The following is a 144,179-nucleotide window of genomic DNA, read 5'->3' on the forward strand; positions in this document are numbered from 1 at the left end:
GTGGTTTGGCATGCTATATCTGACCCTGAAAACTGCAGCTCCTTTCCAGAGTTGTTTTTGGAGTGGCATTATTGAATGCTGCGTTGCTACAAATTGTCAATTGAACTGTCAGTCTCACTCCATGTGAAATTCCATGGTTAGCAAACTCTCTTATCTTAGAAATGCAAAATGCTTAAATCCTGTTTGGAGCATCTTCACTTAAGCACCATTCCAGAAGCAGCAGTGGCATTTCCCTCCAGCTGGGGGTGGGATGCTCAGGCAGGGCAGGAGAGGCTCCCAGGCAGTCACCCTCTCTTCCCTGAGGATTTCCAGACTCCACCTGCATCTCTGAAAGGGAAGCTCCATGGGGATTGCTTCCACTGTCTTTTGCTGTTGATTTCACTGGTATAGGCTGAAATACATGCTCAAAACACAGGTCATGATTTTTTGATGATTTGTATGTTCCAAAATTAACCCCAAGCTTTTTTTTTTTTTTTTTTGGATTTGTTGCCTTTTTTTTTTTTTGTGGGTTTTTGTTTGTTTTACCTGATGAACAAACACACATGGTTACATTTCTTTTCAGTGTGAATCACTCTCCTTTTGTGTTTTACTCCCAACAGATTTTTTTGACAGCCTCATGTGATAAGAAGCAGAGATGTGGAAAGACTCAGGCCTCGTTTATTCCCTGATGCACTGCTGCTTAGTTTGTTTTTTAATGATAAATGTCAGGTATCTGCCCTTTTAAGAAAACTGTGTGAAAAATTATAATTCTCCATATCAGTAGGGGAAATACTTTGCATCTTTTAGGAGTGTGGTTCTTCAGTTTTTCAAAAATTAAAAACTTGACCTTTAATAATGGAATCTTTTATTTGAGTCCTCTAGTTTGCCTTGAGTTTATTCTAGTAACAATGCACTCAGCATTGAGATATCCTGTGTTAAATGAACATGGAAAACTCTCATTTGAGCAGAAATACTGTAAAGCAAATATTGTTAAGGACCATTTGCTATGTAAAAAAAAAAAATTAATAATAAGCATTCAGTAGCAGCTTAGTTTGTTTCCCCCCTTTCATGCTTTCATCTGAATTCTTTCCATTGAACTCTGGCTGAAGCTGAAAAACTTGTGTGGCACAGACAATCTCACTTAGATTATGCCTTGTAACTACCTCAGCCTAGTGTATCTCAAATCTCCACTAAAATAGCTCCCAGGAGTTTCAAAAGTTAGTATGATTGAAAGAATGTTATTACATCTTGCCCTCAAAGGAAGGCAATGTCAACTACATGTTGACTGTGTTCCTTCTGAGTTATTCCCCCTAAATACTCCAAGGATGCTGGTGCCTGACTGTTCTCTTGCCTTCTCCTGTACCACTTAGTTATCTCAGAGCTTTTTCAGTGACAAATTCCTGCATGGAATTTGACCTTTCCGTTAATATCAACTCTGTCTTCATGGGACCACTAGTCCATTGTGTTTAAGAAGGAGCAAGTAAGCCTGACACTGCCTGGGTGTCTATTTTTTTGCTTATTTTTCATTTAAATTTCAATTTCTTACATGAGATGAAGGGTAATTGTGCACTTTACATGTTTCTTCATTAATACATGGTGTAATAGTAGTAATTAGGGAAAAAAAAGGATAAAAATTATTCCAGCTGAACTTTAGACCAATGCTGAAATTACATTTTCCTATTTGGCCTCATAACCTTGTAGTTGGAATCTTATCTTTGTCTTTTGAAAGTGAGATAGTAAGGAGGTGGTGCAGTGAGCTGCAAAAAGAGTGAATATCAGTGTGTATAAGAAATATAGTTTCTGCAAGTAACTGCAAATACTGATGTTTCTGTACCTCTATTGAGTCAATTGCAGGATAAAAATCTGAAAGTAAAGGGGGAGCGAGAAACACAAACTGAAAGAGAATCTGTGTTTTTCACAAGTGCAGAGTCACTGACAGTGTCAACAGTTCTTGAGAAATAGAAAGCTTTTATGAAAAGATCAATTTGTTTATTTAGGAAAATAAACATGTTCTTAGGAGATGAAGCTTGGCCATCAATTTTTGAAAAGTGTCCCCCATGGTCCATGCAGCTCTGCTCAGAGGACTGTGGCCTTCAGCAGGCACTTGAGAGCATGGACAGCTCTAGTCTGCTGCAGACAACACAAGCTCAGTTGCAGTGGCACTCTGCCATTTCCCTCTGTGATATTTCCTTGAGCAACCCAGAATTCACAGGCAGTCTGAGTCTCAATAGGATGAGTTTGACATATATTTGTGTGGATAATGCTAACTTTTGTATTCTCAGGGGTCAGAGGGGAAAACAGTGGGCTTATGATTCAGGGTTCAAAACACTGGAGAATTTGCCTCTCTCTCTTGCTTAGGGGTACCTTGCATTTTTGGAAGAAAGTGGTTGCTGATCTGAGCTGAACACCCAAAGCATGCATATTCTACAAAGCTTAACTGCAGCATCTTGCCCCAAAGGAGTGCACAGAATAAAAAGTGCTGATATGCTGTATGTCCTACACTGTTTCACCTCAAATTTTTTATATTTCTCAAGCTGGCAAAGAGGTGGAACAATATTGTTAGTAGGTCACATCTATTCTACTATGTTGGCTCTTTTGGATTCTTATCCCATTATTTGTGACAGCTAAGAGCTCAGACATCTCATTGAACAAGACTTTAAATGTCTTACAATTCAGTTTCAATATCATATTAACAGCCTTGATAAATGTTCCAAACTGGGTTATTCCTTCCTCCATGACAATCATAGCCAAGTTACCTTGTCCTGCAAAACAGCTGCTGAGATCAGTGGTGGCCACAATCCTGCAGCAGAAAATTAGCTTGGATAGGCTTATAGGATATTGCTGCTTTTTGCAAAGTCACACCTATGTCCATTCCATTTCTTATGGGGTTGAGGAAATAACAACCCCCAGCTCTATCAGATTTACATGAGCAGCATTTTGAGTCGGGAAGCAGAGGAAAAGTCTTAGGTCTAATGTTCCCCTTCCCTTCTGCAACAGAACTCCTATCAATAGCAATAGGCTCAGAAATTGCTTAGAATTTTTTTATCCAGCAAGGAATCTGGAAAGTGTTTAGGGGGCCATTTGGAGATAGGCGCCTGCCAAGTTAAGAGTGGAGCATTTGCCTTCTGGAAAAGAGTTTGAAAAGGTCACAGGAAAGCTCCATTCCTCCTCCCCACTCCCATTTACTTTTAAGTATATTTGATTCTGCTGTGCATGAAGTCTCAAATCTATAAACAAGATTGAATGCTCTTAGACTCTCACTTTTCCTAACAGTAAGCTTTGGGTGGATTGAATTGACAGAGAGGTTTATTCAGAACAGCTCAGTATGAGATTAAGTTCTCAGATTAATGATTTAATTTCACTGAGGGACATGGAAGATCTTTTAAAATGTGTATTTAGGCTCACAGGTAGCAGTAGGTCAAAGTATACTCAGGGCAGTTTCTAAACAATCTCTCCATTGTTTGAATTAAGTCATTTTATTGTGAATTGGAGGTACTGTTAAAACCCTCATATAAAGGTAAGAAGCCTTCAGACCTGCTCCCTAGTGAAAAAATTAACTTCAGAAAACCTGAAGAATCATGGAGGGACATCAGAGTGGGAGCACTGCGTGGAGGCAGTGTCAAAGAAGAAGAAAAGTAAGAACGACCACTGTACTTTGATTAAACTTTTCTTCCCCTGCAGTGTGGAGGGCATATTGTGAAAAGAACATCTCTGTAGGTGGTTTTTTTTTTTGTCCTGCAAGCTCTCACAGCCTGTGTTTAAAAATACCAGCTTTTACTTTAGGCAAAAGAAGAAGTATTTATGCTATTAAAAAGATGAGTAAAAATTGTTGCTAGCGGAACAGATCAGAGCCATATCACAGCAATGCAGCATCTGGTTTAAGCAGAATAGTCAGTGTGCTGGCTGTGTTAGTGGAGCTGCCTCCTGCACTGAAATGCTGAGCACTTGCTTTAAATCTCAGAGACCCCAGGGTGGTTTGAGCAGCAACATCTTCCATTATTAATTGCATGTGTAATGTAGCCCATTTGGGAAGTCTGTGATTACTTGCCTGTATGTTCTTGAACATATTACAATACCAATAACTACTAATTTTAATTAAAACTTTGAAATGTCTGTTGGTTGAAATATTCATTAATATCACTTGATTATGTTGTTTTGTAATCTTCTGCACTCTCTTCATTACTGATTATCAAGACTATGCAGAAGTATGGCACTTCAAAGCACATACCTCCCCTGTAAGGGCAACAGTCTTGAGAGATGTACTTTAATTTTGTTTTTGTGAAAAGAGAAAATAATCTCCTCCTTCTCAAAATAATGAGTCTCTGTAACACACAGACAAACCCATCTTCTGTCATGGCCTCAATCCTACAGTTCAAATGATCTTCAAAATCCTGACTGAAGTGTAAGGCTCGTGAAGGGGTTTGCTCATTTATCCTTTATCTCTAGATTTTTTAAAATTTAAGTCTACCTGATAGAGATGGGAATGAAATGCTCATACAACCCAAGCACTAAAGTAAATTTGTGTAATATGAAATTCCACTTTCTCACTCTTAAACAAAGAATCTTTGACTTCAAGCCAGTACTTGGGCATCCACTTTTTTACCTATCAGTGCCCCAAAGTCTCATTTTCTGAATACTTTCCATCTCTTTCCCTTGGATTTCCTTTTTTGGCTTGAAGAAACCTTCTCTCAAACTTTTAGGATGGACAAGGAAGTTTCAGTGAGTCCTGGCTCAGAAATTATCTAGAACACTAAACACTCATTCAACTAGAGTCAGGAGAAGTTTTTAAAGACTATGACTATCCACAATACAGCACTCCATGGGCATTATCTAACAGATCCTGGGCATCTAGAAAGCCACACAAAAGTAAAACTCCAACATAAATAGTGTGAGAAAAATGTTTTGAAAAACTGCTGCCAATAAATAACAGCTCTTCTGGTAGGAAGAATGACCCCAAAGATAGAAACAAAATGTGCTGATGCTCTCACACCACAGAAGGTAAGAATCAGTTTGTCAGCACTACAGAAAATTCTGTAGCAGCTGATATTTTTATATGCCATATAAAAATAACTGCCATGGTTTCTTTGTCTCATCAGTAATTTTATTACTTTAATTGTGGTCATCTTGATAGCAGTTATTTCCTTAGTGACCTGTGCAACAAAATATTAGGAAGATGTTTTTTCACATTATTAAAGAGAAAATTTAATAAGAATTGTCCACTGCCATAGCTTCAATACATAATATTGATAGACTCAGCAACTATCAGAATTTAAGAGATGATCCAGGGCACATCACACTGCCCTCAGATTACTCAGAAGAGAGAATCTTCCTTGCAAGAAGTGTGGATATGCTCAGCCTGGTGAAATGCCTCATTTTTGGGCAATCACCCTCGTTTTTGGGCAATATGGGATGAGCTGTGAGAGGTATTGATTTTTCCAGACAGCCGAGAACTTTTCTGACTTGCCACAGTGCTCAAGGCTTCTTGATGCAAGCAGCATCTCACTGAAAGCCTGTGACAGTGGGACACTGGCGCCCCTCTGGAGGGGTGCAGGGTCTGTCAGGCCCCTGCTTGAAACTGGGACAAAAGCAGGGCTGTGGGTCTGAAGGCAATAGCCTGTAACAATCCCACTTAGACTTAATCCAATCCCAATTTTAGGCTTAAAATTGTCCAAAGTCAACATATTCACTATAGCAACACTATATTTCTGAGTACAGCTCAGAAATTTTGCCATAATGTATTGTTAGCTTTAATTTGCAACCAATGCATCTTGTATCATTTCCAGGTAGGCAGGTATGGAATTCCAGGTACCCCCCTCAACAGGGAATGATTGGCATCTGACTCCATTGATCCAGAATGCTGAATTATATACTAAAATATAATTTCCAAATTTATACATATAATATATATTAATATATATACCAAATAATCAATAGTGTTAATATTACATTAATACTATATTATATTAAAGAGATACTATACTACATAAAAGATACGTACTACATAAAAGATACGTACTATATAAAAGATACATACTAAAGAAAAACCCATGACTGTCTCCAAACAGCCAGGACACAGCTCTGAACCAATTGTCCAGTTAATATAAACAACCATCACCAGAATCCAATTACCAAATCCCTTCAGGTAAGCAATCTTCCTAACACATTCCACATGTGCAAAAACAACAGAAGCAGCAAGTAGAGATTAGACTTATTTTCTCTTTGTCTGAGCTTTCTCATAGACTTTCAGCTTCCAAGGAGAAATTCTGGGAGAGAGAATTATGTTCAAAGAGTACGTGAATACCACAGACAGGAAAACCAGGTATTGTCAAATTCCTCTTAGGCACTTCTTTCAGACTGCCAAGTGATTTCCAAGGAGATGAATTCCAGGTTGTGAGATTTGGATACGGTGGGAGCTCAGCACATCCCTCTGGATGTCCAGAGTTGCCGAGAGCCCCATCAGGGGGCTCAGAGACGCTGGCATGCTGCCCAGAACACCTGGTGGCTTGATTTTGATCCCTCAAACGAATTGCCAGCTTGGCATGGGGATGTGAAAGCCACACAGGTTTGAATGGTGTAATAACAAGGTGTTCACAGGGTGAAAATGTAGATTTTAGGTTTTTTGGTATGGGGGTTATGGGGACAAGATGGAGGAATCAGGGCGTGTCTAGTCCTTCTTTCTTCTTCTTGTTCTCCATTTTCTGCTGTGATGTTGGCACTTGGGGATTGATTTGGAGCAGAAATGCACTGTCTAACATAGGTGATGGGTATTGGGAATTAAAAGTAAATATGATATAGGCAGTTTGTAGTGTAAAAGGACAGCACAGCCTGTCAGAGTGGTGGGGGCGGTCAGAGTGCCTGTGGCTGCCGTGCTGAGTGGACCTCAGCTGGGCAGAAAGAGAATTTTGTAGATAAGAAATAATAAACAACCTGAATACCGAGAAAGTGAAGAGTCCAGACTCATTCTTCAAAAGCTTGGGCTGCTGCAGAACCACCCCATGCATCTCGGGGCAGAGACAGACAGCCGACCTGAGAGGTATTAGACAGAGTTTGAATGCTCTCATATACCTTGCCAGGCCTCCAGCTGCTCATTCAGAAAAACCCTGCTCTCCTGTAAGTGCTGGGTCACTTCTGCCATCTCCTTCCAGGCATCATGCATGGTAACCTGGCCAGCAGCACTTGCTTAGGACAGGTGTCCCTGCATGCCTGAGATACTCCTCTCCACCCCAGCCAGGCCTGTTGGGCCTCTTCTAGATTCAGCAAGTCAAAATAAGGCACTCACAATAATTTCTCAATTTTTAACACCAGCTGAGGAATGACAGGAATTACAATTTATATAATTATGAGTGTTACTGAAAATGGAAATAGCCTGTTAAGAGGAGATTAAAAGCTACAGGCAAAAGGTTAAAATACTTGCAGTTGGTATGGTGGCTGCTAAAAGAAAATCAGAGATACCCACTGTATTCTGTGTGTATCAAAAAATATTTGAAAAGGCCAAACACTCCCCAAACACAGTTGAACAGCAGAGATGGATAGAAAATAGCAGGAATTAGAGAGATTAAAAGCAAAAGTGGAATAAGGAAGAAAATTTTGAATGAGCTGCCCAGTGTAAAATATATAGTTCTTTTTTTTTTTTTTTCCCTCTTCAAATTGATCAAAATGAAGCTTATCAGAGCACTTGTAGGACAGACAGATCCTCAGGGCATAAATGGTCAGCCTATAGCAGAAAAGCCAAATTAGTTATTTGCCTTTATGTTTTCTACAAGAATACACAGGGAATTTCTTGCAAAGGAAGAGTAGGAGAAACCTTTTCAAAATTAAGTGTCAAGTTGAATTTCTCAAACTGAAAAGGTTTTAGACAAATAGGTAAAACGATCAGGAATAAATAAGAACCCCCAGATGCTATTCTTTCAAACATTTGAACAGAAATTTGAAATTAAATACAGAATCAATTCCAGTAGTAGACAACAGTAGCATATTTGTCCTACCTTAAAGAGCTATAAAGTAGTAAATGACAAAGGCAATGCAGAGGACTACAGACTAGACTTTGATATAAAAGCCATAATAAACAGTTGACTTAAGTAAATAGAATTCAAGAATGCAGCCTTTCTTGTATAGATACAAGAATAGGACACATGGCAAAGAATTAGTAAAATTTCATACAGGGAAGAAATGCCTCACAAATAACCCAGAGCTCTTTGAAGGAGTCAGGGATATATGAATATAATTACCAAGCTGGTCTGCTTGGATTTCCAAACAGCTTTTGACATGATCCTTCATCAAAAAGGTTTAAGGAAACTAAGCTGTCTTGAGATTAAAGATAATTTTCTCTTCTGGCTTAATAAAAGCAAAATTGATAGAAAATGCAGAGATGGGAGAATGTGGTTATATGACTACGTCAAGGGAAACAAAAGGTACAGATAAGGAGAGGAATTACAATGGATGCTGCATTTCAGGAAGTTTAGCTGTTCCATATATTCATAAGTGACCTAGAAAAGAAAGTAAATACAGGGTGACAAAATTTACTGCTGATGAGATATTACTTAAGGCATTCAACTCTCAAATTGACTGCAGAGAATTACAGGAGGATTTCATGATACTGAATGACTGGACAGTAAAACAGCAGATGAAATTCAAGGTCAATATATGCAAAGAGATGCACATGGAGAAACACATCCTTAATTGTACATACAGAATGATGGTTTCTAAATTAGCTATTGCCTCTCAGGAGAGAGATATTGAAATTACCGTAGCTGGTGCTATTAAAACATCAGTTAAATTCCCAACAGTGGTCAAAGGAGCATAAAGTTTGATAAGAATGGTTAGGAAATGAAATAAGAACAAAATATAAAATATGATTAGGCCATTTGATAAATGTGTTGTGTACTACACCTTAAGCACGGTTTATAGTTTGTGTTTATGTTTCTTGAAAAAGGGAAAGTGTAACAAAAAAGGTCAAGGGAATTTTATCGCAGTGGTGCAATGGTTTCGTTCCAGGAAAAACTTAAACATGTTGGGAAGGAGATGACTCAGGATAACATGACATATATATATATATATATTAGTGTTAAATAATAAATGCAATGGCCAAGAATAGAGCAAGTTTATTTCTTTGCCTTCATAGTGCAAACTGCATAGTTTGACTTCATATGATGGGCGTGAATAAAAAATAGCAGCTAAAGACAGAAAATAATCAAATGGAACTACCTTTTTACACTGTGTGTAATTAAATTGCAGCAGTCCTTGCAGGGGAAGTTGTGATGATCACACAAGTTGGGTTCAAAACCTGCTGGGAATGTGAGCTATTAAACACCAGGATGCATCTCATGAACTCCATCAAGTGCTCTTGGTTGGGGTGAGACAGAGGCAGAGAGGCCACACAGTCCTTGCCTGGTCTTTTCATGCTTCCCTAACCAGCCATCCTTGAAGGATAGTGAGGAAGGTGTAGTTTACTTCTTTTGTTCCCTAACTCTTATTATTTATCTTCTGACAGCACCAAGAAAATCCCTTTTTACTAAGCACTATGCATGTAAAGAGAGCCTCTCCTCGCCCCTAAGTGCTGACTTGAAGACTTTGCTAAAAAAAAGATAAGGAAGTTTGTCTCAGCAAGATTCTCTCCCTTGTCCAAGGTCACACAGAGAGCCTGTTGCAGTGTGTAGCTGGAAAGATCATCCTTGTACTCCAAATGTGGTTAGCAAATATGTCACAGATTTTAGTCATGAGCGTTTTTAATTATCCGGGCCTTGCTTGGATTCATTATTCTGAGTCGTTTAGGACCATGCTCTTATTAATTATATGGCAGCTTTCTGCATTAAGTGATTTAATTATAGAATATTACCTCATTAAAGACAACAAAACTGACCAAAATAACGAATTATTTAATAAATATAATTGGATCCTTAAGCTTTTAATCAAATTAAACATTGATTATTAATTAAGTGAAATGGAAAGCATTGTCACCTTAACTGGAAAAAGTGGAGACAAATGAACTAAGGCTTTTCACAGGCTGTCTGAAGGTGGGGGTATTGAAAAACTCATAAGTGTACACTAGTGGGAATAGAGTTCTGATGGTGTTGGGGCAGCCACATGTCCAAAATGGATGTGACAGGCATGGCAACTCTTTCCAGGTTCTCCTCTGTCCAACCTAGTCCCAAACTGAAAAGCAGGATCATAATTTCCAGTTGCTTCATCTGTGTAGTGTGTTCGATGGCACTTCAGCTCTTAGAGAAATTATTTCATTAATATCAGCATTTTAATTTTAAATCATTCAGTGGGCAGGCTGTGCTGTTAAAAATGTATCTTCAATCTCTTTTACATTCCTTTTTTCTTCTACTTAGCACAGCATGGTTGGGATCCTATAATATCCCACAGTTTCTTCAATAAACAAACTGTGTGAATTTTTGACCTTTTCCTTTCTACAGTTTCTAAGGCTTTTCTAGGATAGTGTTATAGTCTTGAAATTTGCTGAAGATGTTTCTCTTGATGGAACAACATAAAACTTTTTTCCTGCCTTTATCTCCTTTCTAGTCTCTTTCCTTGAATATGCCATTGTCAAAATCAGTCTTACATTTTTTTTCCCTTCCTTCTTGCTTTTTCCTTTTTCTGTGGCACACACACTGTGAGGTTCTTTCTCATCCCTGCTGTCTCCTGTCATTTTTACCTTTGTCCTGATGCTGTGGGAGCAGAGTGTTCAGTCATTCCATGCTGCCACAGTCTTCTTTTCTCTCCTCTCAGCTTTGTTGCCTTTGAGTGATGCAGCAACCTCTGCATGGTACCTTTGCCCCATGAACCTCAGTGACCCAAAACAGGCCAGGAGAACTTGGCTAAAGGGAGCAGATAGTGTTGTGTGCCATTTTATTAAACAATTGATGTGTATAATATGACTGCACATACAGTTCCCCTGAAATTAACGATGCAGATCAACAGTATATTGAAACACTCCCAAGGCAGGTTTTGAAGTCAAATTATTCTCTTCCCCCAAAAAATTCTTGATAGAAGCCCTGCATGAAATGACAGTAATTCCAATCACAAACAATATTTTACTTCCTTTGGTTCCTGAATATGGAGTGTTGCCCTTGGCTGGGTGGCAGGTTGCTGCCAAAGCTGCTCTTTCACTCCCTTCCTCAGCAGGACAGCATGACAGAAAATATAATGCAAGGCTTGTGGATTGAAATGAAGATGGGGAGAGATCAGCCACCAGGTACTGTCATGGGTAGAACAGGCTCAACTTAAGGAAATGAATTTAATTTATTGTCAATTCAATAAGAGTAGGATAATGAGAACTAAAACCAAATTCTAAAAACACCTTCTTTCACCTCTTCACTTCTTCCCAGACTTCACTTCTGATTTTGTGTGCCTCCTCCTTCCCAGTGGCATTGGGGGATGGGGAATGGGGGCTGTGGCCAGTTCATTACCTGTTGTTTCTGCTGCTGTTTCCTCCTCAGGAGAAGGACTCCTTATACTCTTTTGCTTCAGTGTGAAGCCTCCTTGAGGAGAGGCTTCTTGATTGTGGGCTGAGAACCAGGTTCAAGTCTAAGGGATGAACTTTTCCTCTGGTCCTTTCATGTTGTAAGGGATCCCACTGCATGAGGTGTCTTTGTTGCACTGATTAATGCTCCTAAAGAATGGACTCAAGTTTGGTCCTCGTTAAGGGTTCAACAGCAATGCCAAGCTCATCTATTTTCATGCTCAGAAAAGCACTACCTGATTTCAAATCAGTTATAACTTAGGGCTGAGTTTTGATTTGTAATTATGAAGTATTACAGTAACCAAATTGAAAAGTCAGAAGCCAGCTGCTAATATGATGATACAGGTGTAAAACAGTAGTTGAGAGATGACATTTTACCCATTTGAGGAGTTATGGAAAATCAGAGAAGTGTATATTGAAACAAACTAAGAAATGTAGGAGAGCAGCCAAAGACTGACTCAAAAAAATCACAAAAGAGCTGTCTGTAATCCAACCCATATTCACTCAGTGGACAATAAGGGGTTGTGACAAATCCCACGCTCCAGGGGTGAATAGTGCTTTTTGAAACAGTAGTCTCACATCCTTCATCATTCCTCAATTTTTTTGCTAATGTCACTTTTCAGCTTTGGCTGTAAAACTCTTCAGGCTCACATTGTTTCTTATAGGCTATGTTGTGATTTGAAGCAGTTCTGCTGGCAGCCCATCAGCAGAATCAACAAGGTTTGCTGAGCTCCAAGGGCAGCCTCCTTGGTCTGGCTTTGTTGACAAAGTGGCAGGTTTGGGGAGTTAAGGCAAAGAAAGCTCAGGACTCTCCTGGAATTAGTCCCAGGTCTGGTTCTTAGACTGATCCCTGTAAATGGCCTCATAGTAGTTAATTTTACTGCTCTAAGCACATCTACTGAAGTTTTAGGTGAACACTTTTGTCTTTCAAAAAAATGAATTTGCAGAAAGAAGTCAGAGATTCTCTTCACTGCAAGTCAAACTGTAAATAGGGATACTCTTCTTTTCACCAACCCCAACTCAGCAAAACAACCCTTCCCTTGTTTGAGAATCCACTGAAAGGCACAACTGCTCAGGAAAGGGGGAGTTATTCCCATACTACAGTCTGAAACCAGAATTTATTTTAAGCATTATACTTGAAGCACAGATATCTCTTTTCACATGGTATAATTCTTAATGACAATGAAAATGTGAAATTGACACTTTTTACAGGAATTCTGAATGACATAAATTTGAAATACGCATCTTAATAAAATTTGTTGTATTAATTTGATTACATTAATATAACATTATGAGTTATGCTATTATTTTAGTATTATTTTAATAACACTTATTTTTATACATACATATAAGCATGATGCTGCTTTACTGGCATAAATAATATTTTTACATACAATTTTTTCCATCCTTGTCTTTTATTTGTATGGACCTTAAAATTTTGATGTGATCATTTCTCAAGTTTAAAGAGGCCAGCTAATGTGCCTACACAATGAACTAAATTAGAAATAAATTAAATCCTCCACTGCTTGTCCTTCTCACCACTTTCTGCTGTATTGTAGTGGCAGCATGGAACTTATTTATCTCTGTAAGGAAACATAAGCAGCTATTCAGAATAAAGGAGACACCCTCCTTACCTTTGTGCAAACACAATTGCTGTGCAGTGTAGAACAGAGCTTTCTGCTCTGCAGAGAGGTGAGTGAAATGATAACCTTTTCAAGGCTTCTGCAGAAAAGCAATTGAGGCACAAAGAAAAGGAATATATGCACATTATTTCCTTAGTTAATTTTGAATGTTTTGCGGTAAACTATTTTCTCTTTATGAGTACTAGAAATGTTGTACTGTTAGCACTGCTGGAGCTGTCTTTCACTAAAACCATCAAGCACAGTTCCTGGTCATTTAGGCATAGGAAAATTAAAGGGCAATTGTATTTTTGGAAAGACTTACGTCCCAGATTGAAAAAATCAAGCCATGAAAAGATAAAATCTAAACATTTTCTGGTACTGTCTTGTGTCCTATGTAAGAAAATTACCAGGTTTTAGTGGCTGGTGACAACTGAGGAAAAGTAAGCATGTCCTCCTTGAGGTAGCCTCTATAAGAGAGGTCAAGATTTAAAAATGTTAGCATCTCTTCTACAAGTTGCTCCAAAAATTTAAAATTAGGAAACATTTCTGAAAGTGACATTCACTATCCCTTATTTAATTCTAGTATGTTAGTAGGTGCATTTTAAAATTGTTTGTTGTGAAAAACCCTTGAAAACATTTCAGTTGAAAATGATAGTGGATTGATCTTTATTTCTGTGAAGGTCAATTATTTATTTACCAGTCTTCACAAAATAACTTTCAGGTTGCAAGTTGGTTACTGATTGCTCTCTGTAATCTGAATCTAGTTGTGCTGGTTTTGCTCCTTGCTGTTTGAAGAAATGACAGATGACAACACAAGCCCCCTGTCCCCTAAGCACATAAGAGACCTTTCCTCACATTATATGTCAACATGAGGTTTTACGCATTCCCAGTGCACTGTATAAATTAAGCAAAATTACCAGGGAATAAACAATATGTAAAGACATGGCTGAAACAAGAATTCATCATCTGAAAGAGTCAAAACTAATGTGATAATATTTAACCTGTTGTAACACACTGTAATGCAACAAGGATGCAATTTCTTTTAGTGCATTCTTGTATGTTTGGAGATATTTTGCAATGTCATTGAAACATCTGTTTATACAATGGTATCTAGACTACCTATACAAAATGCAAAACAAAACAAGATGATCTCAACCTATCAAATTTTATGAGCTGAAATACAGAAGAACAGTTCTGAGGAATAGCTAGGAAATGTATGTACATTGCTGAAGGCATATGCAAAAATAGCAAATGGAATGATGAGAAGAAGAGCAGGATTATCAAAACACGTTTTCTTGCCTGAAGATCCTGAGCTGTGCAAAACTATTTCAAAAGTATGCTTAGCCTGTTGAGTCAGGCATTTTTGGAACCTTGTTCTCAGAGCCAGCCACGTGAGAGAGAGAGGGTATCCCTAAGCTGTGGTATTTGTGAGGTCCCCAGGGTGAGGTGAGAGATGAGAATTTGACTCCATGTTCTCAGAAGGCTGATTTATAATTTTATGATATGATATTATATTAAAGAATGGTATACTAAAACTATACTAAAGAAAGAAAAAGGATGCATCAGAAAGCTTAACAAGAATGATAAAGAAAAACCTGTGACTCCTCAGAGCTTTGACATAGCTGAACCATGATTGGTTATTAAATTAAAACAATTCACATGGTGGATAAACAATCTCCAAATCACATTCCAAAGCAGCAAAACATGCATAAGCTGAGGCTTCTCCTCTTCCCAGGAGAAGAAATCCTGGTGAAGGGATTTTTCAGAAAATATCATGGTGACACCAAAGCAGAGGAGTTTTGGGGTGGGGGGTCCGCACCTACCAAAGAGCCCACGGGACCATGGCTGGGAGTGAGAGACAGGCATGAGTTGGGAAGGACAAATGGGACAGGTGGGTGGAGGGATCAGTGCTGGGCACGTGGCTGGAGACACCCCTGGAAGGAGGAGAGTCCCCTGAGGAACCCTCGCTGGAGCTGGGACACTCTGGGGGACTGTGACTGTGAGCACACAGGGTCAGGGACATCCCTGAGGGACTGCAGCCCAGTGGGACACATGCTGGAGCAGAAGAGCAGGGAGAAACCAGAGCAGGGGATTTGGGGTTGTTCAGCCTGGAGAAGAGAAAGCTCAGGGGAGACTTTACTGAAGCCTTTCAGTAGCTGAAGGGGGTGACAAAATGCTGGAGAGGGACTTTTTACAAGGGTGTATGGATAGGTCAAGGAGAAATGTATTTAAACTGACAGAGGACAGGTTTAGATTAGATTCTTTACTGGAAGAAATTCTTTACTGTGAGTGTTGTAAGACACTGGACCAGCTTTCCCAGAGCACCTCTGGATGTCCCATCCCTGGGTGCTCAAGGCCAGGCTGGATGGGGCTCTGAGCAACCTGATCCAGTGGAAGCTGCTCCTGCCCATGACAGGGAGGTTGGAGCTAGATGATCTTTAAGGTCCCTTCCAGCCCAAACCATTCTGTGATTCTACAATGATTCTAGGAGTACAGAGGAGGAAGGAGCAGCAGGAAATGTTGTGTAGGGACAGCAGTTTGCTGGGCAGCCCACTGTCTCTCCAAAGGCAGAATGGGGCCAGCACCATGGGCTGTGAGAACAAGGGAAGGCAGGAAAAGAGCCATTGGTCTGAAACTGAAAGCAGAGAAGGGAATGACATATTTTTTCCTCAGTGTTTAATTGTTTTTCTTAATACTTGAATCAGTAAATAAAAATTGATGTTAATTGGCAATAAATTACATTAAGTGCAATTCCCCAAGCTGAAGCTGCTTTGCCCACAGCAGGTCCTTATCCTGAAATGTTTACTTCTGATGGTGCTGCTGAGGAGAGGTTTCAGTGATGCACAGAGCAGACATGCAAGGAGGAGGAAGCTTCTTCAGAAATGTTAGGGTGGAAGTTCTCAAAGGTTTGGAGGAACATGCCCATGAAACTATTACAGTACATGGGGTAACCTTTGAGGAGGGCTGCCTGCTGCCAGGGTTATTTAGAGTTTTACATCTTTATTTAAACTACATTATCAAAATTAATGTAAAATAAACGACTAGAATGCCTTGTCCTTTTCTGCACCAAGTACATTTGACAGGGGAAAAGGAATCCACTTATCTGTCTAATGAATAAATGCAAAAATAAATCCTTATTATGAAGCTTTCTTATATAGATCTGTCCCAGATATTAAGCCACTATATCTTGCCTCTAAACTGCATTATTCCCCAGTGCAAACTGAAATTTTCACGAGGTGGCATTTCCTACTACACATTTGAATTTATGTATATGCCTTGTATATAGTAAGGCACACAGTGTTCAACATATATCAGTAAAAGCCTTTGATTTATTTTTCCTGGAACTAGGTCACATAAAGCATTAATTTTAGGATGAGGATATATATATACCTACTTTTACTGGCATCTTTGGCTCTGAATGAGAATATAGAGCTGTGTTAAAGAGATATTTGTCAAGCAAAATAATGACTTATTGTTTTTCTCTCAGTTAAAGGTGATAATTACTCATGGTTTATGTGAAGCCATCAGTAATACAGAACTTCTCTGATACTGATATCCACCCTGTAGGCACCCCTGTATGTTCATCTCCAATGCCTGTTAATATTTTGGAAGTGGTTGATCATCCAGAGAAAAAATGAGTTATGGTGGTAAGCAGCCTCCTGTGTCTCAGAGTTCAGAACTTTACCGCTGCAGATAGCCATGCTTGGTAACATCTCTCCATCTCATCATTCCCCAGGTGAAAACTTCAGTTTTGCTGGAACTCATTATTCTTCAAGAAATTATCTCATTTTGCTGAAGAATAGAGTCTTATCTGCATGGAGTTGTTGGATAAATGTCAATGCTCAGTTTATACTCATTAATTCATGCACCTACGGAGACCTTTGTTTTAAAGAGCTCCACTTATGGTTCACCTTACGTCATGTACTTAAAAAGCACAAAACAAATATACTTCCAAACTTTATAAAATTGTCTAAAACACCACATTTTTTTCCAAATTCTCTAATAAAATGATTAATGCCCCCAAATAACTTTATAGCCCTAATATTAGTAACTTTTAGCCTGTGTTCATCTTTGAACATTAATATTCACAGTATTGCAAATGAAGCCAAGGAAGAGCCCTGTTGCTGAAGGATTTCACCTGAACCTCATCAGAGGACCACTTTTGCCTTTTTTCTTGCCTATGTTACAGAATTAGTAATTTTACGAGTGATTAAATCAGCAAATGCAAATGTTCCTAAATTTGCAGCACTGAGGAGGTAATGGATTTTTAAGAGTCTAGATTTAATAAAGAGTTAATTCAGCTGTTCTGATTTTTTTTTGATCCTTTGGTGCCAGACACAAATGGGACTAGGTGCAGACAATACTTTGTAGCAAAGCTTACACTGATTACAACTGACTGGCTGACCTCTGTAAGTCAAAAATCTGGAGCTTTGCTCTTTGAGTTACCGTGGGGCACAGAAAAAATAATGAGTGGAAGGAAGAGAAGGTGCAAGAGAGGGAATTCATAGGTTTACCCACACTGCATGCTCCAGAAGAGGCATTTCCTCAGAGAAATACAAACTCAATCACTTTCCTTAATGGACCCTTCAGCCATGAAATAGCTAATTTCCAGTCTGGTTCTAGCTGTGTTTGGCTTCCTATCTTGCACTGAGGGGTGGAGCCAGGTTTGTTCCTGAGGGCTGCCAACTTTTGCTGGACTGGCTGGTTTTGGGCTCTGCAGATGGGAGTGTGGCAGTGAGATGTGCTAGGTATGAGTGGATAATGCAGTGAGGCAGGGCTCCCTTTAAACTGGGATGGAACTGAATAAATGAGAGGGGATACTGTTAAAACTGTGGCTTGTGACCTATTTTTCCTCTTGCATTTCACCAAGCAAGGGAGTCCATGAGTCTTCTTCAAGCTTTAATGAGACCCTGTTTTCCACTAGCAGAACTCTAGGAGGAAAGAAATAATCTCAGTGAATAAATGCAGGAAGCAACTTTAACTAGACTGTGTGAATGTTAAACTCTCTTTGCTAGAAGGATTGATATTAAAGCTCTGTTGGGCTGCAAGCCTATTCATGCTGGCACAGAGAAGTCCAAGGATTTTTTTTATCTCAGAAGAGGCTGCAGTACCTTACAGGAATTAATCTGACAGAAATGTGTTTGGGGTCTGCTCTATGGATAGGCCTGGGTAGATATGGATAGCCTGAAGGGTATCTGTAAAGCAGAGGTGGAGCTTGGGTGTCCCATTGGCAAGGGCAGCTAAAACCTTTCCTGTTTGAAGACTCTCAGGATGGACCTCTTGCCATCAGGTGTTACAGTGCAGGCTGCTTCAGTGGCAGCAAACAATGAGCACAATAAACATTTTCAAATGCTTTTAAATTATTTTTAAAAGAAATTTACTGCCATTTAGGCATGTGATTTTTGGAGGGAGATTGGGAGAGAGAGAAGTTTGGAGACGATCATGTGTCATGGTTCCCTTGTAGATGACATATCAGATCTTGGAGCAGAGACTTCAGAACAAAAGACATAGGTTTTTCTTTGTGACCAGAGGAGGTCTGACTGTTTTGGCTTCCTTGGTCTCTTCAGTGAAAGGAAAAAGTGAGACTGAGCACACCAACTAGTGAGCAACAGAATCCAGAAGGAATGAGCCCCAGGTTCCCTTCCAGCGCTCACCAGTTCACATGCAGCACCATTCATCTCAGATGTGCAGCTACAGAAGAGAGATACATATGGAATGGGACTTTCCAGAAACTGGCTGAATGTGGCTTCTCTTAAAATTTAAAAGTTTACTTGTTTATTTTTTGTGTTATGTGCTCCTGCTGGCATCACAACTGAGAAACAACCGCATGTTCTTTCCTTTTCCTTGCAAGGTCTGAGCTGGGAAAAGTAGATCCATCTAGTCTGGGGACCCAAGGGAAACTAGGAGAGCAGACAGCCAGCTTGCTGAGCTGCTCTGTCTGTGAACCTTTCCTTTGCAAATGAATACAACATTTTTTATGAGGGAGGTATTTTAGTTGGAGATGGACCAGATTAGTGAAGGGACTACAAGCTGTAAATACAAAATGCAGTGATTATAGGTGGGCAGCTCAGTACTCGTTGTATGTTTTGACAATGGATTTTCACATTTTTGGCTTGGCTCAAATAAGAACTATACAACTTTGTTGTGGGTTTTGTTATTTTTGCATTTTCTTTATGGCTTAATTACTTTTCATGTCAGAAATAAGATATGCAAGCTGACAACAGAAAAGTTTGAGGTTCTAGAAAGATTTAAGTGTAGTTTGATTTGAATTCAAAATGATGACAGTTCTGGGAAAATGGTGCTGTTCTGAATTGAGATCTTTCATAGTCACATTCAGTCCTATGACAGCATCAATAATTTACTTTCTTTTTTTTTCTGGGTTGCAATATATGACTTAAACAAGATCTTGAGACCCATTGGAAGAGTGCTCATTATTAAAATCCATTAATATAATACATCCTTTTAAAAGGTCCTTAAGTTTGGAGCCTTGCCTGCAATCACTGTATTAAAATATCAACCTGGTGATTAATCCAAATGACACTAAGCAAATGATTGTTTGTGTCCCTTCCTCTGATGCCCACACATTTGCCTGTACTGCTCAAAATTAGAATATTTCTTTCTTCCTTCCCTTTGTAAAGATAGTTCCTTTGCTAGAGAATGTATTTCTCAATTATGAACAAACAGCTAGCTCTGAATACATTTAAAAGTTACACACAACCCACTCCCCCCCAAAAATCTACCTTTGGAAAGACTTTCCATATAAAAAAGTACAAATCAGAAGATTTTGAGAGGTGGAATAGGTCAGAGCAATTGGAGATGAAATTCAAAGCATTGCAGAGGGCTTTTGAAAGAAGTCAGGAGTTGTAATGTAGAAATAATCTTCTACCTATTCCTTTCCTGTCACAAAATTGTGCTCCTTGAATCACATGCTCCTTGAATTGCTCTATATCTTCACATTGTTGTCTTCACTAGAATTTTAAAGTTTACATTTCATGGGCACTTAGTGCCCATGCTCTCTCCTCTGATATTTTTACTGTAATTGTTATGATGTCAGTTGTGCTGATCCCTTCAGAGGGCTGGTCTTAAAAGTGTGGGTACACACATTCAATATTTATATAGCCTTTTATCAGGATACTGAATTTATACATTCATTTTCTCTATCAGTCTAGAAATGAAAGGAATATTATTACAGGAGCATTGGCTTTCCTCTTGTGCTAAGATTTTTCAAATGGAAAAGAGAGTTACCTTTTAAAACATACCCTTGATAAGAAATGAACTCCAGATCTGTGCCACTTGAATAATTTAGCCTGACACATAACAAATAGAGCAGCTGAAGTTCTCCATGGAAGCAGTTTACTTAAGGAAGAGAACACAAATAAAACTAGTTGCATATTTAAGTGTGGCTGCAGCAGTGTGTAAACCTCACCACACTATCATGCTAACTTTTGTTAGCCATTAAAGGAAGCAGGCATATTTTCTTTCAGCTTTGGTCATTTAGAAGGTACATAGAAGATTTCCTTCCCTGTGCAAGCTCACATTATGCAGTCTTGGTTTTTTTTTTTGAATCCAGTCTGTCTGTGTCAGGAGCACAGCAGTAAGTCTGCTTCTCTGTATGAGGGAAATTGTTTTCTACTAACTGATGACCTCAGCATAGCAGTTTCTTTTCCAGCACATCAAAGCTCACAGCCAGACTTGCTGCAGCAAGTGCACTTTTGAGTGGCTTTATGACATATAAAGACCCTCTTTGGCATTCATACTGTGCTTTTCTATTGTTTACAAGCTAGCAGTGAATTATTTATGGAAGTTGCTGGAGATCCGAGTCTCCTTTTGCCCAAAAGCTGTATTTTATCTTATGGCGAGATTTTATGTGAAAGCTATTTTGGGGGTTTATGTCCCTTTTACATTTATTTGACAGGTTTTATGGTACCAATTCCTTGATTCAATTTTTTGTTACTGATAAAATCATTCTCTGAAAATGATTATTAAAAGTAGCATAGCTTTAACTCAGCTGATGATATTTTTCTTTGCTTTTCTGTTTTAGAGTGATTTCAGATGTGACCATACTGAACAAACACATGAATATTCTCAGCAAAGGAGCAGCTATTTTGTTTCATCAGATAAACTTTAGATCCTTTGTAGTCTATGGTGAAAAATAGCCATTGAAATTAATCTTACTCCAAGATTCTCTGTTCTCAGCAGCACTGGAATGCTCATAGTGAAATAGTGAAAAATGTGCCATGATCACATGATTATGATCATGGCTGATTGGATCAAACCTTTTTTGGGGTTGGCATGGCTTTTCAGCTTATAGATGTAAAATTTTGTGTGGGAGGTGTTTGGAATATATATAACATGGGATTTTCAGAAGTGGGTAGGACCATTAAAAATCTGTTCAATTTCTCTATAAGAGAGCTGGATTGGCGCTGAATGCTTTAAGATATATTATTTTTAGCAAGAGCTGTTCCTCTTCCGGGATAAGTATTTATGTTGGTTGCTTCTCATTTATCTTTGAAGAAATATGTGATCTTTTGAAATGCATCATGGTTGCCAAATTTTAATCTCAAGGACTCAGCTGAGTTGCCTAAACATTGGCATCTAGTTTTATCTGGGATGCCAGAGGGCATCCCTGACATCTGAACAGGGCTGACAGATTACTCAAGGAAGGAGGGAACTGGATGTACTGCTGGTTGAGCAGCTGAAGGCCAGCCAGAACACCCTAGAACATCTCAAATGGCATTAGCAGTCTGTGCTCAGGATGTGAATCATGCCTTAATTTCCTTTGTGGTTTCCTTCAGCTGTCCAGGTACAGTACTGAGGGAAAAGAAATTGGAATCAGCTTTGCTAATTGCTTTTGCTGTGACAGAGGCTGAGTGGAGACAAGGCACTTCCCATTTATTGTCACAGTAGTTGCAGTTTCCTGTTTGACTGATGTATTTCCATGTAGCTTTAAGGATCTCCATATACAGGGACCTGTTTTATGGAAAAGCATTGGCACAGGTCTTGGCAGCAATACAGATATTCCAAAGCCAGAACATGCTCAAATGTGCAGCACTGTGTGTGCATTTGCCTCCAGAGGTAGAGACCCCACTCCTGATTGTTTATTCCTTTTCTTCTCACATAGCCCAGCAAATAGAACTTGGTCTTTATCTCTGTAGCTGGGGGCCTGGCATTTTATAAGGACCCAGTGCCTACTTGACTGGCATTTTTAAATTTGCTTCTAAATCAAGGCCTCCCCACTCAGTCAACCACCCACAGAATGACATTTCAGAAATAAAAATGTAACATCTCTGCAGATATGTCCCTGGTTACTGAAGCATCTCTCAGTCTCCAAGATAATTACAGCTTTACCTGTGAGCTATGATTCTATATGTGAAGCAGGACCTTGTCTTTCAAAATACCAAAGGCTTTGGAACCTCAAAAAAGCAGATAAATTTTGGTCAGTGACTGTGAGACCTATTTTCTGCCTGAGTTAGGAGTCAATGTAGATATATGATGGAGCTAAAACCAGTAAGGGATCAGTCTTACTGGCCCTCAAGGGAAGTTTTCATGCTTGCTTATACCAAAGCTCTGCATACAGAGCTTCCATCACATTCATCTATTGCTCTATGTGAGGCAGATATTGATGAAGTCAAATATTTCAACAAAAATTATGAAATGATCAACCAGTGACATAAAGCTCAAAGTGAAGAGAAAAATGCTGGGTAGCTAATTATTTCAAAGAAATTTTGAAATTCCAAAATAGTTTAAAAATTTCCTTAGGAAAGCTATTTATTCTTTCCATAATGGGCAAAATTGTTCTTAGTTTCAGACAGTATTTGTCCTATCAGTACTACTACTATTACTATATGCTACCACAACTACTACAACAGCATAGTAACTAGAAATATACCTGGTTTAACTCACTTGATTTTGAGTACCTGTATTTTTTTCCTTAAACACAGCCAGGCCTATTGTCTTGGAAAATCCCTTTAAGGTTTATCAGTAAAAAGTAGCCCTGTGTCCTCCTCTGGAAAGCTGATTGTTTTGTTCAAACCACAGTCTATTGCTTTCCCCTTCCAGATTTCCACTGAAGAGCAGTGATGTTTTATTCTTAGTTCTTTAAATTCAGCAGACAAGCTTCTCACATCTGGTCAATTACCTGTGTCCTACTTGCCCTTTCTGTCTAATCCCTCTCTTATATACAAGTCCTTTATGATGTGACAGTTGAACATTAAAAACAATGTGAGGTTAGATCAGAGGCAAGCTGAAAGTAACCCCTGTCTGAATGACAGATGCCTGTGCTGTACTTACATTTTGCTTCTCCAGCACAATTGTCCATGAAGATAATCTTTCATATATGACTTTACAGAAATTTAATTTAGAATGAAATTTGCTAAGAGACCTTTTACGAATTAAAAACATTGAAAAAATGAATTCTCCATAAATGAGTTTGGTATTTATTGGCAATGTTTGTTTATAGCTATAAGATCTTGTGAAATTCTTGTTAGAAATGACTGAACAAACCCTGGATTTGATGCTTGGGCAGTGAAGTAAAAATAAAGCAACTTAAACGCTTTGCACTGATGGATGACACCTCTGTGTTCTGTTTATGAGTGACTTTAGTGCTATAATTTTGTGACATTTCAACGTGGGACATTTTTTAACCCTATCTAGAGATAAGTTAATTTATCTTTTTTTTCCAATCTTTGCTTTCTCCTGTACCTCAGCCTTTCATACTCACAGTAAAAGCAACAAAGACTGTATTCTAACATTTTAGCTATGACCAAAATGTGTTTGGAGTGGGCATAACAGAAGTGACCAAGAACATGTGTCCATGGAATAAATATTTCTGAATAATTGTAAGTTTTTTCTGGCGCCCATGGGATAGACCAAGCCAGTGTCCTGGTTCTGGCCAGGACAGGGTTAATTATTTCAGAAGTGGGAGGGGCATGGCCAAGACATGGAGGTTTTTTTATACCACCTCACTCATTGCCTGTGTCAGGGGGGAAGGAGTCTCTTTTGGGGAGAGATTATGTCTCATATGTCCCATAAATATGTCTCATATTTATGTATATTTACATTGTATTTACTCAGGAAATGTGCTCCTGTGCCAAAGTCACAGATCTCCAGAGATTTGTCTTATCTCTTTACTATTTAGTTAATCATGAATGATTTAAAAAAGATTTGTCCAAGTTGTGGTCTGAGGATGACTAGTGGATTGCAAAGCTATGGAAATTGTTTTCTGGGTTTATTAAACTGGGTTTTCAATAACAGTTAGAATTTGAAGCATAAAGGGTGCATGACTATCTACAAAAAATGAAGAGAGCAAACAATGGCTCACTCCTTATTACCACATTGGAGTGTGATCTATTCTGTCATTAGTGCAGATGGGGTGAATGAAGACTGCAGGTACTGATTCCCAATCCCAACTAATTTTCATTCTGGCTATTCCAATTTTCTTGGCTTGCTCATTCTCTCAAAAGCAGCAGTTTTTCAGGCACACTGCATAGTATTCAAGACTAATCTAGCATAGCATTAACTGAAAATGTTAAAAATATATTTTAATTTTTTGCCAACACTAAGTATAAACGTTATGATAAATGAAGAAAGGATATTTTTATCTGCGTTTTCAGAGCTCTCAGAGAACAGAGGAAATCTACGCATTCACACTACAGTCCCCAACCCACTGCCATTTCCATGCCCTTAACATGATATTTATTCATTGCAAATTAAAGTCTTATCACTTCTGCTTTCAATTCCTCTGTAATAGCGGAAGCAGCAATCTAAATAGGCTGCTAGATTCCAATGACATATTCATTAGGACTGAATTATTAGTTTAGCACATCCTGAAAATAGGGACTGCTTGGTACATTTGTGCAGATGTCACTTTGCTGTGGGCACAAACCAGGAAAGGAATGACTACAAAACAAACTGCTCCAGTTCTGTGCATACCAGTTGTTTTGGTAACTGTACCCTTCTTTCCTCCTCCAAATAGTATTCCTCTGACAGGGTTTGCCTGGCACAGCAAAGGCATAAGTTTATATCTGGAAGTCAAACTAGGAGAAAGAAAGGGATTCAAAACTGTTGAGTGGAATGTTCTCTGAACATAAGACACATCAGAGAATAAAACCCACTTTCTGCAATGTAACTGCTGTTTTAAAATGGTAAAAAACCACACAAGTTCACATCGCACCATATGGTGTTGAGTTAAATCTGCTTCATAGTTTTGAATCAAGAACATATGCACCCAATGAAGTGGCAGTTGTTATAGAAAATATGACTGTTTTGTTAGTAAATAACATTGGAAAGCTACAAACAGTCCCTAATTTTTTTCTTCTGAAGTAGATTATTATGCAGAACAGCTACTACCAGGAATGAGCATTTAAAATCTATTGACTCCTAATCACTTTAGAGAGAGAAGGAGCTGGCTTGGTGTGCATGGAGTCTGCACAAACTTGCATGTCAGAGGAGATCACATAAATACATTTGTTTTACTGCAGGTGGCATTTTAATGTTTCAGTGCCACCTTTTTGAAGGAGGAGTGATCAGGCTGTCAGTCAGAGTGGAGCAAGAGAAACAGCCCCTGTTTTGTCAGGTGCATTTTCCCATTTCATCCCATACATCTCCCATGCGTAAATCAAGACACGAATTGTGCTAAGTGCAGGCTAAGCCAGGCTGCTCAGCCTTTCATGTTTACTTATTCCACTGGGGCAAACCTGGAGCTGTTTTAGCTCAGTGCTCTGAACCTGGTGCACAGGTGTGGGTGCTCTGTACTGGGTGGTGGTGAGCCAGTGTGCCCCAGGCACCTGGCAAATGGTGACTTTGTACACTGTCCATACTTGGTGACAGCTCTGTGGGGGAGTGGGAGAGGGACAGAGACCTGCAGAGGAAAAGACATAGAAAGAGATTTCTGAGGATATAGCAAGGACTCAGACAAGTCTCTGCCTTCTTGTTAACTGGCTTTTACTGCGTCTAGTCCCAGTCTGAGTTTGCGAGCATTTAGAGGATATTTTGGGTCCCTGCCAGGATTCACATAAGGAACTGTCCACACTCAAATACTTCACTGGTTTCAGTGCTAGTGCTATCTAAAATAGCAACTGCAGTTTCTGAAGAGCAACATGTCTGTGTGCTGTCAGGGATGTGATAAAGGTTTAGAGAGAAAATCAGTGTGGGGAGCCCAGCTAGCACCCTGCCCAGCTGCTGCCAGGCTCAGCCCACCTTAGGCCCACTTGCACAAACCCAGAGGAGCACAGGGGCACAATGGCAGGTAGGAGTGACCTGGACTGAGGATTCCTTAGGAAGCACCACCTGTCTGGGCCTCTCCCAGGGTTGCCCCAGCAAAGCTCAGCCCCAGTGTCCCGGTGTGTAGTCTGTTACCATGGGAGCAGCACTCTGAATCACCTTTTGGACCTAGAGGGCTTCTGCCTAGGGACAAGACCCCTTGAGTGATGCAGGGGAAAGGCAATTTGGCATCTCACAAAATTTGGGGGGAGGAATCAAAGGTGGAAAAAGGGAAATGTTTAGATGATTCTGAGAGGAACAAGAATGAGAAATTTGAGGGGTATGCAACACAAAAGGGCTTGTTTTATGTAAATTGTGGGCTGGTCAGCCTGTATGGCTGGCCACGCCCCATGCCTGGTCAGCAGTCTGTCCTGTCTCCTCATTAAATTCCTTTCTAACTGTTTGCTAGGCCAGTGACCCTTTGTTCTGTGTATGTACATGTGTGCATGCATGTGCTCCTGCATGGAGGTGTGAGTGCAGTGGCTGCAGCCACACCATGGGCTGGAGCAGCTCTGGGGCCCTGGCTGTGTGAGTGGGGTGTGCCGTCAATAGCGAGGGGCAGGGGAAGAGGCCTGGGAGCAAGGGGGTCTCTAAGGGCCGACTATGAGTGCAGGAGTGCCTGTGTACCTCTAAAAGCTGAGGCTTAGGGCACAGGAGGATGATGCTGGGACCTGGGAAGTGCCAGCTCTCTGTGTGTGTGTGTTTATACGTGTGCCTAGTGATTTCTACTAGGAACTGGAGTGGGATCGCAGCTTTGGGGTTTCATGTGTCCCAGTTCCAGGAGCTGAGGAAGCTGAGATCAAGGGATAGTTGCTGGGCAGACTGTCTAAGAGCAGTCACTGACACACAGAAGCACACAGGTGTATATGTATATATTTATGTGTATATAACTGTGATGTAGGTACGTGTGTGGTGTGTGTGTGTGTTCAGTGTGTGCATGTCCCTGCTGGGAATACATCTTTAGCCTCACTTTAAATTGAGCTATGGCACATGGAGCAGCCTTACCTCTGTCAGGGTTCTGAATCCAACATGATATATAACAAACTCATTCTCTGTTATGTTTATTCAACCATTTATTTTGCTTCCTCACTCCTCAGTCCTGTTAAAAGCCCAGTGTTAAAAGGACAGCTTTCAAGTGCAGCAAATGTCTTACAGTAATGCTAGTGCTTTATTTTAGTAACACATATCTCTTTTGGAACCCATGCCATTAGAAGCAATTATTTAAAGCCCATCCTGCTGGAGCACATGGATGCTGGGATAGACCCATGTGGTACCAAGAAAATGAAACTTTTTCTTATCTCATGACCCACTGACCAGGAACAAAGTGCATGGAAAGAAGCTCATGACAGCTGTGAGTCTCCGCAACTTTTGCTCAGCTCTCCATAGGGAAGAATGACTGCCTTTTCTCAATTAATCCTGGCACCAGAAAGATTGGACATGTGACAGCTGCCTTGACAAATATCTTGATCATAGTGCTTAATCTTTCCTTGACAGTCTTCACAACCAATGAAACATAACTCCTATCTTTAAGGTTGACAAGATCCTGGAGAGCTCAAACTAATTGGTGATGTTGACGTCTAAAACCTTTGAAAAAGTATTTACAGGTTATAGTGGCATATATCTAAGTACAAAATTCCTTAACACCTCTAAGACACTGTGTTATTCTGTTCTCTGCTGAGGGCAGTTGCTTTATTGCTGCTTTTGCTGACCTTTCTTTCTCTCATTTTTGCACTGCTTGCTCAGGTCTTGCTTTTATAATTCCCCTCCTGTGCTGTAGCATGACTATGTTTGAATTTACAAGATGATATTTGGTGAGTAGCTGATCTCTAACTAACTGGGGTGCTCATCCTAGTCAGCATTTTAGCTTTTAGATGAATAAAGCATGAATCTGCCTTCAAGGTTCTGTGAAATTGTGACTGCAATATTTAAGAAAACATCTTTGGCTTTTTCACGTCCTTGCCTCCTTTTGCCCAAAAGAGGGCACTCTATACCTGACATTCTTTCAATTACTTTTACTCTTTTTTTTCTTTTTTTTTTTTCCCTTAAGTTCAATCATTAATTGCACAAAAGACAGTGCCACTTTTTACTTACAGTTCAGAATATGGGGCTCTCCCTTGTTCATGTCTAATGAGAATCATTCAAAAAGTAGGGAAAAGAAAAATATTCACTGTAAATAATGAAGTATTCCTTTATTCCTTTTCAGTTACTTATTCCTTTACTTATTCCTTTTCAGTTCCCCATAAGTAAAAATCAGGAATTGGCTCACAATCTGATCTATAGTGCTAACCAGGAAGCCATTTCATTGGGAAGCAGAATTTGGGCTTTCCCATGGTGGAAGCATAAAATAATCCAGTCTTAGGCTTTTGTGTGGCACCATGTTGGGCTTCCCTGTATTGATCTTAGTGCTTCTTGGGACAAATATATCATAGAATCATGGAATCAGAGTACCAAGCTGGAAAATACCTCAAGCATCCTCTAGTCCAAAATTTCTCAGCAAAAGAATGGTCTAGAAAGATGGGCAGGCGCCCTATCTAGCTGAATTGTAAAAGAATCCAGTGTTGGGGAATCCTCCATTTCCTTGGGGAGATTATTCCAATGGCTGATTTTTTCCACTGGAAAAATTTTTCCTTTTATGTCCAGTAAAAATCACCACAGAAGTGATGGTACCCATTACCCTTTGCCTTTACCCTGGGACTCTGTGTAAAAGAGGCAGTTTCCACTTCCACATTTGATATTCTGGTGGTCCAATCTCTCCTATGACCAGTGCAGGTGAAGCAAACCCACTTCACATCTTCATGAAAAAACTTTTGATTTCAGAAATTTGTCGGCAAGAGACTCACGCATATTTATATATGGAGTTATAGTTATACACACTTTTAAAGACTATTTCAAGAGCTGTAAAACATATTTTTAGAACTCCAGACTCCTATCTCTGTTTGCTCAGCTACCTTTAAAAATTGACTGCTGATGCTTCAGTTAAAGAATCCTTACTTGAGTCTCAGTTGAAGCACTTGAGGCTTGCAATCTTTTCAAGGAATCTTTGTTTATACCAAAAGGATGTTGCTTCCTCAGCCCAATATGATTTCAGCTAAATGGAATATGGTGCAAATTCATCACACAGCGTTACTGCTCACAATATATGCAGAGATTCTGCCTTTCTCTGTGATCATAGGCTGTCATGGAATTCCAGTGTTGGGACATGAGCTCATTTTTAATCTAAACTTTCTATCCCTAATTTATATACCCAGAGGGTGGTTGGGCACTGGAACAGGGTCCCCAGGAAAGTGGTCACAGCACCCAGCCTGACAGAGGTCAAGAACTGTTTGGACGATGCTCTTGGGCACACGGAATGACTCTTGGGGATGGCTGGGATTTGGACTTGATGATTCTGATGGGTCATTTTCAACTCAGTTTATTCTGTGATTCTGTGATCAGATTTACCTGAATACTCCTGAAACTAAGTACCTTATACTAGGAAGACTAAAAACTGAATGAGTTATTTTATGTGCATATGCATATGCACACACACACACACAGATAAACATAAATACATATAAATATGTATATTTGGACATATATACATATCTCCCTAGAAAGAAAAAATATTCCAGAAATTGATGAGTTTGATTTTTTTTTCCCATGAAAGGACATTTTCTATGAGAATAAGTGCTGATTAGATAAGAAAGTAATTGTTTAAAATGGAAGACAAGAAACATATGAAGTCTGCTTCATGGTGCAGCATAGGATTTATGTGTGATGGATTAAAAAAGGTTGTTTTTTCTATTTAAAAAGTTTTGAGAAAGAGTGAATTTGTTACATTCAAATACAGGATATTAAGAATGTGAATGGAAATATATTTTTAACATAGTTTAGGATAAGGAAAGATGTGTCAGTGAAAGTGACATCAGTTCAAATAAACACTGTCATTTGATTCTAAAAAATACACTGGTTTTTATCCATTTAAATATATAAATGGTCTTTCATGTCAATGTAGGAAAAAGACAGAATGAAACAGATAAAGGAATCAAGTTGGCACAGCTGTGTGTAAAATTCAGACGGCCTGGTGATATAGTATTTAATATAAAAAATAAAAAGGAATAAATTCAAATCTCCTCTACAGAAGTTTTCAGAAGTTAAAAAAGGGATTGTAGGAGGCTTTTTGTGATATAGAATACTAAATTTGTTCACCTTGGAGAATGATTCAAACCATAAGAATGAGGCTTCAGTAGGGCACATTTTGCTCAAAATTAGTCACATGATAAGTGTGACTGGTTTTCTGAAATGGAACCCTGTAGGAAGACCAGCTAGAATTACAACCTGTTAGTAATATTAACCCTGGGGGTTATAGTATTGGGAAAAGTGATTTTAATAAACAATACATTTTTGTTCAAGGGACACAACCCTGAAGATAAATGTTCTGAAACAGGGTATTGTGCATGTGAAAATCTTGGAAACCGGGATACTGCTAGAATAATGCAAAAAAAAAAATTCATTAACTCTTGATCCAGCTGTGTTTTCCTGCTCTTAACACTGCTTATGGTTTAATACCATCTTACTACCACTGCTATTAGAAAAAGTTGCCGTACTTTAGATATGCCATTGCATGCAGTGTTCAAACACAGTCCTCTCACAAATTTTCAGTTAAAATATAATAAACAGAAATAGATGTGCCTCTATTTTGTTCAATCTAATTATATATTGTGACTAAATGTGTAAGAAACAAGAAATCAGGTATACTGTATATTATTTTCACTGTGGGTGATCAAAACATTATTTAGTTGTTCTATAATTATGATGTATTAGGAAAATTCTCATTCAAACTAGCAACATCTACCTGAATGGTTAGACTAGTTAGAGTACACTGAGCTATAATAGAAACCATAAAAGAGAACAGTTTAAAACATGCTAGCAGACTTTTCATTGATAATGCATTCAACTAAGTTTGTTGTTAAAAACCCACAGGCGTAGAGCACATTAAAGTGTAATTGCTCTGACAGTTCAAGGCAATTGTTACATATTACAAATTAGGGCATATTTTTACTATTTACTTTTAAGATATTTATGCACCTGAGAAGCTACATCTAAAACATCACAAAGAGGAAATGGTAAGAAAGGAGCCATAAACCCAAATCACAAAGAGAATAAGAGTTATGAGCACAGTTGGTGAGAACTGTAGTAAGCGTATAAATGGACAATGAACTGCTGAATGTTCTCACAGACACATTTTCTACCATAGAAAGAAATCAAAATGCCCTTACCCACAGAGTGCTGAACACTACTGAGCTTTCACTAATCTCCTGGAACATTAATCACTTGCAAACTTTAAATTGTTAATGTGAATAGAAATGAAAGGAACAATCTCTTTCTCACAACACAATTTATTTACTTTTCCCAGAAATGATTCATCAGTCTGCAATTGTTTATGTAGTTCTTAAGAAACCTTCACTCAACCTTAATGACATCTCCATCTCCAATTTGAGTCAAATGAATTAGAAACTGCAAAAAAATAACTGGACTGTGAAGCTAGCAAGCTACTACCATACAATTACAGGGGAAAAACATCCCCCTGCTTGCACCCTCAAAGAGAGAAGAAGTAGAGACTTCAGAAAGCCTATTAGGGACTAGATTGTGGTTATTGATTTTACATAGAAAGCAATCAAATTCACTGGTAAATCCCCTTCAGAGATAATTCTGTTTGAAGAGCAGACAAGTCTAATTGTTAAAATACACTTCTCTTGTCTACCTTTAGCACGTAGCACAACCACATCAGCTGCTTAATTAATGAAGGCTGGCTTAGAGCAAAGTCCAAGGAATTCAGAGACTTTGGTTTTGGTGTGAATCACACACAGTTCCATGATCATTCACAAACTCACTGAAAGATTTCAGCCTGCTAGATTGGGATTAACACATTTGAAACACACAGAAGATCCCAGAGAAACTTGTTTTTTCTCTCTTCCCTTCAGGCACAGAGAGGTTCTCCTGAAAACCTTGTGGTTGGAATCATGTGTAGCCAATGCACATGCAGAAATGCCCATGCTGGGAAAGAGCATTCCTGACCTATGGATTTCTTTTGCGATTGAATCTCAGAAGGTGGAATGGTGTAAATGGACATTTTTTCCTTCTGAGGACAAGTGAACTGGAGTACAATTCTGAAAAAATACGTGCATATGCTCTGAAAACTCAGGTGAAGAGCAATGAGAGTAAAACCAGCTGGAATTGGGCATTCTTTACATAAGCTGAAAATGAAAGAAGAAAAAGTTAAAGGAGGCTATCTGCTGCTCAGAGGAAGGATACCCAAGTGTGGTCCCACAGAACAGGCTGTCCTTGGCTATTTCCCACAGCTGGTGTCATAAAAAAGCCTACACACTCCAGGCAGCAAGACTGAAAATCCCAGTTCTCATAATTTCTTGATAGAAGTGAGACCCACTCTTACTTCTGGCCATGACTTGCCCCAGCCATGACTCACCTCACTGGGAATTCATGTTTTCTGTGGATCTGTTTGTGGGTTACCTCTCCTCACACTTCTGCAGCTGAGAATATCTAAACTCCATGTCTTAAAGCAGGCTGGCTGCATACCAGTTTCTGTAGCCTGTCACTTTCTCACAATTCACAACAATATTTGCAGTTCTGGAGATTCAAGGGTACACTGGACAAATTGCAAATTTAATTTAAGTCTAAACATTTTCTGCTAGCCCTGCTCTCTAATGATGCCAGTTAGTTTTCTGTCCAGTGCCCTTTAGTCTAGCCATACACCGAGTGCTTCCTTGTATGAAGCACTGAAATGAAAAAATCCATCTTCTAATATCAGCAACAGAGACATGACCAATATAGGAGGAAATGAAGTATTGTTTCTGGAGCACAGCAATTTTTGAAAACTGTTCTTGGCCTGCTGATTACCAATTGCTTGCTGACTTCAGAAGGGCTGCAGCAAACTTGTACATCATATTGGGAAGCTTTTGTCTTCTTAAAGTCTTCTTGATTTTACTTTGACATTTATTGTGAATCAGAATCTTATTGATCTGCTCATGACTTGCATCAGTTTATTCATTGGCTCATTACACAACTGGTTTTGGAGATGCAACTTCATCTTTGTCAGAGGAAAAGGGGACTTGTTTGAATTGATTCAAATGGTAGTAAAAAGCAAGACAGGAAAATAAGATTTCTTTTGTTTTATTAGAAAAGTGTAATGTTCCCTTACTGATAATAAAAATTTAATGAAAAGCAATTAGCAAAAGAAATAATTTTCAATAAAGGATGTAATGTTCTATTAAGTCACACTTGATAGCTCAACAGAACTGTGTTTTATATTCAATATTAAACTCTATGACAAAGAAATTACAGAAGTTCTGCCAGGCATAATGTGATTTATTCACCATGAACATGCAATAGTTACTGGTAGTATCTTTTCTGTGACAAGACTAAATTAAACTCAGGACTTTCAGAAGATAAAAATACCAAAGCACTATGAGCCATGAAGATCTCTGTTGCATCTTAACTCTGATGGTGATTAACATCCTGTGATGGAAGTCATGCTTTATTTCAAGGTTTCATTTGTAAGTGTTGTACAAATTAATCATAAATAGACCTTTCAATTAGTGGTTTATCAGTTTCTAATGCCTTCTGGGCTGATAGACTGTCTATAATCATGTTTTATAGGCCTCTATTGATGTGCAGTCACTTTCATATCCATGAAATTGATGTGCAGTATTTCATATCCATGAAATACTACTGCCTGAAATAAGGAAATAATACCTATTAATCAGATATTACCCATTGAGAATACATCCATTACAGACATTTGGGGTGATGAGATAATTCCTTCTGCACTGTGCTCTCCTTCAGCAAAATGCCTTTGCTAAGTCTGGCAGCACTGTTTCCCTAAATTTCCTGTTGCAGGCACCCTCAATGCAGTGGTAATCCCTTCTCATTTCAAAAAGTTCATGAAGGAATGAAATAACAAATTGGTGTCTGTCTAATTGAAGGTGCTTATGTATGTAATTGTGATATTAACTCTCTTAGCAGCCAAAAAACCAGCCCCAAATTAAATGCTTTATCTCTCCTCTTAGCAATAGAGGGGAGTACTAGGAGGGTAAATGTCTTTAATTTGGCTCAGCCACTACCAAGCATTTTTAAAATTAAGCTCTATGATCAGAGAAATGAAGGAATATTGCCTTCTCTGTTGCTGATTTCCATGGTTTGAGTGGTGCAAGTTTGGAGGGAAGATTTTACTTATAAACAGCTAATGTCACCCAGGCTGGTCTACTGAAGCTTTTATACATGGACAGGTAAAATAAAATATAAGCAACTATCCTTCTGTGTTTCCAGAATGGTTTTTAGTTATGGAGCAGTAAATCACTTGGTGTTTATGTGATTTTAAGTATCTTTATTTTCTCATAAATTCTGAGCATAGTCTTATCCCACTTCCAAAGTTCTAATTCCACTCCTTCTTGGGAAATATATCAAGTGTTATTTGGATTTGCTAATTCTATGTTTAATGTCTTGGAGAAGGAAAGAAGAATGTTAAATGTTAGCTGGCATGAAATATAACAGTAATTTACCTTGTGTTACTTTGTAGAGATAGATTAGGAAAACAGGTACAGGTTGGAAAGGTCAGAGAGAGCTGGGAAAGAAATTCCCAACCTGGCAGAAGAGCAGTGGCAGTGCTGGGAAGGCAGGAGCATATCCCTGAGTGGGGTGGCATGCTGGCAGTGGGAGGGATGCAGGTGATGGAGATGCTCCTGAGAGCTGGGGTGAGGAGGGAGCCGTGGTGCAGCTGCTCCAGCTGTGCCACAGCCTCCGTGTGCTCCTGCTCAGCTGGAGGGAGCCAATGACCGCCGGATGGGAGGCTCACAGTGTAGCTGCAGAGAGCAAGCTTCCCATGTCTTTTAATATGCTACAGCAGGTATCTGCTCCTGATCTCTGAGGAAGTGTTAATTAACATCCTATGTCTTCACTTAAAGCCCTGGAAAATGGAGTGAGGAGCTCCTGGCTGTGGTCTGAGAAAGAAGCAATAGATTCCGATGGGAGCTCGGTGAGAGCCAGGGAGTGCTGTGGGCCTTGACAGCCCTAAGGAGGATTCTGCTTTTCACCAATAGCAGCTGCTTCTCTCACTTGGCTCTTCTACTGATGAGAAAAACTGGAGCCAAAATTCCCAGGACAACGCACATTTTCTTAGGTCTTCTTGGATATATTGCCTCATTTTAAAGTGTCCTGGTGGGTGAGGGAATGCCTTATCTAATGGAGTGGCACTGTCAGTAAATAAAAATCTAAATTAAATGAAGATCCATGACAGGAAAGGTGAAATGAGAGCTTCTCTAATTGCAAAATAATTTCATTTTGCCACACTAATTATTGAAGTATGAGCTTCATGCAATTATACATGACTGGAACCGGCTCCAGCTAACGCTCACTATGTTTGCCCAATTAAATTTTACAGCATTGTGTTTGAATACAGCCAGTTACCCTCATTAATAAAACTGCAGGTGACAATAGACACGAGGACTTCTGACAGAAGGGTTAGCATTTACTCTTTTTATTTTGGTGCTGTGGCCTGCACGTGTCTGCAGAGGAAGGACTGTACAGCACAGTTCTGTACAAGACTTGCACCTTGATATACACACAGCTCTCGTGTGTGCTGCCCACTGGGATGGCCTGGCTGTCAGACAACTTTGCTAAAGTTTGTAACAGAAAACAGAGCAGGACAGAGACTTTTAGAAAAAGAAAAACTCCAACAAAGCCATTAAGCTGTAAGACAGAACAAAATAGTACGCAGAATGACCTGAGAAAATCTCCTGAGATTGAATGATTCCTAAATCCTTTTCTCTCCTTTCTTTGAGCCTCCATCACTTTTCCACTGATTGGAGAGGTCTGGAATAACTCCTTCCTACTTCTGAAACTTTTTCAAATTAATTTGATGCTAACCTGTTTTTACTTTATACTATTTTTCTTCAGTATTTATCCATTCTCTCAGGTCATTTATGTCTGTTTCTGGCTTATATCCCAGTCCTCTTGGATAGTTTCAATGCAATTTTTTTGGTATGTTTTATCTTTCTGTCCCCTCTGTCACTGGACTCATCCCATGGTCTCAAAAGTGTCAGTGGCTTCCTCACAAGTCTTTTGGTAGATATGCACGCACACAGAGACACACACACAAAGGTTGCAAAAAAAGGGAAAAGTCTGTTGCTCTTTTAGCCTTGTTCTTTTCTTCTCTTTTCAGAGTTATGAATTCCTTTTTTCCCCGCTACCTTTCTTTTTTAATATAGTTCTTTTTGATATTTAGCAAGAAAGTTACTTTCTTGACCTTCATTCTTTATCATTGAGGTTGACTGCACAGCATACATGGCCCTCAAAAATACAGTGTTAAATGCTAAAGTGATTAAAATGATTTTTCAAAGAGAAAGTCTGCATTGTACATTTCTTTAGCCCTCAGATCAAAGACCCATGTATCCCTGATATTCACTTAATTAGCTACAAACTCATGAAAGGAATTAATAGATTCTGATTCTGTGAATTTTTTAACTGAATTGTTTATTTTTTTTATTTTCTATGATGTGAAGTATTCATATTAAGGACCAATTTTCACAGGTTTTGATCACCAACATGCATTTACACAGTTTGCCATCCGTTTGACATTACTTGAAGAACCTGTAACTATGGGAAATTTTGTCTTGGAAAAGGAGCTGGAGGTGGCTGAGTGAAGTTAATAAGAGGTATAATAAAAGCAATATTTTCTGTATCATCTTGTTCTTTCAGTAAAGTCTGTGCTTACTGTACTGACCCTGCACCTCTTCAACCACACAGCATCTTAGGTGGTGATTAGAGGCTAAGGCTGTGTCAGAGACTGTAATCATGATCCTTCAGTATTACAACAAAAAGCTTAAGGATAGAGAGAACTTGAGAGAGACAGAGTAAAAGGGTCCTGCAGATGCTAACCCCAACAAATAAACTAGTTTTAAGCTTGATATTCTAGAAATTGTTATACTTCAGGCCCAGCCTATTAAAAACTTTCACTTACTGCACTCTCTGTGCTGGAGACATGGGACACAGAGGTGCTCAACACTTCTGATCATGTGCACCTTCCCATCCCCATAGTAATATGTGCTCTCTAATCCTGGTTACCAGTGGGATGGTGTGCACAGAGAAACCTGTGCTGGCAAGAACTGTAGGAATTCAGCTGTGACTGGGAGAGCTGGAGACGTGTGGGAGTCACCCACCCCAGGTGATGGGACATAAGCCAGTGCTGCTCCCAATAAAGTCTCACTGTGTTTGCAGGGAGGTGTGCTCCAAGGAAGGAGCTCTGCTTCAAGCACAACCCCTGCAAAGAGCATCTTGAGCCTTGGCAGGTGAGTGCTGGGCTGCACTGCCTGATCCCTGACCTGCATCCTGCAGGACCTTCCACCTGGCCTTGTTGAACTTCAGTGGGTTTGCACAGAGCCACCTCTCCAGGCTGTCAGGGTCCCTCTGGCTGGCACCCCTGCCCTACAGCATGTCAACCAAACCACACAGCTTGGTGTCTTTGGCAAACTTGCTGTCCTTGGTCCCACTCTCCGTGTGCCTGACAAAAATGTTTAGAATTGCTGGTCCTAATCCTGACCTCTGGGGAGCACCACTTGTCATTGGTTTCTATTTTGACATCAAACCGCTGTCACAACTCTGAGTGTGACCATCCATCCATTCTTCATCTACTGAGTGCTCCACCCAGTGCTCCATCCAAGTCTCTTCAGTTCAGAGACAAGGATGATGTGTGGGACAGCGTAAAAGTCTTTGCACAAGTCCAGGTAGATGATGTCAGATACTCTTCCCTCATCCACCACTGCTGTAACCCTGTCATACAGGGTCACCAACTTTTTTAGGCAAGATTTGCCCTTAGTGAAGCCATGTTTGCTGTCATCAATCACCTCTTTATTTTCGTGTGCCTCAACATGGCTTCCATTAGAATCTGCTCCATGACCTTGCCAGGCCCTGAGGTAAGTTATGATTTCATGCTTGACACAAAGAAAAGGAAGCATGGTTTAATTCCTACTTACCTCCATGAGTAATAATATAAAGACATAAATTCTGTAGGTGATAAGAATTAAAAAAAACCCTAGAAACCCAAAAACTTTTGCCTGCCAATGTGCTCACAAGCACAGAACTTCCATGACAGCATTTAAAACAGATCCAGAATGTAAACTTAGCCCCACCAATTTAATGGTATGCTTACAGAGTACTTCTTATCTAAGTTTGCAGAGTGTATGTATAAATAAATACATATTACAATAAAAATTCATATCAGCCTTGTTTTTTTAAAACTTGGCATGTATATTATCTATAAATTGAAAAAAAATTACTAAGCAAAAAAGGCCATGCTTAAAGAAGTCTGTGTTACTTTTATGATATAAAGGTTCCAAGACAGACTGGCTCAGAATGTCCTTTAACTGCTCATTTATGTGATGTCTGTGACAGTAAATGGAGAAATTGAGGACCAGAGTCTTTCATCATGCTCGAGTAAAGCAATATTTTACTGAGCTTGTTTTGTGCCATCTACAGTTGACAAAACACTGAGATTGCTTTGTAACATTTGATAGAAATCAGAGCCTAAAAGATATCTTACACCAAAAAGTTCTCCCAGAAATGTGAGTTTGTATCCAAAAGTTAAGCGTGGAACAAGAGCACTAGTTAGATTTCTGTTCCAGAAGGACAGAAGCAAGGGGCCAACAAAACTGTAGGTGACTTCAAGGATCAGATCTCCCTGGCTCTCACCTGGGGTGCATGTGGAATGAGGAGCAAGCACAGAAAGAGGGAAGAGGTCTGCTGTTCAGCAGAGAGCAGTACTGCATTTAGCCGTTACTGCTTCTGTTTATTCCACTCTGCTTGTGAGATGCTTGCCCTGTAAGCTTCCTAAACAAACTTTCACTTTTAGGACCAGGGATCACTTTCCTCAAAGAAAACAGACACTGAAAATCTTGAGGCCTACTGAGTCAAGAATCCAGTACTCAAAACATGGGCCAAACCCTTAGAGGTTAGATTTCAAGTATGGTGGCTGGATAAGCTGGGGAATGTATTTGTGCTACTGTGGTACAAAAGCAGAGGAAAAAAAGTTGAAATTCTGACTGTTTCCCAGTGCTTTCAATGTCCTGAAAATGAAAGGAGTCATCTGAATATATTTGACCATCTGAGGAAACAGGTCCTCCCTTTGCTTTGGTTCTTGGTGTGCCCTCCTTTGGACACAGCTCATTGTGGCTTTGGAGAGTATTTCACAAGTCCCAGCTTGGCAGAGGCTGATCAGCCTTTTCTGCCATTGTTTTTATTTCTTTTTGTGCTAGTTCCATCTCTAAGTGTTCAGAGAACATGGCCCATTACACTTGATTACTAAGAACATCTTGCAGTCTCCTTTCAGAAGAAAGCAATGAAAGTTTTACCTTACAAAGCAAGAGCAGGAAATAAAAGGCTGTTAAAAATTACAGAAAGAAAAAAAGACAGGAAAAACTGACTCAGTAACATAAGTACTGCATAAAATAGCAAGAACACTGCAATGTCATTTGAAGTTATGATTTAGACAAATATGAAGCATTTGCATTTTCAGCCTCAAACATGTAATTTCTTAATCACAGTTTTTTATGTGATTACAGCTGCAAAACCCCCAGAGGCTCCTTTTCTAAAGTTTTAATTTTTTTTCTTGCTTTCATTTTTTTCAGCTAACTACAAATGGATTTGGGGGGTATTTTAAAGATGAGGATTTGTTTTTGGCTTTGATCACTACAATTTTTATTTTTATGCTTTTCAGGGATGTGTTAGATAAGAATGCAAATTTTCCTGATGAAATGTATTTTCAGTCAGTTTTTTTTGCTTGGAAGAAACTAATCCAAAATTTTTTGTCAGTTTTATCAAGAGGAGAGCTGTTTATGGTTTTCTGTTCAGCAGTGGAATCTGTCTATGTAAATATTACACATTTTCATTTTTTTCTGTATGTTCCTAACTGTGCTTTCTGTTACTAGTTTCTTTGCATCTCATTCCTGCTCATAGATTGGTACCAATATGCTTTTTTCCCCAAATCAAATGTTTAAGTCCTTCAGCAGTTGAATAAAATTTCACTCATTTCCGTGTGTAGACTGTGCTGAGTGGAGGGATGAAAAATGAAATAAGTGGAGCAGACATGGAGTCTGTATGACTGACTGTTGGCTAGAGGACAAGAGGGACAGCATTTGGATTCTGCCCAGCTCCCCAAACCCAACCACATCTTGGTTGCAAAGGCTGCATCCATGTTGTAGACATCTTTTATGGAAAATCCTTTCCTTAGGATTTTTTCTCCTGAGAAGCTGAGAGACCTCAGGAACAAAATGTAAACAATGGTTATCTGCTGCTGTGGAATGCAACAGGTGCATCTGTGATTGGCTCATGTTCCTTGTTTTTAATTAATGGCCAATCACAGTCCAGCTGGCTCGGACTCTCAGCCCGAGACACAAGCTTTTGTTATCATTCCTTCCTATTCTATTCTTAGCTAGCCTTCTGATGAAATCCTTTCTTCTATTCTTTCAGTATAGTTTTAATGTAATATATATAATAAAATAATAAATCAAGCTTTCTGAAACATGATGTCCAATCCTCATCTCTTCCCTCAACCTGAGGCCCCTGTGAACACCATCCCACATCCACATTGTTATTTTAACTTGGATCTGGATCGTGCTTTTGAAACAAACCTGATCTATTGAGTGTGGTTTTGTTCACACATTTAAGAGCAGGTTCGAAGAAATGGGTTCCTTTCAGACAAAACAGACCAGATGGTGCACTTGTGTTCTCCTCCTACGAACACACATCCAGGCTGTGGGCATGGGTTACAGATGTTCTGAAGCAGAAGCCACAGAACAAGTGTCCTGTGAATGTTGGATCCTCAGCATTTTGTCTCTTACTGTGGCTGTTTCTTGCATCTTACAACTGCAGATTCAGCCAAAGTCAATGCTCAGTGTTCAACAACTTGGTGGAAATCAGAAAGAGAAAAATCTTCAATTATATACATACATACATACATACATACATACATACATACGTATGTATATATGTAGCAGCCTGAATAGGGCTTCATACACACACATATATATATGTATATATATGTATATATATGTGTGTGTGTGTGTGTGTGTGTTTGTGTGTAGATATACATATATATATATATATGTATGTATATGTATGTATAAATACTTTTTATTATGAAAGTAGACATAATTTAAATCTGGAATTTGGCTAATGAGCATGATTTTGCCATAGAAGTGAAGCCAGATGAATGAAGGGGAGTCAAAGGAGTTCCAGATGTAAGACTGGTGCTGTAGAAACTGAGGAATATAATCCAGAAAAAGCATAATTTGAATTCTTACTAATTTATCGGCTGTCATTGTGAATGCTGTACAAAGCTTGTACAAAGTCACCACATTGTACAAGAACAATTTCACCTTCCTGAGAAAATGTTATTCTATATGCCTGTTTTCTAAGCTTCTACAGGTGAATTTTCTCTAGCATTACATTGCTAGGAACCCTGCTCCAAAGGTTAATTCTAGCTCCACAACACTTTCCAGCTTTACATCTCATATTCAAATGAATTATAATTCAAGTTCCTGTTTAAACAAATCCCTTCAGTAGCTCTTCATCTTCTGAAATAGATTCTTCCTGTAGAGAACAGAAATAGTGCTGTGATTTCCAGGACAGTGCTGGGATACTTGTACCCAGAGTAAAGCTTGGACAACTTCCCATGGTTTATCCATGAAAGCATCCAAGGTATTTTCTGGGCTATCCTGCCCCAACCAAAGACAGAAGCCCCACCACTGGCTGATGGGTTGAACTGTGAAAAAAGTATGTCAGCATTTTATTCAGGATGAAGCAAATGTGCTAAAAGCTTGCACTGATAAACAGGAAACATATGTTTGCCTAAAGCAAACACAATTTTTGCTCATGCAAAAGTCATGAGTATGTGCAAGGAGTCTCTGAGGTTTCTGAACGGTTTTTAATATGAGATGAAGCAGCTAGGTAATAGACTTTGGTAATGCTGAGAAGAGGAAATGAGAACAGAGTCCATAATCTTTAAAACTATCACTCTTCAAGTATCTTAGAAGAGAAGAAATGGGAATTGGCCATAACCCGGTCTTGTGTGTTAGCATAGGTACAATTGCAAGCAATATTATTAGCATACAAATTGATATTGTGCAAAAGCAGTCTTTTGTTTGAGTGTAATGGCCACGACACTGCAAAAAAAAGAGAAGCTTATGTTCTAATGTAGCAGAGGAAGCAAATAAGCAATTTACACTGTAAAAACTTGCTGTTCCAGAAATGTGACTGGAAAAATGACCAGTTTGTAAGCAATCTTTATGTCGATTTGGGAAATTTTTGAATGCAATTGCTTTGTTCATCAGTCCAACCCTAATTTCTGTTAAGGCACTTGTTCCTCTTGAAGGGTCAGATTTTGACACACTGGCAGAAATGAGAGCATAAGAGTATCAGGATCTAAATGCTGCAATTAAATTTTGTTTTTATAATTTTCAATGACAAAACATCAAGATGTATGTCCCTGGCACAAGGAACATCTGCAGGTCCTCATTTCACTGATGCACAGCCAGAGAAACCCCCAACAACATGTAATGTTACTCATCCTAAAGGCAGAACCTTAAGAAAACAAAGTCCTAATTCAGCAGTTGAGAGCTCTGAGTGTATCTTTGAAGCACTGAGTTAATCTTTATTAACCCACTAGGGGAGATTCTGTAGGACTTTTCAAAGGCTTTAACATTGGGCATGAATCTGACTATCTTGCTGAGCACAACCTAAATGAGTAGCTAGGCAGTGCTTCTTGATCAAAGCCATTTTGGGGTGAGATAGATGTTTCCACAGTGAAGCAAAGCATGGCACTGTGCCTCTGCTGGAACTTTACAGTGCAAAGAGAGTGCTGCTTTGGGATGTTCATGAGAAACAGTAGTGCAAGCTCTGTTAGGCATCCAGTTAGGGGTAAAAACATAAACTCTGTGTGAAGATTATCTAGGTAATTAAATTACTAAGGAAGCATTATGTCAGGTGGGGGGAGGATATTGTTATGAATGATTATATTAAATTTTGACAGCAAGAGGCAGACAGGTGTCTTTATTCCCCTCCAGATGATTATCTCTTGATAAATCGAATTCCCCTCAGCGGCCTTATTGCAATTTCACAACAGGCATATTCATAACAATACTCTGCTGTTCTATACTGGAAAAGATAAACTCGAGCAGGCTGAACAGGACCACCAGCAGAGCTGCACCAATCCCATGGATCATTTGGACAGTTAACCAGGACTTTCCCACTGCCTATTTGCTTCTGGAATGTGAACTTCCAGTGTTCATTTTCAAGGTATACTCTGGTGGGTAAACCTTCCTGAAAATTTAGTTGAGTTTAAGAAACTTAAATGACTATGAAGCTAAGAGTAGTCACCTTCTCCTCATCACCACCCACCCTGGTGGCCCACTATGGTCTCTCTTTAAACACAGTAGTAAATTGGGCTCCTCAGGACAACCAGGAGGTCCATGAAGCAAAGTGTAGGGTACAGATTCCAGGGGAATGAGGCTGCCCCATTACCTACTCCTGAGGAGGCAGAACAGACTTTTCCAGCCTGACAAGCAGCACCCCTCCAGAGCCCTCTGCTCCTGTTGGACACTGACCCTGCAGCTGGGAAGATCCTGTGAATGGAGAAATACTGCAGGGGACAGAGACAGGAGGAGGTTTCTTGCAGGACGCAGGAGTGTTCAGAGAAAGGTGCCTGCTTCCCCCAGGGCTGTGGTGGAGCTTCAGAGGGGCAGCACAGCTCCGCTGGCACAGGTATTGCTCACTCTCCATCCTGGCTGCAGGGAGCTGCTCTGGGAAGTCTCCTTCTAACTGAGCTCTGGGACTGCTGGGGTGTCTCAGATGCCAGCAGGAGCATCCCTCATTGCTGTGCGAAGCTCAGGGTGTGACATGTGCTGCTCTGCTGGGCATTTAATCCTGATACAAAAGACACACTGTTTTTTTTTTTTTTGTTTGTTTTTTTGTTTGTTTGTAAGAATATTGCAGACATCAGTTTTTCTCTTTTCAAACAGAGAAAAGCAAACCCCAAAATGAAAGCAAAACCCCCAAACCCAAAAATGCCAAAATATTTATAAGAATATTGCAGACATCAGTTTTTCTCTCTCTTCACTGACCAGAGAAAAGCAAACCCCAAAACATTTCAGTGACATAGGTTAATCTGCTCTAATGTGTTATTGGCATGATGTATTAATACAGGGATATGGACTGCTTTCTTCCATGTTTAGTTAGTATGGGCATGCATCTTTGCACATATACAAAAAAATAAATCTGAAAAGGAATGGTTTCTATTTTAGTTTTAATTTATACTCAAAGACAAGAGGTACGGCTTCTCTGCAATAGTTATATTTCAGCTATTTGAAGCCAGCTGAGCGCCAGCTGTGTGCCCACAGCCTCTCAAGGGTGTGATTATTTAATGATAAAACTAATTTTCCTCAGTGCTCATGATTACCATTGCAAAAATTATTTTAACATAAACTGAAGTGGTGAATTTTTGAGCTGTCAGAAGGCAGGCTTGGTTACTCAGAATATTGAGCAGCCTTTTCAGCAGAGCTGTGGAAAGTCCCATAAAATAACACTAGCTGTCAAAATCTAGGCTGAAGTCTAGAGTCCCATTTATCTTAGAGAGGCAAATAGTCTGCCCAGCTGAAAAAGAAGAATTTCTACTATGCCACTAAGACCATAATTTCTAGTTGTCTTTTCTTTAAAGACAACAGCTATTCTGGGTCAAATGGGCTTTATAAGAACTATATTTGGCATCCTTTGATGCCAAAACACTGCATGGGGAAAAACTTTCTCTTTACTCATGTTCAGAATGAGCCAGACATGGTCCTTTGGACCACAGAACCATAGAATCCTTTGGGTTGGAAGAGACCTGTAAGCTCATGGAGTCCAACAGCGCATGAAGAGGAAGGCTGACGGATGAGGTAGAACTTGGACCTTAGAGAATAGGAGGAAATTTTGAGGCAAGCAAAAAAGCCATTGAGAGATTCTTATGAGATATAAGGCACCCTCATTTTAAGGAAAGCATTTGCATAAATCACTAACTTTATACTTTTCCTTATTTTCCAAGTGGATGCATTCCCACCATTGAAAGGGCTACCCAGAACCGTCCTGTCTTCAGTATTTGGAAAGGCAAAGGAATGAATGACATCTAATCTCTTATTTTTCTCCTGTTAAAATAGATGTTTTACAGTGAAAAGGAGAAAAAAAATTTAACTTTGTGAGATAAATTGTTTTTAAGGTAGACCAAAAAAAAAGCTTATAAGTGGGACCTTTCCAAAAATGGAAAACTATATAAAACTTTCACTTTTAGTTGCATCTAGAACTTGTAGATCTTGATGCATTATTTTTTACATTTCTGTAAATTTCTCTTTCACTTTTCATTTCTCATTTGATACCTGATAGAGTTGCCAAATTTAAAAAGAGAAAAGCTAGTTTAAAACATATTTTGGTTTACAAATAAAATATTTTTTGTCTTATTAAAGTAAAATGTTTGATTTTGAAGCATTTGCATTTTTCATATTAAAATATGTTTTTATCTATGCCTTTTCAAATGTTTAATATTTGGAAAAGATTGTTAGCAGGTAGGAGAAAACCCCAAAACTCTCTAATTTTTGTGTTCATAAGCAGAATCTGCCACAGACCAATGGTTCCAATTGATGAAGACAACATAAGCCTAGAAAAACCACCATTAGTCATAAGCATGGGTTTTCTGTGGAGGATTTCAACCACCCTCTGTTTGGGAGACCTTGCCAGATGGCAGCTGATAGCAGTGCAAATTTTTAAGCACAAAGTGGTACCAGCATTTGCTGTCTGATAGCTGCCCAAAAAATGCAGGACTAAAATTTCTATATTTTTAGGTGTACTGCACTGAAAGAAGAAGCCATCTTAAAATTAAAACCAAGGGATAGAGTATGGGGTATAAAGACTATATCTGAGGGTTATTATTACCATGAGTTATTATGTAAATGATTCCCCTTGCTCGCAAATACACACACACTTTTTTTCATCCTGATTTAAAGCATAATTGCAGTCCTTGACAGATTGCCATTGAATTTTTTCTCATAGAATGAATTAAAATATTGAAAGTAGCAAAGGATAGAATGGAACATTATGTCCTATTATACTAATCAAATGTACTAAAACTAACCCCTCCACCCCAAAACCACCTCCTGCTGCCATCCACTGCATCAAGATGGGTTATGAATGAACAAATCCACTTGGCACTTTACAGAATGAGGTCATGATAAGTGCATGAAAAAAATGAAATCAAAGCCCTTTATAGCTGGCAGGATTCTCTCTTTGTAAAAATTAGTTTTAATCAGGGCAGCAAGATCATCAAAGTGCTTACAATTCATTACAAGAGCAAATGATAATTTTTTGTTTCCTGACTGTCCATTGCAGCTGTTGTGCAAGTTTGTTAAAAATACTTCACCTCTTCCCACGGGATGTTGCAGAGCCAATTGCAGGAGTTGACTGGAAAAGGAGACCTATCTTTTGTCAGGAGGGTAGGTCCAAGGAAAGCTTCAGAAGAGGATGCACTGCTTGTTATTTCTGTTCCCAATGGCCAAAGGACAGGGCAGCAGAAGGAGGCAAAATGGAGCAGCATCCACCCCTGACTTGGAGCACCCATGATCAGGACCTCTGTAAGACTTGCTTTCCCTCCACAGCCTTTCTTATGGGATCCCTTCTGCAGTTATATTTAACTCAGGCTGTAACAAAAGGATTCTGGCAAAGGTCCTTTACTCCTGAGAAATAACCAGGGAGTGGAAGTATAACTCACCACCTTCAGAGGGGCTGTTTGTATGTACTGTAGCAATTTGATTACTGTGACAGTTAGTCAATGCAATAGAGCCCTTGTGTAAATGAGCAGATCTTTTTCCTTTATGTATTTACACTGAAATATTTCTCTTCATTTAGGGATGAATGAACTTGACCAACCTTAAGCTCTTTTTGCAATGAGTATTTTGGGAGGTGAGTTCCAATCGAGTTCTGGGTACTGTCTTGGTTTAGTAGACATATTAAACCAACAAATCTAAATAAATAAATAATTGACTTTGGCTTTGAATTGGTTAGAAAAGATTCCCCCCCACACACCTGGGTATGCCTCACATTTATCTTGTTTGTGATATAAACTACTCAATAACATTTAGTACATTTTGCAGACAGTGGCTTCCTGTAGCAATTCCCTTCCTGAACGCTTATGCTTTTAGCATCTCCAGGTTTCTGAAAGGCCTCCCAGGAACTCATCTCTATTTCCTTTCACTTTCCTTTACACACCAATGGAAGGACATATTTAGCACTCTGATCTTTGCATCATGCGGCATTTGCTTAGGTCAGTGGTTTCCTGTGGTGTCACGTCCTGGAGCTGCTCCTCTGTGCTAATACAGTTTAGTGCTCTGTCAACTTTCAAACTATTTGAAAATTTGAAAACTTCAGATGTGATAACTAATTTGCATAAAGAAAAGACATGATCTAATGTACCTGAAAGGATCTTGTGAAGAATAATTTCAGATGTTTGCATATATTGAAGAGTTAAGAGAGGTGTTCTTCAGTCTTTTAATGTGCACACACATTTTCAAGACTGGTTTCTAAAAATGTGACTACTCAACACATTATACCCTCTCAACTTGCAGTCTGAGTAATTCAGGTATGATTCTATTTCAGGTAGCAATGAAAGGAAGAAAAAAATTAATAGAGGTAAAGAGTACAGAGGTTACGCTCTCTTCATAGTGATGCATTTTTGACTGTGGCAAGAAGAGAAGTGCTGGCCTGGTTTTTACATATTAAAATTTAACTTTGTATTTAGAATTTGCCAAGACAATTTTGATTATGGTAAAAATTGATTTTTTTCTCATTAGTGATTTGAAAAAATGTCATTTTTTTGCTGCTGCTTGTTATCTAAGATGATGAAATGGGTTTCAGTTGCCTTAACACAGACCGTTTTTACTAATTTAGACCTGCAAGGGGTGTTCCCACCTGCCTCCATCAAAAGGATGCAAATTCCTCCTGGGTCCCAGGTTATATCTGCCAACATTCATGGATGCCTCAGATACCTGAGGGGATCCAGAATGGCACTGGGGGTTTGTGCTGAAGCAGCTGAAACCCATTTTAGCTACCTTTAAAATTCTAATTTGAAGCTATTTTTGCATATTTGCAAAAGCCATTGATTTTTCCTGAGTGGTTCAATATGGGCATTCACTTTATTGCTTTATATCTGGAAACTGTTACGTGTGCCTTGTAACTGACCTCTTATATTAATATTTTCCCTGCTTAATAATTTGCCATTAAACATTATTGAATTCACTGTGACCCAGAAGAGACATGCAATTTTGGGGTGTTGGTTAAAGTAAGAATTTTCCAATCAGGACTCAAAAACTAGACAAGATGTCATTGGTTGTTTGTTATAAATTCCTGGTTTGTCAGCTATGTAAATGTTTCTATTGATTAGTTCTTAATAACCTATCTTACAAATATATAATTTTTAAAAAGCATAAACAATAAACATGATTTAGACTAATATTCAGGTTCCACTGTGCTGGCTGTTTGGGAATAATGACATTCCTGCATGAACTACAAATATTCAGCTCTGTGCTGACTGCAGAATTAGTAACGAATATAAAATTAAAAGTTTGCAATTGACATGTTTTTTAGCTAGCTTAAGCTAAATACTGACTTTTTGCAAGTTTTTGCATTAATGAAATTAAAGTGCCTCATCTGTATGGGACACAAACTTGGGAAGAATTGAGAACACAGTAAAATGAAAATTCACTTTTGAGAATTTTGTGCTGAGACAGTATGGAGAGGGGTAGCATAAAAATCTTCAAACTAATCTGAAAAAATGTTCAAATATTCCCCCAGCACACATTTACAATATTTGCAGCTAGTCATCCATTTCCTACTGAATGCTGTGTTCTGGAAACCAAGCAAAAAAGCAATAGTAGAGAGGCTAATTAATCATAAATGAGTCTCATACTAGAGGATTTTTATTAGCCCTAAAAGACCACAGTAACAGCTCCACCCTATGTACACAATAAGAATATGAAAGGTTTATGGATTTACTGGGCTGTTTTTACTGATTTGCTGTTTTGTGCTATAGGGAAGACAGAGCGTGACCTTCTCAGAGGCCCCTTACATACATTGACCAAATCCATAAGCTTCTGAAGAGGTGTAATTTTGGTCAACAACACCATTTTCATTTTGTTTCTTGTAAAGTGAATACCATGAAGATACCCTGTAATTTTACTAAAATACTAGTGAAACACAAAAATAGTTATTAATAGGTATAAGGGAATTATTTTGATATTTCCATGTAATGGTCTTGGACAGTAGTTTGCCAGGCTATCCCATGCAGATTGAACTGCACAGAAACACAGTCTTGGTGTACTGCTAGTGTACTGCTAATGTCTAATTATGAAATGATTTGTTTTTTTGAAGAGGTTATAAATGAACATATGTAGCCCTACTAAGAATTCTGTACTGACTTGCAGTTTTTCTCTCCTTGAAGAATTGGTGTGTATAAGCACCTGAAGCATCTGAACATTTGAAATCTTTATCATGGTATTTAGGTTATTTAGGAGAGCAAAATAGACATGCAGATCATCTCTCTCCTGTGAGAGGAATTTATATGACAATAAGCAGGATGCAGAAGGAAGTCAGCTTGGATTTTCTGCTTGTTTGAGAATTGCTTCAAGAAATAACTCAGTTCAGGAATATTTGGTAAGTAAATGTTACACTATCTGAACGGAATGGTTTAGTGCTGCTCCATATTGTGATTATTAGGAAGGATCAGATTGCACTGTTTTAGGCAGTGCTGTGTTCTTTCCAAGGAACATTTACTGCTATTTCTCCTCTTTTGGGTGTGAAAGTAAGAGCTAAACAATTAGGCTTGTGGAATAAGCCTATGAAGGATGAAAACAAGGGGATGACTCAGGAGAAGTGAGCACAAAAGTTGGCTGAGGAGTTAGTTCTGTGTTTTAGATGCTCTTTGTTTGCTCATTTCTCTGTTGATTTGTTTGTTGATTTAAACATTTTTTGGTTTTAAATTTTACAAACAATTTAAGAAGTCTATGGCACAGTGTCAATAGGAGGATATTTCTGGGTAGGTAAAGTTAATTTACATGGAAAAGTACTTCCATTTATAGTACAAATTAGAAAGAATGTAGCTGAAAAAAATTATTCCTGTTAAAAACTAATTATAAATTAGTGTCAGTGGAAAATTTATATGCTCATTTGAGAAGGATCTCTGGCTTTTGCCTTGGAGTGCTGAATGATGATTAGAATAAAAGGTATTACTACAGGGGAGACAAATACACCATAAAGGCTGTACTCCACAAGCCCCAGGTTTCCATAGTGTGGAACCCTTAAGCATCAACTCATATTTTCCAATTAGCACTGACTAATGTTCCTCTACCTGTGGTAAAAATGTAGTCAGTCATTTTTTCCTCCTGGAACCATATGAGCAGAAGACACCACTAAAGTTATGTGTGTGTGTATGTATAAATAAAAAAATATATTTTTATGTATATAAATTGTAGTTCTTTGCTATGACTGAATATATATATAATGCTATTTTTTTATTGAAGACCCCCCACCCAAGAACTGATTAGGATTCACTATAGTATAGAGTGAGGTTTAGCCTATGCAAAAGGGTTGCCTGCTGAGTAACAAAGAAAAGTTTTGAAGAAATAACTGAAAAAATAAATTTAGTAAACCGTCCATAGCTTATCATGTATAGCTTGGATCATAAAAGATTCAACCAAAGGCTGGAGCAGAGTTGCCCCAACTCCTGCACTGTGTGAGTCCCTGCTAAAGTCTGTCACACAATCTGGGCTGAGTGTCCAAGCATATGAGTATGGAAGCACTGTTAACTTTCTCAAACCTTATCTGAGCTTCTGGAAGCAAAAAAAAAAAAAAAAAAAAAAAAAAAAAAAAAAAAAAAAATTAATAGGATTTTGCACTATGTAAGATAAGTTAAACAATATTTTACATAATTGACCCTGGACACATTTCTGTCTTTTGCTTCCTGGATGATCTTGCTGAAGATCCCTAGATGCTCTTTGCCATGATGAAAATGGTAATATGTGACAGACAAGGTATGAAAGAACCTCTGGAGGCTGTGGTGTTTTACAATCACTGGAATAATAAAACCCATTCATGATCATCAGCTTTTAAAGGTGGAATAACTGATTATGTAATTTTAACAAAATGCTTTTTACAAGGCTCAAAAGGTCATGGAAAGCAAATGCAAGAACAGAGGGAAGAAAGCAGATTGAGGACTTCCTCCAGGTTGGACAGGAATTAGGGCTGGGGATCTTTTTAGCAATGACTGACTCATAAGCATTAAGTATAAGAAGTAGATATTACATAATATGTCTGCATTATGTACTGCTTTGCCTGAAATGATATTCCTCACAGAAAGTGTTATATTTATTATCACTTTTAATGGGAAATGTCAGAAGGGTTTGTAAAGCTCATTTCCCCAGAATTTTAGACCTAGCTCTTCCTTTGTTGCAGCCAATTGTATTTCTTTTATTCAATCCCAAGGATGTATCTTTTTCCTCCCCATGATTTGCTCATATTGGAGGATGCTAGTGCTTAGTGTCCTAGATGTCTTCCTTAGATTAGCCTCACAAAATAATACAAGATTTAAACAAGAGCAGATCAATTTCAGACATTGAAGGGGTAGTGCACCTTTTCTGGCGGCCACTTCAAGTGTTCCTGAGCATCCCACTGTGCCTTGATTTCCTCAGCCATAAAATAAAAATAACAGCTTTTGGCTTAATTTTTTAAACCAAAAATCTCCAAAGTCTTTTGTGGAAGAATGAGATGTATAAACTTAAAGTTCATTACTATATACACCACATGCATGTGATGCTTGATATTTCCCTCCCCTCCACTCCCCTCCCCATTCCCCTGTATTCCATCCCTAGATTTTGTCTGTGCCACCCTGTTTGACCTCTTTTCTAGTTCCTGTATACATCTCACCCATCATCTGCTCTTCCTAGGGTCTGAGCTGCTGCACTTTTCTCATGATGAATCTCTATCTATATTACCTGAAAACATGCTTAGTTGCAACAAAATTCTTGTTTCTTTGCTTCTAGTGTTTGCAGAATATCTTGGATTAGAATCCTCAGCAGAGCTAATTAATGCAGCCTATAATGGTGCATTTATAAACGTAAGTGATCTGAAAAATGTTAAATAAGTGGTTACCATTGTGTACTGCAAAGTTCATGAAGTTAAACCTATGCAGGACGTTGGAGCATCTTAGGTCATTGATTTAAACCAGCACAAATTCATTTGGGAAGTAGCAAAACTCTCTTGAGCTGGATACTGTGTTGACCCTGGTTTTTCTTTAATTTTTTTTTCACATGGTGATTGTTGACCCTCTGAACAGTAAAGGCTGGAGCCTCTTCAGGACAGTAAGACATTCCTTCTTGTCCTTCAGACTAGGGATACTGTCTGTAAATGTGACAAGATTGATCACTCAGCCATTAGTATTGATAATAAAACAGTTAAGGAATAAACTAGAGGGAAGAAAAGGATAGATGGTAATACAAGATAATCTGTAACAGGTTGACTAAAATGAGATGTGCCTTTTCTAGCCTTGATGGTCTTTAAATGCCTCTGTGTCAGCTCTGAAGTCAATTGTCCTAGAAGAGGGAGCAGACTCTGGTGGCAGTGGGATTTTGCTGCTGCACACTCACCAGGACAGCTCATTGTCTGCTGACAGCTTGTTCCACATGTGGTTTATAAATGAACCCTCAAAGGCTCGATGTTTGGAAATCCAGTTGAAAATTAATGTTTCATCCAAAACCCTAAACCAGATGGTACTTGGCCAGTACTGCTGTTTGGAGCATTTCAGTGTGTAAATAGCTGGCCAGCCTCTTTTGCTGAGGGTCCTCTTCTGATTCAATAAGCTATAATCCTCTTTTTAATGTTTGGACAAATCATTCACCAAAGTCATGGCAGGAGGCTGTGATTAAATGTGCAGTTCTACACAACTCCTAGAATTCCTAAAATACCTGGCTGAAGCCAGGGTCTGATACACACCAGAAGCTGTGGGAAACAAAAAATGTATTTTCTAGTCTCAGTGGCAGAAACTAAATTAGACCTCAGAAGCCAAACACCTTTGCTGGAAATAGTCTGATACCTGCTGATGGCAGTAATTGCAGCTAGTCTGCTAAAATAAGCCAAAATGATCATTGTCACTGGCAGTGTGCTCTGAGATAGAGCTATTGCAAGCAAAGGGCTCGATACCGAGGTAGCAGGAGCTGATATCACAAGATAACATGCACAATTTCTCTGGAGGTTTCAAGCACATATCAGACACCTGGCATGGCTTCCCCATGCTACATCTGCAGGAAGCCATTTCCTTGCTTTCTATCTGTGATGGAATATTTCTTTATGGGTTTGGGCCATACTCTACATTATTTGGCTGTACAGCAGTTTGGATACCAGTGTTTTGCTCTAAAACATGGTTCTTTGCCAGATCTCTCACTTTAATTGTACACAATTTGTTTTAGTACAGAAAAACAGAGGGTTGAGCTGCTTTGAGCTGGAAATGTTGATAAAAATCTGGAAGAGTCTTTTACCTCATTACAAAGGTCTTTGGAGAAATTTTATTCTTATCTTCAGTTTAACTGTTCAGACTTTCGATAGTATGTGCACTTAAGAATGAATACCTTTGGAATAATATAGAAGGTGATGAGATTTTTGGAGACAATGAATTCATTCCAGCTCTGTAATAATTTCAGTTTGCTCAAAGAAAAAAGGCTAATATAGGTAAACTTGGATTTTTCCAGAAGCGTGTCTCTCTGCAGCATGCCAGGAGGAAAAGAAAAGCCCACGCACAATGCACCAGATGTGCACAACTGTGTGTACAGAGAATAAATCTTCAAGACAGGCTGCAGTAATGTATTTTTCTTCATCCCTTACAATGTGCTTGAGAGGAGTGCCTTCTAGGCAGGGCTCTGGGAAGGATGAATATGTATTATCCTCAGTCTGAAATGCTCTGTGGCTGTGCTCACCCTCTGTGAGCTCCTCAGCCATGCCCATGCTCACTCCTGAGGTGATGCTGCTGCCTCTCTGCAAGGCACTCTGCCGGCTGCTTCCTCCAGAGGACATCCTATGCCATTCACGGGACTTCTAAACAATGTAATTTGCTCCTACATAGCTGCTTAACTTCAAATAACCTAGTGCTAAATAGTTCTGATCGTTTTTAATGTTTTGTGAGGAGGGAAAGGAGGCTTTACAAGCACTGCTTGTATGAGGGTTCACTTGGCATTGAGGTGCCATAGCTGTATCACTTACAGCCATTAGGAGCTGCACCCATGCTCTGGTGACAGTCAATAAGGTCACAATAAGACCAGAATAAATACCTGTTGCTTTATCCTCTGATTTATTGCTTACTAGCATTGTCATATTTTTAAAAAATTTATTCTAGAGATTATGGTCTGCCTAGACACTACTTTGTGTTAGTTTTTTTTGTAAAACAGTGCACAGTGAGGAATTTATTCTGGAAGAAATTTCTTAAACATTGATAGAATGCAGTGGCACCTTTATACTGACTGCCTTTCATTATTCAAGACAGGAATGCTGCATTGTGTTGGCGTGTTTTAAAAGGAAAAAGAGGAATTATTTTACTGCTTTTTGCCTGTTTTTTAAATGTTTAATATGGAATTTGAGTAGTGGTTCATTTGGCATTAACTACTCTCAAATATATACTGTTACTCAATATGTATTTGTCATTTCTGATGTTAAAAGCTATGAGTATATAAAGCAATCAATGTGAATCCTACTTCTTGCTCACTTTCACACGTGCAAATCCACAGAGCTCAAGATCTACTATGAGCAGCTGACAGTTGGTAAAAATAACTCTCAGTTAATACTGTATGTGCTTACCTGCCTGCAAATCTTCTGTAAAACTTCATGCTGAATCTAGTGATTCCACAAAGATATTTTTCAATAATGAAACAGAAGATGAAATGCTTCAAAAGAATCAGCTCTTGCTGACACAGGGCAGAGGTGCATGCATTAAAATGGTAAAAGCCCCTAGTCCTTAGTCTTCAAGTTGAGTAAAGTTTTGAAAAATTTGCCTAGCAGTGGGAATCCTGGAGGTTTATAAGTACAGTGGTGACATTTTAAAGACTGTTGTGAAATATTACCTTCATGTAGAAAGCTACTGATTCTGTTCACCTCTCTGCCCTTGTTTGTGGTTCAGTTCATGGGGAACCAAGAACCTGTGATACGTCTGCAGGCCACATTTTTTCTTCATATAGTCCCTACCCAGCCACAACTTTGCTGCAGTTTGGTTACACATTCATTTTGACAGGTGCACTTCAAAGTTCTGTTCAAATTTCAACAAAAAAACCCTTCTCATCCAAGTTACAGCTCATTATTAGTGACTGTTTATGTTATCTCAGGGCTTGCTAGACAAAGAAACTGCAAACACTGCACTGAGGACTGGATTAATCAGTGTTTTAATCAGTGTATAATCTAATGCAGAATAAGGCCTGGCAGTTATGGCTATAGTGTTGCCTAGGAGTCAAAACACATCAAAGTAATCTTACAATAAAGTGGCCTCAGCCATCAAAAGCACTTTTATATATTATTAGGATAATTTACATCTGAGGATTATATTCCCTGATGTTTGGGAAAGATTTGTAGACAGAGCTGGAGGCAGTGGAGGGACTGTGCCAGAGGATGCTTAGATGAGCTGGCCTGAGTGCCAGTTCTTGTTTGTACCTGGTAAAAGCTTGCACTTTTTGGATTACAGCCTTATCCAAGTGTCTGGGCAGAGGGGTGGATAAGCTGTGTGTGGGGTGGCTTGCTCATAACCTTCTTCCATTTATGCTGTTATAACAATGTTAGGCCACGCTGACATCAAACACTTTGGATGGAATGAAATTTGTAAAGATGGTAGATTTAATTCTGGACATATAAATGAGATTTTTATGCATAGGGGGCATATGAAATGCATAAAAATGCATTTCAATCACTAACAATCTCTGAGAATATGGTTTAGAAAACACGTGTGGCAGCCAGAGGAAAAGTGAGTTTTGTATTAATTTTCATAGAGAATCATGATAAGATGGAAATGGAAATCTGCAGTGGCCAGCCAGATTCCAGAGGCATTGCATTTTCTTGCCCTCTAGGAGATGTGTGGGAGATAAGCATTTTCATGGATCTTACAGTGCTGCACTTGGCACTTGTAAAAATGTGGTTAAAAGTACACCAGCATTTAATGGAGCAACTGTTTCCACCAGCTCTGCTTCTGTGTTTGAAGAATTCAGTGCTATGAGGGAAACCCTGGCTGCCTTAAGCCCAGAGAAACTTTTTCCTGAGTCCTCTGTGCTGGGAGGCTTAAACTAGCAAGGAGGGATTGGGCTTTGCCCTCTTGAGCTTCTTAAGGTTTCACGGTTGCAGAGGCAAAGTGACTTACAGCTCTGCTACAGCCTTTAAACCTTTTCCTGCATATAAAATTTGAAGTGCTGAAGTGCTAAATTGGCTGAGCTCTAAGCCAGTTTACCTCTATATGCATAATGGTTTAAGCAGTTGAACACAGACAGAGGTTCCTGTCGAGGACAAAGTGCTGCAAAACTTCTGTGGCTGGTGGATTTCCTGTGCTTTGCTTCACATCTTGCTGGCCACAGCCTGCAGCCTGACATAAGTGCAAAGACACTGTGGCTTCACCAGGAGAGAGAAATCTGCTGGTTTGAAGGCTATTGTATGTTGAATTTTGTCGCAGACATCTTTTCATGAAAAACCCTTTCCTCAGGATTTTTTCCTCCTGAGAAGCTGAGAGGCCTCAGGAACAAAATGTAAACAATGGTTATCTGCTGCTGTGGAATGCAACAGGTGCATCTGTGATTGGTCCCATGTTGGCTGTTTCTAATTAATGGCCAAGTACAGCCCAGACTCTCTGTCCGAGCCATAAACTTTTGTTATCATTCTTTCTCATTCTATTCTTATCTTAGCTAGCCTTCTGGTGAAACCTTTTCTTCTATTCCTTTAGTATATTTTTAATGTAATATATATCGTAAAATAATAAATCAAGCCTTCTGAAACATGGAGTCAGATCTACGTCTCTTCCCTCATCCTAAGACCCCTATGAACACCATCACAGAATTTGTTTTAGAACTCACTTCTCTAGATATCTGCTATCTATTCATCAATGTGGGTATCTAAATAACTTCGTGAGTCAGGGGACAGGGCTCCTCAAAATTTTCTCTTGAAAGGTATGGCAATATTGAGCTTGCTGTGACATGAAAAAGATGTGTTTTCAACAACTGGAGCTATGGAATAAATTCTTTCTCTCAGTTACCTCAGTATTTATTCACTCAGGAATTAACCTAGGGCAGCCTGGTAGCCAGGAGTGCAGAAGGAGGAAGATGGGCTTCCTGAGCACTGACTGAACACTGAACAAGAGATTTGAAAGCAAAGGACAATATTTCTAATTTTATTATCACCACCTTCGTGATCAACAAGAGTAAATGTGCAGCTAAAGCCCAGCTAAAAACTCTTTCCCTTTCATATGCAGAGTCACTGATGTCTGATGGCACTGGCATTACAGCAGCTAGAGATAGATTACTCCAGGTGAGGGGCTTTGCTTGTTTGTGTGTTTTGTGTTGTTTGCTTTTTCAGTTTACACAGAGTGAAGTTAAGTAATGAAATATTAGGTTGGTACAGGGACTTTTCTGACAATGTTCATAAAAATGCTCAGATTTCTCCATGTGAAAAGCCATCAGGAGATCCAGGCAAAACTAAGAAAGCAAGAAGAGTGACAAGTATTTTTTTTTTTTTTTTGCAAGCAAGGAATGGTGGGTCTACAGCTGCTTTTTAAGGTGTATTCTACTGAGTTATAAAACAAGATGAAGCTTATTAGCTTTCAGACATAAAACTGCATTGTATGGTTGACTCTCTTTTCTGCTGCTATTCTTTCACATTCAAAATCATACATGAAACTAATTCTTAGGACTGAAATATACACCATGGAATTCTCTTTAGCCTCACAGGCATTTGGTCCTTGAGATCACAAACTCAACCAGGCTGCCACCAATCCTGTCTCCTTTAATGGGCTCATCCATTAACATTGGATAATTCACATGCAATATGAATTTATTAAAAATTCATCAAGAAAGTTCAGAATCTGGTTTATTTCTGTATTTTTGGAATAGCTGACTAATATTTCTAAAAAGCTAAGCCTGGAAACTATCTCTAGTGTTCTTCAGTGATCTAGGAATTGTGCACTTTTAAAAGTGTTATAAAATCAACACTTCCATGCATTGCTAAAATATTCACCTTCTTGAGACAGGTGAATTTCTAAGGACAAGCAGGAGGCCTGTGGTGCTGCTGTGGAGCTCCAGGTGTACCACCACCAGATTTTGAGACCATATGCAAGCCATACATGGTCCCACTCACCCATTTTCCAGCATCTTGGTCACAGAATTTTAGGCAAATGTTAATTAGTATTCATAGCAAAATTTTGCACCACTTCATTTCAAACACAGGTGCTATTCTCAGCTTGTCAAAATACCAGTAAAATAAATGAAGCAGAATGAGGGAAAATTTTAATGCAGCTCAACTTCTAAAGTGTGGTTAACATATTCTTCAGATAAAAATGGTGCAAATAAGCAAATGGCCTTTCAATTAAGAAATACACTTGCTCTTTTAATTGTGCTAATTTGTTTCTAGCTAATATTGAGAGAAGACATGATTGATACCTTTATTATGAGTTTATGGTTAATAAATGAGGAATCCATCTCAATTTATTAGCAAAATAATGGATATTGTTGGAAAAAAGGAGATACAAATGCCAGCACCTCAGAAAAAATATTCATGAGAATTATGATTCTGCAAGGCTGTATTTTTACTGTATGATTCCTTTGCCCCTACTGAAAAATTTAAGAATTGCTTCAATTTTTAATACAATAGTTACAGAAGATAATATCTTATTTATTTTAATTCCTTATTTAGTTATGTAAAATGTTCAAGATTATTATTATATTTCAATATTATTATATATTATTTGATTTCTGTGAAACATGGACAAAAGGATATGGAAAAAATTTCCTAAATGTCAAGGAAAATAACACCTTCTGAACCAGTAACCTGAATTTGTCACTCCTGAGTGTGAGAAAAAAATAAAGCAGAAGCTGAAATATTTAAGAATTTTAGACTATATTCTGTATCAAAACATTTTTAAAACTATAAATAATGCTAGATAAATTTGTTCCTTGCAATGAAATGTGATATTTTTCAATAGAAAATTATAAATGTACCCAAAGGAAAGGCTGTAACTCTTTAGTATATGGCCAAAAGAAAATCAAATGAGTCAGTGTTGTAATGAAGAAAAGGATTAATTCCTCCTAATTAAAAAATCAGATAGCAGATATGCCAGATCTTTAAAAATCAGATAGTCTTAAACTCCACATTTCTTTGCCACACAAATGCCAACAGAGATGCAAATGGAGCAAGCACCTGACCTCTCTAATTTCTATAATGTGACAAACAGAGCAGGGACTTCAGAATCTCTGCTGAGGTGGTGTTTCCAAAAGTGATGTCAAGGTAATTTTCCACCCTGCCCCTTAATGCAGTTAATCAGATACTGAAACTCTGCAGCAATCCAAGTCACTAATTGTTCATCCTCTTCTATGCCAGACTGTTTTGACAGTGAATTCCTAGAAAAGAGACAAAAATCTAACCCTCACTGGCAGAGAGAAATCTAATATGAATTAAAATTTGTTAATACCCCTGTGAGAGTTTCAGGACTGCTCTTTAGATGATTTACCCTTAAATGAGGTATAAAACTGTCTTCATTTAGATAAAGCTTAGTTGCAATTATTTCTCCTTGCCAGGTGGGATTCACCAATGTCTCTTGTCTTCGTATAGAAGATATTAACAATACAGGATGGAGCAAAGCAGGGCTGGCTGCTGTCTTCATGGGATGAATTTATTTTCCTAGCTGGCTTAGACTACAGTCTCAAACACACTGGTTACTGTCAGAAAAATGGTCCTTGTTAAAAAAGAGCATAAGGATGAATCTATATATGAAATTATATGTTTTTCTTTTCCCTCCAGCAAAATATTAATAATTGAGAACAGTTGTTACTTAATATACTCTTAATGATAGCGTTTTCCAAGGTTTTCCACATTGCCAAAATCACACTAAAAGAGTTAACACTTGTTTCTCAACAAATTATAAACCACAATCCTTTTACTCACTGGGAAGATAAAACTTAATTATCAGTATATTTTCCAGTTAATTCTATGTTCCAATCTCATTTAGAGAGGGTAACAATTGTTATCACCTTACAATTAATTTTAATAATGAAAAAAGGAGCTGTGGTTTAAATGAAATAATTTCTAGAAAAAACCAAAATGAGGTATTGCATTCTATCAATTTCAGAAGCTATTTTGAATATTCTGATTTCCAGACAGACAGCAAGAACTGGTGTGAAAAGAAGAAATAAACATGGGTCAGAGTGACATAGATTTTGGATAAACAAAATTAATGTGGACTTTGAGCCAAAGAAGTTGAAATAAAAGGTAGACAGAAGTTCCGCACAATTGGAGGCATCAGTTAATACCAAAACTCTATCAAAAAAGAAAGGGTAAATTAAGATTATCAGAGGGCAGAATTTATGGAGCTGCTCCAGAACATCATTGTTGTGAACAATGGCATTAAAACAAAACATCTCCTATGGATGTTCTGTCCTTTATCCTCTCCATACACACTCTAGATCCCTCATCCCTCCGCTCAAATGTGAATGCTTCTGCCTTCTTGCATTTCAGCCATTTCCCTTCCCTCTGCAGCCTCCCCTGCTCTCTGGTCACCGTTTGGGAAAGGCCCTGAGGATGTCAGTGCTCTCAGGCTCTAACTGTGCTGCTCAGCTGTGTGTATTTGCTGGCTGGTGTGTATTTGCTAAGCTGCCACCAGAGCAAAGAAAATAGATAATTGTTGAAATTGGGTGGCAAAATTTGTGTTAGATGAGGCACCAATTTGTGCTGCTCTCTCTATTCAACTGCCTGTGCTCATGACAGCATTTCCTTTGAGACTGTGCCCTGGCAGATTTGTTGGAATTGGCTAATGACTCCAACAGCTAAAGGGGAAAGATACTGAGAGGCTTACAGAGAAAGGGCAGGCACACAGTATTTTCACTTCCTTGAGAAGCTTAGGGGAAAGAATAAAACTATTTTAAAGAAACTTTTATATTCAGCATATAATTTACTAATTTTTCATATCTTGAGGACAGTGATAGGGCAAAGCTTCAGGTATTCAGGGAACAGATCCAGAAGTAAGTTTTTCCTGTTCTCATCTGTGCCATTAGAAAAGTTGAGTGTGTGAGTCCCCAGCTGAGCAGACAAAAACCTGCACACAGGGTAAAGTCCCTCAGAGCAGACAAGGGTACATAACAGTACATAGGAGCTGCACTGCACCAGACAGGCTGAGGACACTGGAGAAAGAGAAGAGAGGGAGAGGAGGAAGCATTTACACAAAACAAATTACAGATTATTGTAATACATGGTAACACTCTCATCTTACCACATAGTTCCATAATAAAACCACCAAGTACAGTACAGCAGTGGTCACAGTCCCCCAGGTCCTGATTTCACCTGGTGTAGAGTCCATTTCCTCAGCAGCTAGTGCACTGCTGTGTTTTGGATTCAGTAAAAGAATAACGCTGATAACACATTGAAATCTGAGTTGTTGCTGAGCAGTGTTTACATTTAATGAGGCATTTTCAGTGTGTCATGCTCTGCCTGTGGGCAGGTGCACAGGAGGCCAGGAGGGCACATGGCCAGGACAGGTGACCCAAACTATCCCAAAGGATGCTCCATAGCACAGCAGGTCATTCCCAGTATTTCAGCTGGAGGGAATTGACTGTGAGGGGCCAATTTCTGCCTGGGGATGGACTGAGAAAAGGTGAGTGTGTGGAGAGCAATTGTATTGTTTCTCTTGGGTTTTGTTCCTCTCTCTTTCTCCTTTTGATTGCAATTATTATTGTATGTCTATTATACTTTTATTTTACTTTATTTCAATTATTAAACTATTCTTATCTCAACCCACAAGTTTAATATTTTTTGTTTTCAGTTCTCCTCCCCATCCTATTGTGGCAAGGGGAAGGAATAACCAAGTGGCTGTGTGGTGCTTAGTTGCCTGCTGAGTTTAAACCACCACCATTTTCCTGTTACTTTCAATTCCATAAAGTTTCTAATATTTGCCCAGGAAAATTTGTCTCCAATCCATCACATCCTTTGTTGCCTTCCTACCAGACCACTGCTGTCTAAGGGGGAATGCCACCAAGACTCAGGGGGACACCTAAACTCATGAGGTAATTCATGTAACCTTACTTAGTCTCAGAGTACTGGAAAAAGCCTTAATTCTTTTCCCAGTCTCTCCCAACAGACTGGAGCTTGCCTTGTTGAGTGCCCTTTGCCCACGTGAGCTCTCCCATCCTGGAGAAAAAGCATAATGGCCCTGAACAAAGGGATTAAAAATTTGCTGGGCATCAGCTGGCAATTTCTGTGGCAGAGTTACATTTACCACAGGGTAGAGTATCTTCTCAACTTAAGAGTAGGTGAAAACAAGATTGGTGAAAACATTTTTTGGTGTGTGTGTGTGTGTGTGCCCACATGAGGGCTGACATTTCCCATTCATTCTGCTTCAGTATATGCTGTTTGGATTCCCTGGTATGAATATCATCCTCTATGAACATAAATGCTGTCATTGTCCCTTTTGGGATTGTATGTGAAGTTTGAAGGCCTTGATAGTTTTATTCAACTTTCCAAAATTTTACTTTTTAATCTACAATTATAAAATACTTTGAGAAACATCCTTGGTGCACTTGAGTTACAAGAAAGGTTCAGTTTCACAGCTCTGGTTTAATCCAAGCTGTTGCACACTTGCCAGTGGCAGCATTTGGAAGTCACATAGTTTGACTTTTGAAGACTGATCACAGAAATACTTAAGCTGTCTAGACAGCAGTTGTCTGTTTTATACTCCAGCTTTCCAAAATAGGTACCTAAATGGCGCTTTCCTTTTGCCTCTGACTAGCAAGGGAGAATGGTAGAGACCGGATCAATAACTTAAAAGACTTGAAGAGGCCATGACTGCTTGCAAAAATGAAAATAACAAGGCATCTCACAAGACTGATGGACTATTGCTTCTCAGGCCTTAAGTCTAGTGCATTTCATTTGCTGTGCTGATATTTCCAGCCCATATTAGCAGCTGTCCTCTCCCTGGTACTCTGTTTCTCTCTGGTAACTGAGAATTCAACATGTCAGTTTTCCTGTTATAACAGGACCATGTTGAAAAATAAATAAAAAATATATAAACTGAAAAGCAACTGTGAACAAGACAGAAAAAAAAATTAGTCCTAGATTTTTTTACAGAAGTAAATACTCCCCCAGAGTCTGAAATATGATACAAAATAAAAAGGATATTTTAATCTGCAGGATAGGGCAGCGCAGAGGTGTAAGAATTTATGGCAGTTTGTTTTGTGGTAAGTGCAAAGTCTGAACAGTGAAAAGGGGATTCCTGTTGAGCCCAGCCAGGCTCCATGATGCACATCTCATCCTGCAGGTCTGGATCCCAGGCTGGCTCTTGGTAACCAGGATGTGCTCTCAGCACAGTGCAGAGCTGCTGCCCTGGGCATTGTCTGCACTGCCAGGTCAGGGAGCTTTCACCTTGCTGAGAAGTAGAAGTTTTACCTCAGCACAGAGACATCTGCACAGCCTCTGCTTTGAAAGAAGTGTCCGTGCTTCTCTGAATTGCGGAAAACACATTGGAAAATCTGTGTTTATCCAGGAATGGGCTTGCTACTGGCTTGATTGCCTGGGAGTCTGGCTCTCAGATAGAGCTTCTCATCTTGCTCAAGTCTCATCCCAGGAGCCAGCATATTCTGAGTCATGTGTCTGGCAGACTGGGACATTTTGGCACTCTGGTGTGATGCTTTGGCTCTAAAACCATGTTAGAGGCTGGGATAGGGTAGAGCCTTCTCAGGTTCAACAATTATTTTTCTTGAAAGGAAACCTGTGACACAGTTAACAAATAAAATACAGATATAGAATCACAGAATAATGAGGTTGGAAGAGACCTCTAAGACCATCGAGTCCAACGCATGGCCTAACACCTCAACTAGACTATAGCACCAAGTGCCACGTCCAGTCTTTTTTTTTTTTAACACATCCAGAGATGGTGATTCTACCATCTCCCTGGGAAGAGCATTCCAGTACTTTATTATTCTTTTGGTGAAAAACTTTATCCTAATATCCAATCTATACCTTCCCTGACAAAGCTTGAGTCTGTGTCCTCTGGTTCTGTCAGTGCTGCCTGGTGGAAGAGACCAAACCCCACCTGTCTACAGCCTCCCTTCAGGAAGGTGTAGAGAGCTACAAAGTCACCTCTAAGCCTCTTCTTCTCCAGGCTAAACAACCCCAGTTCCTTCAAACGTTCCTCACAGGGTTTGTGTTCCAAGCCCCTCACCAGCCTTGTTGCCCTCCTCTGGACACACTCAAGCATCTCAATGTCCTTCCCAAACTGAGGGGCCAGAACTGGACACAGTCCTGCTGCAGCAGGAATGTGCCTCTGGGTCCAAGTGTGACATTGGATATGCCAAGCACTCTATGAAATACAACGCTTCTATCACCAGCTTCTCTCCTCCCCTCAAGCTGCTCATGCTGCAGAGAGAAAGCAGCCCAAGGTTTCTGATTGCTAGCTGGATTTACACAACAGATAGGGCAGTGTCCAGCAGAGATAGATCAAGATTTTGCTTGCTCTGCTAAAAACACTGACTTCTTTGTCCCAGGGAAATTGGACACCATGTTGTGAAGCTGAGAAGAAACAACTTTCAGGTGAAATTGTACCTCCATAAAAGAAGTGCCAGGGTACTGGCAGACATTGCTTTTACTGCCAATTTCATATGAATGGTGTTCACTCCTGTAGGATGGACAAAGAGATAAAACTTGTAAGATAGATAGAAAAAAATAAATAGTACAAAACCAGAGACTACCACAGTACTCTGTTCTACAGTGAGATACTTCTGCTAAGGACTGAAAGTTCAGACCATGCACAGCAACATAACAATGATTGATTCCTATCTCAACATCACTCAGAGATATCATTTGGCTTTATTTAAAAAAAAAAGGCACACATTTCCTGCTTCTTTAAAAATCCAGCATTCTTCCAGTCATAACTATCTTTCAGTCTGTCATTCTGATATGCAAGTGCAATTATTTAACCACACAAACATTTTGTGACCAAAACTGTTTAAAGAAATCATCAACAAAAAATTAATGGAAAAAATACTCAGCAGAAAATCTTTCATCCTCTCCTCTTGATACTTTCACATTAATGTGTACTTTGCATTTTGTACTTTAGATGAGGGTGAATGCTCTTGGATTTTTGGAAAGTGGGGAGAAAAGCCTGTCTACATCAGAAATAATTGTGCTGTACAAACAATTACATAACTTTGGAGTAGTTTTTATTGTGTCTTTTATTAATGCAAGCATATGTGTTTGATTCAAATGTGAACTACCTTGTCTTTTTTTTTTCAATATTTTTAAAGATCTTGTTCAGATTAGTTTATTTATGCTTACTGTGTACCCCTTTAATGGCATGGGAATTTAGCCCTGGGTGTAAAAGCATGGTTTAGACAGCTTATTTGGATTTTGAATCTGCTCTGACCAGCCTGTGGGCATACAACATGAATCTAAATGTAGGAAGTCTGACCTATCAAATGAATCCATGTACAGATGACCTGCATGTGCAGGAAAGGGTACTTGTTGGACTAGAGAACATTTGTAGAGGAAATGCAAAGAGGTAATAAATGACTGATAAATTTAATTTACTGCATTTATTCTGCCGAAAAGTTCTTTGTTTTGTGTTAAATGCCCTGAATTGAGAACAAGTCAGGTTCACTTTGCCCATTGAGATGAACTATGCAAATCCCAACTGTAATTTATATTTTATAGCTTGGGTGTTGCTGTAGAAATAGAATTCTTCCATCCAGTCTCTGCACGTATTTTGGCATCTATTTATTGCAACTGTCTAAAAAAAAAGAGCAAAGCTCTTTGTTTTGCAATCACATTGACATACATTAAGGGAAGCACATTTGTGATTTGTCTCTTTTTAATGATCTCATTAAAAAGGATGAGGATGCTTACCCAATTTTCATGTCAAAGTTGATTTAAACTCTGTATACAAGGTACAAGGCATTAGATGCATTGGTATATGGCAAAGTCCATTTAGACTAATTCTAAATGGAGGTGTTGTGGACATCTGTTTACAGACTTGCTGCTCTAGACCAGGCTCCTGTTACAGACATGGAGAAAAATTCTAAAAGAGATAATGCCTACAAGTACCTGTTTCTCTGCACTAGCTATAAAGGGAGCTCTGCTGTGAGATAAACTCAATTGTACAGGTAGTCTTTGAAGATATTTAAAGTTTCTGCCTTGTTCAGTATTTTCTGTAGTAACAGAGGGGTTCACTTCCCTGGCAAAGAATCTTGGTGCATAAGATTCAGTTCACAGACATGACTTGCATTTACAATAGAAATGTTTTTGTTGTTATCCATTATTATGATCAGAAACCTGGATTTCTGAAGTAACTGAACCCAAATATTCTCTGTTTCCTGAAGACAACAACAAAAAAAGATGTTTAATCTCTAAATTTAGAAAATGTTAAGATGGCACATATAGCCAGCTATGAGGAATCAGTTTTGAAGTCGAGACAACCTAGTAGAAATTCAAGAGGCTTTAGAAAAAGGTTAAGAAAAGTAGAAACAAACAGTTGTTAAAATAGTTTAGGATTTAAAGGCACCGGGCACTATTGAAATCTGACAATATCAATTTTCTTAATGGCCTTCTATTTTTTCATTTCACACATCTTAAAGTCTTCCCCCTCCCATGCTAAGTATGGAGCATTTATGATTGTGAAGTATTACATTCCCTTGGTGATAATCGTAGTTTGCCATTTATTCGGCAATAATTGCTTATCTTTCTGTTCCACTCTAGGGAGCGTCTGAGGACACCAGCTGGCTATGCATTATTCTCCCTCCATCATCTGTATTTACAGACAAATAAAAGAAGCCTTTGGGAAGAACTAATGGTTTCTTTTAACCTTCAAGTGTGCCCCTTGGGATAGTATGACCCTTCTTTTTTTAAATCCCATGCTTCCTGCTCTGAAATTTTCATGGCTACAGTACAGTTCCCACTATACCAGGATGTGTCCCAAATCATTCCATCTCCAGATGGAACATCAGGCATTTTTCCACACCCCAAATTCTCCTTGCTCTCTTGATATTAAGCTGGAAATCTAATAACATTTTTTCACTTTTAATCTCGGTGAAGTGCCTCCACTGCAAAAAACAATAAACCATTGTGCTAGTAGTTTGAACAGCCATTTGTCATCCATGGAGCAATTATGCTCAGAAAGAGTAGACAGAATGGACTGCTTTCTGCTAATAGTGCAACACTCTGCTTCAGAGCAGAAACTACCCTCAACCAAGCCCAGCTAATGTGTATGTGTCAAAAATGATGTTTCTGAAGCAAAATCTCAGATACTTAAGGTATTCCTATTTCCTTCCCTAGACATCTACTTAAGCTGATGAATGAGAAGCTGCCACTTTCTGGCATAATTATTGTCTGAAACAATATTTGCTGATAGCTGACTGTCCTTAATATTGATTACCTGGAAAGGTCAGAATGATTCCTTGGTATTTTATTAGCTTTATAAATAGAAATGGCAAAGGCAAAAAGTGAAAGGTAGCAATGAGGAGATTAAGTGGAATTAAAAGTGTGAAAATGGGAAAGGCAGTGAAGATATCTCAGGAAAAAATATCTGTGCAGAATAGCAGGAAAAATTTCTTCATTTTATGTGATGTATACACATAATTAAAAGAAGTGTTATGAGGAGTAAGAGAATGCCAAGAGAATTGAAAATATGCCACCAAGAATAATCAAGAAAAGGTCACATTTTCACTTAGATTTAGACAGTATCTTAGTTGCATGCATAAGAAAAAGACAAAATGTGATTGAATTGATGCATATAGCAGAACCACACGGGTATTTTGAGCCACATGAAGTGCCACAGCTATTGAAGTTAAAATGAGAATTTCAGTCAGCAGCAGCATTTTATAGCCAATAGTCAACAATACTTTAGAAATGGCTTAAGCCACAAATAAACCTGTGTCCTGGTAAGGGCCAGGGCAGGGTTGATTCTTGCAGAAGCCAGGAGGGGCATGGCCAGGACACAGAGGTTGTTTTACAGCCCCTCACAGCATTGCCAAGGCAGGGAGAGGGGAGTTTCCCCAGGACAGGGGGTTTCTTCTGCTCAGTGACTGTGGCAGAGGGAGTGCTTGTATGGCCAGGGAAGTGTGGCTGTGGCTGGGTTGGGTCAGGCTCTGTGGTGACCATTTTGCATGTGAATCACTCTCTCTCCTTTGTACACTTTTGTTATTGATATTGTTCTTCTTACTGTTTGTTTTTTTTTTATCTCATTGCTGTTTCCAGTCCATCTTTTCTTATTTCAGCACGTGATCTTCCCCTTTTGTGCCTCCAGTTCTCCTCTCCAGCAAGGGTGAGGGAAAGTGGGTGAGCAACAGGTTTGGAGAGCCTCAGTGGGAGCACTAAACTGGGGAGTACCATTCCTAAACCACAGCCTAATAGCTCATCCTGGTTCATACTTTGTTCTCTCATAATTTATTCTCTTTCTCAAAGTTGTCATATGCTGTCTGGAAAGCATCCTGTTTTACCTCTAAACAGGAAAAGTCCCATGAGATTTTCTGCTAAATGGCATTGCCAAAGTGCTGAAGACTTCATGCTTAGAGATCTCTGACCATCGTAATATGCAGATGAGAGTTCTTAGCAATACACAAAGAGAGAAATAGTCACTAATAGTTTTGCTGAGCCTGTTGTGTTCACCACCAGCTGAAGTCCACTTCTACTGACCAATTGTTCCTGTCAGTCAGGGAAATATATTTGTTCTCTTTGTTGTTTTCAGAAAAGGTTGGAGAAGGAAATCCTACTGTGAGGATGCACAGCTGTCCCAGTTTACCTCACAAGCTGAAAGCATTGCCACCTAAGGTATCATTCTATTATCAATTCTGTTATCAAGATGCATCAAATCACATCTCATTGTACTGCCACTAAGCAAAACTAAGACTTATTTACCACAGAACGTGTACATTTCTCATATTATTGCCAATTTTAAAAATGAAAGAAGAGATACTCTGTAAGATATGAAGAAATAGTTCTGAGAAACCATCCCTCCATGCCAATAAATTGTTTATGCTGCTTTAATTTGCATTGAAATGACAAGATTGAAGCAAAGAAGCCTAAGTATTGATGGTGTTAGGAGACTCTTTTGGCCTAGTACTCTCTGTGACAGCCTTTTTGCTAACATGTAGTCAACACTCCAAAGGGACTCCAGTTCTCTTACACCACTCCTATCCTTTCTCACTAATCTGGAATAGGAGAGCTGCAAAAAAGCCCCAAAACTCAAAGCCAAACTCTCCCCCTCTCTGACAGTGAGACTCTCTTCTTTAAACTATATTAAAAAAAGATTCATTAAATCTTTCCTTGAGAGAAACGACATTTGGATTAGGTTGTTAACTTCAGTTTCTGCTGAAGAAATTTCAACTCACTTAAATTTAGTGTTATTTTTTACTGGTGGCTTTCTAGATGTTTATAAGCAAGTTTCCCCCTGAAATTGCTAGAGGAGTGTGTGTGACTCCAGGAAAGCAGTGCAGAGGTGACAAAAAGATCATGGTCCCACCTTGATGGAAACGAAATGCAACACCTCTCATGTCACCCTGCTCCTCAGATTCCAGGATGTGAATGGGTGCAAGAGATCTGTGATTCAGAGCAGATCTTCAGCTGAGAGGTGAAGCAGAGAGATGAAGGCTCTGGCAGGATGTTTTGTCTGCCCAGTAGCAGGACTATTTTTCCTTTTCTCCTTTCAAAGCCCTGCAGCTTCAGTTTTTGAATCCTTTCATGACTGGAGGATCTCAAATGGCACAAATCATCCAAGCATGCCATCTTACATTTGCGTCAGGCTAGCTACTTATCAGCAGCCCTCTCAAAATGTTATTTTACCATTGCAATTATCTAAGCTCCCTTAACAGATCAGAGTGCAGCCATCTGCTCTGCACTGGGCTAACCCTGAAGCCTAAGAAAATGTTACAACTCATAGAAATCACAGCTGCTTATTTACTTAATCATATTAAATGTAAAATATTATCTTAGTTCTTTCCCAGATGAACGAACTTCATATTGTTTTCTGGAAAAATTTCAAGATGTTTGTATCAGACTTTGGAAAGCTGTATTGGTGTTAAATACCAAAAAGACTATCACTGATGAAATTACAATATAATGAAAGTAATATTCCCAATTTCAACACCAGGTGGTTGCTGCAGATTTTTATAATTGTAAAGCCCTTGACTGGGCTTGATTCAACCTTTATGTAAATATTTGATAGAACTAGAAATTTACTGAAGAGCATAATGAAAGGTTTACATTTTCAAATGCTTGTGCTTTAGAGAGAACTACTTATATGAATATTTATTTTTTGATAACATTTGGTTTTATATTTATTTTTGGGGTAAATGACCAGTTCACATGCAGTTTGATATATGTACATGAAAATCAGTAAAATGTACACTTACTGCAAGTAAATTGAAGAATCATGAGGTAGTGTACTTTCTCAACTAAATTAACATTAACTAAAAATTAAATCCTTAGTTTCAAGTTACTCTAATGAATTAAAAACAACAGGCAATGTATAGCTGGACAGTAAACTCTTGCAAAATGTCAAAGAGTTTACATTTGGATATTTAAATTCACTGGAGGTAAAGTAAGAACTTTTTGCTAACAAACTTGAACACAAATTACGAGAAGTTAAGTATATCAAATGTTTAAGGGGGAAGTATTAATTCTCAGTTAGATATTCCTCCCAGGTTCTTTCTATACACTGCTATTTTCTTGTCCTGAGTCAGACTTTTGGTACAAATGCAAATCTGGAAACTAAGAATTATCATGACACATATTTGGAAATAAGAATTCTTTGTCTCAAGTATTAGTTCTTTACATTGATGAGCTCTCAAGGGTGGTTCCTGATCAAAGTGAAAATGATAAACAACAGTCCTAAAATCAAAGCAGTTTTCCTTCCATCCCATTCACTTGTTGAATTACTTTCGCTCTTACTGTTTTACCACTACTATCTCTACATTTCCTAATGTAACTGTCTTTAAAAATGTTGTGCCTGTTTTGAGTCTGCATCTTGCTGGAAATAACACTTTCTGCACCTGTCGGAGTCAGACAGCACCTCAATTTTTGACAATGCTTTCTTGTTCAAAATGTGGTTTGACAGGTGTATCGGACAGGGGCTAAAGCCAAAGGCACCACTGTAGGAGCATAATTTCTGAGCCACTGAGGATAAGTGCTAATCACAGCGTCTGAAGGAACAGATGGAGTCTATTTGTGTCATCTGACAGCCTAACATTAGCTCAGACAAATTTCTTAACCTGATGAGAGGCCAAAATAAAGATGACAGTGTTCAGGTGTTACAATTTGTTGAACAAAGGTGTACCTAGGTTCACAGTGCTGTGGGACTCAGAGTATTAACTGTGCCTAGCTCTGCATTTGGACTGTGAACAAATGCTGCTTTGTTTAGCAGAGAGCAGGGTTTGTGACTTTTGAAGCCAGACATAATCTGTGCAAAAGAAATACTGGAATGCAGAAGGCAGAAGATATTGGAGATCCAGTCAAGGATTTAGCGACTCAAAGGCACATCACAGTTCTTCAGAGGTATGTTTTTGCAGGTAGCTGCTACAAATGCTCTCAGAGAACAGTTACATTCTCTCTGCTTTGTCAGCAACTCAGCCTAGTTTATTCTTTTGTGTAATAAAGACTGGTGTGGTCATGGGAACAGTGTGGCTTCCTTTGTACATTTGTTCCAATTAAGATTCATTGATTAGGACTGTGAGAGCTGAAAATTGTACACACAGTAATTTCTCCTCCAATGTAGTTTCTAACTTCTAGCAGATATTATTTTTATTATTCCTTAAAGACTTTCAGCATACTTTTAGTATCACACATCATCCAAATCAAAGTCCATTCACAAAGTCTCACAATATGATGCCCTTATCCTCTCCTGCACAGACAAAATCTCTTATGCTCATGTCTTAGCACATTCCTGCTTTGTTGTGCTGAGGTATCTAACAAAACTGTAAACAATTTTAAGGGCAAATTCTTCAGGATTATAAACCTTTATCCAACACCAGTAGTTTGCTTTCAGCATAACATTATTGCCTCCTCACCAGGCAATTTAATAGACTTGTTACAAATCCTGTATTTCTATTCATCTTCTCCATCTTTTCCAGCTGAACTAATTCCTGTATGTCCCCATGCTTTGTTGAAGCACATATAGATGAGATCTGCCTAATTTCTTCTTCTAGTAAAAATCAGTCCTTACCAGAAAAGTTGTCAAATTAGTCTCTAAAAATCTCTTTGACAGTCTGACACCCTGAATATAATTGTTCACAATTTATAATTTAATAATTTATAATTTTTCATAATTTATAATTTTTATAATTTTTCACAATTTAACACTGTGTCTTTGTTTTATTTTCGTATAATTTGTCACCTCCTTCTTGTCTAGCTTTTATTGAGTATTTTACTTTTGCAGTTTGCATAGCTGGGTTTGTTTATTTCCTTTGTCTCTTTCTCACCACTTTTTCCTCACTTTCTGAGGTGTTAAGGCGATAGTTAGAGATTGAGTCTGGCTTTGAACTTCCCACAATAGACTGTAAGAGTAATCACTATTTGAGCAGGGAAAGGGAAAGGAAGCTCTGCAAGTGTGATGGTATCCGTTGAAGCAGAGCTTCATATCTCATTATTGACTGATGAACTACAAATGTCATACTCTCCATGCTCACTGGCTGCTCTTGCTGGGCATGCCCAGTGTCTAATCTGGATCTGGAAGCTCTGATCTATCCTGATCTTCTGCCCCAGGCAAGCTACATGTCCTGCAAGTCACTGAGAGGTGGAGAGGGGTGCTCAGGTCCTGGTGGGGACACAAGTCACTGGTGTCATTTTTGTGTAGACAGTTATGTTGTCCTTGAGATATGGGCTCCTGGGCCTTATACAAAGTACAGAGAATTAGATACTCTTAGAAATGCAACTTCACCCTGATATTGAAAAGTTTAAGACTGAAAAATCTCCAGTGAGATGTATCTAGTTGAGTCACTCTAGGGATATATATGTATGTATAGATTGCTTGTTGAGCTTGGCTTCACCTCGAGGCCTAGTCATGCTGTTTTTGAAGTCAGCAGGAGTTTTCTCTTCATGCTGAAATGGAAGAAGGATCTGAGCTGCAAATAGGTGCCGCAAGACTAGCAGCAAGGTTTGAGCCCTTGGGCACTTTTGCCATGGAGCCAGGCTTGGATGGCACCTGGACAGATCAAGAGCTGACACATGAACCAGTGTTGGCTCCTGTGCATGACAAGCTGTGTCATTCTTACCTTTGCAATTCCTAACAGCCATCAGAAGAAAAAAGCTCAGTGCAAAAAGCCACATGATTCAAATATCCTTCCTGAAATATAAATGTATTCCTATCAGTAGAGTTGCTCTTGATCTACACCCATGTGAAAGAGAACTGCAGCAGCCCTGAAAATCATTCAGCACAGAAAATATTGATGGGCTCCCTGCTGTCTCACTAGGATAAAGCAGTGCTTTTAAACTTCCACTCCAGGTAACTAAATCCTAGAAATGAGGTCCAAATCATTTTCACCAAGGGAATGTTAACTAAGAATTACAGGAATCCAGTACATGTATGCAGCAATAAAAATGAGATCAAACACTCAAACAAAAATAAAATATAGTGAAAAATGAAGTAAAAGAAAATGAAATTTAAAAGTTGCATTTGTGTTCAGACTTTCAGTCAAAAATGAAATTAGGTTCTAGAACTCTGAGTAACAGAGCCTTCAACATTTCCTTTTGCTAAAAGCAAAGGAGAAAAAAATCCAGTAAGATGTTTAGCCAGCATTATTCTTAGTAGTAAAAACTACCCTGCTTCAAACAGCAACAAGAACTGTGCACGGTTTTTGTCTTTTTAAAGCTGTATATTGAATGCAGACATAAGCATTTGTAAACATACTGATGGAGAATAAATGCTGTGGCTCCCAGTACAAAGTCCCAGAAATTTGAGAAATGTGCTGCCTGACTGAAGACTTCAATATTTCTGTCTGGTAATTTATTTACTTCCCAAATCCCTGAAAATTCTAGGAAGCATAAACTTAAATGTTTTTATTGCCTTCATCAAGCAGTAGTAGTGAGACAGCTAATGGTAAATAGGCAGTCCCTGGAAAGTAAAAGTGTCTGGAGCTGGTTTTTCAGTCCAAATGCTGCCTACAAATGATTTATTGTACCAAGAGATACAAAAGTTAAGAAACATGAGAGGAGAGATTTGCCGTCTTTAAATTATAAAGGAAAATATTTATTTCCCTTTTAATGGTCTTACTGTGTTGTCTTAATCTTGGCAACAGAAAGATGTGTTATTGCTTGCTCAGAAGAAAATGGGATATCCTTGGTTTGGTGGAAAATGCTTGTATGGATGTTAACCAAACATGACATAATGAAGAACAATGAGGTGTGTAACTAAACCTTCTTAATTGGCCAAACACTAGACTCTGTCAGCCAAAACAAGTGAAGATTAAGCAGGAGAGGCAAAAACGAGCTGTAGAGGAGTTTTACACATGGAAAACCTGCTATAGCATTACTAGTGTAAAGTAATTTTTTCTGGCAGTCCAAATCAAGCACACCTAGAAAGCTGGCATGAATTTGCAGCTAAAGTTGAAGAACTTTTTAAGCAAAAACATGTACACACATAAAATATGAAGTTTACTAGATGTAATTTAGCACTGGTCATAAGTATTTATAAATTGTCATTCAGCTATGAAGTGGTGTTTAAAAACCTTATTTCTATACCTTTCTTAGGACAAGAACCCTCAAAAGGCAGAAACATAAATGCAGGTAAGAATAAAATATCACTATCATTAAAAAATATTTTAGAAGTGTTTCAAAAATCTACTGACCACTTGCATTTCATGTAGTTTCATCCTTTACCTTCTTTAGCTGTTTTCAGCTAAAGAAACAGTGTAAACATCACTTCTCAAATAAGATTAGGTCAGGCAAATCCTTTGGTGATGATTTGAATGAGTTCAATATGAAGTAAATCTTTCCAGAAGCCTCAGCAGACTCAAACTGAACAGAATCTTTGTCTGTTTATTTAATGAAAAGAATCCTTGTATTTTCTGAGCTGCTAAACCTGATCCTTGGTTACTTACTAAACATTACACAGCACTTTCATGAGTTGCCCGTTGGATGTTGACAATGATCCATAAGTTCCATTAGTCTCCACACAGAGAGAAGCAGCACAAAGTGATATAACTTAGCCTTTATGCTGGTATGAAATACAATTATCTAGCAACTTTGTGACACTAAGTTCTGAAATTTTCACACCTTTTTCTGACAACTTTGCCAGATTTTGTGAAAATCATCACTTTGGGGTTTTTATTTTTTCTGTTGTTCCTTCACAATTCAGAATACTTGAAAGAGGGAGAAGGTGCGAAAAAAAAAAAGTATAAAAACCTAACAGAACAAGCAACATTAGAAGAAGAGATATATGAAAGGATGCTGAGACTGGTCACATTTAAACACAAGTTGTTTGGTTTATAGAACCAACTCAGCCCAGTACATCTGTCGTTATATCCCCATAAAAACACAGCAGGGCAAAGAACAGCAGCTATAATAACATCACATTTTTATCCCCAAAAGCAAAAGACATCCACAAATGCAAGATGAATTGGCTCTGTCCACTTCCTGTTGCAGCTGTAATAAAGTCACCCTCAAGACCAAGCACTGTGCATGCCCTCTCATGGCTGTGGGCAAGGGTGCAGGCTGGAATGTAGCCCAGGGAATGTGTGCCTCAATTTCCTGGGAGGTCAGTGAGTGCCAGGGACAGATGCACAAGGCTGCCCACCAGCTACCCCAGGCACTGAAGCCCTTGTGTGGGCAGCTGCAGGTGGGAGGTGCAGTGGGTAGTGCTGTTGGTTGCCCTTGGGATTGCTTTGTTAGAGAGGAAAGATAAAGGCTACAATTATGGCAGCTACATCTCTGTAATAACAGTGTCCTGAGGAACTAGATGGAGAGCAGGCTATGAGTATCTGGATGAAGCTAGAAAATGTACATGGCTCACCCAGCAATGATCTCTTGCCTTGGTACTTACACAAAAGAAGAAACCTTGCTAATAGTGTGATTTATTAAAAATATGGATATTGATCTGGCACCGATATCCAACTGTGACAGACAAAGACTCTCTAACAGTTTAAAGTTAGAAAGTGTATATTTATTGTGGGATAGCTCCCAAATACACACCACAATTTACAGGTGATTACAGAGTCCTTTAATCTACACAAGTATTGAATACCCAAAATACAAATGCATATTCATAACTTTGGTACATCCCATTCCCCACTTCATATGGTAATTAGTTCAAAGCTATTAAGCATGTGTAGTTTGTTCCTTGAAATAGGTCAATGGTCCTTTTCATGGGGAGGGGCCCCAAAATGAGGAAGTAAATGAAGTCTTCCTCATTCTGACCTTTCTACCTTTTCAATGCAAATATGGCAAATGAACCCTTGGTAGAACTCCCATTCCTGTCTTCAATTAGTTTCAGAACAGAGAAGGCCTAGAATTGTCTTATGTTCCTAAAAGCTATTTATCAGTTTCTATATTCTTCATTATAAACCCAGCTAACCAAACATTATGTTGACAAGCAATCAATTATTAGTTAACTAAATCTTTACTTCATCAAGGCCTACCCCTTTATTCTGATTAACTCTAAGTAAGCTTATCTCTAACTAAAACCTTGGCTCCTCTAAAACCCCTAAATTCCTTAAAGTTTATGTCTCAGTGTGTGAAAATAGGAGGTTTTAATTTTCTCTTCTCACTCTGGATCTATATCTGCTATCCTGCAATGGATTGTTTCCTCCCCAAGGCAGTGAGGATATGTCGCCGACATCTTTTATGAAAAATCCTTTCCTTAGGATTTTTTCCTCCTGAGAAGCTGAGAGGCCTCAGGAACAAAATGTAAACAATGGCTATCTGCTGCTGTGGAATGCAACAGGTGCATCTGTGATTGGCTCATGTGGTTGTTTCTAATTAATGGCCAATCACAGACAGCTGGCTCGGACTCTCTGTCCGAGACAGAAGCTTTTGTTATCATTCTTGGCTATTCTATTCTTAGCTAGCCTTCTGATGAGATCCTTTTTTCTATTCTTTTAGTATAGTTTTAATGTAATATGTATAATAAAATAATAAATCAAGCCTGCTGAAACATAGAGTCAAATCCTCATCTCTTCCCTCAACCTGAGACCCCTGTGAACACGGTCACAAGGACATATGGATCTAATCAGCCCTCATGTGCAGATGATCTCTCCTCTTTGTCCCATGCTCCAGCAGTGTGGGAGGGACAGGGCACTGTCCCTCAGCTGGCTCACGCCACAGCTGTACACACACTCTGTACACCTGCTCACAGAACTGGCCTTTAAACAATGCAGCAGGGAGGCATTTCTGCTGCTCAGCTCCAGCTCACCTTGGGACCCACAACTGTGCCCAAGGGAAGAAAGGTTTGCCTGGCATGTTTAAAACAGTGCTCACACACTGAAAATCTCAACAAAATGTTATGGCTAGCAAGTTCCTACAGCTTTTACCAGCAAACTCTTGTATATCATGGCAGAGGCAATAAAATCATAGTTGGGGTAAACTTGAGAAATGAAAAATAAAAATCATAACTGAATCCTTGGTGGCAGTACTTAAATGGATAAGATTATCCAAAGATTATCCTATTAAAGATGGAGATTTAGATGAGTTGTTCTGAGCTGGGTTAAGGTGTTATTTTGTGCCTTCTCCATTTTCTACCAGAAGTGGTTTTTCTAAGGAGGCTTGGAGGACTTGTTAAAGGTTTTTATCTGCTTTCATATACATTGTAAAACATAAATACTTTCATATATCTCAGACTTCTCCTGGTTTTACTTGCATTTGTATTAACATCGTTTCTACATTAGTATACCATTACACTAATTTACTTTATCTAAGTTATATCTTGTAAATGTCTTAAAAAAATTGGTTCTCATCACACCCTGATGTCACCAGTATTTAATGAGAACATGAAGTGGTAAAATCTCATTCTTGCCTCATCTTGCTTTGTGTTAATTGAACCCATTAATGCCGTATAGGTCACCTTGTTACCAAAACCATGGGCTGCCTTGTATGTCTGCAGTCCTACAGTGACCTCTGTCATCAACACATACTTCTGAAGCAGCAGTCGTTCTTGGGCACTGATCTTCTTATTGCTCACCAAACTTTAAAATAAGCATAACCAGAAAAATGTTTGAATATTCAAGACAGCTCCTACATAACATCCCCAATTACTGATCTCTCTTCCCTGTAGGGTCTGGGAGTTGCAACCAACCTGGCCACTGACCCTATTTGGGGGAAGAACCGAACTCACTGTTTTCTTTACTCAGGACTTTTCTGAGTTAAAGCTCATTATCTAGTCTTGATAGCTAAATGAGCTAACCCACATTGGGGTGAGGTAAACTTGGCTGACTGCCACATGCCCATCAAGACTCTCTCAGCCCTCCTCTGCATCAGGACAGGGTAAGAAAATAAGATGAAAAAGTCCATGAGGAGATTGCTTACTAATTACTGTCATGGGCAAAACAGACTTGAATTGAGAAAGATTAATTTAATTTATTGCCAATTAAAAAAAGCTAAGAGAGAAACTAAAACATATTCCCTCCATGAACTCCATTCTTCCCAGACTATTCCTTCATCCCTGACTCTTCTACCTTCTCCCCTTGTGAGCACTGGGAATTGCAGTCAGTCCACAAGGCCTTGTCTTTATTGTTAATATCTCCTCGCACTTTTCCCTTCCTCCACTGTGGGGTCCCTGGCATGGAATCTGCTCCTTATGAGCTGCTCCAATGTGGCTCCTTCCACAAGCTGCAGTTTTTGGAGAACCGCTCCAGAGTGGGTCCTTTTCAAGGGGTGCAGTCCTTCAGGAACGGATGGCTCTGGTGTCGGGCCCCCACAGGTCACAGATCCAGAAAACCTGCTCCTGTGTGGACTCCTCTCCAGAGGCCACAGTTTCTGCCAGGTGTCTGCTCTCCAGGGGCTGAAGCTTCCTTTGGAACGCATCAGCCTGCTGCAGCATGGGGTCTCCAGAGGCTGCAGGGTGATACCTGCTCCACCACGGTCCTCACAGGCTGCAGGGTAAGCCCAGCTCTGGGGCCTGGAGCACCTCCCTCTCCTTTCTGATGGGCTCTGCTCTGTCCTCTGGTGGGCCCATTGGAGCTGGGTGGAACTGTGTGTTCAGCACAAGCCAATCTCTGGTTTTGTTTCACAGAGGCAATACCTGCAGTCCTCCAGCTGCCAAAATCTTGCCAGGTAATCCCAATATGTCTCTGTTCTTAACTCTTGGGAATGAAAAAGTGATCTGGTTAGGAGTCATGATAGTAAGGAGAAACAGGATCCTCAGGAACATGTGGGGAGAATCTGCTCATTAACAACAAACCTAGTCTGAAGAACTGAACCTTTGAAACACCAGTGAATAAACACCCTAACTGGCTGCCATACTGAAAGTTTTGCTGGACTATTACTTGGCAGCATCATTAGCACATTATTAGTCTCTTGGGAAGCCAAGTAGCCTGATCCCTGCCATAGGAAGCAGCCTCTACTATGTCTCTGGAACCTCACAGGCCATCTGTGCCCATAACAGATGCTGGGAAGGCTGAGTGGGAGCCAGCCCACACTTGATATGACTCATATGGCTAATGACCACATAATCAGGTCTGGAGCTCTTTTTCACTGCTCTGGACTCTGTGTTTATCCAGAAAGTGGTGGGGTTTGGACTTTTCCACTTTCTTCTCCAGACCTTTCACTCTCATTAAAAGCTCAGACTGTTTATCAATAATAATTTGTTTTTTCTCTCTCTTTTTTTTCCCAAACCAAATAACTTAAATGTATAAAAATATAATATCTCTTATTTTGTCATAGTTTTTTCATGGATCTCTTTCTCATTGTGCTAAAAGATTTCTTGTTAGCCTGAAGTGCTCTAAAGCTCTGGTAGCACCTATTCCTCTACTGCCCAGGTGTTTCTTTTCGCCTCCTTCCTGCCTCCCCTCCTGGCAGCAAACCCTCTTTGTCTCAGCCACTGGCAAGATGGGGCAGAGTTCATTCAGCTGTGAGGTCTAAATTCACCTCAGGTCTAAAAGTCTGCAGTTATCCTTTCCAGAGCATATCCAAGGCACTCCTCAATCCATGCAGATGCCAGTAGGCTTTGCTGTAGCTGTCGTGGCTTTAGTGGCACAGCTGTTTCTGTTGTTTAGTTGTGAACTCTGGCATGTGCTGAAGGACATGGTAGCTGGGAGAGCTCGGTGCTGGTGAGCCAAGCTGATAAGGCTGATGTAATGTGGAATAACCTGGCCTCAGCCTCCCTGGGTTCCCCATATGGAAAGACACAAACTCCACCAGAGTGTGATTCAGAGCAGCTTCATCTTCTTCTGAGTGTCCCTGGCAATTGCCTCTACTGCTCCACTGACACTGAATATCACTAATGGCAGCCCCGTTCTACCTTAACCACTGCTTTAACTGGGAGTGGAAAGGTCAGAGTCAGATACAGTAAAGCTTGAGAACTAAGAGAGGAGGAGAAAAGACTTGCAGATAATATAGCAAGTTATTATGGAGGTATGCATTAGCTGCAGAAAGTCACTAATAACACAAAATAATAACAGCAAAAAAGCCTTGTAAACAGATTTTAATAGTCTTTTTTTACCCATCTTTATAAGTTGCTAATTCCCTGATCAGCAGAAAAGAGTAGAAAGGAAAAAGCAGAGAAGAAAAATATATTCTTATCATCTGGATTGCATTTTTGCCTGAAGCATTCTTTTTCTTTCTTTTTTTTTTTTCCTTTAGTGTGCCTGAGCAATGGCTGCTGAGCTGCCAGTGAGTGTATTTTATTGTGATTCTGTGTATGGCATCACCCTGCTGCCAGTGGCATGTATACTCATCAGTCAAACAGAACTATCCAACATGTTTGATTTACTGTCACTGAATCAAATCTATTTGTGGGTTTCCATAACATAAAACATTTCACTAGAGATTAATCCCCTGATTTACATGTTGCTCTTGGGAGCTATATCATTACTTTCCTTGATGGATTCATTTTGAAGTCAAGAAAGATGCAACTTGATTTTTTACTCTGTATTCAAGGTGGTGCCTTGCTCTTTGTTATCTGACCTTTATATTAACTCTTCCCCTTGTCAGTCTCAGAGGCATTACTCATATTTGTGTCTGCTAGTGGAAGATTAAGTGATTTTAGCTCAGTCAGGACAGTAAAAAGAGACTCTTAGAGCACCTGGTGAAAGTACCAGCAAACACCATGTTTTTGATTTTGGAATTGTTGCCTTTTCTCAAGCTTGCTGCTGTGAACATGCTAGAAAATAAAATTGTATTTGTTCACTAACATCTGTTTCAATTTATACTCCAAGATGAATATCCACTTGGATAAATATCTACAAAATGGTCACTCATAAGGAAGGTTACTTATGGTACAAAAGTTGTTAACTTACTGTAATGTTTATAGGAAATCCCAAATATTTTGAGCACTGCTTACTGGAATTTTGAGATATAAGGAAAATATTTAGTTTTTAAAAAAGAGTTTATAATCTAATCCTCTTTTAATACTCATAACCTATTGCTATCTGGGATGGTTGCCAAAGCAATGATTTATAACTTCTCAATTCAAGCAAGTAAACACTGAATTTAATTTGGCTTGGTAAATCCAACATTCTTGCTTGAGCTATCGAAATAATTTAACTGGGTTTCTTGCATTATTAATGTTACAAGGGCTGCTGATTTTTCTCTTGCTTACAACATTGTGAACCAGATATTTATTCTTCACTCTTATCAGTTGTATCACTGGTCAGAGAAAACCCCAGTTTCAATGGCAATGAGAAAATACTGTCACTAAATGGATGTCAGTACGTCATTTGCTTTCAGCACCTAAATGCCACTAAATGGATGTCAGTACATCATTTGCTTTCAGCACCTTCTCATGTTTTTCATGCTATGAGAATTTGCCCCAACAAAATCAGCAGAATAAACTAAAGACACTGGAGACTTGACTCAGTCCTCCACAAATAGTTCCAAGAGGAGTCTAGCCTGGTGCTTAACTAGTGCTGCAGAGTGCAGAGATCTTCTGTAGGTCTTGTATCACCTCTGCCAGGGTCATGCAGGGGTGTCAGATACCCCAGGACACCTCAATGTGCTTGGGCAAGCCACCCCTGAGCCCAACCCTCACCCAATGCTGGCCCTGGAGCCTGAGCTGTGCAGGTAACAGCCATAGCTGGGAATGCGGGAGGCTTTCCTGAGTCCTTTGCCTGTGCTGAACAGGGATTTAATTGCCCACAGTTGAGTAACTGGTGACATCAGGGATATCAAAGACACCCCTACAAGACTGGCAGGCATGGCACAGGGTACCCTGGGTCTCCTGGGCCTCCTGCTCTCTGTGGGTGTGCTGGGGAGGAGGGTGGCTCGGTGGCAGCAGCTCCTTCTGCTCTGGCACCAGAAGTGTCCTCTTCATCTCTGTTGGCCATTAAAGCACATTACTCAGTCCACATATATTTACCTAGATTTAGACCTAAACTGTATGTGTGCATTTGGTGGCTGAATCCCAGCATCAGTAAGAAAAGCCAAATCTTGGTCTCAGGGATTTCCACGTGTCTATACATAGAAATGAGGGATATTTTTGAAAGAGACAAACTCCTAGGTCACTTTTGAGACACTGTCTGCATGTGTCTGTTGCTAATATTGTTGAGATATGCCATGGGAGAAAAAAGAATTCCTATTCTGGAGTCATTCTTTGGTAGAAAGAGCTGGCACACAAGCCTTCATCTTCAGACAGTTTTTTTAAATATAACAGTGCATTTGTCAACAATAGTTAAATGAGGTCAGCGTCCATAAGTGCCCTACCTACTCTTGTACGGTCTTGTAGTTTTCTTCTTATTAATATGGCACAGCCAGAGTCTGTGTTGGCTGGTACACAGATGTTGCCACTGGAAAGTAGGTGTTGGACAGTGTGATTGATGAATTCAGAGTCCTTTTACTGATAAGACTTTGCCTCATTTGCTCTGAGCTCAGAGCAGCTGAGCAACTTGGAGCTTTCAGACTGAAAGCTGCTACAGGGCAGTGCTCAGTGCTGTGTTTGGATGTTGTTAATCATGTTTCATGTTCTCATCAGCAAGGTTAATTACACACCTTGTGAGATTGGATGCAAGCTTGTATCTCATCTTTCTTTAGAATGGGAAGATGCATATTTAGAGTTTAGCTGAGGACAGTTTAACACAAATTCTGTTGTGTTCTGTAAACATACTTACATCAATTTGTCTGAAAAAAATACCCTAAACTACATGCATTGCTCAGACTGCATTTCAGAGGTGTGCAAGGCATCATATTATTAATCTTCCCTGCAAAGGTATATCTTAGGGTTTTTTTTTTTTAGATTTGTGTTGGAAGATGCTTTTTTGATCCATATATAAAGATCATTTAAACTTTCCTCAACTTCCTTTTGGCCTCATTTGTTTTCTTTGATGACTGTAGCTGGAATGATTCTCTTTTAAGACTTTGTCTGCTGTTGAAATTACCTAGGATGTTAACTAAGACAAATTCAGAAGCTGATAGGAATAGCCACAATTTGTGGTAATTTAAAGCAAGACTAAAACATGGCACTATAAGTGTTAGAATTTTGAGAGGCAATATACTATATAGATGCATAGTAAAAGGGGATGTAAAGAAAACTGGAATCAATCTAATATTCTGGAAAGAGCTGACAAAATAGCTCATGAATATATTGCTAAAATAGTCTAAAAATTTTGAAATGAATTAATTAAAATAATTAAAAATTACATATCAATATACTATTTGTCTAACAGAGATGCTTTCCTTCTACAGAAACTGTACCTTTGGGGCTGCCTATTTTTTTGTTTTGATAAATTTTTGGCAGGGCTTTTGACACAGCTTTGTCAGACAATTCACTTTTCAACGCAGTGTGCCACCCTCAGCCAAAAGGAATTTTGTCTCGCGACAGAGCAGTGCATGTAATGCCTTTTGACCTCACTCTGACATACCTGAAATGCAATGTAAAGCAACTTCATGTGAGCTTATGCTGCTGAAATAATCACATGCCTGAGATGGATTGGGATGTGTTAAACTGTTTTATAATAGAAGAAAAACTGCTGATGAAATCCAATTAACTTTGTAGACTACAAAAGAAAGCAAGAGAAATGGATTTTAAGAATATGTTCTGGGAAAGTATTAGCTTATATAAAATACAGAACACTGATGACAAACTTTTCCACATGGGTGAGAGCCAAACTTAATGAATATAGCTAATCAGAAGGATGATGTTCAATAGGAGTGATGTAGATGGATGAAACCCATTTGGAAGGTACATCATTTGCTTGGTGCACCTGGGCATACAGAAATTAACTGGCTTAAAACTCCTCAGAGAACAATAGAGGAAGGTATAAGGAAGAATAAAGCAAGAATGAAAAAATAATTTATGCTTCCTGTTCCCAGTGGAAGACAGGCAAGAAAGCTGTCAATGTTCCCTGTAGGAGAGAAGGAAAATGTGAGAGAACAAAGCCAACTTGGGGGACAGGGAGAATGAAGCTGACTGAGCTTTGATGTTAAAGCTACAGAACTGCTCCAACTGTCCCTAAACTAATATTTTCTTAATTATTATTTTTTTAAAGAGAAACCTTAGAGTGAATACTAAGCCCCGTGGAAACCAATTAGAGTTTTTTTCAATGACTAAAACAGGAAGATTTTCCATCAAGCACATAGATATTCATGTGTTCCTCCCAGCTCTCTGTTACTCTGTAAAGTCCTGCTTGTTACTCATGATGCATCTCAAACTTTAGGGATCACTCTAAATATTAACTGGTACCAATATCTGGCCAAATCTTCAAATCCTCTGCTACTCTTTGAGTGCCTGACACTGTTCAGGTGAAAAAGCCCTTACCATTGGGGTGGAACTCAGCCCCGTGGTTACTGCTGTCACTGAAAAACAGTTCCCCATCACCAACAGGGGGGAAAAAACCTCCTAAAAATCACTTCTAAAATTCTCACTGAGTTCTGTGAAAAACGAGCACAGATTGTGGGGAGCGAGGACAGAAAAAACATTCCTTAACTTGGAGTTTACTGGCTCACCATTTTCTAGACTAAACTTCTCCTCCCTATCACTTGCTACCCCTCTATTTTTTCCCCTCTTGAAAATATATATGGTTTTTAAATCATTGGTATTGTGAGGTAAAAACCCCAAGGAACTATGCAAGATCTGGCAAAGGACCTTGAAAGGACAAATATGGAAATATTCCTGCATGTTGTGTGCCTTTTTTACATTCCCTGGAAATGGTATCCCACCTACAGCACTTCAAAGAAAGGCTGGGGAGAAGCCAATGTAGTCTCCTCCCTCTGAAGTCTTTGAAGGACTGAAAACTGTTTTCAAAAGAGAGAAATGTGATTCTGCAAAAATAGATTTTAGGGTCCAGGTTCTGATGTTAGTTTTAGAAGTATGTATAGATGGCTATATATTGACACAGGCAATAGAAAATCTCTATAATTACTCCAGTGCAACTAAAATCATAGTGCATATAAACCTACTCTGAAGTAGGTTGCAGATAACTTCAAAATCAATTAAAAAACAGTCAGTTTTTCTCTGCTGAGACTAGTTCTCCCTTCAGCCACCAACAGACGCAAATCTCATGGCTGGGACAAAATTTTAGAGTAACAACGTTGTACATGAAATGATCAGGATTGTTGGTACTTTCCATGTAATGCATGGTGTTCATTTGGAGATAATGAAATTGAATCAAATGTATTAATACATTTGAAGATATCAGTTTGTTGATGTTAATTTCTTTCCCAAAACTGGAGGCTGCTGAATGGTTAAAGAACCTAAATCTGTTGGACTAACATGGAATTGTCAAAATACTCATGAAATTGTCAAAATACTCAGTATCAATGTAAACATGTTTGTGCAACAGATATTGAGCAACATCCCAGTGGGGCTCTGTAGAATACTTTTAGCTTTGGGTAATCAATTTCATAAGAAACTTGTGACCTGTCTTGGGCTCCAGAGACAGTTTTTCAAATGAGTTCTGACATAAAACATCACAGATGGGAATACAGACCTGCCAAAGGGTTCAATCAGGTTAAAATGAAAGGGGGAGGAAAGGGAGTACGACTTTCATTAGAATCTGTCTATACTTAGCTGTGTAACTTAGGTCAGTGGGGAGAGAAAGGGTCTCTTTAGGATGACTCAGGACTCCTGTGTGTCAAGGTTTTACCAACATTTTTCAGATACTCTCTGGAGGCATCTATTTTTCTCCATGGATGTAACATGGGGAAATAGAGGCTACTAATTGATGGACCTAAGTTATATTGTTTTTCAGACCTTTGCAAAAATCCTGCTAATTATTACTTTATACCCACAGGGCTGTATCTTAGAATTTATTTATTTTGGTGCTTTTGTCACAAAAATAGCAGCTTACACAGAAATGAATTTGAGGCAGAGATTGATTTTGACTTCAAAGCCCAAATTGATTTACCTCTTGTGAAATCAAAAGCCAGCTCATTCATTTGTTCCCGTTCCTCCATGCCCTATAAAGGAGGTAAAGTGAGTGAGTAGCTGTGAGTGATCAGTTCCTGGCTAGACCCACCACAATGGTCTAAACTGGACTGGAGGGGCAGAGGTGAGGATTGGTGTGAGGTTGTCTTCCTCATAAATATGACATAAAATAGAAACTTCAGAATTGAAATAGCTGTCAATATTCTACCCACCCAACTTGAAGAAAAATAATTGAATGTTGTATCCCTGAATGACATGATTATGTCTCTGCAGAGATGTCAGCCCTGAATTCCCTTGTGATCAAAAGATTCAGAGAAATGAGTGCTATGGAGAACTTGGAAGACAGCTGTAAATTCTTATGGATGGATACCATATATCTAAATTTTTATAATTGTTATAATACTGTTTATATGGTTTTAGAGAAAAAATGTTGTTAGGAATGGACAGGGCATTTATCTGGGAGACTGTGTTTTAGTTTCATGTGCTACCATTTGGTGGCTTTCCAAAGATGGCACTGCAAGGTGCTCTTTGTGAAAGTTCCGAGTTTGCAACCTCTAAAAATCTGCTGATTCAAGGTGGAACACAAGTCTTTGGAATAGATAAATAGGCTCTGAGCTCTTGACTTTGGTGGAAAGTTACTGGGAGCCATTCAGTTGCTTTGTAGCAGGAGTCTGTCTCTGGAGTAGCAACTCAGACTTTTGAATAGAGAGCTTCTACCTATATAATATCATAGAGAACTTCCTGAAGCAGCAAATAAGCAATTTTTCCCTGTGTGAAAATATGTGGCTTTAAATGTCTTCAAGGGCATGGCTTGTTTGTAGGCAAAATGCACTGAGGGATTGATAGAACAAGCTGTATACCCAAAGTGTTTGAATTCACCTGTCATACTTTATTCCTGATATAATAGAAGATAACTGAGTTCAGCATGATTTGGAAAGAGACAAACCAGCAGAAAGGCATCTTGCTTCATTGAGCCTGGGGTACAATGTGAATTTCAACCAAATGCTTTACAGGCCATAGCAAAGCAGGTGACCAGCAGGTCTGGTTCACCTTCAATTATTTCTCATATACTGTTGCATGATTTTTCCCATCAGTAGAAATAATTTAAGAGCATTTATAATCCCACAGATATTATTCTGTTTTTATCTCTGAAAAGATCAAACAACAAAGGAAAGCAAGCTGTACCTGCCAGAGAAAGAAAGCAGCGATGGATTCCAACACTTTTTACACAGTCCTCAATATACACAAGGTCCTGCCATGTTGTAGTTTAGCAGGATGAGGGTTTTGCTCTAAAGCTGTGGAAGAAATTTCCGTAATTAGGGTGGGCAAAAACTCACCTCCACTGCCCTCTGGGAGTTCGTATGTAAATGATTACTAGAAAGTTCTTTGTTCCTCCTGTTATTATTGGTCTGTATTTGTCACATTAATTTTAATATTCCTAACCCCAGTTTGTGATTGGTACCCTGTCCCTCTGACTCTGCCCCTAACCTATCCTATATATATCACTGATCCCACCCTGAACCTTGCCTTTTTAGTGTATCCCATACCTTGTTTGCCTTCTGTGCTGTTTGTTGTTTTGGATGATTAAACCTATCTTTTATTTTCAGATGACTAAACTGTGCCCATCTCTTCATTAATTTGCCACGGGACTTTCTCCCAAAAGTCCTGAAGTGACACCTGGCCATGAGGTGACGCATCCAGAACTTGTGTGCCACACTGCTACTCTGAACAAAGGCAAAAGCAAACATCAGGCAGCAATATCTTCTCTCAGTGGAATTCCAGACACTGTGCAAGCCAACAGATTTCTATTTATTTTTTTCAGGAAGCATACCCTGCCCCCTGGACAGCATTGCTAACTCACCCTACATCCTTGCTGTGCTGCTAGTGCCTGCTGTCACTGTGCATCACTCTGAACAACCACGACTCAGTATTCTCTTTTACACCAGTTTCCCAATACAGCTTTTCTGCCCACCACATTTAAGACTGCAGGCCCATTTTGAATGTGCCAGAATTACTGTGTGATATATTTTCAATTTTTTTTCCATGGAGGGACTGGCTGGTTTATTACAAACCATCAGTGGTGCTCTGCATAAGTATTCTGCATAACAACAGCTACAGGAGGGGAAGAACAAAGTAAAAAGTTGGTCTAGATTTAGATAATTATCCAAACAATATCATGTTAGGTTGTGTAGTCATTTAAGAAAAGCAGTTATCTGGACTATTTGCCTTTGTAAGTACCCTGTATTAGTCAGCAGATGGCATTCATTGTACATTAACTATTCTACCAATATCACCACAACTACTTTAAAGCACAAAGCATATGGTTTCCTCAAAGAGACACATTATTTCCTCATTTGCAGTTCAGTGTTAATTGCAAACTATTTAGTGACAAACAAAGAAGGTAATTTTTCATCCCCATTTACTTCGAGTAACAGATTAAATGGAGTCTACCATTGTGCAAAATGTAAATAAGACCCATGACACTAAAAGGGTATTCAGGGTATACAAGTTAATGGAAGGTCACACGTTGGTTTTTGGCAGGAAACTCAACAGCACTGCTAAAACATTTTGGATAAGTCTAATTGAGAGGTTCTAGCAAAGTGCCAAAAGGGGTAAATATCTTTTTTCTCCCTTCAACATTAGTACAGATAGCAAAAAGCTCACTTAAAATGGCTCCAAAAGAAATTTTTGTATTGTTATTGTTAATGCAGGCCACACTGGAATGGTGATAACATACCCCAACCACACAAAAGTGCTGATAATCTGCACAGGCTGCCCTTTCAGTATCTCTGGGGAGGAGTCTGGCTGTTCCACACAACCCTGATGCACACATTGTTCTCTGGCATGCCTTGAACCTATGCTCATACCCATCTGTCTAGATGGCATGATGCCTGCGGCTCATAAGGTGTCATATCAGTTTTGATAGGGCATAAGTGCCAATTAAAGATTGCTTTTCAGCTAGACTGTAGAAAGTGAAAAGTGTCATTTTCCTTTACAAGGGGAATGTCCTAGTGGAAGATAATAATAAAATGAAGCCCATGTCCCTCAGCCCTTTTGATTACAGTTACCAAAATAATTTTGGAGGCACAAAAAACAAAATTAGAACAACAGGAAATTTGCAAATTCTCATCTGTTTTCACTCATTTAATGAATAAATTTATGATACTTCATAGTTTTTTTCTCAAAGACATCTTTGAATACAGAAATAATTTTACAAGTGATAATTTACACACATATATATTTGCTTGCACATGCAATTTATTTCTCTTTTTCCCAACCTCTGATATTTCATTATGCAGATTCTAGTTTTAAATAGTCATGAGCAAATTTGGCATATTCCTGATGCAAAGTCTTCAGACTGTACCTTCAGCCCATTCCCCAAATTCTGCACTCATGGAAAAGATTTCACTCAAACAGCTGTTACCAGGAATGTATTCATTTAAGGTAGGAGAATATGTGTTCCAACAGCTTTTCCTTATCCTCATTTTTCTCCTTCTAACTCTTTGTGATCTTCCTCAGGCAGAATTATAGATGTACCTGCTTAACAGGATAAAATCATCTGCTTTTTCATTTCCCACATCTCACAGAGAAGTCTGAAGTACCACAGGATTTAGTTATTCTGTGCTGTAGTACACTGTGAGGTGTTTCAGTGTAGCAATGAGGAGATAAAGCACTCTCCTAAATGGTAGTACCTGTTACAGAAGTCAGTAACCCATAGGCACAGGGATGTCACTACAACATCTAGGTGCCAAATACCCTGGGTTCTGGCTTGATGCTCTCAGCATGGACAGGAGCCAGTTGGCAGTGCATTTGGGAGTCAAGCTTGATGAGTTTGGATGGCACACAGGCGCACACTTTACTTTCATAATGTTATTTCCCAGTGCAAAAAGACCATGGTATGGCACAGGATGGTTCCTTCCTGCCCACCTTTCTCCATCCTAGCAGGAGTAGTTTCTTCTTTTTCACATAGAGGAAACAGGTGAATGAGCTCACAGGAACCCAGGGAAGCACACATGACAATGGTTATATTATTGATTTCCTCACAAAAGAAAATTTTTCTCTGAAGAACAAGATATTTAGCATCTGTGTAAGTCACCAAATCACTTGGTGTTTTTTTAGAAATTGGCAATACTTTAAGGGATAGTATAGTTAGTAGCCATATGCTTGTCCTGTGCTTCCAAAGAATTTCACTAATGTCCATATGAAGCTTCTAACTCATAATTGCAGAAAATTTTTTTGCACGGAGCAAAACACAGAAACATTTCAACAGGTGTATGTCTAAAAGGGTCTTTCTTAACCTATAGGAGGCAATCCCAGATCTTTGATGATGAGCTGTGCTATTTTTCTCTACCAAAATAGGAACATTTTTAGCTGAATATACCTGACATCCAGGATATATGTACTGCATGGTACTGACACATCCCAGGTGAGGACATGTAGAGCATTTCAGGTCACTGGCTCCAGTGCATTTCAGAGCTGCTCAGTGAGCCATGAAAACTCAGTGTGATCACTGGTTGTTGATGTTCCCCATCACAAACAATAATTACAGGGGTTGCTACTGTGACCAGTTGGAAAATGCCATCCATGACAGGGACAACCAGTTGTCCAGGGTAATGCCACTGCGTGTTTATTTATGCAAAACTCCTTGTTCTGACCTGAGCCTGCAGATCCAGGCTAATCCTTTCTTTATTGCCATTATACATTTGTAATGATTATCTCTGGAAGCTGATTCCTCCCACACAGGCTGTAAGGTGAGATGTGTCTTTATGGTCTGTAATTACAGGGGAGAGGAAATGGAACAAATAAAGCCATGAGCATCAATGGCTATCAGCTGAGACAGGGGAATTTTTGTCTCCAAAACCAGTTTTAGGCTCTGCAGGTTCCAAGAACATAAGTTATGACAGAAACAGAAAAGAGCCATCTGGTCCAATTTGTCTGCATATTTGTGCTGTTCTGAATCCCAGCTCTTACTTTATTCTACAGATTCCTTATTTTCCTTTCCTACCACAGATATAATTTGATATTTGTCACTGAATGTACAACTGTTTGCTTTCATTATTTTCCTGGGTCATTTTGAAATTTTATGTCTGACCTCTGCCACATTCTCCTCCACTGTGTTCCACATGTGCTTTGCTTTTGATTCCTATTTTTTAGTTAGCATTCTGCAAAAATTTCAGCATAATACTGGTGGAAACTACCTTAATATTGCTTAGCGTGGCCTAAACTTTTGCAAACATCTGTGATGTGATCTTTCAGCCTGATCTATTTTTTGTAACTATAACTCAAAGGTCTTTGTTGGAACTGTACAATTTATTTGGTTATAGTCTTTTTATTCCAGCTTGCTGTCACTGTATTATAGAGATACATACTGTGATCTATATTCAGAAAGACCACATCTGAAGTGGAGCTAGGAACATCTCAATATTACCAGATAACAATGTATTTACAACTACATGGTTTCCCTTTCACTCACATTCCTCTCATTAACTTGACACAAAATCCATTGTTTCAGAAGCTCTGGATACAAGCCTGGCACTATGATAGAAACATCTGAAATTCTGAACCTTTTAATTTCTGAAGCAGTCAGATTCCAGAAGGACATGAAGGACATCAGGCTAAAAACAGCTGGATGTTATGGGCATATTTCCTTTAATACTAATACAAAATAAAGTGATGGGTAATAGAATCATAGAATATTCTGAGCTGGAAGGATCAAATTCAGCTCCTGGCCCTATAAAGGACACTCCAAGCATCACATATGTGCCTGAGAGCATTGTCCAAATGCTTCTTGAGCTCTGTCAGGCTTGGTGCTGCGACCACTTCCCTGGGGAGTCTGTTCCAGTGCCCAGCCACTCTCTGGGTGAGGAATCTTTTCCTAATATCCAACCTAAACCTTCCCTGGCACAAATTTAGACCATTCCCTTGGGCCCTATCACTGGTCACCACAGAGCAGAGATCAGTACCTGCCCCTTCTCTTCCCCTGAAATGGAAGTTGTAACTGCAGGGAGGTTTTCCCTCAGTCCTCTCCAGGCTGAACAGACCCAGTGACCTCAGCTGCTCTTCACACAAATTCCACTTAAGGCCCTTCCCTGTCTTATTTGCTCTCCTTAAGGCACTCTTTAACAGCTTAATATTTTTCTTATACTGTGCTGCCCAAAACTGCCCACAATATTCAAGGTGAGGCTGCCTCAGTGCAGATTAGACCTGGACAATTCTCTCCCAGGTGTGGTGTCACAGACATCTTTTCATAAAAATTCTTTTTTTAGGATTTTTCTCCCTTCTGAGAAGCTGTGGCCTCAGCATCAAAATGTAAACAATGGTTATCTGCTGCTGTGGAATGCAACAGGTGGGTCTGTGATTGGTCTCGGGTGGATGTTTGGATTTACTGACCACTCACGGCCGAGCTGGGTCTCGCTCTCTGCTGAGACACATCTTTGTTATTCATTCTTTTCTATTCTTAGCTTAGCTAGCTTCTGAGAACTTTCCTTCTATTCTTTTTAGTACAGTCATAATGTAATATATATATATATCATAAAATAATAAATCAAGCCTTCTGAACATGAGGTCAACATTCTCGCCTCTCTCTTCATCCTGCAACCCTTATGACCACTGTCACAGTGTGGCACTGGTGTTATTCTGTTTACTGGGCTGGAAGGTCATCCACCATTAGAAAAACAATCATCATTACAGTTAGATGTGTTTAACATTAGAGAAGTGCCATGAAGACTGGCTGCTTTTCATCATTCTTCTGGTGTTGGGCAAAGAATTTTGATGATTTATGGATGAACACCTTTAGCCAAGACATGAGCAAGGGATGGAATTTAGGCAGCATCATCAACATTTCCAATTTATTTGAGTTTTAAATTGATAGCTTTCTTCAGTATCCTTATGTTTACTAAAATCTTAAAGAATGATTAATTCATTAGACTGTGGACATAACTCTGACCAGCTTGGTAGTTAAGACATTATAGGAAAGCCATAATACCAAGCTTTGTTCCAGCTCCACCAGAAGCTGAGTGGTTCAGTGAATCCCTTTGCTCCTCCATGTCTCAGTTTTTCAATCTGTAGAAATGAAACATGTTCCACCTTTTATTGTTGCTGTCTTCTCTTCTCCCTGACATGTGAACAACCTTAGGAGTAGTGTCTTGACTAAAGGTGCTGTTTAAGAGTTGCCAGGATTTTGTCCTGCCTAAGGGAAGACATCCAGAGTGTTTATTAATAAAATCCTCACATAAATTGCTCTGATTTTTGACTGCTAGAGCATTTGATGAGATCCATGTCACATGTTTTAAAGGTCATGAGTGGACTTTGCATGTACAAAATGTACTGTGAGTGGCCAGTCCAGGTGAAGTTTACACATCAGGGGTGAGGTGAGCTGCCTGTTTCCTCATGACCTGGTGTTTGTTTCATTGCCTTGGAAGAGATTGCTCTGCATCAATTTTCTCTACACAAATATAACAAAGCTGTAAATAATTCCTTTGAGTCACAGACATGCAGGGCAGAAGTAAACAAATTTGTTCTGATTTGATTTGGTTAATTTCTCCAGTAATGTTGCCTTTATATGTGAAATTTCTTTTCTGTAAAAGCAAAAGCAAGGCTGCAAAAATGTCCTTAAAAGAAGAGCACAGGCGATTTCACCACTTATTGTGCTAATGAGCCTCTCTGCAGTCAACCCACTGAATGTTTTCTGCAAGAAATGGCCAGCAACATCGATATTAGAATAAAATACACTGACCTATTTCACTACAAAAAGGGAAAGTAAGGTGTAATTTATCATATAGGGACTTTTCTATATAGAGGGAGCTGAAGTTATTGTTTCAGTGAAAATTCACCATGACAATAATCCAATTACTGATGTCTGTGATCTGCTATAAAAGAAAAATGCTCTTGATGGCAGCAGAATTCTAGTCATAAGCATGTAACTCATGTCAGCACTCCAATTAAGTATTTTGTGCCATGTCTCTGCCACATGTAGGATGCTGAATAAGCTTCAGCAAGCTGAAACTCAGCTGTGAGATTTTTTGCACTCTTTGTTTTGCTTTTTGTTTTTCTTTTTTTTTTTAATTAAGAAAATCCACTGAGTACTAAAAAGTAACTGAAATGGAGGAAATCACAAAATTCTTACTACTTTGAGGTTGGTGAAGATGATGGCCTTTAGTGGAACTGATTTTTTTTTCTGTCACTCTGAACACTCTCTGATGTATAAATTTCAACTAAAAAATCTCAATGAAATGAATGGAATGATATGTTATAAAAATTAATTTGTGCTCTCTTTTATGTGAGCAAAGTAGGTAAAAGAAGAGTAGGCTTCATATGAGTTCCCCTTGTCAAGAAAGATGTGCATTCTTTTATTTTGTTTTGGATTCCTATTTTAAAATATTTTTTCCTTTATATTACCAGTTTTCTGCTATGAATTAAGAACTAATTTCCTATCAAATTCACATTGAACATGTGGAAGAGATTGCATAGATACATAAAGTCAGAGAAGAAGTCTGATCCAGTATGAAAACACATTAATATAAAAATTTTCAGAAGTATTTCTCAGAGAAAAAAAAATCAGTAAGAATGAAAGAAATTATTGTTGGTTCATTCTAAAAGTGTCTCTGGCCACAAAAAAACTTTATTCAGACCATCGATGTTTAGGAGTAAACTTGAAGAACCAAAAGTTAATGGCAATTTAAAATTAATTTTTTTCAGAATCACTTAACTCACTCCTCATTCTCAAGCATCCTGTAGTTTGTAATTTATTACTCTTTTAATATATAACTACAAGGCTGAAAAACTTTCTTGCTTCTGCTCTACAAATAAGAAATTGAAACCAAGCACTTGGAAAGTCTTGGTTACATCAAGTGGTGTCAGAGTAAAATAATTAAACTCAAGAAGGATCTTGCAGAGAAGAAAAATTTATATATTTCAAATAATATCTTCAGTAAACTGAAAAAGACCTGGTAATAAATAACTAATAGAAAACTATAGTCTGAAAAATTGAAATTGATGGAGCTTAGTGAAGGCTGGATGCGTCAAAAATATTCAACACCATTCTTTTTGGAGGGGCATAAGCATCCTAGAGTAATTGTCAGTCAAAACCTGTCCTTTTGAGGGAAAATTATGTGCATGGCCTATGGACAGAGGGAAGTGTCCCTGGTAGTTTTGGAGAGGCTTGTGCATGGAAAGGAAGCTGAGGAACTGTGAAAGCCATAAGCAGAGTCCAAGGGCAGACATGGGCACAGGTTCCTCTTCATAGTACTGGCACTCCCACCCATCTGAATGCACTCTATGGATGATTTCTGGGTTTGTTTTTTTCTTTTTACCTCACAAGGAACTATGGGCCAACTTCTCAAGCTGTTTCATGTTAGAAGGGCTCAGGCTGTGGGCTACAGAGATGTTGCACAAAGTTATGAGTCCCATGACAGCAGTGTGCTTCTCCTTTACCCTCAGGTCTGGTAACCAATGAGAACACCTACTGGACTCTGTTAATCAACACACACTAGTTGTTGGTCAGCAACATCCCAGTCATGTTTCCTGGGTAGCAAATAAGTGAATGCTTTTCACTGAGGACTTCAACATTTAAAATTTTGTTCTTCTGTGCTACAGAAAACAATCCCTCTTTTTTTTTCCTTAGAAAAAGCAATTTAATAAATTCACTCAGAGTTGTCCCAAATATAAGCATGTTGTAGAAAATAATCTTTCCTGAAAATCAAGGAGGAGAACTCTGTTGAGGAAAAGAAAATCCTATGTGTCTATGGGACATGCTCACCCATGAATTAAGAACTCACTAGCTGTGCTACTGACCATGGCAATGAAGTGGGGGTCTATTAAAACAGTTAGTTTTTGCAAAACTTCCTTATTTGAAAGGGGGTGAAGAGCTAAAATGTCACCTGGAGATTGCAGGGAAGGAAGTCTTGGGTAGATCTTACTTCTGACTCTGCTGTGGCTGCCCCATATATCAGCATTTCTCCTTCCAGTAATAGCACCAGAAATCCATGATTTCCAAGATCTTGGTACAGGCCTTTAGCAATAGACCTGGTCCTTACTGCCATTTATACATCTGTGCTGTTGGACATGAGGACAGCAATTATTTTTGTCAAAAGAGCAACAATATCCATCTGGGCTGTGATGGAGGACATGCTTCCTTCAGATAACACCACTGTCTATACCTTTATATACCCTTATATACCCTTATATAACTGTCCCTTGCTGAAGCAAAATGAATTTCTACACTTTTTTCCTCAGAAACATGTCCACTTTTCTGAGCAAACAGATTTTGCTTTCATTTTTATCTCTTGGTGAATCTTATTTAAAGATTTTTTCCTTCCAAACTGACACATGCGGTTATTTCACTTCCATACATAATATGATTTCTTTCCATGAGAAAACAGGATTAAAAATTATTATGTAGATTGCCTTTTCTGTCCCACACCTGTGTGTGAATAATCAAACCAGATATGCAGTCTCCTTCTACTCCCACCACACCCAGGGTTTTCCTCCTCTGAACTGTTGTTGTTATCAAAATATGCTGTACCCACATATTCATTTTTCTTCTTTTTATTTATTGATATCACATATCATTTCTTGACTAAGAATTTCTGAATTGTCACAGAATAATAAAAGACCTTAACAATATATTGTTCAAGGAGCCTGGCATTTTATCTTGAAGTATGTCTAGTCAAACAAATCCTCTGACTTCTATCTGGTTTTAGCTAAGGCATCAACAAATACCTCTTAAACACTCCTGCCTTTCATTTACCTTTCCTAGGTCAGCAGTCTTTAGTGTGTTGGGTGTCCTCACAATTAATTGCACTGCATTGCTGAAGATTTAAGATGCCTAGAGAAGTGTCACCGGGCGAATGCAATTGGTGTCCTTGAGAGTGTTTGCTGCTAAACTGGCTGGAGAGGGTCAGGGGAGGCTGGGGCTCTGTGTGCCTCTCTGAGCTGGTACTGAGCTTTGTTGGAGCTTCCAACTACAAATGCCCTTTGAGACCTCTTTGAGAGACAAGCTGCAGTATCCTGGGTCCTGAAGACTTTTGCGGCAATCAGAAGTGTGAGGAAGAGCAAGATACAATCTAATTTCACTGCCTGGGACAGAAAGCTTTGTGAATGTCCTGTTGGGTTCTATAACCCAGATTGCCCCCTGAATGCAATCCTTATGGTGCAGTGACTGTAGAGAACTGGAGCTGTCACATAACTCTGCTTTTTCAGCTACAAGATGCTGAGAGCCTGGCCTCTTATTGCAGCCCTGAAAACTAAAGCACAAGCTCCTCCTCTGTCTTCCTTCTGTCTCATGGAGTGTAGCTTCTTGTGTCTGGCTTTTCTGTGGTGAGCATTGATTTACTCCTAACTCTGCATCAATGTTGTTCAAAGGTTGACATTCCTGCCTGTCACAGAGCTATTTGTATCTATTTCACTAGTCTTGCATAAGCAAGCTTTATATATTTTCTCTCTTTAATCTGTACTCCAAATGTTTATAAGCAATCTGATTTTGTATCCTGTCTTCTCTTTGAACAGCTGATGGATGGTTGTAGTGTTTCTTTTGCCTTCTTTCTCTGACTCCCTAGTCCTTCTAATCCTATTTCTGGCTACACTCTGTGTATCCTTCTCTAACAAGCTGCAGTTCTCCTCATGTAATTCCTCCCAGTAACTTACTTTTTCCAGGAGGCACAGGCTATTTGAAGAACTAAGCAGTGTCACTTTATGGATTCCTCTCATGCTTTTGACGCAGCTTTACAGTTTTAACTTCCATTGGGAAAACACAGTGTTGGCTTGGCAGATGGAGGGGTAAAGGCTTGTAAAAGGATGGGGCTGCTGCCAACTCTGGATTTTATACCATGTGTGCATGTCCTGGTTTTGGCTGAGGACTGGTTAATTTTTCACAGTGGCCATGAGGGGATGGGGCTGGAGCCATGTGGTTATGGCCAAGACCCAAATGTTATTCCATACCATAGAACATCAGTCTATGAACTGGGGGAAAACATCAGCAGCCCCCAGTGACTGCTCAGGGATGGCCCAACTGGATGTTGGTCAGCAGCTACTGGGGAATTGTATTATGAATCACTTGTTTCTCTTGGATTTTATTCTTCTCTCTTTTCCCTTTTCTTTGTATTTATTGCTATTATAAAAACTATAATTAGCATTGTTGCTGTTAATTAATATAATATAGGTATATTTATTATTTTTTATAACATTTTTATTTCAAGCCATAAGTTTTACTTTTTTTATTTGCAATTCTCCCCACCTAGAGTACTTCTACAGCAAGGGAATCAGCCCAGGTACACTAGGAGTAACACCTGAACACATGGGTACTGAAGATAATTTCCATGAAGACCTTAATTCAAAAAAAAAGAGAGGTGAAAACTCTGAGTGGTCCTGACAGAAATTAATTGTTTTGTATTATTTTTTCTGCAGTATTTGTAGTATTGTTTCTGCAGTATTTTTAGGAGATTCAGGAGAAAAAATCTGTGTTTAAGAAATTCTCCTTGAACACTTGTTCTATCTGTTATGTCATTTCCAAGGGGTTAAAATTGGAAACAAGATCAACAGTGATAAGAACCTGAATAATATGGAAATGACTGGAAAAGCTTTATTAGAGTTAGATTTTGGAGACCAAAGCAGTTCATTTTGGAGTCCTCTAGCCCACAGAGGAGAGATCTGATCCTGGGTGAGTGGTTATGTACACCACAAGTGGGAACTATAAATATACTTTATTCACAGCTAATCACTTCAGAGAGATGTGTGTGGTACAAAGGTTTGGTCCAATTAATACAGTCTGTTGACTTTCTATATAGAGGATTTAGCAAGAACTGTGATTAAGCTCAGAAATACATGCCCCTTGAATGATTTCTCTGTCTCAGAAGAGAAAAGGCACAGGTGAACTTTTTTAATGGAGGAGGACAAATATATTAAAGCAAGATCTACTGTGCCTTTGAGATGTATGCAGGAAAGAAAAGCATTAGAGCAGGTTGTTGTTATATCCAAATTATAATTTAAATTTGAATATAGACACATTCTTTGTTTCACAACACATTTTATATAATTCTGCTCCTGTACAGAAATATGATTATTTTTGTGTGTTTACTGCTAAGGGACATATTAGGATGTCTATACCAGCAAAAGGAAGAAAGTGAATATCCATCACTTTTGCTTAGAATTAGTATCTAATAAATAATCATTAATAATTAATAATTCTGGAGTAATTTCAGCTCCCTGAATCTTAAGAGTCCTTCAGTTATAAATGGAAATCTAATATTATATGTAGCCTGCTATGTTCCTTTGTAATGTGTAACATTTATTTTGAAAGTCTGTAATTTCACAGGATACAGAGAAGTACTTGCACATGAAGCCCATGACATCAAGGATATATGTTTCTCTCTCAAAGAGATAGAATCCTATAGGGGTTTCCTAGCTAAGGCACTACATTTTTTCTCTTTCTAGAAATTTTAGAGCAAAATAGTCTTGAGACTGTGGGAGGAGTGTTGGGTGAGAAGAAACAAAGCTGTAGACCTGTAAAGACTGGAGAAGCTGGTGGTGACCTTTATGAAATGTGTCTCTGGGGAATCTCTGTTCTTGAAGGAAGCAAAATGCCTGGTTCCAAACCTGTAAGCAAGTTTCCATGATGTGAGCAGTACCATCTTAACTGCAGACTCAGAACTTAAGGGAAATTACCCTGGGCTTCTGGGAAGTAAATAAAGGATATTTCCTTTGGGGGAGGTCAGGTTATGAGACTGATTACTTCTGAAAGTTCGGCATAGTGTGTCTGACATTGTTTCCCATGCCCATCCATCTTAAAACTCATAATGTGTGTAATATTTTATCAGGTATCCTAATGACACAGTTGATGATGTAGTTCTACACCAATCAGTTTTTCAGGGTTATTCTTAATTATGCCAATCAAAGCAAAAGTTCTTGGATCTCTATTTCTGTTTGCAAAATTATTTGGTCTATTTTCTCATTATTCTTTCATCATCTACTGTCCTCAGCTTGAAGAGTAAATGTATAAATAATTTTTAGATGTGTTTGAGAAATCTTTTTATTTTACATGTGATGGGCCTTAAGTACAGAATCACAATGCTTTTCTGATGAGCTGAGATGCAATTCTGTTTCAAGGACTAAGATAAATATGTTCTCAAAATTTCAAGTTCCTCAGTGTCTGTAGAGACAGGCTTTATAATTGATCAGACATGAAGTGCACCTTGGTACCTAACAATATTCCTCATATTTCTTAGAGAAAACTATTTGCAAATGTAAATGTTCTGTCAATGATAACTGAAGCTGGGAAATATGTCAGCAAAACTTAATTTGTTTACTCTGTGTAATTTGTTTGTTAATGAACTGTGTATGAATGGAGCGTAATCTCAGCATATACATTTTCATTATTCAGATTTATTTGTTGAAATGTGTTGTTGACAGGGCTTGCTGCTCCTTTGTGATTAACTCATTAAACAAATTTGTTACTCAGTATTTTTAAAATAAGTTGTTCTGCTTCAACACAACAAGCACATTGACTGGTTGTTCCTTTAATTTTTGAGTGCCATATTTAAGCTCAAGATCCACACGGACACTCCTCAGCACATAAATGTGAAACAGTTCATTTAACCTGCAGCATATTTTTTGAATTTTATTATTATTAGCATACCTGTTTTCTAAAATGTCCTTTAAAAATCTTATATGTCATTTTGTAGTCATGGTAAGTTTGCATAAAAATTCTGAAAGCCTTTTTATGGAGAAATTTTGCAGTCAACCCCCCAAAATCCACTCATAAATAGCAGGAGAAGAAGAAATTTGTTGACAGTTTCAGTTGCATGGGATGGTATTCTAAGTGTCAAGTGGTTGATGTTGAGAAAGAAGAAAGTGCAGATGTGCTACACTGGGAACTTTTCTCTGGGGCTTTATGACATAAGAAGAGATCCAGAACATTATTTTTTAAATCTGAAAATGAAAATACTCATAAATTATTCCCCCTACTAGCTGCTTTATGAAAAATAACTAGATGTTAATTTTAAACTTTTAGGAATTAGAATATGAAGTGTATAGTTATCCTTTAAAAATAAATAAATAAACATAATTTGTGGTTCCAGTGTTGGGATCAAATCCCATGGAATTCATCCTTGTTTTCCTCTATGAAACTGCAGCTATAAATAATTCCGTCTATGTTTATCCATCATATGCTATGTCAGAATATATTTTTCTTCATATTAAATTAATATGTTTTTTTTTATTGTGAAATTCAAAGAATAATATATTGCTAGTGCAATGATAAAAAAATAGTTGATAGAATAAGGAGTAACTTAGGTTGAGCGGGAAGCCTCATTCAACTCGCCAAGTGAAATAAGGCCTGACTTTTGGGTATGTCCAAGGTTGTCAAATAAATCCCCTCTGTGTTACCTGTTCCGGTGTTTCAGCATTCTGCAACCCTTGCTATTTAAGACCTTTTTTCTTTTTTCTCTTACAGAGCTTCCATTTGTGGGGCAATTTTTGTCAGTTGACTCTTGTCCTTTGGCTGCACACTTTCAAAGCACCTGGCTTTACATCCTTGGTACTCTCTCTTCAGTTTCTTCCTTCCCCTTACTGAATGATCAAACCCAGTTCTCCCCGTCTCCTGGTGTGCCTTGCACCCACTGCCCTACCAGTGCCCTGCCACTGGGCTCATTCCAATGTGTTCATACCCCTCCTAAACTGACCCAGCCAGAACTGGACCGGGCACTCCAGATGTGTTTCACCAAGGCTGAGAAGACAGGAATGTCAGCTCCCTCAATCTGCCAGCTCTGCTTTAGGCAGCACAGCTCAGGATGTGGTTTGCTTCCTTTGCTCCCTGCTGGCTCACACTCAGCTTGTTATCCACTGGGATACACGAGCCTTTTTCTGCAAAGCCACTTTACAGCCAGTCACCCACCAGTCTGTACCAGTTCTTGAGTTAGTCCTCTGAGGTGCAGAACCTGACATTTCCTATGGTTGAGCCTAAAAAATTTCCTGTAAATGCCTTTCCCCTGACTTACAACTCCTGAACAGAAAACCTGTTGTTTTGGTATCATTCACACACCTCCAGCGTGATATTATCCATAAAGTTCCTCAGGATGCACTGCATCTTATAATTCAGGACATTTATAAAAACAAAATCCACTGTTGGCCTCATTATAATTCCTCCTCCTGAGTATCACTGGCAATTTTCCCTGCTTGGCCACTGAACCCCTGATTACAGCCTTTCAGTTTGGTAATCTGGCAATAATTTTCTGCTCACCTAACTGTCCACACATCAAAGTTGTATTTCACCAGTTTGGTAATAGGATCTTTTGTATGGGAATTTGTATGGAAAGCTACATTTAAGGTCAATGACCTCAACTGTGGTAGTCTTGTTCACAAAGCCAGTAATTTCTTTGTAGAAAATAATGACATAATTCATAGATGGAAAATCAGCCTTTTTATATCTTTTGCCATTTGGTCTCTGGCCCCATTAAACAGAGGTCCCATACTTTCTGTAATTTAATTAATTCTGTTGGTGACATATGTATTGAAGCTCTGGTTGTTGCCCTTCACATCCCTTGCTAGTTTCAGCTCCAGCTATGTCTTTCCTAAATCTTCTCCTTAAGTTAAAACATCACCTCTACATTTCTGCTAGGAGTCCTGTCCTTGTCCAGACTTCTGAGTACTTTTTTTTCGAGTTCTTTCTTAAGTGCCTTTTTCATCCATGCTTGCCTTTGACCACTCTTCCTTAGACTTCTGCACATTGTAATTGTTCATCTGTGTGCTTTGAGGAGGTTGTTCATGATCAGCTGTTCTGTGCCATTGTCCTTCAGAGCTGCCTCCCATGAGATCCTGCCTCAAACTAATATGTACTGTCCTGACACAAGGGATGTGTTTTAGTGGTGATAATCAGATCTTTTAGAGAGAAGTTAGTTCACTTTTACAGGGTATTTCTAGGGCTTGACCCAGCCCTGTTGTACTTGATCTCACCCCCATGGTCTGAGCCAAAGACATGTTGTCATCCCATGTAACAGAAACATTGAAGTCTCTGGCCCTGAAGATATAAATATACCTACAGTGATTTAATTGAAAATTAGAATATTTCTACACAGATAGCTGGATATAGCCCTAAAATTTCTTCATTTAGAAGTGTGTTATGCTAATAAAACCTCTTGACTCAAAGACAAATTTCAACAAAACTGCAAGTCCAGGAAATGAACCAAATTCAGAGATCTGAGAGTGAGCACCCACAATCATGATGCATAAGCAGGAAGGAATAAGCCAATCCAGATGCAATCTGGAGAAGTAAAAAGAGGAAATACTGAAAAAATCCTCACCTACTGTTGGCATCTGCTATCTACAAGATGAGTGATAGAAGCATCTCAAATTGCCTGTCAATTTCTTTGACTATACAAAGTCATTCTGGGTAGCTATCAGTGGAAGCTGAACAGATTAGATCATTGGAACATTTGGATGATTACAGAACTTTAAAATTATGCTGGTTTTGTACAAGATAGAGTTAATTTTCTTCTTAGTAGCTATTACAGTGCTGTGTTTTTTGATTTAGTGTGAGAATAATGCTGATAACACACAGATATTTCAGTTTTGCAATGCAGTGTTTATACTAAATCAAGGCTATTTCAGTGTCTCATGCTCTGCTATTAAGGAGGTGCACTAATCTGTGGGAGATTACAGTCAGGATGTCTGACCCAGAGTTGCCAAAGGGATGTTCCACTCCACAGAATGTGACACTCAGGGTATGAACTGGGGAGAGTTTGGTAGGAGGGGCTGATTGTTATTTGGATACTGGCTCAGCATCAGTCAGTGGGTGGTGAGCAATTGCATCGTGCATCAGTTGTCTTTCTTGTGTTTTATTTACCTCTCTGCTTTCTCCCTTCTCTTGTCAAGGGTATAGAAAGTTGGCAGAAAATACCTCTCCCCCCTGAAAATTTATCACACCATTTTATTTAAAATTCTTCTTCTTTGTGAGTGGATGGGAGTGAGAGGGTTGCCCAAAGGAGCTGTGCATGCCCCATCCCTGGAAGTGTTAAAGACCAGGTGAGATGGGACTTCGAACAACCTGATCTAAGGAAGATGTTCCTGCCTGTGACAGGGGTTCCAACTAGATGAGTTTTAAAGTCCCTTCCAGCCCAAATAATTCTATGGTTCTATGTTTATTATTAGATTTTATTTTATTTCAATTATTAAAGTGTTCTTATCCTTTTCTTCTGATTCTCATCCTCATCCCACTGGGGAGTGGATGAGCAGCTGGATGGCACTTTGTTGCCAGCTGAAGCTAAGCCAGGACAAAGACCTAAGATGAAAAAGTCTAACATGGATTTTGTTCTTCTTCCCAAATTCCACCATTTCACTTTTCATAGAACAGAAAGAAAAACAGGTGCATATCTATCTATCTGTCTATCTATCTATCTATCTATCTATCTATCTATCTATCTATCCATTCTTTTTCTATTCTTAAACCAAAACCAGTGAGTGCTTCCAAAAAAAAAAATTTAAGAAACCTCTGTGTCTTTGTTCTCTGTAAACACTTGTCATGTGTTAATAAAGTGCACTGGTCTGCAAACCCACACTAAAGATTAAACTGGAGGGTCCAAAAAGTAGCAAAGAACATCTTGGCTATCTGTAATGCCAGTGGAAGGAACTCCACCATTTCCAGTCTGGAAACCAAGAGATCTGTGAAGACAATGTGAAGAGATCAAGTTTATATTTGCTGTGAACAGTGTGAAATTTATGGTGCATTTACTGCTGTTTACTGCCTAATTTGCATGGGTTGTGAGGAAAAAGCATGCTAGATAAACAAACTGCTCAATGAAGAATCTGATCAAGTGAAATTCTGACACACTTATAAATCAGCAGTGACCCATACTTAAGTTCAGTTGTCTCATGCTTTTTCCTTTATTTTTTAAAATATTTCTGAGTAGGATAATAAATATTTTCATTAGAGAATAATAATTTTCATTCTTTCTCTTGAACTATGTATTTTCCTTTTATTATCTTAGTCACGCTAACTTTACTGCTGTCCTGGATATTTGTTCTGTGTGCTTTTATGCATTTTTAATTCAGTGGCATAATATATTTATTATTTGTTCAGAATAAGAGTATAAAGTTTAAGACATACAAATTTCTGCTGAGTCATTATTAAGAATGAGAACTCAGATTGTATGACTTTTTTTGCTCAGGTTTCAATATCTACTGAAAACGCAGCAGAGAAGCTACATCTTTTATGTTTGATTTTATTAAGTATTGTTAATCTACCTTTCTTTCTGAATTGAAGTCTTTGTTTGTGCCCTTCTGATCCTTGCTGTTTTTAAAGGCATTATGGCACATATGATATCATATATGAAATCTAAATTTAATAGTATATATAGCATAACTTTTAGCTTTAGACTGATTGTCTGTAACAAAAAAAACCAGCCAAACCAAAACCAAACTAACTACTTTCAGAATATTTTTCATGGTATTTGAATTTATTAATTCAGAAAGAGTCTGGAAGATTACATTGTATGACATAAGATCATACATAATGTAGTCTGAAGTGTTTATATGTAAGAATCTTACTCTATTAAGAGGTGTCCTTAAAATCTATGTGCTTGAAAAACAAGTCAGAAGGATGCTCAGAAGGCTATTAACTTTGTCTTGAGAATTTTAAGGTCTTCTTCAGAACTATTCAAAACTATTTTTGTGTCTAGAAGGATGTAAATATAGTTTTGAATATTATTATTGTAACTCATACTGATAGTCTAGAACTGGTTAATTCACTGGTTAACTACCAAGAGATAATCACAAGTGGAACACATCATTAAAATGAGAGCTGTTGGTAAGATAAGTGTGATTTTGTGCCTGATTTCATTTGTTTATATATTTTGCAAATTTAGTCAAATGGATAATATATTGTTAAATTCTGTAATGAGTTATATAGAGTCATAGAAATAACAAATGACACCTTGTCATTAAATTGACATTGAAGACTGAAAATAATTACCTCCACTGACATTACAGTGTAGTGTACACACAGGTGTATTGAAATGGATTTTAAAATGCCTGAAAGCTCAGGTCAATAACTTGCAAAAAATACTGTAAAACCTCATCTCCCCAGCAGGAAAGAACAATATAGGCTCCCAAAAAGTTGAAGTGTACTTTATAAAGTAAGCAAACACTTCAAACATTTACTGTCTATTTTACCTTCTTTAATGTACATCTACAGTTTTGTCACCAAACTGGAGGTGAGCTCACATCAGCAGCATTCAGGGAAGACCTGGCTTTGTGTGCCAGCAGCAGAGGAGCCCAGGCCCTGCCTGGTGCCACCAGGGCTGGGGCTGCAGCTTTGTGCTGGCTCAGTCCTCTCCTCGCTGGCAGCTGACCATGGTGGCTTTGTGCTGGCTCAGTCGTCTCCTCCCTCTCGTGCTGTGACCTCTGTCTGCAGCATGAAGGTGAGCAAGCTGAGAGGATGCAGGTTTTTGGCAGAGGAGGGAGTGCATGTAAGCCTTGCAAGGTGCACAAAATGAGTTGATCTGTTTTGACGCTATTATACAACCCTAGTTTAAGTGTGACAATGCTACGTAATTGCTTTTCTTCCCCTTCTTCTGTTGCCATTCATATTTTGTGTTCTGCTTTCTACATCATCCCAAGGTTAATTTGTCAATTATGAATAAGAATTAAAGGGACAAAATGTGGAAGGAACATCTCACTGGTAGTGTCTGATCATTTACTTTTTCTGTGTACTGAAACACCTCATCTGTGCTCTCTGAGGATTTTTTTAGAGTTGCAAACCCCAGGCAGGGAGGGGAAAATGTTATTTTATGTGTATGATGACAATGGGGGAATGAGCATGGGAGATTGCTCCCACTAATTAGACAGTTAAAGAAATGGACATTTTATGATATTTTCAGACCAAAGACAGAACAAATATGCTGCTGGTGTTGAGAGTATGATGGACTGGAAAGGACTGTCTCAGGTGTGTTAGATGGCAGGCACCCATGGACTGGGGAGACAGCTGAGAGGCTAAATGCTCCTCACATAAGATATCAGACATATCATACCCGGCAAAGTCTTCAAAAACTTAAAGCTCCTTTCCACCAAGTTGATAATTGACAGAGTAATGCAGTGGGGATTTTATATTTTATTCTATTTTATTTTATTTTATTTTATTTTATTTTATTTTATTTTATTTTATTTTTGATACAAGTTAGCTCAGTTTTTCCTTAGAACAGTTCTAGCATGATGGATGTTGAGAACTTTTGACAGGAAGATCTTTAAACAAAGTAGGAGTTTGGTGTGGTAGTAGTGGTTTCATAACCTGAATGAAATGAAATGTGGTTGTTTCATAACCTGAATCCCTGTAAATGTAATATATATCTTGTGTCAACAAGATAAATATAATTCTTCGGTTTATAATAATCCAGTTTTGGGAAGTGGATCAAATTTCTAGTTCCCTCACATAATATATTTTCTTGTAATTTTGTTATTTTCCCTTAGGATGGTAAGTTGGTTTGTTTTCTTTCCAAGTAAATAGGGAGAAAAAACAAACAATACAGCTAAAAAGGCTTTAGTTGATTGTTTTTAACATTTCCTTCTCTGGTGAAAAAAATAGACTGTAGCTGTCTATATTGACTGATGTGATGACAAACCTCTGATTTCCAGGTCTTCAGGAAAATTTCATGAACAAAAATATCTGTGGGAGAATATGATGCATTAAAGTTTTAAAATTTGCCTTTTCTGCAATTCAAGTTTCATTTGTCTGTTGAGTTTATATGTGCCTTGTATGTTGCTCATTAAGGAAAAAAGTTACAGGAAGAGGTTTACAGTGAAAAAAAAGTGCCACATTTCAGAGGTATTTGTATGACTATGTTGGGATGCAGGTAGGAAAGCAAGGATTATGATCAGATATGATCTTCTGCCTCCCTGTGCCCTGTGCATGCTTCCTGCAACTCTGTTCTAATAAGATTCTTTGTTGAGAATTTGAGCGAGCAAATCTAGTTTCTTTTGTGCTTTACAATCAAGATTAGTAAGTGTGGGAAAAGAGTATCTAAATAAATATTGTGGTTTTAGGTTTTTTTTAATATTTTTTTATTTCATGCACTTCAGCATGTTTTTCCTCTTTGAATTATTGATTTCCCAGCTTCAGATTGGGAAATGATGTATAAATACATGATAGTCACAGACACAGTAATTAAAATCTTTGTAACACACGTTAACTCTTTCCTGAAATTATTATAAATTGGAATTAGTCATCAGACATGACAAAAGAGAATGCTCTTTCTAGGAAAGTCTCAGAAAGGGTAAGGCATTGCTTAAAAATGAAATCAAAGAACATCTGGTTCAAATGAAAAGCAAAAACATCTCAAATACTCTTATAAGCTGCATGCAGCTGCTGAACAGTAACTGTCTCAGGCACCTTTTGTCTCTGACTTCCCTTTAGCCAATTTCAGCCACCTGCAGGCTGCTGGAAACATCTCTTTTATGAGGGAAGGCTGAAGGAGCTGGGCCTGTTCAGCCCTGAGAAGAAATGACTGAGAGGGAAACTCTTCTCTGTCTATAAGTACTTGAAGGGAGGGAATTGAGAGGATGGAACCTTCTGCAGGCTCCTCTTGGAGGTGCCAGGCAACAGGGAGGGAGGCAAGGGCAGAAATTGATGCAGAGAAGTTCCACCTAAACATGAGGAAGAACTTCTTCCCTGTGCAGGTGTGGTCAGTGGGGCAGATTGCCCAGGGAGGCTGTGAGCACTGGAGATGTTTAAAAACCATCTGGGCACAGTCCTGCCCCATGTGCTCTGGGATGTCCCTGCTTGGGCAGGGAGGCTGGACTGGATGACCCCACTGTGGTCACTCCCAGCCTGAGCCATTCTGCGGCTCTGTGGCTCAGTGAAGGCATCGTGGACTCCACTCTGAAGGAGCAGACTTGTCCTGTTCCTGGCTTAGTGACATGCTCTTCATCACTGAAGAGGTTGTAGGTACAGCTAAATGGTTAGTTATAAAAAGCAACCCAAAAGTTAAACCCAAGGAAATGTCATCCTTCTCCTGAGTCACAAAGATGTGCAATATGTCACAACGCTATTTTGGCCTAAGTCCATCCAATGCTGTCCCAACTGCTTTGCTGATGGAGCCCAATGCTTCCCCTCACTGTATTCAGCTTCCTTTTTCTTTCTGAGCTTTATTTCCTTTGATTGCTTTTTCACTGCAGTCTAAAATTAGTGGAATACTATTGCTTGCTGGCATTTACTATTTCAGTGTGAGTTTTGGTAAGTACCTGGATCTGCAATGAATTGAAAATGAAGAGATTTAGGTCAAGAGAGAGGCTAAACTCCTGAATTAAACTCATTCATGTTGCTCTGTCTGTCTGGCCTTTGGCAAATCTCCTTTAATGCATTGCATAAAAGAGGAAATGCAGCGAGGATTGCAGAAATTTGCTGTTAGAGAACTGATAAACCATAGAGTTTATTAATAGCAATATATAGTCAACAAATTAGATGCAAAAAAAGGAGGAAAAAACTAGGAAAAGAAGATTACAACAGGTAAGTCCCTTTTTGCCTTGACTGAAATACAGCAAGATCCCCAAAATTTTGCTCCATGCAAGGGAGTCTCCCAGTTTATGAGGAGCTAGTGTAAGACACTGCTTCCTCAACAGACTTTCATGGTAAAAGTGCAAAACAATCCCTGAGCTGTCTCTGGTGGATAAAACTATAAAAGCAGCATTAACTCTGATCTCCATCTCCTGCAGAAAAGGGAAGAATAAAATCCTAGCTAATGAAAGGGGGGAATTTAAGGTGTGAGGATTTCCAGGATATGAGAAATCTTACATAAAAAACCACTCTTCTAATTTGATTTATATTTTTTCAGGCAATTTTTTGGAACCTTTACTCTTTTAAACCCAGATTTAAATTAATGTTCTTGCCACCAAGATCAACCACAGAGTCCTAAAAAACATTTTCAAACAAAGCAAACACAAAACCTATGAAACCAGCTACTAAGTCTATAATGGACTTTGTAATTCCACCGATAATAGTTTTGAGAAAATCAGCTCAGCTAAATGCAAGTCAGATTTAATGTAAGGATGTATTTAATAATCTAGACCTCTTAAATCAGAGTTTCTTCAAGATGAATCTATGAGGAAAACAATGCAGGCATAGGTACTCTTGCTTTACCTGCTGATGAAAGGCTTTATAAATAACCATCATAAAATAACTGTTAAGAATGCATACTGTGGTTATATGGAAAATATTTGGAGATATGACAGTCACATTAGTTAGAAAAGTTGTGTTTACATGAATATAACTTTTGCAGCACAAATTGTTCTGGTTTCCATGCTGTATTGAAAAATTAAGAACGTTGCTTTGTATTTGTGATGAAGGGCTGACCTAGTTTTTTAAGCTTACTTTGTGTTATAGTCACATATATTGGAAGAATTCAACTGTAACCTTTTATAATTAAGAATAATGGCTAGGCATGAGATCTGAACTGCTTACAGGACTTAAAAATCAATTAATTTCTTGCTAGTTGGACTGTACTGATTAAACCTATTCAACAAAACACAAAATAAACTTCTGAGCCGAGCTTTGTGAAATAAAACCAACCTGAGCTGATAGTTTTAAGCTTTTCTGTCTCTATTTTAATTGTGTTTGATCCTATAATGCAAGTTGGAAATGGAGAAAAAGTTTTATTTACTCTCACCTGATGGTGTAATCAGGATAATGAAATATCTGTAGTATTACAAAGCTGGCTAACAACATAAACTATACCTAAGTATATTATACTGTTTAAAATGTGTTTAGGTATATGTAAATAAAATACAGCACAAGAATGCTAAATTTATGATCTGAAAAAGAATCAAATGTGTAAGGAAGTATAAAAACTGCAATGCTGTGTTAGATCTGTTGCAAAACCCAGTCCTGTTCATGAAAGGCACCTTGCCACACAGTTACAGACCTTACCAAACTTGCACATAAAACTGTTCACATCTGCTGGTTTTGGCCATACAAAATTATTGCACATGGGTGGAAAGAGATGCTTATGTGATCATATGTGGGACACTTAGAAACTCTCCCACGTGGTGCACAGTTTCCCTTCAGGTAGCAGCTCTGTGCTGCAGAACCTCACTGCTCTACAGGCAGAAGAACTTGCAGTTTCCAGGCTAAGTTTGTTGCTCATCTTTATACAATAATTTCTTTGTAAGCCAAAATAAATTATTTTGTCAGTATCATACCCTGATTTTTCTTTGTATTGATATTAATTTTCATTTTTATGTCACCAAAAATGTTTTAGGCATATTCCTGTAGTAAAACAGTAAAGAAAGTTTATGAATAAATCTCAAAGCAAAAATGGCTCTTTTAGCGCTTCTGAAAAACTTCTGTATCTTTTTTGAGCAGGGCATTTTGTCTCTCACTTGTGTTGGAGTCCTCATTTTTCTCAGTCTCTTACTCAGAATACATGTCCTTTAGAACTTCCAAAATTTGCAGATTTTTCAAGAATTTTTCTACAAGACACCATGAAATTCTTCACTGAAAATCCTCACAGCAGGTATCTGCCACACTTTCTTTGCTTACTTTCTTTGCTTAGAAAAATCACAGTTCTCATAATCTGACCTTTTATCTTTCAAGCACGTGTCACAATGCAATGGCAATTGCATGGCCTCACAATAGCCCTGGTTCAGAAATCCCACCTCTTTCTCTGCAGACTAGGCAAGACATGAACAATATGGAAATAAGTTTTAATGTAATTCTGAATAAAAAATTATAACTGTGTACAGCACATCTTCTATGAGTTTGTGAACATTAAAACATTAAAACTTCTATGTGCCTACACAGACTTTTTAGTGATTAAATTAAATTTAGAGTACACCTCCAAACATGGACTGTGAACTACTTCTACCTCAGCCCTGATAGCACTGCTCACAGGATTTGATCAAGGCTGAAGGAGGGATTTGAGGCTTATGGTCTTATTTTCACTGCACATTGTTCTGACAGCACAGTGAGGAAATGACTTTATGAAACAGCAGGAAAAGCATTTTGACTACAAGAGCTATTGCATTCAAGTTGTTGGCTCTGCAATAATGCTGCAGTGGTTGCCATGTGCCATTACATTTTGCTCTTTTTTGCATTTATGTGCTGAAATTATCCAGTTCATTATTATATAGGCAGTATTAAACTAAAGAGTTCTGAATTTGCCCTGAGACCATTATCTTAATTTGATCATTTGTAAGCAGGCAGATAGATACTTCAATAGTCTGCTTTTGATCTTACAGAAAAGACCATACTTAAGTGCTTTGCTGGGATGGGAACTGAATGTGCCATTCCTCCAAAAGGATTAATACCACTTGCTCAAATAGTTAAAACTATTTTAGAATGAAAATTCTCCTTTTCTCCCAGATGGAAAACTTAATATTTGATGTGCAGTTTCAACATTTTGATTTCATATGTACTGGAGGTTCTGTTTTCTATAAAAGCTTTGTTTGCTGGAATCTGAGTTTGGAATGCTCTATGGTAATTTTGAAAACAGCAATAGGACATATCTAGCAACGGTATCTGAGAGTTTTTTTATGGAGTTTGGATTTTCCTCCTTGTGATTTGATGTTTAGAAAGGTGGTACACAAAAAGTAGAGTAACATGGAAGATGAGGGTGTTATCCCATCATGCTAGATACAATATCCCTCTTGTTCCCATCTTGTTTCATTCACATAGAAGGCACACATTTAAATGTGGAGTGGAGGTGACTTTTCCTCCCCTAAAAGCCAAATATCCAGTTATGGGCTCAAAGTTTAAATCTTTCACAGTGTATTCATGAATATGTTCTGTGTAAATGCCTCCTTAATTTTTCTTACAGCTTTAAGGTAGAGTTTATTTCTATATTCACCGAAGTATATATACCTAAAACCAAATAAATATTCATATACAGAGGACGGTATTCTTACCTGTTTGAAATTGTTACTAATATACTTTTAGCTAAATATGGTCTCACATTTTGTTGGCATTGCTCTTATGTTGTGAAACCAATCACTTTACTTAAATTATTAAAATTTTCCGTCCCAGAAAAATGACTTTTTCAGGAAGATGCTTTGTGGAATGACTCAAGTTTGTAGGCATTTAGTGAAATGTCTGGAATAACAAGCACTTTGTTACCCAGTTGGACTGCTGTAGTGAGTTGTATGAAATCACAGAATCACAGAATATGAGTTGGAGGTGACCCATCAGGATCACTGAGTCCAATTCCTGGCTCTGCAGGGTACAACCCATGAGTCTCACTATGTGTCCAAGAATATTGTCTGGATGGTCCTTGAAATCAGGCTCTGAAATCAGGTGCTCTGACCACTTCCCTGGGGAGCCTGTTCCAGTGCCCAACCACCCTCTGGGTGAAGAAATTGTTCTAATATTCAATCTAAATTCTAATATTCAATCTAAACATTCCATGACTCAGCTTCAGGCCAATCCCTCGGGTCCTGTCACTGGTCACAGAGCAGAGATCAGTGCCTGCCCCTCCTGTTCCCCTCAGGAGGAAGCTGTGGCTGCAGGGAGGTCCCCCCTCAGTCTCCTCCAGGCTGTACAGGCCCAGTGCCCTCAGCCCCTCCTCACAGCTTCGCCTCAGGGCCCTTCACCATCCTCATTTCCCCACTTTGGATTCTCTCTAACAGCTGAATGTCTTTGCTGCCAATGTCCACAACATTCAAGGTGAGGCTGCCCCAGAGCAGAGCAGAGCAGGACAATCCCCTCCCTTGCCTGGCTGGTGATGCTGGGCCTGATGCCCCCGGGACATGCTTGGCCCTCTTGCCTTGTCCATGTCCCTGTTTATGAGTTACCATCCTTGTCCTGTAACAGGCTGATGTTATTTCTACACTGCCTTTTGCCATTAATATATCTGAAAACTTCATTTTATTGCCCCCTACATTTCTGGCCAGCTTCAGGTGAGCTTTGGCCACATGACTTTTCTCCCTACAGTGGCAAACAGCACTTCTGCCTTACTGTTTTGGGCAGTTCATTAAATCACTCACATCAGTGAAATGTAGCATATTAAAAACTGTAGCATGTAAGGTGTTCTGCTGCAATACTGCTACAGAAAGTAAAATCTTCCATCAAAATGGTACTCTCAGAAGCATTTTATAATCTGATTTATACTTGGTTTTAGCTTGGTACTACTTCTTTTCATTTGCGACCCATTTCAAATTAGATTTGGGATTTTGTCTGCAGCTGCAAGCGTTGTAGAAGAGAGGTCACTGACAGGACAGGGTGGAAGTTGGGGTTTTGGTTTTCTAGAAGGGAGCTTCTAGACATCCACTGTTCTTTTTGAAAAGCAAGTGTAGGTTCATTTTGAAAAGCAAGCATATGTTCATTAGGTCATTGATGGAATTATTTATATTAGGAAAAGGCAATAAACTGTTCTAAGCACATTGCATTTCCATATAAAATAAAACTCATTGAACAGTCTTGGGTTCTAAGGGGAACATAAAGTCTCCTATTAATTAGATAAACAATGCTGCATCTTTGGCATCTTACTAAAAACATTTTAAATGCATTGCAATGTTGACTGTGGGTTTGAATTATTTTTACTCACATTTCTTTATGATAAACCACACCAATATTTATTTATGCTGATGGGTCCCTTCCAACTCAGCATATTCTATAATTAACAGCAAAGTATACTACGTAGAGTGGCTACATGTTGTACCTAGGTGCCACTGGAACTGCTACTTTAGAATGAATATATATATATACACACACACATACACACATGTTGCATACTAGAATATATATATATTCTAATGATTGGTCAACTGTTGAAAAACATCAGCTGTAGGGAACAGGAAAATGATTGCTTTTTATGAAAGTTCTTTTTTGATGAGTTTATAACTGAGTGCATCATATACTGCTAATATTTAACACTATTAATATTCCAGCATCTACTCAAAACTCACATTTGTAATACAATGTGATAACAAAATTCCTCCCCAAACCCTATCTAATAAGTTGGCTTTCTTATTTCATTATGCCTACTCCAATAACATCATAAAATCACCATTAAAAACACATTTTTGACTCCAGGGAAGTAGGCTTAAAGTAACTGCTTAAGGCTTGAAGCAAAAAATTTGAATACAAAATATTATTGCGGGATGTATATTTGTTATTTGGGTTGAGGAGGAGGAAAATGAGGCCCCTTCCCTTGTGGAAGCTTGTGGAGAGCTTGAGAAAGAGAAATGGATCTTTGTGAATTTTTAAAAGTTTTATTTTTATTTTTTACAATATCTCTTAATCACTCTTTTTTTTTTTTTTACACAAAAAAAACTTGATAGACAACATGCTGTGTTTTTAAATTGTTTTTGCTTTAAAAATCACTGTGAGAAATCCATTTAGAGAAAAAAGGAGCTGTTTCCCATATTTACTAGGAAAGAAATCACAGATGATCTGCACACAATCCTATTTTACAGCAGCACGGTAAGTTTTCTCACTTTGATTGAAATTCCTCAAGGTTTGATGCTAGTCCTGGAATGAATCCCTGTGCTCCATACATGTATCTTCATCTTGAAGGGTAGGCATGTCTTGCAGATGTTATTTGGTATAATTAAATGAGTAAAGAAAATCTTGTCTCTCATTTAATGCAATTGGATGAATTGATCTCTGACATCCATTTTCTCTGATTACTTTAGCAAGACAATTTACTCTAAATTGGCCAATCTTCACAATAAAAAAGAAATCACAAGAGAAATGAAATAAATAGGCAAAACTTCAGAGTTTCTGTAGAAAAATACTGTGCAGAACAAAAGGTAAACAAAGATTTGGTTTAGTTTCAATTCATATTGCAAAGCCTGAAAAAGCTTTCTGAAAACAAACTTTGTATTTTTTGTTGGGATTCAAGTGAGTAAATAAAAACCTTTAGCAAAGATCCCACAAACTGATATGTGGAAAACATTCTTGCTGCTCTCTTCAAAAGGTCAGAGCCAAATGTGACTATTGCTGCTGTAGTCTTCCTCACCTTGGCTCTCTCAGGCCAGGTGAGAAAACCCACATATAGTATCTGCATTGCAAATTCACAGCACACAGCTGAACATATGCCCAAAGTCTTAAAAAATATAGGTGTTTTGGATGTGTGTTTTACTATATTTAAATAGGTTTTCTGATGATATTTCACATATTGTGGAAAATTACCCACATCCAGGATCTTGAAAAAATGTCTTGCAAATTTGGATAGCTTAGTTTCCCATCAGAGCTGGGAAATGAGTTTAATGTATTGGGTTATTTATTTAATTTTCCCCCTGTCTATTGCCTTTAGTCTCCAATATTTCCTTGGCCAGGTGATTATGGAGGTTACACCAAAGATCTCACATAAAGTTTTCTGTTGGCTATCATATAGTTTAGATATTTCCTGTGCTTTTCCTGTCAAAGTTCCATGAATGACTGCAGTTTTAATGAAGTGACATTTAAAATTTTGTCTGATTTTCAAATGAATTCCTTACTAACATCTATCACCCCAACTGCATGCCTGAAGATAAATAAAAAATTAGATAGAAAAATAAATAAATCACATTAATTTTGCATTTCATCCATTCAAACGCTACAGTTTAATGTTAAAATATCAGAAAATGGTGTACTTTTGTGGATGCAAATCTGAGGAAAAGGAAGGAATATGCCTTTAGGAAAAGAGGATGAAAAATATTTTTCATTTTTAGAGGTATTGAATAAAATGTGTATGTTTTACTGAGATGAGGAGTTGGTCTACAGGTCATCTATCTCCTTCAACAGCATTGTTATTGGCAGGCTAGAGGAAAAGGTTCCTTATTGTTTTCACTCTGTTTCTGTGAATATTTACTCTTTGAAATGTGTCACTGCCTCCATTTCAGTGGCTGAGACTGCCCTGTGGCTTTGAACCACATTGGTTTGATTCTATGATTAATTCTGTTATTCTGTGAACTCAAAAGTAGAGGTTCTTTTCATCTGTTCATTTTTCCAGAATAGAAAAATCAGACCTGTGGCTCGGAAGTACCTGTGGCTAAAAAAGTGCTTTATTTTTGTCCCTAGTGGAAAGTTAGATGTCAAATGACATTGTGTGGAATTTGCTGCTCTCTGAAGCAGACTTTGTATTGGAATACATCAGCATATACCTACAGCAGGCATTTTAGTTATCCAGTCTTGCTATGCAGCAACAGCTTTAGTAAGGAGGGCATAAGCAACACACAAATTGTTCCAGTTATCCCAGGTCCACTAACCTGCCTTCTCTCTTACCCCTTCCCAACCACAGTGAAGTAGAAAAGGTAAGACTGAATAAAATGCTAGTGGAGAAAAATTTAATTATATTAACTGTTTCTTAGAACTGTGAGACAATTCAGGTTGTTATTCTAACAAAAATAATTTTATGTATACGGATTTTCAATAATTTTGAGCAAATAACTCAAATACTTTCTCTTTTAGCTTGTAGTATGTGTTATATTTAAATTTGACTCCAGATTTAGAGCCGTGGTAATGACTTTGGAAGATTTATTCATCCTTGTCACTACTATAAGGCAATTTCACACTTCCCTGACTCTTTAGAGGTGTAATACTGGGAAGTGTTAATTGACCAAATCCTCAGTAAGAGGGAGAGAAATAAGGGAACATGAAGTATAATTCTGTTTATGAGTTTGACTTGGAAATTACACATCACACAACAGATATTCAGGGGCAATAAAACTTAAGCTCTTTTCTATTTCAATAAACTACTTTAAACTTTCAAATGGACTACTTGGATTAAATAATATATATACCAGCTTTCTGTTATATATTACATATATACCAGGAAAGCTGTTGGGCCAGACACTGACCTTAATTTGAAGATATACCTTTCTTCTCTCATCTAAATGCTTCAACAAGAAAAGACAGGCATGGCTGTGAATACAGAATAGAAGGTACTTTCAGGTGTGGGGAAACTGCTGCAGTTACCTTGCTGCAAAAATCCCACACCTTTCCTGGATTTGCCAAACATTGCCATCTGTCTGTGCTCCTGATGCTGGCAGATGTCAGGAGGTCCCCTCCTCCTTCACAGGCAGATGAAGGGAAACTTTTCCAGTGAAGTCTGTGTGGACCTCAGAGGACAAGGGAATTGGTCAGCAAAGCAGACCCCTTGTTTAAGCAGACAGGTTGTGGTTATTCCTGTTCAATCTAACAGGTCTCTCTCTTATGAGTAATGCAAAAAGGAAAAATGTTTACTTTTCACTCTGTTTAAAAGCAAACATTATTTCCAGTTCTTGTCTTTTCCACCTTCCTCACTTGAGAACAAACAGAATAGCCAGCTAAAATCAACCACCAATTTTTCCTCTTAAAGCATGTGTTTAAACATTACCTTCTTCTGATTCTTGCTGAAGCTACACAATCAGCAAATATCTGGGAATGAGTGGCCTTAGTAACAACTGTGCTTACAGAAAACATGTCACTCTTCTTCTGTTTTGTTAGTCATTCACAGTGTGTTTCTTTTTAAAAATGTCTAAAACTACCTTGGCTTTGGAGACAAAAGAGAAAGTGAAACAATTAATACCACAGGGCTAAAATTTGCATTTTACCTTTGGCTTCTGAGCTAACAGTGATTTGCATTCTTCCCTGCCCGCCCTCCCTCCCTCCTTCCCCCAGGTGTAAAGTAATACTTCAAAACTTAAAAACGTGTCTTTGATAACTTTGAATTACTCTTAATACCATCTCCTCTTTTCGTAACAAGCAGGCTTATACTCCAAAGGGAATTTGTGGTGGTTTTGACTAGATCAGTAGAATTATCATGGATTATTTTTAACTTTGGTTCCAGCTCTTTGAGTTTTGGTCTGACTCTCTGATTGAATTCAGGGGAAAATTGAAAGCAAACTCCAGCTAAAGAAAGGATTGAGGTTTAAGGTAATACTAGCCAAGGAAATTGATAAACCTCTTATACAGACCCTGTTAAAGACATTAGGTCTTTAAGGTCTTAAGGTCCAAGCATGTTGTGACCCAGTTCAGGTCTTTGTAAAAAAACAAGGTGAGACCTGAGGGTAGCTATCATATATTAATGTCTGGCTTGGAAAGTCATACAGTTTTTTATTTAATTGGAGGTAGGGGAGCAGAGCTGAACTTAAAATCAGTTACAAATCTCATCCTTTTCTTGCTGATTTGTTCTTCTTACAAAAATAGTTTTGATCTAGTATGATCAAAAACTATTTGGCACATTTTTATGTCCACTGGAAAAGTGGGAGATGCACAAGGTGAAAGAAATTTGAAGAAGAAGAGGAGGTAATAACCAGAAGGGAAAGAAACAGAATCAGAGTAAACTGGATAATGAACAGGAAGAGATAACACTGAGAAGGGAATACATGTTTAGGTAGTACAAATTCTTTTATCTCCACTTTTTAGACTGTATGAAACTAATTTCCTGGATAGGCATACTTAATTGGGGGAAGAAAACTAATCAGATCAGACTCAAAGTTTACTGCAAAAATGATACTTTAAAGGGATAAATCATTCTTTGTTCAATCTTCTACATCTTAGTTGTTTATTTTAAACCACAAAGACTTGTAATTGTAAAGATAATGAGGTATCTGATTTTTTTTCTATCTTTCCTACTTTGTCATTGTCAGCCTGTTGTGCCTTCCACTGCATCATGAGCAGACTTTTCATTACAAATCTCTTTAGCAAATCTAAACCCTCTCAAAGGGGAATAGCCCTGTGTTTCCTCCCTGGAGAATCCTGGACTAGTGAGGTGTTAAAATTGACTGTGTCTCCTTCTTTAACTGTGGTATAAACATTATAATTAATGCAATGAATGAGAAAAGAAGTATTAGGAAAAAAAATCAAAAGAAGAAAAAGGGGAAACTTTGAACCTACTGGGATCAAAACCCTATACTGGTTCTGTCCTTCAGGGTTGGGTCAAAAAGCAAAATGCATCCATTTGTGTCTGGCCATTTAAAACAGTCCATCTGAAGCTTCAATATAATCAGGCAAATAAAATTGTTTATGGTTAGTTATTCTGTTTTTATTGCTTTCTTTGTCAGGAAATTAGCAAGAGAAAAACATTTCTGAGTTGGTTTAATAGAATTACTTGAAGGAACAAGGTTTCAGAGTCTAAAGATTGGAAAATTACCACAAGTAATTTTATTCTAAAAATTAGTTTTGGGTTAAAGTCTGTCTCTAATAGAAAGAAAGAAAGTGGTTTTCCTTCATATTTTTTATCAGTTTAATGTGAATGTGAGCAGCTTTTTTGAAAAGGTTGGCTATCATATTCAAATGTGCCCATGATCTTGCATAGATGTCAGTGCTTTTAGCATCTCTTTAATTTATTTTGTCTTCTATGATGTCAACATGCCATCCCTTCCTTCCAAACAGGAATAATATAGGGTTATTAGGTATAGCAATATATAAAAGTTTTTTTTAATTAATAAATTAATGCATAAAAATTCAACCCTGCTTAGGTAGATCAAAATGTTATGTACTAACAGTGCACCAGTACATAATTCATAATTGTCTTTGACGCCCCAATGAAAAAGAACATTTTAAATCATCAGTCAGGAACATCCCTCTGTTTCTGGATAAAACAAAACTCAAAATAAACAACACATTTTAATGTAAGCATCCATCAAAATGGATAATTATTTTAAAAAACAGAATATTTTAAATCTTGTATTAATACAGGCAGCTACCCGGATTCTGAGCATCTTTTGGAGATGGGCACAACCATCGCCAGCTCTGTGATCTGCAGTCTAAGGACTCTACTTGACAACCAGACAAACAAATCTGTTGACTCCTTGCATTTTAGGTTTTGTAAATGGGCTCTCAGCCCTAACAAGGAGCAGATTTAGTAGTTTTATTTAATTTGGGGCAATTACTTAAATTTGCTATTCCTAAAACTTTAATAACACAATAACCACAAATAGCAAGAATAGAAATAAAGCCCTACAGTCAATCTATAAATAATAAAAATAAAGCTCTACAGTCAATCAGGGGAGTGTGAATGAGTGACAGAGTGAGGAAGAGAAAATAATAGATGGCATTTCCTAGCTGACTAGGACAGGTCAGTAAGGGAATAATTGCCTGTAGGATTTCTTTTAGTGGCAAGGACAGAGGAAATGTCATATGTGAACTGTAAATACAACACTGATAAGATTGGAAAAATTGCAAATATATATCATTATGTAAAGTACTTTCCACTTATTCTGACAAAATCAAAAGCCAGTTTGTGCTGTAGAGCTGGTAGGAGAGTATTAGGCATTCAAGGATATGATTTGTACTGAGCTGATGTAGATACCAAATAAAGGTCAGATGGATCCTGACCTATAAATATGCGTTTCTTAATTTGTTAAATGAGTTATTTTCTTCCAGACATAGAGAGGTTTCCTTTTGCATTTCCCAGTGTTACCTTCTTCATTCATGGAAATCAATGTAATTTAATGGCTAAAACAATATTTGGGATCTTAGAGTCAAATGAAGTTGCCTTCATTAAGATTCTGCCAGACAGGACTCAAAAAAGAATGTAATTTACAGAACTGTGGTTCCCAGAATGGCTGCGAGAGGAAGGCACCTCTGGAGATTGTCAAGTCCAGCAGGTTTAGTGAGAGAAGATTGCCTGGGGACATGTCTGGTTGGATTCTGAGTATGTCCAAGGATGTAGAGTCTGCAATCGCCCTGGACAACCTGTGGCAGTGTTCTTCATGCCCATGCTTTCTTACTCTTACTCTTACTATTTTACTCTTACTCTTACCTGGCATTTCCTGTGTTTCAACTATTACCTTTAGCCTCTTGTCCTGTTGCTGGGCAGCACTGAGAAGTGTCTGGCTTCTGCCTTCCTTACTTCTCCCACCACAGTTTTACACACATGGGTAAGATTCCCCAGAGCCTTCTCTCATGCAGGCTGAGCCGCCCCAGTACTCTCATCCTCTCATATAACAGAGCAGTTCCTTAATCACCTTCATGAGCCTGCACTGGATGTGCTCTAGTATGTCCATAACTTTGTCTCATAGTCAGCAGTCCAGAGCATTCACAGAATCACAAAATCAACTAAGTTGGAAAAGTCCTTTGAGATCACGGGGTCCAGCCTATTCCAGATGTGCATCACCAGTGGTGAGCAGAGGGGAAGTTCCAACCACTAGGCTTCACCTGCTGGCAACACTTTGCCTAATGCCCTTCTTTGCCACAAGGGCACTTTCCTGGCTTTTTCAAACCAGGATCTTTAAGACATTTTCTGTCAAAATCCTTTTCAACTGATTGGCCCCTATGTTATACTGGTGCCTGGTTTATTTCTTCCTGGGGATAGGGCTGTCATTTCCTTTTGTTGAGCTTCATCATGTTGATGTGTTGTCCCATTTCTCCAGCCTGTTGAGGTCCCTCTATTCAGCTGTGCTACTTGGTGTATCAGCCATTGTCAGTTCACCTCACTTTTCACTTAGCCAGACTCTACTCCATCAGCTTTTCTGTGGGGATGACATGGGAGACTATCAAATGCCTTGTCAAAGTAAAGGAAAACAGCATCCACTGCTCTCTCTTAACCCACAGAAGGCTATCAAGTTGGCTAAGCATGATTTTCCCCTAAGCCCATGCTGACTGCTACAAATCACACTGTGGTCCTTCATGTATTTGGAAAAGCTTTACAGGAAGATTTTCTCCATCAATTTCTTGTAGTGTGGTTGTCCAGTCTGTGGTCTTCCAGGTATTTCTTCTGTATTTTTCAGAATAGAAGCGTCATTTGGGAGTTCCTGCTCATCCATGCAGGTCTCCTGCCACTCTTGCTTGACTTCCTGCTCATGGAGCTGGACTCTTTTTGAGAAGTGACGCATTTCAATGGCAATTTCACAGTTCAGCATACCTGCATCATTTCACTTTTGTGGCTCAAGCCCTAGACTTATTGAGCCTACTTTAATCATGACCTTAATTTTACGAGTGCATTGTTCCATCCCTAATTAGCTAAATAAAATTGCAATACTTTAGCTTGATAATTAGCTTTCTTAAATGAATATTTGCTTGCTCACCAATTTTAATAAAACCAATGAGGGATATGCAGATTTGGGTTGCTCTAACAAATTGAAATATGGTACAAGAACTATGAGGGCATGGCTAGTGTCAAAGACGTTTTTAAACAACTCAGTTCATCTTTCAAATGAATATTTAAATATTTTTGGACTATTACTCTTAGAGCAGGCTATGTGGGTTAAGAAGATCTCCCTAACTTCACTGAGAAGGAGCAGTAATGGCTCAGGCCAGGAGCTGATGCACAGCTGTAAAGAAATAGCTGAGCACCTTGCTGTCAGTTCTTTCTGAACACTGCAGAATCACCACTGCTTCTCTATGGCAATGGGGATTGCACTCACAACTGGGACTTATCCCAAGAACACTGTGGTTGTAACCTTTCTCCTTCGGTATGCCACTGAAATTTTTAGTAGAGCTATGGGTGAGAAAGGTATGAAATGTACATGTTTGTATTGGTCAGACTAAGTTTGTCAGGCACTCTTCTTCTGAAATAGTTTTTTGTCTTCTAGTACATCATACTGCAATAAACTTCTTGTTTGGGATTGGGAAATGTAATGAAGAACTCTTGGCCCTGACATATTCCACTGTGTACTTAACACCAAAGTCGTGTCTGTATCTGAATAACCCATTGTCACAGTGACTGCTGTTCACAAAGTGTTACTGGTGGAAATCCCACCAAAGGTTTTAGAAATCCCAGAAGACATACACTGTCAGAGTCCATGGATGTGCTTGAAACTATATCAGCATGCAATACTTTTGGAAATCCTTGTCCACATGCTATGGTGCAGTCAGCTGGGAGATGTTATCTACATTTTTTTTTTGTCAAGGTGTCAGAAGATAAGCAAATACCTCAGTCCTGGGTTAATCAAATAATAAACACTCAAAATCTATTATATGAGAAAAAAAATGGAGAAAAAAAAATCTAGATAAGAAATCACCTTAATTCAAAGCCTTTCCTACTACTCCTTTCATGAAGTAGTAAAATACCTAAACCATCTCAGCTCAGGACAGGATACTAATCTGGCATAAGCCCAGGTTCTGGATTCTGACATTTTGCTGCATAACTAAATGCAGATACTAATAAAGACCAATTTTAATGAGTACAGATTTGGTTGTTGAATATAGAAACAAAATTTGGGTAAAAAATACCAGAAATTTTAATCATAAATGAGTTATTACAAGCTGCTTGAGCAGCTGCATTAAATGTCTCTGAAAGCCATTTTGAAAACTGAAATGATGGGTGACATTTAGTTTACGTAGTGGGTAATATAAAAGATAAAATAATTTTGAAATATAATTGGTAATAAAAGAGAATAAATAGTGTCTTATAAATATGCTAACAAGCCATTTTAGTGATATTTAGTATAGACATACTTAAAAGCAGTTAATAATCAGATCTTCACATTTAATGATGTTACTGTTTAATGGTGTTTCACTGCTTGATCCCTGAAATTATGTCTTTAAATAATGTTGCCAACTGTAACCACTATTGTGCTATCAATAAATATTTGAAATTGTCTGTGATGGCAAGAAAAAGACGCACATAACATGCTTGTGTAATAAAAATCTCTATTAATGTGAATTTACCATGTGGGGAAGAGAGTTTTTTATACAGCTGATTTCAGTGTTGGTGTTCAGGTTAGTAGCTTGATAGCTTTCAGCAGGGGACTAAAAAAATTTCTTAGAATGATTAATTTCAAGGCTAATAATGTAATTTCAGAACTTTCCGAGAGGACTGTCAAAGGAAAAGGATTTATATAATCAGTTTTCTTGCTGAAAACCCCTTTTAACCTGTGAAACTATACAGTGAATAAGAATGAACAAAAAGCCAATGCATGTAGTTATTCATCATATGTGTGGAGTCATTTTTTATTGAGCTAATAACTAAAGATAAACAGGATTTTTTAAGAAAATATATATTTTTTTTCCAAAAGGTTTGTGAGAATTTAGTATCACTAGAGAAAATATTGCTGAGTATCTCTGTGCTGCGAACAAAATTCCCTCAAAATAATCTTTGGTCACATGCTCTCTTTTTGCTCATTAGTGTGGAAGTGCAATAGATGCAGGCAGTGCTAGGGGACTCCATGCCTTGCTGTCCTTTCAGCTTAGTCATTTAGGCAACGGCTTCTGCATCTTTGCAAGTCAAAAGGCACCTGATAAAGTCAAAGCAGTCCAAACAGCAGACCTTTGCTACCTGGACTACTCTGAAGAAGACAGGGGTAGTCTCAGATTTGTAACTCTGAAGATCCATGCAAGGGGAATGGACCAGGAGTAAGTCAGGGAATCCTGGAGGAGGAGCTTTTTTTCTTTTCCATCATGACTACTGAGTCCAGAAATGAGAAGGGCAATGGGGTGGATCTGCTCCAGGGAAATTCACCCTGGAAAAATCCTAGCACAGGGACGTGTCCTTTACCACTTGCACTTGATGTGCAGGCTAGGGAAAAAAAAAAAAAAAGATGTGGAATTAAAGATGTGGAAAAGAGATAGTCCTGTCACTTTGTTGCAGTGGTGTCAGAGAGTCCAAGTAGCAGGAAAGTCAGCAGTTTTCACATTGGCCTATTTTCCCCTGCACTTCTTCTGCACTCTGTCTCTTTCAGAATCCACTAGTGCTGAAGGTCAGAAATTCCTATGGCAGAAAACCTTCAGTATTTTTTCCCAGGGTGATTTTTGCTATGTGCTTGAAACAGACATCCTTAGGATTCTGTTTTGCCTGCTCTTACTCATGGTTGCCCAGAGAAGCAGTGGATGTGTCATTGTTGGCAGTGTTCAAGGCTAGGCTGGATGGGGCTCTGAGCAACCTGATCTAGTGGAAGGTGTCCTGCCCATGACAGGGACATTGGAAGCAGATGATCTTTAAAGTCCCTTCTAATCCAAAGTGTTCTATCAGTGCCATAATTTCTAGTGCTTAATTGCTCTTCTAGGAAAAGTTTTCTCCTAAAGTCCTTGTATATGTCACGTAGCTCTTTGTACAAAAAGAATGAGAGGTTGCACAAATATGATGGTGAAATTATTGCAATTAATAAAAGATCATGTGACTGTCCCAAAAGTATTTGCAATAGTAGAAAGAAAACTTAAGTATATTGACTTAAAAAAGGAACAAACCAAGACATAAGTTTGTGTGCCTGTCTACATTACTTCCTCATTCTCTATTGCATCTTGAACCTTTGCACTTTATTAATCTGCTGACCTTAATTTTCACATGCTGTGATTTTAACAGGAAACCTATTATTCACTCTGCATTTTGTTGCAAGTGCCCTCAGGGTTTCTCCCCACTCAAAATTAAAATAGTGGACTTTTATATTGCTCCCTAACACCTCCCATGCCAGTGTATTTTCAGACCACTGAAGAAAAGTATTGGGTTTATCAGTCTTTGTGCCATGATTTCTGATTATCACATTCTGTTTTACCTTAATTTTGAATTAGAAGCTTTTTTTTTGAATGATAGGGGTCTTGTCTTTAAGTGTCGAGGCATTATGGAAAATAAGTTTCTGGTCCATATTTGCGTTCATTAAAGGTCCAAGAAACAGTACATTCTAAAGAGTTAATTGCATATATTGGCATACAAATGAAAATTTGAAACATAAATAAAAGGTTTCATAAATCAAATTTATGACAATGTCAATGCATAAAGTTATTTTTTTATTTTTAAAATATATTTTTGTAACCAGAAAAAAAATGCCTTGGTCTTACACCTGGAAAAGTAGATTTTTTGAAAACTATAAGAAAGCTTACATTGTGAAAGTACAGTGTATTGATTATAAGAATTCTTATATCTTAAATCTCAAGATTATCCTTGGAGTTATATTGAAATGTTATTTGCAAGGAGCAGAGGATGGCACTGTTGGACTGCAATTAGAGGTGATACAGACTGCATATCTTGAATATCAATATTGCAGTACATTGCAGAAATTCTATCAGATGTCTTACAAGAAGTGATAGCAGGAAAAAGATTTACACTCGTTATGATCACCAACATTGTGCTTCAACTGTAGCAGTGAGATAGGAAAAATGATTCTTTTTTCAAATGGGATGTGGCTGTAAAGTAGAGTAATGGAGAAAAAGGGGTGAATAAAACCAAAACCATTAAATGAAATGTTTTGGTGAGTAAATTATTGGTATAATGTTGAAGGGCCTTTCTGGCACTGAGTCCTTAGCTGTGAAGTGCCTGAGGTACTGAGTATTTGCAAAGACTTTGGCTTTCTGAAGTAGCACCATGGTATCCACAGCAGATGAAATAATCTACAGAGATTGTAATTCACATAGGAACAGAGGAGAGACTGCAAACCCCTTTAAAAAAAGGGGTTTCTCCAGATTTCACAGGAAGATTTTGATCTTAAAAAGCTGTTCAGTATATTGAAGGGGGAAGAATCAAATTCCAGAAATGTTAATATGAGTATTAAAATTGTGCAGTCAAATAATTCAGATTTTTTTATGCAAGAGGTCATTAGCTGTGCAAGCCTCTGAAAATTTGCTGTCCATGTGTTTCCAATAAAATTCACTTTATTAATTTCTCTGTAATTCCAGCTAAGCTTAAAAAATAGAAAAACACCTGCACTTTTACATTAAAGAAATAAAATTTCACCTCCAATCTGACTGCTGCAGTAGGCTCACTTGGTCTAGAAGATCTTGGGAGAGCATTCTTTTCGTGAGAGTGGTGGGAACTTTTGTTGGATACACACAAGCCACCTTGCAGTTCAACAGGGTTTGTTTTCCATGTTTGCTTATGCTGCCAGGTACATTGAGACAAACTTGTAGGAATATACTAGACTGCTAGTATTATTTTCAGGTTATTATCTCTTAAAAGGAAGATTTGTGAAAAATAAAATTAAAATAGAAATAGAATTTATTTGAGACCATGTATTTAGTTCTGAGAATTTGGCATGATCATTTTACTGCAACTGGATTGGCATTCAATAACCAAACCATTTCAAACTGCTCCTATAATTTTGCATTGCAGCTACAAGCCCCAATGAATTCCATGTTTTCTTGGGAGTTTTATGCATTCAAATGTACATAATAAATCTCAGCTCAGTTTCATTGCACTAAGACCTCAAAACAAGTGATTTTTTGGTGTTTACAGTTTTTATAATTAATCATATTACAGAGTTCTGCAAATACACTTTTCTGTATGCTTTCTGTATGTTAATAGTGTGCCATTGCTGCCTTATTTGTTTTTCTGCTATGGCAAAGATCCTTTTAATCCTTTTTATTTTTTTTTAATTCAATTCAGTCATGGGAAGAAGAGAGAAACTTTAAATTCTGAATGCCATATTTTTTCATTTTACTTGTCACAGTCATTCCCAGTTTTATTGGCTCCTTGTGAACAATGAATGCTGTGGTTTGCACCAAAAGTTAGATTGTCAGCAGTTGTGGGTTTTTTTTTCTCTCCCCAGTGAGAAAGACTGTTGTGATTCAAGCAAATTATTATGTCTTTTTACTGGAAATAACTCCTGTAAGAATTTAATTTTTAGGAATCCTCTTTAAATTTTCCTCAGCAAGTGTAATTTAATGCTCAAAAATTAATTTACATTGGTCTAAATTCTCTACAGTCACATGGTTTATGGCCTGAAGATATCTCAAGGATACCTTGTGACTACTTGTACCAATTTTATGTTATCATTACTCTGGTGGCATTTCTGGTTTCTCATGGTTTTCACTTTTCAAAAATACTTACAGCATAAAACCTGTCAAAGCTACAATGATCAAACATAAAAACAAACATAAAACTATTGATAAAAATGCAATGTAATGAGCAGCTCTACCACAGCAGTAACAACCTCAGATTTTTCCATGTGCAGTCTCACTGTGTAGACTCTATAAACCTGTCATCTTTCCAGAAAAATCGTAGCAGAGAAAATCAACATGACAAAAATAGTTTCCAGGATTATGGCATCTGCAAATTGCTGCCCACAGAAGGATGTGGCAGCAGATAAGCAGTTTGATAGAGAAGCAGACAAATTCTTGGACTATTTATCCATGGATGGATCCTAAGACATCCAGGCAGGGATGTCCCTTTAGCATCCCTCATGTAGGAGCTGCTGAGGAGAAGGGATCCCAAGAGCTGCCCCAGCTGGAGGGATTGGTTCAACCAGAATCTTCTCTGCCACTGCCCTAGGCTGAAACTCAGGCATTCATGGATGCTTGGTCAGACACAGCAGTGCATTTATTGTATTCTTACACACTGAAATGCAGGGCAAACTTGGGTTTTCGTACCACTGCATGTGTTGGTTTTAACTTTCAGAGCTTGTGAAGGCTTGGAATAGTGCTGCAAGAATATTCAAGACTGCTCTCAAATCTTTCTTTAGGAATATTCAATATCCTGTTAAATGAACATTTAAAATAAAATGAATCGGAGGTTTTTGTTTGAGAATGAACTTTTTCTTTGGTTTAATTTTTAAATTGAGTGACAAGAAACAATTGTCTCAATACATAAATGGTGCACTAGGATGACTTTGTGCAGTAGCTTATTAATTTGTCAGCCCTAATGCTGCTTCTTTGGGTTAAATACCTGAGCACAAGTTTTATTTATTATTTTAAAAGACTATCAGGAAAATCCCCTCTAATTCAGACTGTACATCAGATATGTAAAAATAGATGTTCTTGAAATAATATCCTACAGTCAACACATTTTTGAATAAAATAAAAAAGGAACTTCTGAGAGGTATAACAGACTAAAATATTCGGAGTTTTAAATTACTGGGTTTAATTAGTATATTGCATTTTAAATTTTAAAGCATAGAAAGACAGAAATTAGATGCCAGAATGAAATATTCAGGATAAAAATCCAATTTTACTCAGGCCAGTGACAAAGGTTTTATTACTTTCTGTGGGGCTCTCCCACAAAAGCACTGTCTGTGCAATGTGCATGCTTGCTTTACCATTAATATATAATGTGTGTACATAACATATATGGGGCACAGCTGACAAACGAAAACTTAAGAAAAAAATTCCTAAAATTTAATTCCAAAAATTTGAAGCATCTATAACTTAAGCAACATTTTTGAATCTTTTTCTTGTTCCATGAACTTTCTGAAAAACAGGGAAAAAAGGCTAGAAATATTTGTGCAGAAATGTGAGTGATGCTGGGCTTTTCATCTGCACATAGATAGGAGTGACAGTCCAGTTTTCCTTATAAATAGAGATAATCACAAATGCTAAAATAAATCAGCTGACAGTCTTGTCAGGGGTTTTTCCCCCATCCCTATTTTCTACCTGTTTTTATCCAAAGTACCAAAAGGTTACCTTGTACCTGCTCCTTGATTCTTTCTATAACATCTTCTGTATCCTGACTTCCCAAAATATGTACAGGTACTCACAGCAGTACTCCAGGGTAATTGGTCAGTCTAAAAGGCCATCATGGTTTATGGGGCAGCAAATTCACTTTGGAGATAATTAAAGGCTATTTTTATCCCATACCATTATTTTTCTTGTTCAAGTGCTTCACAGCAATACAGAGCTAGGCACTGTTAATGATTTCTATAGCTGTCACCAAAGCAAAAAGAGATATATTTGTCTAAAACTATCTGTCCAGTGCTATTTATACAGTAGCACAGTAAGCAATTACTGCACACAGAGAGTTCAGGTGAGAACAGTCAGACCAACAATCAGGTGGCAGGCAGCTCTGAATGCCTGCAGGGATTAATCTCTTAAATCTCATTTAAATTGGTATATTTTCCCATGTACAGCCTGCACCTCAGATGTCTTTAATCCCTGCAAAAGTCTTGTTCCCATGATAGGTCCTCAGGAAGCTGAGGTCATTTCAGAAGTGAGGAATCAGGGCTTTGAAGGGAAACTAGCAGGTTATGAGGGCCAGAGAGGGGAAGTTCTTGGAAACAAGGAAAGTCTAAGATAATTTTCCTCTTCGGGTATATGAATATATATAGTCTGTTATTGAGCCACAGGCTATAGTTTCTTGATTTTATTTTTTTTATTATTACCATTAATTTCATTATTTTTTAGTTTTTATTTTGTTATGATTGGTAACCCAAAAGTTATGCAGAGAAATCCTCTGGTAAAACATGCAAAATGTGACATTCAGAGTATGGTGGCTGAAGGCCTACAGTACAAAATGCTTTTTGAAACAGTAAAATTGCCCAACTTACCTAATCAAGTTTTCATGTCTTTTGAAAGAAGCTGAAAAGAGCATACAAAGAGATTTGTCATTTTGATTGCAATTTATTTTCCCCTATATTGATAAAAAAATATACTATGACTTTGGAACACACTACTTAATTATAAAGGTGAATAGGATTTTCCATCAACATTACTTCTTCTTTAAAGACAAATTCAGATTTTGTATTTTGAAAATAAAATATTAAATACCTACTTTCCTAAACCTGTTTGAAAATTGTAATTAGAAAACTGAAATTAAATGTATGTCTAAGAGTAGAAAAAAGTGATCACCTGCATGTAATATAAATGAAAATACAAAAAAAGGAGATACTTCTGTTTTCCTCCAATCTGATTTTAACTTGTATTTATAGACTAGAGAGAATTTTTAAAATAAGAGTGACATTTGTCTTGAAGACAAAGAGCTCTCTCTATTTTATTTTTTAAGTCTGGCAGCTCTTTTAGTCTTACTGTTTTATGTAATGATGAGAACAAGGCATAAAAGACTCTCCTGGCTGCTAGATATTTCTCCCTATTAAGAATTTCTCAAACCCAAAATTTTAATGAATTATGTCTCATATCTCCCTACAAATACATATTTTCAGTGGATTTTTTAAACAAAACTACTTTTCCTAGTGTTCTTGTGGGTCTTTCCTCATTACAATAAAACAGTAATTTACTGGATGAACAACAGGTAATGCTTGTTGTTTGAAATGCTGGTCATCAGAATTTTCTGTCTGTGCAGACACTCCACTGCAGCTTTAATAAAATACCTTGTTACAGCAGTATTAAATCTGTATTCTGTTGGCATGACTTTGCATTCTCTGCCAAGGGCACTTCAGCTCATTTGTATGAAGATAAAGTAGGGAGGCAATTCTGCGTTCACCAACTTGCCTTTGATCTGCTGGCAGGAATATGGAGTTTATACATTCAGAATCTCACTTTAATGACTGACTGAGCAGGACAGATTTTTACAGCTTTGGATAACAATGTGTTTTCTTCTATACTGTGTCTGTCTTTATGCCTTTTACTTGAGATACAAAATATACACCTAATTTTCCCTTTAAATCTTGTGTTTGCAGATGAGAGATTGTTCCTTTGTGAGCTGTCCAACTTTCTGCTACAACTCCAATATATTAGATGCACATGGTTGAATACCTTTAAACCCTGGTGGCACTGGATAAACTGGTGAAAGTTGGAACTATTTTTCTCTAAAAATGGAAATTTTTCCTGTATAAAGAATGACAAATATTTCCAATTGCCTAATATTTTTTTTTTTTGCCTTCTAGGATTTTATTGATTAAAAAAATGGTTAGATTTTTCTTAATAAGCTAGACATATAACAAATAGAGTAAAAAGAAATATTTGGGCATCTTTTATGAACCTCATTAATTAAATACATTTGAACTGTTCTTGGCACCATAACTAGCCTGCACTATATCATATCAGGCCATTGCCTATTCCCCTCCTGTATTATTATTCTTTTTATGCTTAACTTGGATAGTTAACATTTATTTCTTACCATACCCATCTAAATTTGATCTGAGATTTATTAAAACTATTATAATAATATCTGTCTAGGCCTGAAGTTTCCCAGAAGATCATAGCATATTTAGGTTTTTAACAGTTAAAAGCAATTCTTAGAGAGATTCAGGTATTGTATCTTGGCATTTCATAATTTTTGGTGTATTTTATGAGTTATGCTCTCACATATTTTTATCACTATATATTTAAAGTTGTTTAGATACAGTTTTATGTAGTGTGTAGTGTAGGTGTGCACCATATACCTGTAACTGCTCAAGGAAGGCCTTTCAGCACAATGTGTAGATAAAGCCCTGAAGAGCAGCACAGCTGTTCCTAAAGCCTGTCACCAGCATGACTGACACCTGAGGCACATTCCTGGCTGGAGATCCTGGAGAAGAGGCTAAATGTTTGGCTGCACATCCCAAACCCAATGCATGTTTGTGGGACAACAAGAAAACTTAAATGCTGGTCATGATAGATATCAAATGAACAAAGCTCAGCTTCAGAGTCCAGAAGCCATAAATTATAGAGGAATTATGGAAATAGTGAAAACAAATCAACCCTTCTTTGCCTCCTGGAAAATCATTCAATCCTTCAGCTTTCCCATACAACTATTAGTCTTCAGGTCTTGGTCAGCTGTTGGTGTGCAAGCCCATCAGAGGTGGGTTTTTGGTGGGCAGGTTTGTGTGAAATTCTGCTTTTATGTAAATGGCTCAGTACAGTGGAATAAGTTAAAGGGAGTTGTATCTGCTGGTCCATTGGCTCTGCTGTCTTCTAAAATGTGAAACTCCTTTTTTGGACCCAGAGGAGACCTGAACCAGAATTAGGATCATGCAGGAATGGTAAGTCCATATGTGGACTGCAAAAAGGTTTCTTTGTGTGAGGAGAGGTCACACCAGGTGGTGTGCGTGACCTCAGTGCTGCTGACACTTTAACACACTCCACCACATGCTCAGAAGTCTGCTCAACCAACAGAAACGAGACAGGTGGATAGGAAGCCTGAGCAACTTATATCTCAGACATAATAAATCTATTTTTGATGTGTAACTAGGTGAGAGCTGGGCTGTGGTTAACTCTAATAGGTTCCCAAACTCAAAAATATTGCCCAGTTATGATCAAGCAAATATGCCTGATAAAATCAAAACTTTGAAAGGGTTAAGCAGCAAGGATTTAATGGTTTATAGATTTAGAAACGAATGTTTTCTGGAGCTAGAACATGGCTGAAGGTCTTGAGAGGATCAGTAGTCCGCCAGGGAAAAACAGGTTACCCAGAAAAAATAAACTGATAAACTCCCTGAATTTTTAAAGTAAGATTACTGTGGTTGCATAAATATGAGCTGTTCATTTCATAGCTATTTGCTGAAATAGTATGATAAGAAATGAAGAAATTTGGTGTGACCCAAAACCTGCATTGCTTTGGTAACAGTCACTGTTGTGAGGAATCCTCTGTGAAATTTCTTGTATTTTAGGAGGTGATCATAGCCCGCAGAGAGATTAGGGAGAAAAGGATGAGATACCCATGGGCGCTTGGAGGTGCCTGTGGAACAGAGGCAAAGAAAATCCAGGGAGATTTTCTTTGTAAAGCCCGAGGCTAAATGTCTGAAGCAGTGCGTTGGAGGCGATGGAGTGTGCTCTGAGCTCGCTGCACATTTAGAGAGAAGATAAGGGCAGACTCTTCCCTGTGCTGGAAATCTGTGGTGTCACTACAAGACATCATTCCCACAGGAAAAGCAAGCATGATGGCAGTGCTGCCCTGGCCCTGTGGATATGTGTGTGGTGCTTAGGGCTTGAGCATGGGGAACGCACTGGGAGAACAAGTCTTTCCAGAAGACAACAGGAGAACATGAATGAAGAACACTTTCTCTCCACCAGATATTTCCAATGTTTCTTTCCAGTTTCTGATACTCTGGTAAAAATCAGCTCCACATCAGCAGAATCCACCTGGGTTTCCAGCAGTGTAACTAAGATTAGATTAAGTAGTTTTGTCTATATCTATAGCTACCTATACTTATATATCTGAAGCTTGCTGGCATTTCCTAGATAAATCTACCTTTAAATTTATCTGTAATAGTACTATGCATTAGAATCATGACTTCTTAAGGAATCCAGTGAATTGTGGTGAGTGCTAGCTGCAGTTTATTTGGCTCAGCCTGTTGACTAGTGGCAGTATTTAGTCAATGGCTGAGCAAGGCTGATTCCTCAGATGGTGTAAATCAGCCCAGCACCACTGATGTTAATAGATCTTTGCCAATTTACATCAGATGGGAGCCGCTCTTGCTCTTTCTTCCCAAAATTTATGAGGATTATGGAGATGAGCTGTAGCCCTAGTGGCAAATGTATCATTTATATATGTCAGGTCTCTGCACAGTGTGATTGCTGTGCTCTCCAAATCTTTACAGACATTCTATGATATATGTGATGACTAAGTAGTGGAAGTCAACAGAAAGAAGAGTAGGCATAGCATATGGAATTTTTCTAAGGGAACTTTTGCTTCATCTTTCTTTCAGTCTAGGGATGAGGGTTAAAATTTTACTAAATAAATAATTTTATTGAGTTATTAGCAACCCAAGTCATTTTTACACTTGAGTTTCCTTCTTTGCTACTTATATCTTCCTCATCAAACTACTTGTATCATTTTCAAGGTCTGAGCATTCTCTTGTCATAGCTTATTCATAGGCTGCCTACCAAGGACCGAGGACCTAAAGGCACTGCTGAGCTTACATTTCACACAGAAACTGCTGAGCCTGTTCTGTGAAAGTTGTAGATCTGTGAACTATGGTAAAAATAAAAACTTAGACTAAGAAAAGCAGAGTTCTGTGAATCCTGAAAGCAACATTTATTGTGTCTCCAGTGAAGATTTCTCAGAATAAATTCAATATTTCATTTTTAGATATCTATGCTTTGGTATCAGAGAAATAAAATTCATGAAACAGAGACAAGGAAGGAAAATAACGAGTAAATACACATTTCTTTTAAGAGGCCGCTCCATCACCAATACCTATTTCTTTCCTTTTCCTCTGTGGCTTAGAAATAGGAAAAAAAATACCTTGGAAAAAGTTGAACATGAAGTCTCTCTTTTTTTGTCTTTTTTACCTCATGGTATATGTGAGTTGCTTCCTCTTGGTTTGCTGCAGAGATTAAATTGACAATAGTCATGTTTACTTTGCTGTTTGCGTATTATCACTGAGGATGTTGACTATGAAAGCACCACCTGCCATCTAACTACTAGCAAAAAATTAAATTTAAACTTATAAATTTCTATAAGGTTGATGACACAAATACTTTCCCAATGACTTCTGATCAGAAAGATCTCACTTTTAGGAAGAACATGGAGTCCTTGAGGACTTGTGGTGCCAGTGCTGGCTCCAAGAACAGCAACAGGCTTGCCTTTCCCCTTTGGGAAATATAAATCCTAGTGTGAGGTTGGTACAAGTGTAGGTGAATATGATGAACATGAATGTTTTTAAATGGCTGGGGATAGTAAAGAAATATCGTATGAAATGTCAGGAAATTACATGGGAGGAGATGGAAAAGTGCAGTAGTGCCTGAGCAAGTGCTGCTGACCAGGGAAAACAAGCCCCTCTTGGCATTTCAGCCCTGATACAGATGGACACGGGTCCACAGCTCTTCAGGGTCAAACAGATGCTAGAAAGAGAGAACTTGGATATTACAGCAAAGAACATATTTTTCTTTCAGCAGCATTTAGTCCCAGCTCAAATCAGGCACCTCAGGGCTTTGCACAATGCAAACATAAAAACATTTTTCTCCTGCAGAACTTAGAATACAAATAGAGAGTCCATCCAAAGAGTAGGAGGAAGAACTCCTCCTCGGTTGTGCACAGCAGATTATATTGCTTGTTAATTATATTAGGTTCTATTCTGTGGTTTGGCAATGGAAAATATCCTGCTTTGTTTCACCCATGGTCCACCTCTCCTTCTGGAAATCATTTTCTCCCAAAATGGCACTCAGACTCTAATATGAAAAGTTGTTGAGCAGCAGATGTCAATGGCAACACTGTGGGAGTAGAGCAGGGCTCTGTTTTGTTGTTCATTAATAACAGAGACACATGATAATAACAGATTCATATGACTTTTTAATGGTCTCAATGCTACTGTCTGCTCCTGCCTATATGCATGCCTCCTACTTGACCTTCACAGCCTTAGTTCCAGTTAGAAGTCACAGTAGAGATTTATAATTATATCACTGCAGATAAAGGCATTTTTCTGTTCATTTTTTCTCTCAATTTCCTCTATGATTCCTATATGACCACGTGTGTTTACCACACTGAAGAAGAATGAAATCCAGTTGACAATTTCAAGAAAATTAAACAGAATAGGATTCAAAAGGTATTAAAATCTGGTTTGTTCATGAGAATATGTAATGAAACAGAAATTCAATACACAGCTGTCCTGAATGAAGGGATGGCTGATCTTGCTGGACAGACAAGCGTAAGAAGCAGCTACAGTGAACAATTGAGAAAAGCTCTAGGAAGAGATGACAACAAGAAATGAGGCAGCTGTAAGAAAATAAGTTTTAATTTGGTGCTTCTAGAAATGGTTTTCCTAACTCTATAAAAACTGGATAACCTCATGGGGGAGAGCTAAGAAGCAAGAACTGATCTCTCCACTCCTGAGACCAGTGAGAGGACTTGAGGAAATGGCATGAAGCTGAGTTGTGGGATATTTATGTTGGATATAAATAAAAATTTTTTCACCAAAGAGGGTGTTTGGGCACTGGGACAGGCTCCCCAGACAAGTGGTCACAGCACCAAGCCTGACAGAGCTCAAGAAGCATTTGGACAATGCTCTCAGGAATGTGGTGGGATTCTTGGAGTGTCCGTCTGGGCTTAAACCATGACACCTGGACTTGGACTTGATGTTCCTGATGAATCCCTTCCACACCATATTCTGTGATTCTATGAAGCAGAATGGTTGCAGTTCATCTAAATGCAGGCCATATTCACTAATTTGGTTTATTAAATAGGATATTTGTTAGTGTACCCTTATTACTCCTTCTCTAAATGCACTTATGGCTCAAGATGTGCTTTTTAAAAAACCAAAATCTTATTAGAAAATTGAACAGGTAGACTGTCAATGGAAGCAAAGCCCTTTTTAGCATTCCTGTGTACAGTGCAAACACACTGTAATGGCAACCATGGATTTATTTGGGCCACTGTTACTGAGATGGAGCAAAGAAGGTTGGCACAGACAGGTGGGTGTGCCCATCAGATTCTCAGGGTTTTACAGGCTCCAGCATTTGATGATAGCACAAACTCTGTGTGTAGTTGATGCCACTAATGCATTCATTTTTGTTATCTACACATTAAAAACACAAAGCAGTCAATGTATTTTTGTAGCAATAGGGACAAGAAACCATTGAGTGCCATATGTCAGCCTAATTTAAGAAATTATATTATGGTTTATTCCAGCCTAGAGTCACGTAGGTGACATAGAAATCAAAATGTCAAAGGAGTTTTGGCAGATACTTCCAATTCCTACAGAACTGCTTTTAAAAATACTTTAAAATGAGCAAATACACTATTTTGATAGAACAGGAATGACTGCTCATTTCTCTCACTGAGCTTACAGTTCTTATTTACCAGCAGGTTTTGAGTATGTCTTTATTGACGATATGCAAATAGAAATATTTATATTTATCTACATGAGTGTGCATGTGTGCACACACACAGGGACACACATATATGTGTGTTATAGAGCTCCTGACATCATTTATAAATGTCATCTGGAATTTCTAAGCTAAACTTTGGCACTGTGTTCTTTAACCTCCAGGTAAAAATTCATCATGCTCAAAATAATTTTAAGCCCTGCTTGATGCCACTTCAAACTCTCCAAATTGCTCTGTAACCTCTGTCATTAATAAGGTGCAGGCTGGTTGTAAATCATTTTAGCTGTTGCTGCTGCTTATTCAGACAACAGCAGAAGTCATGACCCTATGGAGCAGAACCCATGGCACAAAGTGCTGTATGAAGATGAGACAGAAAGACAGTTTATGCACTGTGAGTGTGAAATATTCTGTTTTATGCACATCCAGTATATTTGATACACAGTTTTCTTCCCTCTTTTCCCCTTAGCTCCAGGTAAAGGTGGGTCTGGTTTGTGTGTTAGAGGGAAGTAGAAACTGTCTTTTATCTTCTAAGACTAATAAAGAGCAAAATGCTTTTTGGATCTAGAAGACACTACCAAAGTAACATAAATATAGACTTACAAGTTCTGCTAATTAAACTATTTTATGGTAACTCTGGTGCTCCCACTGCAGACAAGAATTCTTATCCTATATACACGTTTCTGAAAGAACATAAATGTTCTAGCAGAGTTTTTCTGAGCAAATAATATGGTTCACGGTTGCCTTCCTCACATAGCCCATATTCTTCTTTTTCCTCTTACTTTTAGTATTGAATTTATCATCTCCCTTTCCCTCTCACATTATTAGATATTATTAGAGAATCGAATTTATTTAATCTGTTCATTCTTTGTAACAACTGATTTTTTACTCTGCTTTATGATGTCCTGGTTTATTTCTGTTATATGTTACTACTACTACTACTAATGATAATGCCTTAAAATAAATATGAAATTCATGAGTACTTCCAGGTACTCACTCAGGCAAATAAAGCAATATTTTCCTGCTGGTGTGCACAATAATGTGCATGAAGTAAGATGGACAAAAGTTAGGAGGTTTGCCAGTTGCCCCTGTGGCTAGGTGTTTTCCTGTATCACCATGTTTCTCAGATTGTCACACACCTAAGGAAGAATTATCTGGGGGGTAAAGCCTTCCCCTCCTACACTGGTGAATTTGAGGAAGGTTGTAGTATCTCTGCTGGTCAGAGATACTGGAACACAAAGCAATTTAAAATGCTTTTCCTGTTGTACAACAGAACAGCTGTGACTGACCTCTCCCTGACCAGCCCTAGAGCTGCTAAAGATTAAGTTTGAAATGTGAAATTTACCATGAAAATACTGTGAACTTCACTGATGGGTAAATGGATGGCCTAATCGTAATGGAAATTAGCTTTGACTTGACTATATTAAGGCTATTTGAAAAAGCATCTTTCAAGGCAAAAACTTACTGTAAAGCTGTGGAATATGTACCTACAGATGACTGATTACACATATTGGCCTAATATTTCAGTTTTGCAGTAAATTTATCAGATACCAGGTGGAAACTGGACTCAGTCATGGATCCAATAGGCTTGTGTTGGATTTTCAGTTCAGCTCCTGACGTGTTATTCTCCAGCTGAAATATCAGCTCTCATTGTTATGAGTAGAACAGCTGCCTATTTTTTATAAAAGGTTGCAGAGTTCACAGGTTGGACCAGTTGCTGCCAGGGTGGAGTTCTAACTGTTTGTTGTTGTAATCACCTGTTGTTTTCATTAACTGCCTGTTGTTGATGGTTAAGAACTCCCCCTTTTGTCAGTGACACCCTGCTGCTTCCTGGAGGATGGCATCCAGACGGTGAAGGGGAAGGGACATCAAGTCGACATGCAAATGACATTGGGGCTGGCATGCAATGGGAGGGACCCCTCACCAAACCTAGACTAAAACCCCTAAAACAATGAGCCAACACAAAATTGATGAATCAAAGCCATGTCTAGACGTGAGGAACAGAAACCAGTATCTGCCAGGACCCTTTTTACCCCTCACCCTAACCTAAAAAAATGTAGGCTGGACAGAGGACCTCAAATGTTGAACCAAAAATCAGGGAAATTCTTGATGTTTTTATGAGGACAGAATCCCCAGCTCTGTCCATAGCCCAGTGGACAAAGCTGCACTCTTCCTCCTCCGAGTCACTCCTGGGAGCAGCGAGCAGGAGACATGTTAGTCATTATGGCTGATTAGAGAGTTAAGATACTTAAATCATTTTAGAAACAGAATCATTTAGTGTTAAACAATGTAATGAAATTTTTTTTCCTGTAAATACCATGCATCATTTTCAAGACTACAAAGTTTATATGCTGAATCTTATAGAGGGCATTTTCCAAAAGTTCAAAACAAAATACTCTATTAAGATGTGCCTATATATGGCATAGATCAAATAGAATTAGACAAATAAAAGGCTTGTGTATCTTTTATCCATGTACTTACCTACAGTGCCTTATTAAAATAGTTTTGCATCAAATATGATGTGAAAGCAGAACTCTTTTGAAATACAAAGCCTTTCAAAGTTTCCATGGAAAAATAGGAGCTTTTTTTAAACAAAAGGAGATAATAAATTTCATTGCTACAGGGCAAACATTTTAAAAAAATGTATTTATGTCACCAAAGGAATATACTACACTGAGTTTTTTGATTATTCTCATATTTAGGAACCCTGTAATCACTCCCTTGGCTTGTGCAATTAGTTTTTTCTGGAGTTCTGCCTCATGATTTGTGTCTTCCTAATGAGCTAGGAAAAGCTTTTGCTTGCAATTGTGTGACAGGTCAATTCCTGTAAACTAAAAAAGAAATCATTCATATGGAGGTTTAAAATCAGAGCCATCATTTGCTTAGGAAACAAAGTTTAGTTAAAAACTATGTTTATCTAAAAAACAATCCTAAGGGGATACACAAATATGAAGGTTTTAATAGAAAACCTTTCCTACTTTTATCTCTTGGCTATGTAAATGAATAAAACAAGGAGCAGCAGAAAAAGATTCCCACAGACTGAAGGATGAAAATGAATCCATGCTTGTCATCACTGTATAAGATGGAATGGTCCAGACATATGTATATATTTATTTATATTTAATGCCTTAGTGAAATAATAAGAACATTTTTGCTCTGATTGTATTGATAAGAAAAGAAATTAAAAACTATCCTTAGATTGGGTTGAAACTTCATTTTTCTTGCACTGTCTCAGGACTTCTTCTAGTGCTCTGTCAGTAGTTTCACAGGTTTTCATTTTCTGATATACAGAGACTCATGGAGCCTGAAGGGGAAAAGAAAAAGAGACATTAATTTGATCTGTTTTTGTGAAGAACTTTGGAAATCTTTGCAGCACTCATCTTATCTGTGAAAAACGTAGAAGTCCAGACTATCTGTGCAAAATGTAGAAGTCCAGAGCTATTACAGTTCACAGCCTGAGCTAAATAGTTATTCCTCAAAAAAATGATCTTTTCTGCTTAGCTTCCACACTTCATCTTGTCCATGGAGAAGAGTCTGAGGGTTTGCAGAGGTTTAATCCCGTCCAACAATGCAGCCACACACATCTGCTTGGCTGCTTCCCCCTGCTGGAATTGGGGGAGAATCAGAAAGGTAAAACTGAAAAAAACCTTGTGGGCCAAGATAAAGACAATTTAATAGGTAAAGCAAAAACTGCACATGCAAGCAAAGTAAGACAAGAAATCCATTCACCACTGTTATGAGCATATTATTGAGAGATACCTCTACCTGAATTAAGGTGTAAATAACACCACATGCTGAAGTCAATAGTATGGATTTTACAACAACAAAATGTGATGGTAGAGAGATAGAAAGAAATAGAAAACAGAGAAGAGAGAGAGGGTGCAGAAGTAAGAGAGATTGATCAAGCAGAAGATATTCACCCCCAGTATATCCAACAGCATCCCATTGGTCCTTCTTCAGCAGTTTTCAGTGGCGGGAGTGCTGAGGTTGTTCAAAGTGTTCACTATTTATGCATTTTAGCCACCAAAGGAATAAATGCTCTTGGGATACACAGTTCTATTGGTTAAATGATTCCCTTTCTTCTAATGCTTATTAGTCCTCATGCTCAGTCTTTCTATTCTCTTGAGTTTCTTGGGGTTGTTTCTTGGGTCAGTGGGCCCTGAGTTGGTGGTCATGATCTCCCCTTTGACAGAACCACCTTTTACCCAGCTGGGGCTGATTTATTCACAGTTGCTGAGTTGCTTTTCCTTGTGACCCATAAATTCTGTATTTTTTTTTGCCCAATACACTCTTCTCACCAAGACTTGTTAACCTCCCCCTGGGTCTGAGATAACACCCAAACAAATATTATCACTATCTTATTTGAAGTTCCTGCTGTGGTGGCTTAACTTACAGTGCAAGTCCCGGGTATTTACAGAGGCATGTTTGGGGGGACTTTGGTGGTCGTTGGTGGCCAGATGCCATCAGTCCCATAACTTGGAGTGATCTTTGTTTGATGGGTGATATGCATACAAGCAGTTGCTTGTCTACTCAGTTTGCCACAGTGGGAATTTTTGTCCTGATGCATTAACCTGGATGTGCTAACCAGATATCTTGCCTCCCCTCGGCCTGGAGTTTGTGCCATTGTCACTCATCCTATGACAAAGTCGTGCAGGGGGATAGAATGTAAGAAAATAAAGATAGTGCAGAAGGTAACCTCACCCCTGAGAAGTTGCAGTTGTACCAATCACCAAAGATTAGGAGCAGACCTGTCCTTAACAGGCCACAGCTGTGTCCAATGAGGATGAGTGCTATACAAGAGAGGGTTAGCTGGTTGAGAAGACAGAGTTTGTCAGCTGTGAAGAAGAAGGAGTTAGTGCTGTGAGGAGATGCCCATGAGGAATCACCAAA

This window comes from Melozone crissalis, unplaced genomic scaffold, assembly GCF_028551555.1.
Source record: "Melozone crissalis strain CALT ecotype California unplaced genomic scaffold, PUWL_Pcris_2 ptg000013l_1, whole genome shotgun sequence".
Classification (NCBI taxonomy): Eukaryota; Metazoa; Chordata; class Aves; order Passeriformes; family Passerellidae; genus Melozone; species Melozone crissalis.